The sequence below is a fragment of the Dipodomys merriami genome, unplaced genomic scaffold, assembly GCF_024711535.1.
Source record: "Dipodomys merriami isolate MVZ:Mamm:240054 unplaced genomic scaffold, mDipMer1.0.p SCAF_20, whole genome shotgun sequence".
Lineage (NCBI taxonomy): Eukaryota > Metazoa > Chordata > Mammalia > Rodentia > Heteromyidae > Dipodomys > Dipodomys merriami.
Window position 1 is genome coordinate 8170450 of NW_027203382.1, and position 144179 is coordinate 8314628.

The 144179-nt window shown below is 37.1% G+C and overlaps 1 protein-coding gene and 1 non-coding gene across 2 annotated transcripts; one reads left to right on the forward strand and one right to left on the reverse strand.

Moving 5' to 3' along the window:
• The first annotated feature begins 42923 nt into the window (after positions 1–42923).
• On the forward strand, positions 42924–86226 carry Pcsk1 (proprotein convertase subtilisin/kexin type 1). Its single transcript, XM_070031041.1, has 14 exons — positions 42924–43257; positions 46634–46738; positions 52081–52191; positions 54952–55098; positions 56730–56806; positions 62136–62224; positions 65262–65434; positions 67556–67768; positions 70058–70158; positions 78455–78688; positions 79999–80156; positions 81619–81752; positions 83329–83490; positions 85619–86226. Exons 1-14 carry the CDS (start codon positions 43078–43080, stop codon positions 85991–85993), a joined length of 2259 nt encoding a protein of 752 aa, XP_069887142.1. The 5' UTR covers positions 42924–43077; the 3' UTR covers positions 85994–86226.
• A 26201-nt stretch (positions 86227–112427) lies between these two features.
• Positions 112428–112533, reverse strand: LOC138833050 (U6 spliceosomal RNA). The gene has a single exon (XR_011373767.1). It is a non-coding gene; the product is annotated as a U6 spliceosomal RNA (small nuclear RNA).
• Between the last annotated feature and the right edge of the window lie 31646 nt (positions 112534–144179).

Here is a 144179-nt window from a genome sequence, read left to right on the forward strand (position 1 = left end):
GACAAAAAGAAAGCAAAACAAAATTGGCAACAAAGAAAAAAACTTCTTGTTCATAAATATTTTATATAATCAGATGCATATAGGCATTGCTCCTTTGTGTTCTTCTCTTAAGAATATCCTCCTTTGGTCTCACTGTGTATGAATGTCTAGAGTGCTATATAATTTATCATGTTCCTGTGTATTTTAGGTCTAGCTTCTGCATGTGAGAGAAATATGTACCATTTGTCTCTCTGAGCTTGGCACATGGATGCCATCTTGTTTGTTTAGTGTGCTGTATTGCAAAGCTTCTGATGCTACATTTGAACCATTAATTTAGCAAATTTAAGAAATTACTGTGTGCTTAATATGTAATATTCCAGGTGCTATTCTGGATCCTAGAAATATAGCAATACACAAAAGCAAACTAAATGAACATACCAATCAACTCATCAGTCATTCAGACCCTGTCCTTATGTAGCTGATACTGAAATGAGTGTGGTGATAGATTAAAAGCATCTTTCATTAAAAACAGGAGGGAAGAATAATGTAGTTGATTGGATTTAGTCATAGCAATGGCCTGGCAGAAAGTTTCACATTGTGTGTATTTCTTCCTCAGAGCTCATATAACCAACTTATCCCACTCACATATGCTGACAGATCTTATTTTGTTTGGAAAGAGTATGGAAATAGTAAATGCTAGTTTAATGAAGGAAGCTAAGTACTTCACTGCTATATCAAACCCTGAGGAAGTCTAGGATATTATTCTATCTGAATCAGAATTTAAGAAATATATATATATGTATGTATATATTGAAGTAAAGCTATTGTCCTGAATGATTTTTATGTGTGTTACTTGATCTAAGTCACACTGACTCTGAAATTTGGTAAAACAGAATGGGCTGAAGTCAGATGTTGTGCATCAAATCAGTTTTCCAAATTAATGAAGTTTTCAGTGTCTGTGAGAGCCCTAAATTCATCACTCTGGATATGGCAAGTATTTTTATATCAAGATATAAACATATCATGTTTGATATTAATAAAGCAAATTAGGTAGGTTTTCTGGGTGCATACTTTACTACCATCCTCTGCACATATATTTGGGAATGCTTCATCTAATTCAAGTAAAATTTATTTTTTATTATAAATGAAATAGAACATAATTTTTTCAGAGAGTAAGGAAGCCTGGGGATATCATGGTAATTTTAAGGGTGCTTTGGTATAAGGTGAGATGTCACTTTGGTATGATAAATATTTTGGTAAAGAATTTATCCTCTGTCAGCTAATAGCCAAAGACTATGACTCTGGGAGTTATTGATTCAATGTTTGAAAATTACAGAATTGTGAAAATTTGAACTGTCTTCAATCTGTTTGTTGACATCAGTAAAGTCAGTTACAGTTCCTGTGATCCTCAAGTCCTGGTTCAGTTACACAGCTTTCCCAGTCCATGTCATGCAGCTGCAGGGCTATTATAAGGGATCTTCTATCTCTATGACCTCAAAGCCCTTTTCAACTCTGCAATATGTTTTTGTAAGAAGAAGCCCTGGGGTCAGTTTAACCAATGAAACTCATTAAGCTCTTGACAGCATGAAACTACTAGATCAAATAATATGCAGCATCTGCAAATATTAGATTGATGGCTACTTCAAAAAATACACACTTTGCCTTTGGCCATGTAGACCAATGACGTATAAAGTAATTTTCAAGGTCATTAGCAAGATATCTAAAGTATCTCACAGTTTTCTCAAAAGTTTTGTCGCTTCATGGTGAAAGATATGAAAATCTACATGCTTTTATTTTCATATAAAATATAAGGCTATTCACAATGAAGTTAATAGGTGAGCTATGGACATTTACTTCTATTAATATTCATAAAGTAAATTAGTATATTGACCAAATATGTTGAGTCCTTAACATCAATTTTCTACTTAGAATCCCAGTTGATACACAACACTATGCAGTTGGTAAGGTTAAAATATTTCATGCATATACATAGTTTTTATGCCAGAAATATAGTATTGATGGCTCACCAGTGTTCTCGACATAGATGTGCTTTCCAGATGCTGTTCTGTTGCTTTCCCATCCTAATTTATTATTTAGATATGCTGCTGTCTGCCCACTTATTGTGTTAGTTTGGATAATACTGCATGTAATCAATATGAGCATCAATGGTATTTTTGGCCTGTAATTCAATAATTTCTGTAATGACTAGATTATATGTGTTTATGTTATGGTTTCAATATGAATCATCCATTTCACTATTTCAAAAATCAAAGAACCCTCTTTCTTTCTTGGTGTGGGTGTATTCGCTTAAAAAGGGTCATTTTCTTTTCATCAAATTAATGTTTCCTCTAGGTAGTAGCAAATGGATCTAGTTTGTGGGTATGGGATTTAGACCTTGCTAGAGAGTCTCACTGAAAAAGTCTGAAATGTAATGAACTACAAGGAATATAGAATATTAACTTATTTAAGAATTAATACATTTTGCATTTCAATTTATATCATGTTCATGGTAATTCCAAAGTCTCATAAACATATATTCATGGAAATTTTTTAAAGACATGAAATGCACTTATTTCTTTGTCTTATTCATATGTTCTATTATGCATAGGATGCTCCTATAGGGAGATGTTTTTCAGAGGATTGTATCTTATCATTAAACTAGAAAAGAGTATCTAATATAAATCACATATGCACATATCTGCTTGTGTGTATTAAATTTTGTCATCTTGATAATTATTTTTCAACACATTTTCTTTCTCCTATTGGAATAAGATGAAGGGATTTCTCATCTCTATTATAATTAAGTACACAGAGTCAACAACCTAAAAATGATCCAACTGGAATAAAACTAACAAGTTTGTTTTAAAGTATTGGAAAATTATTGATCTATAATCTTTTCTTGTCCCTTCACAATAGAGTCAACTCTTTTTTGGAAGAGAGAGGACACTGCATAGTTTACTTTTGAGTCAAGAACCTGAGGTTTTTCACACACCATCCCACCACATGAAACATTACTATGCTCTTTGTATTTTGACAAATGCTTTTGAATATGTAGACGTTTAAATTAGAGTTCTATGGGCTACATGATGCTATTGAGAACAAACACTTGTTCTCATGGGAGAGCATTTAATCACGCTGATGTTCTTTACCATCTATTTAGAAATTTAAAATCACTCAGTGGAAGAAATGCCAGAAAAATTACTTTTAGGCAAAATACTTTTGAATGAATCATAGGTATAGTCTACCTGTCAACAGGTACCTATTTTGGTATTAGAATAAGAGAAGAAGTGACAGTGTTCTTAGGTAATTGGTTGCAAACGTTCAATGTGGTTTTAGTCATCAACATATTTATTGAAGTCAGTAGTTGGGGATGTATTTGTTGACATAAAATATAAATTTATATGTAAGCCAACTGCATATTATTTTTAGAATAGCTGGAACACAATGATATCTATTCTAGAAGAAATCTTTACCTTTTATTTCCTCCAATTAACCTTAGAATGCCAATAAAAAGATAAATCTTTCTATTTTTCTCATCATGTTGCCAGACTCTCGATGAGGATGTGTTAGAATGGAGTTATAACTTTTATGTTCTTGTAGTTATTAGAATGGAATTAGATAAAATAGGCATAACTGAAGGCAAAAGCTTATTGGGCTAGGACCTACACATCATACATGGATCTAAGTATCGCACAGACTAAGTAAAAATATAATCTGCATTTTAACCTCCCAGGTGTTTTTATGAACATTACTACTTAAGAACTGCTGCTCAGCCGGGTGCTGGGGGCTCACGCCTGTAATCCTAGCTACTCACAAGACTGAGCTCTGAGGATTGCAGTTCAAAGCCAGCATGGGCAGCAAAGTCCGAGAAACTCTTATCTCCAATAAAGCACCAGAAAACTGGAAGTAGTGCTATGGTTTAAGTGGTAGAGCGCTAGCCTTGAGCTGAAGAGCTGGGCACTTCCAGGTCCAGAGTTCAAGCCCTATGACTTAAAAAAAAGGAACTGCTGCTCTAGACTAGAAAATTATACTTGGTGTAGATGTTAACATAAATAAAAATATGTGGTCTTCTAGACAGATAAATGTTTCATCTAAGCTAACAAATATTAATTGGTTAACAAAAAGGAAATTAGTACTTATTATGGCATACTGAAGAATGTAAGTTATATCACTTAAATTACACACAAGTATTTTTAAAGGTATAGATTATATATTATCAAAGAAGTTCAAGAGAACTTAATTTCCTCAATCCAAGCCAGGGTCCCTACTACCCTAAAAATGGTGGATTTTTAAGCAAATAGCACTGAGAAAAATGGCAAGCTTTTGTAAAAGTATGAAGTTAGGGCCATATATAAGAAGTAATTTCAAGAGCATTAAAGATATAAATGTGAAAAATGAGAAAAACAGGATTGAATTTATTTAATTTTTATTTATTATCATTATAAAGGTGATGTACACAGAGGTTATACTTATATAAGTCAGGTAATAATTATATTTTTATGGACAATGTCACCCCTTCCTTTGCTCTGTCTATGTTTTTTCCTCCTGTCCCCATCCACAAGTTATATAGTTCATCAATTGTATACCACTGCTTTGAATTTTTGAACTCAAGGCCTGGGCAATGTTCATGAGCTCTTTTGCACAAGGCTAGTGATCTACCACTTTGAGCCACAGCTCCACTTCCCACTGCTCTGAATTTATTTTTAATTTCATTATAAAAATATTTGCAGATGTCTCAAAATCTAGAAGAATCAAAGAAACAATCATTTTGATAACTCCAATATTTTTGTTATCAAATACATGCATATCATATTAAGTATATTTGATCAAACACACAATAATTACAATAAAAAGATAGCTGAGACACTAAGAGAATATATATTAACATGTATCACAGGGCAGACTAACATACATACTATGCAAAGAACTATGAAAACTTTGGTTGTGGAGAAATGGTCAAAACCTAATAGGAAATGTGAGGAGAAAGACATGAAAATTTACAGAAACAAAATATGAAAATACCACTTACACCAACTAAAAAGACTCAAAATCACTAATAATTAGATAATAGAAATTAAAAGTATGGTAACATTTCCAGAAAAGAAGTTATAAAAATATGTGACAACACATTATTTTAGCAAGTTAATCTGTAAAAAAATAGAATTTTGCAATATGTAGCAAAGTTGTATATGCACTTGCCTTCTATATATGCACTTACCTTTGTATAGCCCAACCCACTCCTAGAAATGCCCTCCAATAATATAAATACACATGTATAGTTTATTGTTGCATTACTTGCATTGCAAAATCTTACAGATACACATTTTTATGTCAAGGAAAGTGATTTTAATAAATTATGGAATATTATCCAGCACTAATAGAGCAGACAAGGAAGATATTTACTTAAAATTATGTTTTTATTATCTTTAAGTACTTGTACAAAGGGGTCACTAGTCACCATGTCAGTTTAAGTATAATGGATCCCTTTCTCATTTTCCTCTATCCCTCCCAACCCTGCCTTCAACTTTTCTAGTTTCTAGGATATGCATTGACTATTAAGACTGCAATCCTTATCCAGAAAAATATTTGTGAACTGATTGATAGAAAGTGATTTCCAGAATGTCATTATACATAAAAAAGTAAGAAACAAAAGATCTCTATGGTAAACTGTCTTATAATAGCTGAATTATGAACATGAAATAAAATATAATTCTCTGTTCATTTTTTTTTAAACCATACGAGTATAAAAGAGAAAATGGTGAGCTGGGTTGTCTATGAAGGGCTATGTGGATGGCAAGAATGGAGAATACAACAGGGAATGTGTGTTCTCTGTCATAAAGTTCTGACCTGCATAACCATAGTCCTTGCCGTAGTTTTGGGTGTCCTCCAGAGGATCTTGTGAATGGCATGAGCCCAAGGATGGTGTTATTGAGATGTGGTAATACCTTTAAGAGGCTGGAGTTATTGGGAGTCTTTTGGTCGAGAATGGAAGCGAGAATGGAACCTCAGTGCTCTTTCTCTTTTTTTAATTTTTTAAAAAAATTATTAAATCTTTTTTAATTGTGAAAATACCATACAGAGGGGTAATTACATGGGCAAGGTAATAAGTACATTTCTTATCAAGCATTGTTGCCTCCTCCTTTGTTTGACTTCCTGGTCAGATGATGGTGATTTTGATCTTTTGTCCACTTCCTGTCACAATGCACTGCCTTTAACAGGTCCAAAAGCATCAGGGTTAGCCAATCAGGATCTGAAATTTCTAAAACTCTGAAGCCAACATAAACCTTCTCTCTTAATAAGCTGATCATTGCATGCATATTTTAGAGTAACAGAAAGTTAACATAGTCATGCTTTGTTTCCATTTTATTTCAAAAATGCATTTTAACTTCTAAAAAAATCAGATTATGAAGGATATGGAAACAATCTTAATGGAATATAAACTGTAACAAATATACCTGACTGACAATACAAATTAACCATACATTTTAGTGGAGGGGGTTGTTAGAAGGCCTTTAAAAAAAGGTATGTGCTAGAAATTTGAAAAATTACATTATGGGTACTCCCTGACTGAGAAAACAAGTAAGTACCCAATGAATAATGATGATGCTTGTGATCCATATGTTGCTTGTTGGAGAAAGGGATTGTAAGCAAGGAAAGTAGAAGATCTGGAATGAACCTTGTAGGTTCATTGAATGGTAGGTTTTCATCTATATAACTATTTTATCTAGATATATAATTATATCTAGGAATATTTATACACAGAGAGAAGTAGAAATACATATAAAATTGTGAGTGCTGTTCACTGAAAAGGTCTAGAAGCAGTGAGGTTCCACTGACAAATAATCACCTGAGTAGCTGACTCTTGATAAAATATAGTATCCATCATGATCTAAAATCATAAAACCAACAAAAAAAACATAGTAAGATGAGGTTAAAATGAAATACTGTAAATTGGATGAATAGTATTTCTAAAGAATTGTAATGTTATATTTTGCTCAGTAGTAAACCAGTCTCAAACATTTGCCTGTCCAGAAGCATGTCTGCCATCCAATCAGCCATTTCATATTGCACCAGAAATCCCAGCTGGTTTCAGAAGATAAGAAGAAAAAAAATAAAGAAACAAATATTGAAAAGGAAAAGCTAGAATTATCATTGTTTATACATGTAAGGCTTTTATGTTAAAAATAATACAGTAATTATAGTTGCATTATTAGAATTAAAACAATATCTGAAGAGTTTGTGGGGCAAATCAGTATCTAAAAAGTCAATTTTATTTCTAAGTAACAAAACAGAAAGGATACAAATTAAAGAATATTTACAATATTCTAATACATCACATACCTAGGGGGAAAAAAAAAACTTCCAAGTCTGGATATGCTAGACTTCTCTAGAGAAAATTATAAAATTTTCCGAGAAAACAAAATAAAGCACAGAAAAAACAAGCCTGTAATCCTAGCAACTCAGGAAGTGGAGATCTGAGAATCATAGTTCAAAGCCTGGGCAGGAAAGTTAATGAGACTCTTATCTCCAATTAACCAGAAAAAAAAAAGCTGTGGGTGAGATGTGGTTCAAGTGGTAGAGCACTAGCCTTGAGCAAAAAAAGATCAAGAACAGCATCCAGGCCCTGAGTTCAAGCCTCGGGACTAGAACAATTTTTTTAAGCATTAAATAAAAACTACAAAAAATACCTGATAGGAACCATATTTACACATTTGAAGACTCAATATTATGAAATAAAATTTTCCACGTTGACATATGAATTCAATTCAATCTTACTCAAATTCCGAACAAGACTTCTGTTACAATTTGAACACCTGTTTCTAAAATGGACCTACAAAGAGAAAGTTAGAAAGACCTGCTTTATTGGATATCAGTGTTACTCTAGATTTATCACTCACAAGGTTGTATTTCATAACCTATGTAATGACTGCCCAAGTGTTTACATTTATGTTTATTCACTTTTTAAAAATACATCACCTTTCTTTTCTTTTTTTTTTTCTTTTCTTTTTTTCTTTTTTGCCAGTCCTGGGGCCTGAACTCTGGGCCTGGGCGCTGTCCCTCAGCTCTTCAGCTCTAGACTAGCACTCTACCACTTGAGCCACAGCGCCACTTCCAGGTTTTTCTGCTTATGTGGTGCTGAGGAATCGAACCCAGGGTCTCATGCATGCAAAGCAAGCACTCTACCACTGAGCCACCTTCCCAGCCCCACCTTTATTTTCTTATATTTTACAATAAAAAGATTACTTGAAAAATAGTTCCCTCTTTCTTTTATTCCAACCAATATTCATTCATGAATATTAAATGTGAGCTCAACCTGGTACAAAACCATGTGACTTGCCATTTACTCCGTGGTATTTTTGCTAAATGCCTCTTGACCTGACTGGAATTAACTGAGCAAATATCAAGTATTCTGATATTACTATGGAGGAATCAGCTATGTAAAATCTAGGACTTTTATAAAGTATCTTTTTTATACTTGTATGAGTCTGGCCTTTGGTGATTCAATAACATAACCCAAATTCTATTCAAAGATGTCAGAGAAAATAGATATTATCATATCGGATGAACAACAGAACTCCTACATAATAGTGGTGGGGGAAGGAGCACACCTCCTCTAAATATTTATTCCTGCATATATTTCACAAGGGAGATATATTTTTTACAAAGCCAGATTATATTTCACCAGGATACTTTTTGCTCAATATCAGTAAAAGTATGCTTACATCTATGCTTAGTGTGTGCGTATACACATTATATGTATATATTATATAAACTATATAATATATAATATATACACTATTTATTACATAGTGTATATAACATATACATATATACTATATTATATTCGATACCCTATATATTATACAGTGTATTGTATACTATATATACTATATATACTATATATAATACAATATATAGTATACATGCACACTATATATACAGTATATATAATATACAATACACTGTATAATATATATTAAATACAATTTAATATATACAATATATAATTTAATACTATTTAATATATTATATAGTGTATTGTATACTGTATTTAATTGTATATTGTATATATGAAATTGTATTTAATATATATTATATGGTGCATTATATATTGTATATATACTGTATATAGTGTGTATGTACACTATATAATGTATTATAATACACTACATAGTGTATATAATATATAAATATATAACACAGTGTATATAGTGTATATATCATGTAATATATAATGTATATATACTATATATCATATATAATATATAATGAATATATATTACAAATACACTATATGTAATATATAGTATATTAATGTCTTTAGATCCAATGTATGTAATATATAATATGTTAATCTCTTTAGAGCCAATCTATGTGTTGAAAATGAATCATACATGTTTTCACCAGGCTACCAAAGTAGCCTGTTCTCTCTTTCATTTTATCTTCCCAATCACAATTATCTTCTTTGCTTCTTCTATATCCTCCTCAAGGTTTGTCTGCTAATGTTCTGCTTATCATTCTGATTCTATTCATTTCTGTGCCCACAAATGAAAACAGTGTTTGAAGAGGAGGGAGTTGAGCAAACAAATAGGAGATGAAGGAATAACAGCAGTGAAGGAAAGAACAACGAAGGAACTGATCTGATCTTTTGTAGGGAAAGTTGAGGAAGAAGAGAAGCCCATTGGTTCATGGAGGACAGTGAAAATAGTGAAACCTCTCAGTGGGGCTTAGCTAGGGTTCTTTTATATATTCCTCATTCATCCTAACAAGTTGGACGGACACTTAGTCCTTTAACACAAACCGATTTGAAAGAATAGATTGAATCTAAGAAGTAATCATTTTCTCTAAATGGAGTTTTTGGTAGTCAAACAAATACTTGCAGAAGAGGAAAAATATGTTTCTTTCTTGGAAAGTCCAGGCAATCAAGTGTGCTGTTACATAGCAGAACTACAAACCCACAAATGACTTACAGTTTTTCTTCAATGCAGGTCCCCTAGGGAGCAATGTGCCCTGAAATAACTTGGGGAATTTGAGATGACCATGATGATGACCTTTTCTAAGTCAAAAAGCAATCAATGCACAGGATTTGATTTCACTGAAAAGGCCACTTGACATTTTCTGAAAATTTCCTAAACTTACTCTACTATTTCACCTTGCATTATCTATGTATAAGAAATAAAGCTGAGTTTCAAATTACAAATGATCTGAAGAAAAGTTTTTTGTGAAATAAAATTCTATCATATGAATAACAATGAAGGCCTCCATTGTCATCCAAGTCCTTTGTACTGCCTATCTGGAACACAAACCACCTGTCCCAGAAATGAAATATCCATAAGCGTCAGGAGTATGGTTAACATGCTGACAAATACATCAGAACATCAGGCTGGGAGGCTTTAGAAAAAGACTTTCATTCAGTCCTCTCTAATTTGTATTGATAACGATGCCTAGGGATAAGAATAGATAATGATGAATGGTAATTGATTGTTTATTATATGCCACTAATATAAATGTCTTAGTTTGTATTCAATAAAGTTCTCATATAAACATAATGAGGTGGTATTTCAAATGCCTCTATTTTACCTTTTACAATTAAGGACCATTATCTATTCTATTTAGTTAAGTAACACTATGTTACTCCCAACTATGTTCAGTTGATATTGTACTTAGCTTTCACAAGATCTCTAGAATGTTTGATTACCAGCTATACACCTAAACCAAGTTTGACATTAAAAAAATGTGAGATACATGAAGATGGAAATACTTTTGCTCTAAAGATACAAGTATTTTATATTAATGTGACTGTTTTTACAATTCATTTTCTCTTTTATACATATGTACATACAGGCACACACACATATGTATGTATGTATGTGTATATATATACTGAATGCCACACTATTCTAGCATAGGGCTTTGTAGTGGAGCTTGATTTCTTTCCTTTATTCTTGCAACCCTTTCTTTTTCTCTATTTTCTCTGTGTCCTCTTCTCATTCTTTTGTGACTCATGAGATCCTCTTTCTGGTGTTGTGAAAACACTGTTGAAGTACAACTAATACACACACTCTTAAAACTCCAGTATTAGAAGTGTGTCTTATCCCTGGATAAGAGGCTTCAGCTTCTAGTTCTGTGACATAAGGCTGCCTGTCAGCACTCTTCTCATCTGGCTGTTGACTTGTGCATTTCCTTAGTTTCTTTTGGCTGGATGGGCCTGGAATAACTAGGCAAACAAAGGAAGCCTGGGTGCTAAGCCTGGAAAGACTGAGCTGTTCACTGGCTGCTTCCTGTTTGTGCTGCATGGTGTGGGCAGAGCAGAGGGCAAGGCCTCATTCTGCTTACGTCTGTTTGGAGGGAACAGGAGGGAGGCTGTTTGTGTCTTACTTACCCAGGCACACTTACTCGGAACTGCTTGCTGGATCCATCTGTGGTAAAATCTGAAAATGTGCTACGCACAATTACACAAGCAAACACAATGTCCCAAGACAAATATGCCCTATTAGTAAGCAAGCCAGAATTGAAGTAAAAGCAGGTGTTTCATATATTGGGTCTGATTGCCTACATGTGTGTCTACTCTGAAATGATTTCCTAATTACTCCCAGGGAGGATAAGAGAAAGTCTACAGTGAGTTCTGAGGGCTTTCTGGTCCTGAATTAAGCTGAATTAAAGCTTAAAAAGCTGAATCTTGTAATTAACTTATGTTTTTAAACAATTATTATGGCCCATTTTTCCTAAGCTAGATTATATATTTTAACTACCATATTAGATTTCCTCACTTCATGTTATTTCTGGAAGATTATAGATTTTATTAACCCAGTGCCCCTTTTTTGATAGGGACCTTGATTGGTTTTATGACTCATGGTTGATATAGTTCTCAAATTTGTGATCTATTTTACATTATACAACCACAAGAGAAGCCAGTTGCATGAAAGAGACATAATGTCTTTTACAGCAGAAGGCATTCTGCCATGTTGGGATTGCCAAGGTAGCACCACCCTAACCAGCACTGCAAAGCAGCCATTTATTTTTAGTAAGTAGAAAAGACTGATGATTTTATTTATTTCTCAGCCTCAGTATTGTCAATAGTAAAGTGAAAGGGACAATATTGAGATCCAGAACTGTGCTCAATTAAGTGCTAACTATACAGAATCTAGGGGTATCGCACTAGGCATCAAATGGTGAAAAAAATTACACATTGTCTCCATCTTCAAACCACATTCAAGGACATTAAAATGGATTTGGGGGCTAGGAAGGTGGCTCAGTGGTAGAGCGCTTGCCTTGCATGCATGAGGCCCTGGGTTCGATTCCTCACACCACATAAAAGAAAAAAGAAAAAAAGCCAGAAGTGGCGCTGTGGCTCAAGTGGTAGAGCGCTAGCCTTGAGCTGAAGAGCTGATGGACAGCACCCAGGCCCAGAATTCAGACTCCACGACCAGACCAAAAAAATAAATAAAAATAAATAAAATGGATGTGGTACTAGGAATGCAAACAGTAAGGTGACAAAAATAAAACACAATATATACTAAATGTGAGAAAATATGGTATACATTGCTATGTCCCAGACATGTGAAACCTTATTAACTAAACCTCTGTGGGTTATGTTGGTCATACTAGTTCCTTAGGAGATTGAGACCTGGAAAATCCAGGGATCAAGGTTCAAAGCCAGACTGAAAGGAAAAGTCTAAGAGACTCTTGTCTCTAATTAACCAGAAAAATGCTGGTTTGGAGCTGTGGTTAAAGTTGTAGAATGCCATCTGTGAGCACAGTAAGTCAACTGAGACCAGGAGGTCTTTGGTTCAAACCTCAGTACCTAAAAAGTCAACAATATGGAAAAGTATGGAAACCCAGAAAATTATTAGATCATTAAAATAATTCCCCAAGTGGTTATTTGAGAAATTTCTCATGATACACTTAACAGTTAAAACCAAGGAAATTAAGGTCTTTAAGAGGTTAAGCAATTATTCCTATTTGCCCCAATAGAAATAATCTCTTTGACTTAAGCTAGTCCTCGATGATAGAGTAACACCTGTGAAAAGACTTAAACCGAGTGTGGAGCAAGTAACATGAACATCTGGAAGGAAACCATGCTAGGTAGAGAAAAGAGCCAGGTTAAAGCCTGAGGCAGGTGTGTTTCAGAGGCCAGTATGGCTGGCCAGTGAGCCAGCAGGGCATGCAGGGACTGAAGCCAGATCTCTGATCTTGAAGTCAGTGAAAGAATATTACTCTGAGTGACACAAATTCATTTGAGAATTTTGAAAAGAGAAGTGATGTGATCCAAATCATTTTTAAGTAAGATCTTGATAGCTATATATTGAAGGCACATTTATAACAGGTAGCAAAAGATAGGTGAAAAAGAGAAAGTTGGATTGAATACCATTTGTGATCATTAAATAAAATTAATGTTGCGTTGGGCTAGAACAACATGGATATAAAGCAAAGAAGAATGGAGAACTTTTTAAAATATATTTTTTATTGTAAAGATACTCTTCAGAGGGGTTACAGTTACATGAATACGGTAGTAAGTACATTTCCTATCAAGCACCTCACTACTTGAGCCACAGTTCCACTTCTGGTTTTCTGAGTGATTTATTGGAGATAAGAGTCTCACAGACTTTCCTGCCTGGGTTGGCTTTGAACCATGATCCTCAGATCTCAGCCTCCCGAGTAGCTAGGATTAAAGGCATGAGCCACCAGCACCTGGCTCCATATTTCTTAGTGCCTGATGCAGGATATGCACTCACCTTTTCAAGTGAATGCACAAATGGAACAAGTTGGGTATAATGAGAGGTTTTTGGAAGATGGAACTCATAAACAATGGTCTTCATTTTCTTGGAAAGTATGAAAATTAAGACATCTAGATTGCCAGATGGGGAAAGATACTGGGGGTTCTTATATATTATTTTGTACTTTAGGGAGGTTTTGTCTCTTAGAAAAGCTGTGAAGGGAAAAAAGACTTTAATGAGAGCCTGGGTCACAAAATGTCTTGAATGTGATTATTCTTTTTTTCCCCAGGGATTTATTTATTTATTTAGTATAATCTTAAATCTTTGTATTGTTCCACAGTTTTTCTTTCCAGATATAATTTTTATTGTAAAAATACTGTACAGAGGGGTTACAGTTACATGAGTAGGGTAATGAGAACATTTCCTATCAAGCATTGTTAGTGGAGGCAAGTATTCTTAAGTCACTAAGTGTTGGCCCCTACACAACTGTAAAACTTTTGATTTCACATAAAAAATAAGATGTCTAGTCCCCTACTCCTTCAAGGGTAATGTGGATGAAGCTAAATACCACCCACTGTTTTCAGGAGCCTTCAGCTGTCTATTCCCAAGTCATCGGATTCCATCTACATGGTTCCCTGTTGTCCTTCAAATGCTAAGATTGAAGGGAAGTTTTTCTGTGTCATTTTGTACTCAGCCCTTTCCTTATGTATATTTTATTTGAGAACATGGGGACTTTCTGTCCTTGACTATATCTGGAGAAGTGGGCCCTTCTTCCTCCCCCTCCATTTTCTTCCTCCACCATATAACCTCACTCCCTAGGCTTTGGAAACCAGTGCCATATGTTTTCTTTCCTTTCATTGGCATGTGTTGGAGCCTACGATGCCAAAAACTATGCCTCTAAATAGACACAGGTTTTGTCACCAGAGACCAAAAGAATGGACAGGAGAAAAAATGTAAGCAAGCACAAAAAGTTGAAGCTATCATAGAAACCATGGGAAATATAATCAATAACAAGAGAGACTAATATGGAGGGCATATAGAATTTAAGTAAGTTTTTCAGGGAAGATTTCTGTGAAGAGGTGAATGTTAAAACTGTGAAGGTTAATTGTCAAACCTTGTATGACACTGAGGGCTAGGAAAAGAGGTTTGCATTTGTTGTTATTGCCATGCAAAGTCTACAACCTATCTCTCATGTGTAATCATCAAAACACCACAACAGCCATGATGATAATCAAAACTTACCAAGAAGCTAGGCAACAGTGGCTCATGCCTATAATCTTAGCTACTCAGGAGGTTGAAATCTGAGGAATGACATTCAAAGCTAGCCTGTGCAGACAAATTCAAGAGACTATTATCTGTAATTAACCAGCAAAAAGCCAAAACTGGAGGGTGGTTCAGGTGGTAGAATGCCAGCAATGAGCAAATAAGCTGAGCAATATGGCAAAGCCCTGAGTTCTGGCCCCTGGACTGGCACACGTATGCACAAAAACTTAACAGGAAAAGGTTGAAAACACTTCCATGCTAAACTGAACTCGCTGGTGAGTTAATATGTTACCTTTCTTGGTGGAGGTAGATTTTTTTTTATTTTAATAGAAATCAAAACTTTAAGAGATTAAACCGACTATGCCACAATGAAATTTGTCAGCAGAATACATGGAAATTGGAAGTTGAAGGCATCAATTATCTTTGAATTAAAATATTTAGTCAGAAGGATCCTACTTTAGAAAACAATTTAGCACAGAACTGAATTCAAACTGAAAAATGAATGGGCTTTAGAAAGGTTTAGTCTGTATGTATTACTTACATAATACCTGACTTATTCAGAAGTCATTTATCTCCACACGTAGACAATGTGGGTCTTATTTCCAAATGCTATTTATAATTTGCCTGGGATGAAAATCACTTACTGGCTACTTTGTTTATTTGTGATAGCATCTAATTACTGACAACAAGGTTTATGTGGGTAATTTTTTAGTTCACAATTTCTTTTCTATGGAAAGGAATTTTTCACTTCTGTTCAGTCTTCACAGAAGAAGTCAGAGGATGTTTTTTTCCTGCAATTGAGATAGGACCGGCTTTTAGTCTAGGGAAGATGGGACAGGCTGCCTAAGACCTTGACTGTTCCTTGGTGGTGGCATTCAAGTCATTCATCTTTTTGGGTTAAATTTCTTGTTATGCCCTTGCACTATTCTTTACTATTATTGCCACATTCCTAAATTATTCAATTAAAAATGTCTTTATTTTCACTGACTCTCTCTTGTCCAAAAGTCATTTAGAATGGAAAACTTGTTTCTGTTAGGAAAATGGAGGAGAAAGGAAGGAAACAGGGAAGACTCAATCTTCCACAGGTGAGGACTGTTTATTGAGATAGAGCAGTGAGGGACACAGCCTTCTCACAGGCTTGGAGACTATGTGTAGAGCTGGGACAAGAGCTGGGTTTTATGAGGTCTGAGCAAGGAGGCAGAGGTCAATGAGGAGACTATGTGTAGAGCTGGGACAAGAGCTGGGTTTTATGAGGTCTGAGCAAGGAGGCAGAGGTCAATGAAAAAGCCACTAAGTCAAGGGAGGTGGGGGCTTTTGGTTGGGTCCAAGATGGAATGTTTACAGCCAGGCTTAGGTAGATTGCCCTGCTGGAGTCAGTCAGTCTGCATTTACCTCTGGTGTGTTGCCTGGTATCTGTATGCACCTGGGAAAACAGGGTGGAAGTCAATCCTTCATATTCCATCTTTGGATGCATAGAAAGAATGTGCCGAGAGGCAAGTCCTTCAGTTTCACTCTTACAAATGAAGACCTAACATCAATTGTCATAACTAGAGGATACCAATAAAATAAAAATAAATGCTCTGCGGCTCATCAATGACTGAGCCAAATGCCTGCTTTCATTTTAGTGGCAACAGAGATTAGCAGCAGCTTTTAAAGCACACTAGCTCCATTATTCTTAATGGTTATTAGAGGATAAAAAAGGTCCCTGCCAATCAATGGACCACCTAGACTGATTTTAATGGCAACTGATGAAACACTTAGGAAATATAGTAATCTTAAAATGAAACAATCTCCACTCAATTTAACTTGTCAAGGAAGGATAATGGATCTCCTATGGTTTTTGAGGTCAAATTAGGCTCAGCAGCCAGGTGCCAGTGGCTTATACCTGTCATCCTAGCTACTTAGAAAGCCAAGAGCTGAGGCTCATGGTTTGAACCCAACCCAGGCAGGAAAGTCTGTGAGAGAGACTCTTATCTCCAATTAGCTACCAGAAGTGGATCTGTGGCTTAAGTAGAGTAATATCCTTGAACAAAAAAGTGTCCAGGTTCTGAATTCAAGTTCCAAGACTATTGGCGCACACACACACACACACACACACACACACACACACACACACACACACACACACACACACACACACACACACACACACACACAGAGCTCAACAAAAGTCTGGGTGCAGAATAACTAGTAATTGCTAACCTGAAGTCTGTGTCCATGACTGTAACCCTTCTGTAGAAGACATCCACAAAATTGCTTCATTTGGTTTTAAGTATTAGGATGCTGTAGCAAGACTGAACTTCTAGAAGATGAAATAATACGGCAGGGACTACTGATACACAATGCCAACATTTCTATTGTGTGACAATGAAGTAGAAGCAGTCTTGTAGTATTCTTAAAAGGCCATTAATTAGATCTTCATTCAAATTTAGGCTAAGGAATTTACCAATTGCACACCTCAAACAGGTTATTTTAATCTCTCTACGTTTGGTTTTCTATGTCTAATATGTATCTGATAATACATTTCTCATAGGAGTACAATCAGTATTAATGAAGTGACATAAATGATATGGCATCCCTATATTAGGGGCTCAGTTATTTGGGACTATCCTTGAGAAGAACATATAAATAAGCTGTCAGCAATAAGGTCTTGTCTTACAGTAGAATTATAAATATATACATATATATATATATATAAAACCTCTCTCATTCATAGAGAGAAGTAAGAAAACAAAAAAATCATTTTATGCATATTTGTTAGAGAGAAATCTTGAAGAAATTACTTAGGTGTTTTAGAAAAAATTACTGTTTGTTAGGAAAACCCAAGGCTGATTTCTATGGAGTCTTTTGTTTGTTTTGCTGGTTAGTCAGTTTGGTCTTGAATCATCTGAATGATTTCCTAAATTCTTTGTGTGTGTGTGTGGGGGGGGGCCCGGTCGTGGGGCCTGAACTCTGGGCCTGGGCGCTGTCCCTCAGCTCTTCAGCTCAAGACTAGCACACTACCACTTGAGCCATCACACCACTTCCAGCTTTTTTTTCTGCTTATGTGGTGCTGAGGAATCGAACCCAGGGCCTCATGCATGCAAGGCAAGCACTCTACCACAGAGCCACCTTCCCAGACCCATCCTAAATTCTTTTTTAGTGCAGTGTGACAATAACTTTAGTATTAAGGAAAAGGCCTATTACTGTCATGTGGGTCTCGAGGATGTTCTGAATATTGCAAGATTATTTTTCCATTTCAGCTTTATACTTGCTACAAAAGCATAGCTTCCAATAGAATAACATATTAAAACTTTTCATTATGTCTACTTTACTGAAAAAGTAAGGACATCATATTCCATGCATACCTTGGAGACAATTATCACATGCAAACTCAACTAAAACTTCCCACTGAGAGTAGCCTGATCTCTGGTGGTCGATAAGAAAACCACTAGCTCTCTCTGGTAAAGGTCAGTGTACTTCTTGTGATATGGTTGTGAAATGCTTAGATGCTCTGTTTTTTTTTCTTATATTGTGTACTCTTGATTTCATAAAAAAAATTCCCCTTAAAAAATACAGTTTTATTTGCTCATAGATATCCCTCAAAGTATTGTGTTAAATGTTAACACAGGGGTAACAGAGGTATGTACACAAAATAACATTAATCTGGAAAATCATTGTAGATCAATTATAGATCTTATTTCTTATGTAGTTCTTTAAAGATAATTAATAGGTTTTCCTAAGCCACTGCCAGTAGGATTCAAAGTTAATCTGGAAAACAATCTTGTAAACCAAAATTGTAAATCTTATTACTTATGTACTTCCTTACATAAAACAATAGCTTTGACCAAATCAGTGCCAGTAGGATTCAAAACTGGATTCATGTAAACAAAGTAGGGTGAGTTAACAGGAAGTAAGTATTCCATTGGATTTTTTTCAATGCTGGGAATCACATATAGAACCACCCATAGGCTAAGCAAGCACTCTAGCACAGAGCTACACTGAAAGCCTACAAATAAGCGTTTTTGCTTAGTCAACCTACCTCTGAAGACGGGCTTTAATCAAAATCTATGGTTTTCTATATAGATTCTATATAGAGTCTCTGTAAATGAAATAAACATGTTTTTTTTGGGGGGGGGTTTCCTCATGAAATGACATAATTAGCTGACATCATTCGTCATTCCTTAGCTACCTGGTCTATTACAGGCCCTCTTTTTTTTTTAAATAAACTTCTTCACTTATTTAAGTTATTCATTTATTCAGAACTGGATAGATTAGGCATTGAGTTAGACTTTAGAGGCAGTATGGAAGTGATACATGTTATAAAATGTATATGACTGTATATGACTGGGTATCTATCTTCCATTCCTTCCTTCCCTCCCTCCCTCCTTTCCTTCTTTTACTTCATCTTTATGTTCATTTTCTTCTCTCTCTCTGCTTCTCTCTCTCTGTCTCTCTCTCTGACTCTCTCTCTCTCTCTGTTTTGGAGGAGGATTGAATCTAGCACCTTATGAATTGTTTGGCAAATGATCACTAAGCTATATCCCAAGCCAGGAGAATATTCTTAATATAAACATTCAATTTAATCTCATTCATCACTTAGTGAACAGCTATTAAGATTAGGTACATATGAAATATGAATATGAGATACAAAAATACTTATCTCAATGTAACTTGTTTTTAACTTCAACTACTCTCCAGTAGAAGAGGGAAAAAATGTGGGTATGAAGTAATTCCCTTCTAAAAGCAAGCCAATAATAAGGAAACCCTCCAGACCATGAGGTCCAGCATCTAAAACCCAGAAGTCTGAGGAAGGGAAAGGAGGACTATTAATGGTATTTACTTGTTTTTTCTATTACTGTAACAAAATAGCTGTAGCTGTATAACCTAGAAACACAAAGTCTATTTAGGTCATAGTTTTTGAGATTAAAGAGCATGTAACTAGCTCACTGGTTAGGATCTCATGGTAGATGGTCATGGCAGGGTGTGTATGAGAGGGAAATCTTCTAGGAGAAATAGAAAACCAGAGAATAAATAGGGTCTAATCGTACTGTGTTTTTTCTTTCTTTCTTTTTTTGGTCAGTTGTAAGGTTTGAACTCAACTCCTGGGCACTATCCCTGAGCCTCTTTGTAGTCATGGCTAGTGCTCTACCACTTGAGCCACAGCACCACTTACAATTTTTGAGTGGTTAATTGGAGATAAGAGTATCATGGCCCATGGTTTCCCTTATTTGCAATAGCTAGTATATGTCTGAGGCAAGCAGAAAAGGTCAGATACGTTGATGTTAGGAGAAATGAACCCCAAGATAAGGATTCAAATGCTTTTGCTTTCATGCAATTGTTTCTAACATATTTATAAGATGATTTCTTTGTTGCTTTGTTTGTCCCTCCCATATGGTATAACCCCTGCTTTAACTGTATTTAATGTTGGCATAATTTGTGAAGGGGAAGGGGAAAAAATCGTTTAAATAGGGATACAGGTGGACCCATTGCAACAATGAGATGTACAAATCGTTATGTTGAAAAACAAACTTTACAACTTTGGGGAGGAAGGGAAGGGATATGGGAAGCACGGGAAAGGGAAACAAAGGAGGAGGCAACAATGCTTGATAAATAATGTACTCATTATCTTGCCCATGTAATTATAACCCCTCTGTATGGTATTTTCACAATTAAAAAAAAAGAGTATCATGGATACTTTTCTGCTCAGGCTGCCTTTGAACCTCACTCCTCAGATCTCAACCTCCTGAGTAGCTAGGATTACAGACATGAGTCACCAGTGCCCAGTTCTGATTTTACTCCTGTAACAGTGACTCACTCTCCTGAGGACAACCAAGGTTCCATGAGGACTAAATCTCTTTCTGGAATACTATCACCAGCAAGACCTAACAACTTCTCACTTGGCTCTGCCTCTTCAAAGTCTCATCATATCTTAACATGGCCACCCTGGGACCAAGGTCCCACCTTAGAACTGCAAACCACATCCCAACCATACAGCAAGAAAATGAATTTACAGACTGTCTTCCAGATTTCCTATTTGAAAATATACCAAATTCCTAGGACAGTGGATGTATACTATGGCACATTTTGTGAAATTTCAGAATCCTGTATACGCTGCATTAAAGAAACTTGAGCCTTCCAAAAATAATAAAGAGCACAGATATTAACCTCTCAGTGAAATTTCTGTCAGCAGTAAGACATTAGAGCAATGTTTACAAATACCTAGGGAAGATTCTTTGTCAAATATACATGAAGCCAAATTCTCAACCAAATTGGAGAGTAGATTTAAGGCATTTTTCAGGCATGCATTCTTTCTGAGGAATCTACTGGAAGTATTCTGTAAACATAAGGGAAAATACCAAGATGGCAGAACATAAGGAATCTGGAATGTTGGCTCCAAAACAAGAACGGTGAAGAGATTCCATAATGATGACCAATGGCTTCCTACCAAGGTTAACCAGACATAAACAGAACTTGCTCTGTCAGCCCAGATCATGTCAGAACGTCCTGATCCTAGAAATATGGAATTGATGGATTTCCTGATGCATTTAAACTTAACAAGAAGAGACAAATGGGTGGGAATTTAGAGATTAACTTGATTGTATGTAGAAAAATAATAGCAAAGGCATAAAAGATTCAATGTAGTTTTTTTTAAAGAATATACTATTATACAATGTACCTTAGGGGTCAAGAGGCTTTATGTAGCTTGCATATACAATCACAGATTTATGTCTGAAACAAACTGTGATGTAACCATCAAAGGACTGAGGTTATTGAGCATGAGGAAGGTGCAGTGGGGGTTCAGGGGAAGTCAACTCATTCCTTTAGGTTATATAATGCCTTGAGTACATTGGAGAGGGTAGCAGCACTATTGATGTTTCATAATAAGTTAGCAGAAGTAATGTATCTACCTATGTACATAAACTTAACATAAATAAAGCACCCAACCTTTTTTTTTTAATTTCTGGTTCTAGGCCTTGAACTCTGGGCTTAAGTGCTGTCCCTAAGATCCTTTTTGTGCTGAAGGATAGAGCTCTACCAATTGAACTACAGCACCACCTGTAGACTTTTTTTTTTTTTCTCATTTAAGATAAACTTTATTCCTAATGATAACAATTAGCATTCTTTTTTTTTTTTTAATTGTATTTTATTTTATTTGAGAACATACTGTACAGAGGGGCTACAATTACATGGGCAGGATAATGCATACATTTCTTACCAAGCATTGCAGCCTCCTCCTTTGTTTACCCTTCACTTCCCTTCCCCGCCTCCCCCCTCCCCCCACCCAATTTTACCCCCCTCCCCCCACCCAATTATACCCCCCTCCCCCCCCACCACCTGTAGACTTTATTCTGTGATTAATTGGAGTCTTAGGGATTTTCCTTCCCAGGATAGCTTTGAACTCCCATCCTCAGATCTCAGCCTCTTGAGTAGCTAGGATTACAGGCATGAGCCACTAGTGACCAGCTAATACTAAACCCTTTAAAAATATTATTCTCCTTCACAAATTATCCAGAGAGTCTAAGTTTAAGGAATGATCGGTTTTTGAAAAATGACAAATGCTCCAATTAAGTGCCAAATAGAAATGTCTATATGAACTCTGCTTCACTGCATTTTCTGGTCAGTGATATGATTTTTTGCCACCCTATCTGTTAGTCTAGATTCTTCCTATTGTAAGTTGAACAACCCAGGCAGACTCTAGATACTTAGAGTTTCTGCATTGAATTTGCTGAAAGGAATCAGACCCAGCAAGATCTGCAAGAGTTTAAGCACTGACATAAACACATCTAAACATTCGGGAATGATCTGTAAAGGCAGCACACAACAGTAACATCTCTTCAAGCTTTTACATAGAAAGCAGTCAATAGTGGTCAGGGAAGCTGTTTCCACAGCAACCATCATGGTACTCAGTATTCAGTTAAAAAATAATAAAAATATATTTAATGACTTACTAAGCAAAGGAATGAATGAATGAATGCAAGTTACTTTTTTTCGTGAATAATTTGGATAGTCTTCATATGCTAGGACAAAACATTTGTTGGCTGTTTTTCCTATGTCCACTAAATTTAGCATAGCAAAAATTAGGTAGCATCAGAACTTCATGGGATGTAATTAGAGACATTCACACACAAATTTCACAGTCCATTTGGAGTCACTCTTAAGAGATTAAGATTTTTAATTTTCTAAACTGGCTCATATACTTTTCTGTAACATACATTTCTGCTCACTATTGCAATGAGTAGCACAATAGCTTCTAAATATCTTTCTTTGTAAACACTCTTCAATTCCATAAAAAATACTCCAAACAAATATCTGAGATTGTTCTGATCACTCATCATTGCTTAGCCAGAATAGTCTTGGTTTTATCTGTTTTATTTCTTTATATATGGAAGATCTATTCAAGATGAAATCCCTACCAATTAAAATTGATGTTAGAAAGAGCTGTTTTAGCAGAGAGGGTTTTATTTCTTGTTAATATTTTCCGGAGAGAGCAGAAAGGATGTGGATGGCAATTGAAAACAATCAATTACAATCTCAAAGATAGAGCTTCTTAGGACATATACATATACATGAGTACACACACACACACACACACACACGCACACACACACACACACACACACACACACACACACACACACACACCTGAGTAGATACTAATAGGTTTTATATATATATATATATAGTCTATATTATTTTTTATCATAATTTCTCATTTCCTTCTGAAAATAGAAAATAAGCAAATTGTTCCTAATAAACTCAAATTATTGCTGTTATTTTAGATTCAAACTTACACCATTTTAGGGTTTTTCCTTTATTTTCTTACCAGGTGGCATGCAAATTCTAGAGATAGTCTGTTTTGCTAAGTATACGTTGGTCTAATGAAGAAAGAAATAGAATTTGTACACTTACATTCCTCAGCTGCTTTTCTGAAGGTAACTCTGGCTCCCTAACCTATGTAACCTTTATCTAGACTAGGATACAACAGTGTGTGGGGTGTGTATGAATAAATGGATGAGTGTGTGTGTGTGTATGTGTGTGTGTGTGTGTGTGTGTGTGTGTGTGTGTATCCCCTTAGCAGCATTCTTCATTGTATACTGGCTTCAGCTTCTATTTAAATTTTCTTGATTATCCTTTGTAAATTAACTCTTACGCCCTGCATTTCTGCTGCTGTCTGAAGTCCTAAATCTGAGTTCAATCTTTTGGCAACCTCTCTGCTAATTCCAGGTCTTTCAGGATTTCACATTTCCAGCTGTCATCATATTACTTGCAAGTCAGAGAAATGCAAAGGGATGCTTCATGTTGTCTCATGCATGTCTAGGCATATTTTATTGTATTATTTTCTTGTCTCTATACTGCAAAGCACATATCAAGGATGTTATTATACTGCATTACCAAATGGGAACCAGGCATTAGTGTCTTCCCTATAGATCTGTTATATTGCTAACATGTACCACAATCACATCTGAATTAACTGGAAAGCTTTCCTAACTGGCCAATACTTGGGATTTTTCTTTCTTTCGTTTTTTTTTTTTTTTTTTTTTTTTTTTTTGTCGGTTGTGGGGCCTGAACTCTGGCTCTGGGTGCTGTTCCTCTGCATTTTAGCTGTAGACTAGCACTCAACCACTTGAGCCTCAACCCCACTTCTGGCTTTTTCTGCTTATGTGGTGCTGAGGAATCATACCGAGGGCCTCATGCATGCAAGGCAAGTGCTCTACCACTGAGCTACCTTCCCAGCCCCACTTGTGATTTTCTTGTTGTTATATATTTAGAATCCTTTCTCTTTCCAAATCCTCTAAAAGACAGGAGTTTCCATGATTTCTAGTAGACATTGGTCTGATAAGGAAAGAAATGGAAATTGCATACTTATATTCCTTAGCTGTTTTCTTTAAAGTAACTCTGGTCCCCTCTCCTGTGTAACTTTGATCTAGTCTCTAGGATACGGCTATCTAGTTCTTCATCTATTCTCTTTCTATTCTTTTGTTTGTGACTTAAACTGTATGTCTGACCTCCTTTGGGGGTTGGCCTCTTGTAGCACAAAAAAACTGGATCTTGAATATCAATATCATTGACTTTATAGACTATGTGTCTGCAATGAACTTTAAATTTTATTTTTAGAGATTCAAAAGCTGAGCACGGACTGCTTGTTTTGTTTTTATGTTCCTGGCATAATACTCTGAGTCCTCACTGAGACAATGCCTGCTGCTGACTGAATAGAAGAAGAGCTCAGGGAGCCCTGGTTAATACCTCAAAATTTAATCCCTTCCCATGCATATGAGAGAGGGGTCTATGTAGCTACTCTTTTTTACAAACATAGAAGTAGGCCAGAAATTACAAAAACACAATTAGGTAAGATAGCCTTCAAAACTATTTAAATAGTAGAGCATTCATGACCTAGAGCCTATCTTTGCTCACAACCAACATCAAAAGAAGCAGTAAAGAGAATGCTCAGATTTGGAAATAAAATCCATAAGGCAGAGGAAACTTAAAAGGCCAGACCCATTTTGGAACTTAAAGATACCCGGTTCAGAAATGATGTGTCTCCAAAACAAAAAGACAAATGGAACTTGTGGGGAGACACAGAGTCTACAAGAGGGATTGTCTGTAAGAAAAAGAAAAGAGCAATAGAGCGAGGGAAAAAAAATCACCAAAACTGACAGCCCTTAGGATATCCAGAGGGAACCAGTAAGTCTCTGGACAATGAGGCAATTCTTTTCATCATGTGAAGAAGGTAAGTCAGCTATAGAAAGCCGTTATTTTCAATCATCCACCAAACTCACTCTGTGCGTTTTCAATTTGCCATCAAAGTTCTGTATGGGTGCCCAGTCTAGATACCAGTGGCTAAGTTGATTACTTTAAAAAGGAAAGGAAGGCTGGGCACTGGTGGTTCACACCTGTAATCCTACCTACACAGGAGGCTGAGATCTGAGGATCACAGTTCAAAGCCAGCCCAAGCAGGAAAGTCCATGAGACTCCAATCCAAATGACCACTAGAAAACCAGAAGTGGAGCTGTGGCTCAAAGTGATAACACCCTCGCCTTGAGCAAAATAAGCAAGATAGCTCAGGGACAACACCCAGGCCCTGACTTCATCCCCAGGACTGAAGGAAAAAGAAAAAAGGAAAAGGATGGAAGAATTTTATTCTCCCATTGACTCTGAAAAATGTTTTTACCATGGCAATTAGGTATGAAATTATATATTACAGAAAAAGCAAGACTGATAGTAAGTCTACTACTGCATCTCATATATATAAAGCTAGGTAGGGACACGTTTTCTTATTAAAGGAGAATTTCTTATGTGCTACAGAATGAGTTCCTTTTTATTTCACAGAAATCAAACGATATACTCCAAACTTCTCTTATTAACTGTTAAAATTGACTCTGGCAGATCTGTTTATTAGGAGGCATTAAATACACATAGGAAATACCTACAGTTCAGACACAGATATGTATGTCCCTATGAAAATCTTCTGATCAGAACCCAGATGTGAAGATGGTAATTTTCAGAATCCTTCATTTTCATGGTAGGATAGTTGTTTCTTGGCAGTGAAACAGCCTGAAAATCAGGAGTGAGTTAAAGCCCTCCCACTTTTTGTCCTAGGCCTCTCATTCTTTCAGATTTTTCATCTGTTCAAGCTCCTGGTCAGCATCTCATCCCGAGAAATGCCAGAGCTGAGGTTGGTCAAATGTATTCTTGTCAGTAGTGTTGTTATTTAACTTAATATAGGTTGTGAGTAGGACTCATTGATGCCTGTGAGTTCTGTTCCTGTCATTTAAAATCCATTGATAGTCTTCTCAAATCTGAGCCAAAAGCACCATGTTTGAACCAAAGACACCATGTCCTTAGATGAATTGCTTAGTATCTCTAAGCCCATTTCCTTGTCTATCAAAAAGGTAATAATAGCAGCTCCCTGGCAGAATACTTTGTGGAGATCAATGTTAAGATCATTAGCAGAAGATTTAGGATGGAGGAATTGCTTAATGTGCAACTCTCATTAATTCCATAACCCTGTCACTTTCTACATACTATGTGAATATATTTCTATGTCAATAAATGTTCGTTGGTATAAGTTTTAATGCCTAGATAGGTTTTCATTTTATGGGTGCTGTATAGATTATTTAGCTGATCAATATTGGAGGTCATTTAGATTTTTGTCAATTTCTTTGGATAATATACCTCCAGGTATTTTATTGGCTAAGTATATAGAACTAATTTTACTACAAAAAAAAACCTTCAAAAACTCAGTGAAGCAATTTTAGTTCATAAATTCATGGGATTGGTATAACAAGAGTGGGGAAACTGCAAAAAAAAAATAGAAGTAAGAAGCAAATAATTTAGCACAGCTGAGAAAACTGAGTATTAAACCAGCAGCAGGAAAAGCCAAGAACGAACAGTTCTGTGCCTTAGAATTCCCCAAGGCTTGGAAATTGGCAAGCACTAAAAACTGTAAAAGTTGGGAGAAAAAGAGATGCTGAAACAGAAAGATTACTTGAATGTCTGGTTCAAAACAATCCTGCCCTCACCTCTTCATACTCTTCTTTGCCAAGAAACCAGCCCTTCTTGGCCCTAGTAAAAGGTGGAAGGTATCTTCCTTAAAGAGTAAGGCAAGAATTCTCCAGAAACACCTAGAGTGGGAGGCTTCCAATCAACCATGGCATTAAATGAGGCATACCTATGATGAGTTACTCGAGGTTCTAATCTTTCCCTCTGGCAGCCACTTACTTTCCCTCCAAGCAGCAGGGAAAGCTCTCTGGAATCTGACTGAACAAAGAGAAAAGCATTAAAAACTATGGCACTGATATGAATATGGATCCTATGCTATTAAGATTTGGTATTCTCAACTTATTCACATGGCAGATCATCTTGACAAACTCATACTTGTCAGTACTCATTTAAATGGTCACACTCAAAAATGGCTAGGAAATTAACAATACAGTAGTGAAAATAAAAGGGCTAGAATATAATCTGATAAACATTTCTCATGAACTATAGCAAAAAATTAAAAGTTAGTGCCAGTGGCTCATGCTTATAGTCCCAACTACTTGGGTGACTGAGATCAGAGGAACACAGTTCAAAGCCAGCATTGGCAGGAAAATCTGTGAGACTCCTATTTCCAATTAACCACCAGGAAAAACAATGCTAAAAATGGAGCACTGTGGCTCAAGAGCTAGAGTGCTAGTCTTGAGCACAAAAGCTCAGAAAAAGTACCTAGACCCAAATTCAAGCCCCAGGACCAACACACACACAAGCTCACACACCATCAAAAAGAAGAAAGTGCATCAGAAAATGTAAAATGTTAACTTTTTCTAATATAGATGATTTCCAAAAAAAACTCAAAGAAAATAGTAGTAACCAGCAAATTTTATGTGATAAAATCAGAAGACTTGAAAAAAGTTTTAGTCTTTAAACATTAAGCATGAATAATAGTTCCAGAAATTAAGGGCACATAGAAAATTCTCAAACATTATTAGTGAGCTTAATAAATTAAATGTTTTATGTCTAGCACCAAATAATGAAAAGTCTGCTACAGTTAGTTCATTGAGAAGTCATGATCCTAACTATGATTTCTCAATAAAAATGGAAAAGGTATAAGCTAGAAACTCCAGTAAAACTAATATTCTCTTACTCTGGGTCTCTGCAGGTTATCTTTAGAAGGTCCACAAAGGGTAAGGTGGTGTGAATTTCAACCCTTGCGGCTGTGTCTACAAAAACTCTGATTCAACTAAGGAAATAGCTGAGCACACAAACCTTAATTCTTTTACCTTCATTCACTTGTTATTGTGTTCAGACCAATACCTTAATTTATTATATAATTAAAATTAATTTGGAATAGTTTTGAGTTTTCTGTATGTTGTAAGGTATACCTTGAAAAAGGTAATTGAGAAAAGAAGAAATCACAGATGAATATTTCACTTCTTCTAAAAGATGCAAGTGGTTGAAATATAAGTTTTTAAGTTATATGCTTTTACATCTAGGCTTAGTCTGTGTCTACAGAAGGACGTAACAAACAAGTGATAGTTAAATAATATTTTGGTTCATGTTATAACAATAAGGTACTCCATGATAATCAGTATGTTCCATCCATGTGACCAACAAAATAAAAATCTCAAGGTTTAGAGACATGACATCAGTATTTCAAAGCTGCTGAATGATTGTCATGAGCAACATGAGCTATTAACCATTGATACAAGATAATCAAATATGTCATTTAGGTTAAAAATACTTTGAAGCCTATCACTTGGCTATTTTTGTTTTTGTTTTTATTTTTTAAAAGGGCTGGTAATTATTCTTTGACACTTTCTAGATACAGTGTCCAACGTTATAACCACACTTAGTATAAATTATGTCCTATATGGCACTTGGCTTTTTTGTTTAGTTCCTCATCATTTAACTGTAATAAATTGGGAGAGTAGGAAATGGGATCGAATTTAGTGACAAACTTGGAAGCTTGAAGTTAAATGTCAATAATCATTGGATTTTCATTGGATTATAAGAGTCATTATTCTATATATAATTGTAGATCTTCATAAGAAAACTTTTAAACTTGCTTTTAGGTTATTAAATGTGGGTCTGAAATTTTGATATGTTCTAGAAACAGCTATGGTCTGTGTTACTCTTTTCTAAAAAGGGCAGAGTACTACAATGATCTGTGAGCAAATGATTAAAAATTGTCAACTTAATGATTAACTTCTTAACTGGATTCAGGGAAGTTATACATATATATTTTTCCTTGAGTAATTACTTTGTTTTTTTTCTCCCTAAGTTCAGTGGCATTTTCTCTATACAGATGATAATGATAGGCCTAGTCTAATGGTAGAAAATAACTTCAGGCAGTCTATTTGAAATGGAACAGAAAGAAGGAAAAAAAAAGAAAGAAGGAAATGAGAAGTTGGAGAAGAAGATAAAAACAATGAAAGAGAAGGAAGGAGGAAACAGGAGAAGTAGGAAGTGGATCAGGAAGAGAAGAGCTGGGCATTGGTGCCTCAGGCCTATAATTCTAGCTACTCAGGAGGCTGATGATCACAGTTCAAAGTCAGCCTTGGCAGAAAAGTCCATGAGACTCTTTTTAAAAAAAAATAACTTTTTTATTGTGAAAATACTGTATAGGGGTTGGGGGTTTAGCCCAGCGGAAGGGCGCCCGCCCTGCGCACGCAAGGCCCTGGGTTCGGTCCTCAGCCCTGGAAAAAAAAAAAAAAGAAAAGAGAAGAAAAGAAAATACTGTATGGAGAGGTTACAGTTACATGAGCAATGTAATGAGTACATTTCTTATCCAGCATTGTTGCCTCCTCCTTTGTTTCCCCTACCATCCCGTCCTTCTCACCTTCTCAACTATACCCCCTCAACCCTGCCTAAATTGTAAAGTTTGTTTTTCAACATAATGTCTTGTACATCTCATTGTTGCAATGGGTCAGTCTGTATCCCTATTTAAACATTTTTTTTTCCCGTCCCCTCCCCAAATTATACCAACATCAAATACAGTGAAAACAGGGGTTATACCATGGGGGAGGGACATACAAAACAACAACAAAAAATCACATGATACCTTATACATACATTAGAAACAATAGCAAGGAAGAAAAACCATTTGTTTTCCTATCTTGGGGCTCATTTCGCTTAACATCATCTTATCTGAGCTTTTCTGCTTGTCCCAGACATATACTAGTTATTGCAAATAAGGGAAACCATTGGACCTATGTTTCTTTGGGCCTGGCTTACTTTACTTAATATAATTTTCTGAGACTCTTATCTTCAATAAACTACTTAAAAAAAAAAGAAGTGGTGCTGTGGCTCAAGTGGTGGAGCACTAGCTTTGAGCACAAAGAGGCTCAGGGACAGTACCCAGACCTTCAGTTCAAGCCCCAGGACCAGCAAAAAATGACAACAACAACAACAACAACAACAACACACACACACACACACACACACACACACACACACAGAAAAGAAGAAAGAGGAGAGGCAGCCAAAACTAGGTCAAAAACTGCTTACATCCTTTCAAAGGTGTTTCTTATGATCTTGGGGAGTATTTGTTAAGATGTGTATACTTCTGGGCCCTATACCACTTCAGAATCAGAATTTGGAATTGAGTGATAGACAGTTCTTTAAATCTGCATTTAAAACAAATACCTTGACTGGGAAGGTGGCTCAGTGGTAGAGTGCTTGCCTTGCATGCATGAGGCCCTGGGTTCGATTCCTCAGCATCATATAAACAGAAAAAGCCAGAAGTGGTGCTGTGGCTCAAGTGGTAGAGTGCTAGCCTTGAGCTGAAGAGCTGAGGGACAGCACCCAGGCCTGGAGTTCAGGCTCCATGACTGACAAAATTAAAATAAAAATTAAAAATAAACAAATATCTCAGTTTTCTATTATGCACATAAAACATTAAAAAATATTGACCTACAATATTTTAGGTACTAATGCCAAACTTCTAAGTCATATTAAAGCAATAAAGTATGAAACTGTTTTAAGATAATATAAACTCAGGAACAATACTCTAGAACTAATCTGACATTCATTAACAGTTTTCTTTGGTGAAAAACCAAGAAAAATGACAAGAGAAGATAGTCCAATAAGCATGACAGCTAGCCATCATTGAACACTTCTTGTGGGTCAATCCTTGCCTGATGTGATCTGTGTTCATTAGGCATATCCATTTTCATAAATCATAAGCAATATTATTTCCTGTGTTTCACAGAAGAGGACAATGGAGGTTCAGAAGTTATCCTACGCAAGTGGTAAGAAACAGAAAGAACTTGGTTGCTCAAAATAGTAGGCCTCAAACAATCCCACTAATTTAGAGCTAGAAGCTCTTTTAGACACAGAGTTTCTGTTTTAGCTCTGTCTGATCAACTATGGAAACTCAAGTGGCCTTATCTTCCAGTGTCTTAGTTACTTGTCTACATAATAGAAATGGTTGTGATGGTGTAGAAAATAATGGATGGAAGAAAGAAAAGAAGAATTGAGTCCTTGTGAAAATTATAAAGTACCATATTAATGACAATTACTATGACAGTAATGTAATTGTGGGCTAGAAATATACTTTGCCATGTGAAATTAGGAAATTGAAATAAAATTGTGATATTATTCAGTCACAGGCTTAATTGCAGACAGGCTGGTGTTCATACCAAGAGACCTGGTGGAGTAAATAAAGTACCTCACTCTTTGACTAGTTTCTTTGTGCACCTCCTGATCTTACTACTTCTGATGCTAGATATGATATGTGAAACATTCTCTTTTGTATTTCACATATTTTCTTTGTGCACCTCATGATCTGACTACTTCTGATGCTAGATATGTGAAACATCCTCTTTCATACTTCACATATTTTCAGCATACTTAACAATGTTGAGTCAACATACTATATCATGTGTTCAAAGAACACAACCAGAAGATTGTTTTTCCAGCAACCTTTACTCAGTGATGGCTTATTTTCCAATATCCTATGAGATGCCAAGAGCTCAAAGAAGAAATCTTATACCCAGTCAGATGTGTGAAGTCAAATGTGTAAACTATGAGTAAATTACTTTATACTGCAGTTCAGTGATCTACAATTAAGCGGGTTTTTCCTGCCTTTTTTAGCAGGCTGATAGGAAAAAATGATTTAGAACATATAGGACTAAGAGACAAAGAAAGAATAGATGAAGGGGAGCACATGAACCCTTAGATGTGTATTTTAATGTTTTTTTCTTTCATGCATGTGTTTCTAACGCATTTATAAGATTATCTCTTTGTTGCTTTGTACGTCCCTCCCCCACAGTATAACCCCTGCTTTCACTATATTTGATGTCAGTATAACTTGTGGAGGAGATGGGGAAAAACCAGTTGTTTAAGGATACAGGTGGACCTGTTGCAACAATGAGAAGTACAAGTTGTCATGTCCAAAACGAGCTTTACAAAGTCAGTGCGGGGGGGGGGGGGGGGGGGGGAAGGAATAGGATTGGGATGGGGGGGAGGGGGGAGGCTGGGAAGGGATGTGAAGGGTAAACAAAGGAGGAGGCTGCAATGCTTGGTAAGAAATGTACGCATTATCCTGCCCATGTAATTGTAACTCCTCTGTACAGTATGTTCACAAACAAAATAAAATTAAATTAAAAAAAAAAGAACTTTGTGAGAAATGAGAGAGATGTAAGAGCCATATACCAGCTAGGCAGCTGGAGGCTTTGAAATCATTTTCCTATGCAACCTCCCTCCACAAACACACACCTCCTCCCCACTCTAAGACTTGGAAAACAAAACACTTGCAACATAAGCTGTCATATAATGACAGAGCTGTTTTCTCAATAAAAATGACTACCATTTACTTAAGCTTGACAGTATTATACGTAGATTATGTATAAGTCCATCAGATCACTCACTACCATACCTTATGTAATAAACAAGGAAACTTAGGCAAAGAAGCATTAAAAGTATGTCAAAATGTCCCTGTGGAGAAGAGGCAGAGCATGGATTCAGATTCACATGGTCTTCTAGGATTTGGCTCTTAACTTCATGCTTAATACTTTTTGAAATAGCTTCACCTTGAGTTTGGACACTATTTATTAAATAATGTTAGCTTTTCCATCAATTCTCATCAGCTTTGCAGAAAAATTAAAGCTACTGCCTCTGTTCTGTACAGTGACAGACAACTAGGAAAGAAGAAGCTGGTTAACTATTATTCCCATAGTACTGTCTTATATCCCTTTCTTTCCCAACTTTCCCCATGTTACCTACCCCCGTATTTCCTTCATAGGAGGATTAACTGACACTGAACTATTGAAGAAGCTGAATGGCTTTAAACTGTTTGCCCTGCTGTCATGTCTCCCACCTGCACCCACCAGCCCATCTCTTTTTCACATTCATGCCCTTAAATAAACTTTTGCCATTTGATATAGCAACTCAGAACTGGCAATGCACACATGCATTTGCTTGAGATGGGGTATAGCCATTAATCTTTGCCTCTCTACTGCTGTAACTGCAGTATGTCTAGGTCTGAACCATTTAAGGAAGGGTTCAGAGGGGGCTCTGAATGATTAGATGATTAGAGGCAGAGATGCTCATGGGAGACAAGCAGATACCATATATGAATGGGGTAAGGCAGATATAAGAAAAAAATTTCTCCATGCATTTGATTTTCTCTGCTAGGTTCCTAATTTTGAGAGATCAGCATTCCTAACTCTATGAGAATTAAAAAAGCTGGGGCAAACATAATTTGACACTTTATCTCTGTATCTGAGAGTAGTGAATATGACTTTTCCAGGTTCTAAGGGAAAGTCCATCAGGAAATCAGATTTTCATGAGCCATCTCCTCAATTGAAAATATAAGAAACTAATTTAGAATTTCTAAAGTAGATTCTACCTTCGTATTTTTCTTTTCCCTTTTCAGTTGTGGGTGATCACATGATCTTGGGAGGTCTGAACAGATAACAAGTGTCTGAGAACAGGGGGTGAAATAGCTTAAATTTCCTAGCAGAAGCTGTATGATTGGTTAGCAGGTATTTATCCACAGAGGGATACATAATTAATGACATCTAACTTTATTTGTGTTTCTCATTTCTATGTCATGAGTTCTGAAAATAATTAACTTATTGTTTAAATGAAAGATTGTATTGAAGCAGCTTGAGAAAGCTGAGAAAATAAACATTCAAAAGTTATCTCTAATTATGGTCAAAAAGTGATCTAATCTTGATTCCAGTTATAACAAGCAAGAAATAAACTCGCAAGACTAAAAGGTAATATCTTGACACATGGGATAATAAATAGTGAGTGTGATAAATACAACGTTCATATAAATGGTATGTTTCAATTGTTATAAGACATTTAATTTGAACAATAAGTATTGCTACTTATGGACTAGTATTAAGATTGTGAGTATTATGATTGTGAAAATAAAATAAGTTTGCAATTCCAATTCTCTTTGCTGAAGGAACCATTGGGGGAGAACTGGCCCAGAAGGGAGACTGCAAAAAGAGTATCAAAAAGAGGTGAGAAAATGTCATCATGAAATCCATTTGTGAAATGAAAATTAAAATAAGAAATCACTTGGTGTGTTTGTGTGTGTGTGTGTGTGTGTGTGTGTGTGTGTGTGTGTGTGTGTGTGTGTTGCTGGTCCTGGGACTCCAATTCAGGGCCTGGGTGCTGTTCCTGAGCTTTTGTGCTCCAGATTGGTTAATTGAGAAAAGAGTTTCACAGATTTTCCTGCCTAAACTGGCTTTGAATTGTGATCCTCAAATTATCAGTCTCCTGAGCGTCTAGGTTTATAAGCATGAGCCACCAGTGCCTGGCTAAAATGAGGGGATTTATATAAAATGATTGAGTAATACTTCAAAAGTTACAAGGTTATGACAGAGAAATAAAGATAAAGGAACACACCAGATTAGAGGAAACACAGACCAATGCAATGAGGAGTTCCAATTGAATGCTGGATCACAAAACAATTGTAAGACTTCAATAAAGATCTACAGCTTAGTGAATAGTATTGGAGCTATTTTAATGGTGTGATTCAACAAATAGGAAGTTAGTCCTACAAATGTGCATCTCTAGGAAACATTAGTGAAAGCTGTAAAAAGGTTCTATACCTTTTTGTGAGTATTTTAAAATCTAAAAACCATTTCAAGCTAAAAGGTTAGGGGCTCATATATGAAATCTAGACCAAAAACTAATAATACAACTATTGGAAGGAGGACAGTCAGTAGGTAAGTGAAAAGAAGAAGGTAACAGGAAGTGATTACTATAAAAAGTACTATATAAAAATATAAGCAAAAGTGTATATATACATATATATGTGAAACATATATAATAAAATATTAAAACAACTTGAAAAGAGAAAGGAAAAATGGAAAGAGGTTAAGAAAGAGTAAAAGATGAATGAATTTGATCACAGTACATTATATACATGGTGTAAATATCACAATGACCAATTAACTTATGCTAATAAAAATTTAAAAAATAAGAAGCTAGAATAGCAAATTATATATTTTTATAATCATACCCAAGTCCACTTTAAATTATCTTAAATAATTTTAATTGATTACCTGTCATATTAATATTATTTTGTCTGAATTCAGCCAACATTGATATTAACTTTTAAACTGGGATTGATGCCTAAATGCATGAACTGAAGGAGGGATAAAATTCACAATGAGAAATTGTAGACTGTCAGTGTCTACTTATTACTTGCTTTTTTTCTAGTGAAGGGAATGGTGATTACTGTTCATAATTCCAAACACTTTTTATTCTTTTATTATGGGGTTGGCTCTCACCACACTCTTTCTTTTTAGGAAAACTGCCCTCACAAGTGTGTTGGCTGTAAGTGATGGTGAAGAACACCTTCCTCCCACTTTCAAACCCCAAATTGGTCACATGGTCTATGCCTCACCAATCAAATAATCCAATGCCCTGGCTCCAGCCACTGGTCCAGAATGAATATATTGCTTCAGATTTGTACATAGGTTTTTCTCCTTTGAGACTATAATGTTGAGTGTACCATGAACTGGAAAGCTGTGTTTTAAAAAATGCCAGTTATCATGTGCTCCACTCTTTACAAGAGTCAAAACAATGAGAGGAACAAAAGTGTAAACATTGTGAAGGAGATAAAAAAGGGAAGGAGAAAGGGAGGAGCAATGAGGGAAAAGAACTCATCAATGTTAGTGAAGTCTGTGACTTCATTTTCCTTGGTTAGCTCTCTATTTCTTTTATCACAACATAATTACCACAATGTAATCACGTGAGCAAACACATTCTCCTTCTCTTGCTTATAGTTTTAGTTAGGATTTAGATTTCTGTCTTTGGCAATCAAGACTGTGTTGACTCATCCAAAATGATTTTGTTTTGATTGATGAAAATGTTGTGTATCAGACAATATTACTTATTCTGGCATTTGTGCCTGATTACAAGGGAGGAGGCAGGAAATATGGGTAAATTTTAATGTAAGAATAAATATATTCTAAAAGACAGACACCTACATTAGCAACTGAAAACAATATAGACAATTAAAAGATAGAATAAGGATAAGTGCTCAAGCTGAAATGGTAAAGATTCTTACTTCCAAAAGCAAACAGAAGGTAAGTTTCATGAACTACATCAGTGGGTTACCACCAATTTTAGAACAAATTACTTAAAAATTTGTATTGTATTGCTCACAGAAGAAATATTGATGTCTGGCACCTAGTATAATATACAGCAAGTCAATTTAATGCCAGCCATAGTCATTCCTGTAAGCCACTATATACCCAAACTCTTTATATCATGAGTAGAGATCTTTCTGTAATATGTTAAGGTAAATTAGTGAATATTTCCAAAGTGTACTGATTATTAGATCAACTTTTAACTTGTAGATGATTTCTTGGTGTCTCTTCTTTCTCCCTTATATTTTAATTTATATTTTAATTTTTATAATATTTTAATATTTTATATTTTAATTTTTATTAGTACCCAGAAGGAAGACACCAATGGATAGCTGACATTTATATATAACAACAAATATAAGAAAAAAAACACTGGATAACAAAATCAAAATTCCTAACATCTGGACAGGCTGAACTTCAGGAAAAAATTTATCTAACTTTACACAAGTACCTTATTCCCATATGTACAGATCAAAGCCATAAAATCTATTCACGTCAGGCTGGATGTGAGTTAGTAGCAGCATATATGAATACAAATAGAGATTTTAGTGGAAGGAATATTAATTTAAGAAAAAAAATAAAAGCTGGGCACCAGTGGCTCACACCTGTAATCCTACCTACTCAGGAGGCTGAAATCTGAGGATCATGGTTCAAGCTAGCCCAGGCAGGAAAGACTGTGAGACTCTTATCTTCAATAAACCACCAGAAAACTGGAAGTGGTTCTGTGGCTCAAGTGGTAGAGCACTAGCCTTGAACTGAAGAGCTGAGGTACAGTGACCAGGCCAACAGTTCAAGCCCCATGACCAACAAAAAAAAGGAGAAAGAAAGAAAGGAGAAAATTAACTCTGTTTTAGACTTTTGTGGCAAAATAAAAGTTTCTAAGAGAGATAAAATTCCTGTTTTGATCAGCACAGGTTTGATAAACTATAAAACTACACTTTTTATAGGTGTCATGCTAAAGAAAATATGTTTAAAAAATCCTATTTAGGCATGAGTAACCAGGATACAAAAGTATCCTGGTTAAAAAGATTAGCAATGTTTAACCTAGAATAGAAAAGAGCAAGAAAAAATAACCTGTCTGCAAAGTATGGAGAGCTACAGCTGTCATGTGGAAAAGAGACTAAGACATTTAGTGGACTATAGGGTAAAATTAGCACTTGGTGGGGGCAGGTAATGAGAGAAGATTTATATCTTTACAAGGAAAGACTTTGCGACTATTTGTGCCCATCTAAACCAAATAATAGGTTGCTTTGGGAGAGCATGAATCAGGTTGTTAAGTTAACAACCTGATAGAAAAATCACACAGGAGAGTCGCTCTCTCATTCTCTCTCTCTCTCTCTCTCTCTCTCTCTCTCTCTCTCTCTCTCTCTCTCACACACACACACACACACACACACACACACACACACACACACACACACACACACACACACACCGGAAAAGTAAAGGGAAAGCGTCCAGGCCTTGAGTTAAACCCCCAAGTACTGGCATAAAACTTCTCTAAGAGAAATGTATATTTGGTAGTTTTAATATTATTTTGTAATACTTGGCATACAAAGATTAGATGGACTTTAAATCTATATGCACCTTCATAGAATATTATTTTTGTAAATTTGTTAATAACCAACTACATAATAACATAACCAACTTTTGCGAAATTTTGATTCATTATAGGGCGTGTGTGTGTGTGTGTGTGTGTGTGTGTGTGTGTGTGTGTGTGTGTGTGTGTGTGTATCTCACTGGGGTTGTGAATTCAGCACTCTCATGTTTTATGTCATTACCCCAGATATTTTTTTGTTTTACTTTTTTTTTGTGCCAGTTGTGGGGCCTGAACTCTGGGCCTGGACACTGTCTTTCAGCTCTTCAGCTCAAGGCTAGCGCTCCACCACTTGAGCCACAGCGCCACTTCTGGCTTTTTTCTTTTTGCTTATGTGGTGCTGAGGAATCAAACCCAGGACCTCATGCATGCAAGGCATGCACTCTACCACTGAGCCACCTTCCCAGCCCCTTACTTTTATTTTTTTAGGTAGGTTCCTGTGCCTTTTGCCTGAGGCTTGCTTCCCCCCTCCCCATCTCTACTTCCCATGTAGGTGGGATTACAAGCAATAATTCTATTCACTATTTGTGCAGAAAGAATTCATTTTTGGTAGATATCAAAAGTCAGAAGATCATTGTTTATTAAAATGTTTTGATTAGAAACAGAAATTGTATAAAACCTCAGACAAAAGTTATATTAATAGAATATTACTCCTATTTCTTAATGTAAAATTATCTATAATTAGTTTTAGTGTATTACCCCAAATATGCTGTTTCCTTTCCTATACCTGTATCATATAAAGAAAATGTAGCATGTGGAGGCAAGGTCAAGCATTGGCATAAAAAAAGCTCTGAGTTCAAGCCCCAGTCACAAAAAGAAAGAGAGAGAGACAGAGAGACAGGGGTATGGAAGAGGAGGAGAGAGAGGGGGAAAAGGAGTGGGAATGAGAAAGGGAGAGGAAAGGGAAGGTAGGAAAGGGAAAGGGAAGGTAGAGGGGGAGAAGGGGAGGGAGAGGGAGAAGAAAAGAGAGAGGAGGAAAGAGAAGGAATAGGAGGGGAAGGAGGAGGGGGAAGGAGAGGAGAAGAGGGAGGGAAAGGAGGAGAAGGAAGAGGAGAGAAAGAAAATATACTCAACAAGTCCCATACACCAAGTTCCAGCCCTCAAATTTCTTCCAATTATCTCAGTGTGCCATGCAAAAAAAAAAACACATACGTATGTATATGTATGTATATATAAAATTTTGCCAGTCCAGGGACTTGAACTCAGGGCCTAGGCACTATCCTTGAGCTTCTTTTGCTCCAGGCTAGCATTGTACCATTTAAGCTATAGCATTACTTCTGGCTTTTTCTGTTTATATGGCACTGAGGAATCAAACCCAGGGCTTCGTGAATGAATGCTAGGTAAGCACTCTACCACTAAGCCACATTCCCAGCCTCTGATTTTTTTTTTTGATAAACATTGTCAAATTATTGTTAAAAGCAATTTTTTTCTGTAATTTGTTACCAAATACCTCCTAGTTGATTACACAATTAGTGTAGTTAAATCTACCTGATAACTAGGAAACGACAAACCTATTTGCTAGCCCTTTCTTTTCATTTTGATATGGAATCTCATTATGTTATTCAGACTTAGCTTAAGTGGCCCTCTTACTTCAGCCTACCTAGCAGCTGGCACTAGAAGAGCATACTACCATGTCTAGTTCTTGCCTCTTCTTTGAAAATCTTAAAACATAATTATGAATATCATGACATGTTCTTTCCTTTTACCTAAGTATTTACATGTTCATTTTGCAAGAAACCATTAATAATACTGTTTAGTATACATGGAGGTTCATATTATATTTTACAATAACAAAAGCTTAAATATTTGCTAAGCCTAAAGAGAATGGTGATCTATAAAAACATATTCTTGCTTTGTTCTCATAGTAGCCTTGTTCTTGCTACTTTCCAAGTAAATGATTAACTGCCTCTCGGGGGTGCTGGAACTAATCATAAAAGGCCTATCACTCTCTTGATAAGTCATAATAGATGCAAGTTCTTTTTAGTTTCTGAATTATATTATTTACTATATAACTTTATAAGATCAAAGAAATACTGTGACTATCAACTTAAAATACATCATTGGTTCTTCTAATGCCTGATGTAAAATATGAACTGGAAGGGCCTTGAATCTACAAATCAGGACAGAATTCACCATTGCTGTGAATAAGTTAATATGGATCATAAATACATTTATACTCCAAGCATTGGAAACATCCATTTGTCCTATAGCTCATAAAAATAGTTGCAAGCAAGATCCATCAGCAAAAATCCAAACAATTTGAGAATAAAGTATGAATAATATTGTGTATTGGAATATTACTGTTTCTCTGATAATAAATATATCAATTAAATGTCTTGTAAATATATCAACTAACTGTTTATTCTAGGCTCATATGAAACTTCAAGACAAATGCCTCATTAATGAGACACTGACCTTATGGTCAACACTCTGCTAATCTGATTTCCTTGAACAACAATAAGAAAGGAATAGACGTATTCCTGCTCTGATGATATTTTTACCATCATTGAATATTTGTCACAGGTTTCTCTTGCTTTGCTAGTGCGCTGTTAGCATCTATCTGCTGTCAGAATGAAGCGGTCTCAAGAGCCTGAGGCAACAACTCTGTAAGACATGAAGAAAAAAGACAGCTCACTGGATCATTAACTCTCACGTGTGGATTTACAGAACAGAGGGTACAGCTATCCATCTGGGCCCATTCCACAGCATCTCAATTATCAGGTGTCTTATAAACTTTGGTATTTGTGTAAAGATGTGTTTAAAGAAATTGTCAGAACATTTCTTTTCTTCTTCTGTCCTTTCCGGTTTGCTTCGCCCCCTCCACCTCCCTAGATTAGATTACTGCCCAGGCACTTGGAACTATAAAAATCAGAAATTTCCCCTAGCCAGAGGAAATACACTGGCAGGCTCCCTTTCTCCTCCCTGCAATTTTACTTTTGAGCTGAGTCCAACTCATTCCAGAGAACAAGATGCAAATAGTCACAATCATGAACCTAACCACACACCCCCTTCCGGCCATTTTCCCGTTTTGCTGTTTAAAGGAAAGGAGCCACACAGGTCAAAAGCGAAACAGCTTGGAGCTGGCCAGCTGCAGAACAGCCCAGCTTTTTGGTGCTCAGAAGAGAGAGCAAGCCCAGCAGCGGTGGCGCTGTCCAGATCCCGGTGCTGAATATTACACGTTTGAGCGTGTCTCCTGCCAGGTTCAATCCTCACTATTTGAAGAGGCTTTGTCATGATAGACCCCGAATATAATTCTCTTAAGGGGTTGGGCGGGGTAGGGAATTCATTTAAGTGTTCCTTTCTTTTCATCAGAACAGTCCTTCACAAAGACACATTATGCATTTCATGGCATAGTAGTGGCACAGTTTCTATTAAACACCAAAATGAAAAGCTCTAAGGGGTAGAAACGGAAAGTTCAAGGTTCATGAAACCTAATGCGTGTTTTCTCTCTGATTCAATACAACAGCCTTTAGGGCCCTAAGTGTCCTTGTCAATTAAAAATAATTTCCTGTTTGAACAATCATGGGATTAATTATTGTTCTGATTAAGCTCTGTAATGGTGGTGGTACTGGGTTCTTTGATCTCTGGAAAAGACTTTTAAATAATGTTTCATTAAGGTTTAGAAACAGGAGAGAAAGAAGGAACTTGTGAACTACGGTGACTTGAGTGATTAAAGATGTATTTTAAACAGTATTGCTTTAACCTTGTCTTGGGGAAATGCCCATTTTCTTATGTGATTTAAAGCCAAATTGGGGTAGTGACTGCTCTTAGCCCTTCCAGACGCTCTCTGATCTGAAAGCTCTAACAGCTTTTTTTTTTTTAATGACAGTTGCTGGTACATACCCAAAGGAACATTAAAACAATCCTACATCCATGCCCCGCCCCCATGCACTCGAGATAATATAAAGAAAATGGATGGAAGAGACAAAAAGTGCTCCACTTCTAGCCTTTAGCTCTTGGGTAGTTGCATTCAAATACAAACACTTGTCTTTGAGAAGTGAAGATGTTTCTCGTAGCGACAATATTCATGGGCACACATCAGATTTCACTGATCCCAGCAAACAGTTCCTTCCTTTTCTTGATCCCTGGCTGCTTATTTTAGCAGCTTCTCCACCCCGCTGGGAATACCATCCAGATCTCAGTCCAGGTAGATCTGACGTCAAGAGATGGCTTTCGTCGATTTGACGTGTAAACACTCATTTCCATTCTGGCTGGGAAGGGCTGGGGCTCCACTCAGCCGCGAGACCGCAGCGCTTCAGTGAGCGCTCGCCGCCGCCCATACTCTGCTCTCCTCACGCGCCTCCTAGCTCTTCCCAGAGCAATCAGGAGCTAGGAGGGGTTCCGGAGCCCGAGGCTGGGAAGATCGAGTCTGCCTGGTTCTTTCTCCTCTTACTGCTTCTTTTCCTGCTCTCCTTCCCACTTGGGCGCGAGTGACTGAGCCATGGAGGGAAGAGCCTGGACTGGGCAGTGGATGGTGTTCGCCTTCTTGGGCGCTTGCTGTGCACTGAGCGGAGTCACAGCCAGGAGGCAGTTTGTTAATGAATGGGCGGCAGAGATCCCCGGGGGGCCGGAGGCAGCTGCGGCCATCGCCGAGGAACTGGGCTATGACCTTTTGGGTCAGGTAAGAGTTGACACTTCCAAGAAACTTTCTGGGACCCGAGGGAACGGGTGGGACCGGTCCACGGTGTCCCGAGTGGAGCCCTAGGTTACACTGTCTTGCACGGTGTGACAGTGTGGCCGTTTAGTTTTCGCCCCTGGCGCGCTTTTAAAGGGAGAGGGCTTGCGTGATCTTCTGGGTGGCTTGGTCTGAGCCAAGCAGAAGGAAGCAGCTGCAGCTGCGGACAGCTTATTCTAACTATTGTCCGCTCCAGAATTGAAATTCATTCTTGCGCGGCTAGGAAGAAGAAAGAAGAAGAGGGGCGGGGGGGAAATCCCTCCACGCTGGTTCAGGGAACTTGAGATGCACCAGGCTCTCGGGCGCCCCTGGGAGAGGCGGTGCGCTCAGTTTCGCCGGGACTCGGGAGGGCTGCGTCAGGAGCCGGCCGTTCCATTCTTTTCAATATGGCAGCATCAGATGCAAGTCCTGATGTGAGGGGCCAGCAGGCTGGGGGCGCGGGGGATGCCCGCCCGCAGTGTAGCGGGGCGGGGGCACCCAGGGTGCGGAGAGCGCGCCAGCTGCTGGGACTAGCGAGTCGGAAATTAGAGAGCAGAGGAGTGTCTGGGGAAGCTGGCGGGAAAGGAGGTGACTGGAAGACGCGGGAACCTCTCTTTTGCCACTCAGGGAGCCCAGAATCCTTCCCTGGGAACTTGGGAAGTGGCAGCTCCGTAACTTGGTTTGGTCAATGCCCCTGCCAGGCTGAGCTGTGAACCGACCCCTAGGGGGAAAAGGATCTCCGTGTTTCTTGTTCCTAGGCTGGTGCGTAATCGTTTCCCTAGACGTCCCAGATTAACAGAGAAACTGTTGCCTGTCTAAATTGGGGAAGGGGGTGGGGGCTGGGTTAATAGCTGCCAAGGGGAGTCCAAGGGCTTTTAAGAGCTAGCCTGCTTGGTCGAACGGTTCCCTGGGGATCCCGGGGAGGGTGAATTCTAATCTGGATCTTTCCTTTTCTTTGATGCTTCATCCAGCCTTCTCCCCGCCCCCACAGCCCCTCACCCCCACCCCCCCCCCTCGCCCGCCTTGAAAGTTAGTCTGCCTTGCAGCGGGGGAGGAGGGAGTTGTAAAACATTTTGGCGCGTTTTCTTTTCTGGAGGTGGTGATTGAGATGCTGAAGTCATGGATGAGTAATCGGCCCGCGTAGGCGTCGGCGATTCCTTAGCTTGAATCCGCCGGGGGGAAAACGCCTTCTCTCGCTAGCGGCTTAGTTCTCCAACTTTGTGAGCCAAGCTGTCTTTGAAAAGCCAGGCAGGACAGTCAATACCCAGACTGATTTCCCAGCGTCCCTAGTAGCAGACCTAGCCTTTCGCATTTGTAGCGGGCCCTGTGCCGGACCCTGTGTTAGGAACGGAGACTGGCTTAGAAACAAATGGTGGTAACCAAATGTAATTTGTCTAGTAAGAGAAGCTGAGCTTGGAATCTCAATACGGTATCTTTTGACTGAAGGAAAGAAACGAAGGAAACATCCGCACAGGGGTTAGGAAAAAAGAAGCAGAGGTTGCCAGGAAGGAATAATGAGGTTGGAGAAGGCACTCTAGTCATAGAAAACAGCATGGGTGGGGTGGCGTGTGGGTGGGAAGGAACAGAGAAAACTCAAGTACCTTAGTAATAAGTCCAGTAGCTATGCAATTGGGAGTTTGGAATCCAAATGAGAAGGTGAGTAGCAGACAGAAACTCTATTAGTGGGTACTACAAGCATCATGGATATCCTATATATTTTATGAGGGTAAAAATGTAAAATTTAGCCCTTGGACAGCTTGGTGAATTTATAGAAGGAGATTGGGAGAGAACGATAAAATAAATCTCCCTTTCTCACCTATTAACCACAGACACACATTCAAACCCGGATCATTCAATATGAAAATTCCCTTTCAAAATAAATAAACATAAGTCCAGAAATAAAAGGTATTAAGTCAGCTTTGTCGATATACTCTGTGGAATAGAAATGGCATAGTCATGACAATAGTTTAAAATAATTCATCATCTATGTTAACATACGATTTGCAATGTTGTCTTCCTTGTAGTCATTTCGAGTTAAAATACATTATTAACAAAGATTTTAAAAATAATTATATGTGAATGAATGATTTCATGTTTCCGCCTTCCCTCTTGGCTTAGCACTGCTTAAAATGATACTAATTTAGTGTTACTACCCTAAAATATTATGATCTCAAGATAAAACTAAGGTAGTGGCAAGGAGCAAAAGCAGCTGGCAACAGAAACAGAGCTAAGTGATCTTTTTTCTTTTCTCTTCCAAATCTATTTACAGCTCATATCAGATTCATTGCCTAAGATCAGTCTTATAGCACGGACTAATCATCCTTATCAAAAAATTCCAGGTGATGGGAACCACCACATTTCTTTGGAAAGAAGTGTCAGGTTTTTTCTTTTTTTCTTAACTTAAAATATGCAGGGCATCTATAAGAGGCTGTAGCTTCAAATTGGGTACTGTTTTATGTAAAGGCGCATTAGTTTGAAAGAATAGTTACATTTATAAATGAACCCTAGGTGTTAATGACCATCCAGGAAAAAATGTGTACAATCTAGTAGAACACCTGTCTTAAACATAGCATACTATTTCTTGAGAACCTTGAATTACTGGAAAATCAAAAGAACACCAATAATAGCTTTTAATGTTTATTATTATGGATTCAATGACTATAATTTTTTTTGGTCGGTTGTGGGGCTTGAACTCTGGGCTTAGGCGCTGTCCCTCAGCTCTTCAGCTCAAGGCGAGTGCTCTACCACTTGAGCCACAGCACCACTTCCGGTTTTAAAGTGGTTTATTGGAGATAAGAGTCTCACGGACTTTCTTGCCCCGGCTGACTTTGAACCATGATCCTCAGATCTCAGCCTCCTGAGTAGCTAGGATTACAGGCGTAAGCCACCGGCACCCGGCAATGACTATAATTTATATTAACAATGTTTGTTTTAGCAAAATGTAGTGCCAACTACAGATAGTATCAAAGAAGTTTGCTTGCTTTTCAAAACTGTATGGACAAAATACATTTGGTTGCATAGATATTTTGGGGGAACGATCTTCAAATAGAATAACTTCTCAGACACATACACACATTTATCAAAGTTAGTTCTAATATGTATGAATCAGATGTATCAGTAGTTCCCATACATACTGTGAGCCCAAGCAATAATATCTTTAAGGTCCTGTCGTCCTGTCTAAACCTATAATGCTGCCTTCTACATGAAGAAAAAAGTTGCCTTCAAGGAACCAGGAACCAGGAATGGTCTGAATAAAGGTTTCCTGTCTCTCTGTTACTTGGTTTTGAAATTGTCTGCACATACTCATTTGGAAAGCAGATTTTGATTTTGATTTTTTTTATAGATTGGATCACTTGAAAACCACTACTTATTTAAACATAAAAGCCATCCCCAAAGGTCTCGAAGAAGTGCTGTTCATATCACTAAGAGATTAGCTGATGATGATCGTGTAAGTGTTGCGCATTTGTTCTCAACTTAGTGACAATCTGCTTTCTTTGTGATTTCCAGTAAGACAAAATGTATGTTGCAAGCAAATGTGATTCTTTTTTTATTTTAATCATAATTTTTTTATCTGTAGTATTTCTAGTCTCTTTCCATAAGGTTATATTGCATACTAGTAATAAGTTTTGATTGAACCAACAAAATTAATTATATATGTATGCACTGTAATTACATATAATCTGTTATCTATTTATATAAATTTTGAATTTGGAATATTGAAAATCACGTAGAAGCACCAATTGAAAAATTTTGAAAATACAACCAATTAACAACTTTTTATTGTATATATGGTAAGTATAAGGAACTTTAAATCAATGCAATGATGATAAAAAAAACACATGAGCTTTGTTTTCACCATTTCATTGTAATTAAAGATGTTTCCATCATTTCTACTTACTAGTGTTTATGAGAAAGAAATAAATGTCTTTATAAGATATCAGTGTCCCTAAGTATAGTCTTGTTTGTTCCAAACCTTATCATCTTTCTTTATTGTGTATACCAATTCATTAGTAGAAAATAGCTGGAAATGTTGAAATGAAAATAAATAGGGTGGGGAAACTATGAATTCATATCTGATACACCTATTGAATTTGTGAAGTCTATTTTTAAGGACAGCAAACATACAAACAAAAAAATGTCTACATTATTAATGTTGAAATTTGCATATACAAAGTTTCCATTTCTCAAGACTGTGACATATTGGGAAAAATTCATCCTAGTTGTCTTGATATCTGTATACATAATCTGTTGTTTAGGACACACTCGAGAATTATAGCAAGAGAAACAATGTCCTGCTTTGGAAAAAAATTTAAGTGATAGAAAGTTGATAGGATAGTTGATAGTACATGGAATTCATGAGGTCTGTGAAATAAATTTTCAGATTTATTTGTTCCAAAACCAACTGAATTTTAAAAAATAAAAGATGAAATATGAGGCCAGCAAAATTATAGAATTCAATTTTTTTACAAGCACCAACCCCTCTCATATCAGGACCATGGACAGCAAACCTATAGCTCATATTCACGGATTGCTAGTTTTCTTGTTTGATTTTTAAAAAAATTATATTGTAAAGGTGACATACAGATAGGTTACAGTTACATAAGTCAGGCAAGGACTACTTTTGTTTTTAAACAGTGTCGTCTTTTCCCACATTTTCTCCTAGGATTTCCTTCCTGATACCTCATTCACTAGTTGTATAGTTCGTTTTCAACTTAGTATCACTGCTGCATTTGTTCACTCTTTCTCTGTGTTCCTCCTTACTCTCCCCTAAACAAACTTACATACCAGACAAAAAGAACAGAAAACAAAAACAGTGACACAGGAGAAAATTAACAACAACAAAAACAAGAGCAAAATAACAGGAAACCTTTTGTTTCCATTTCTTGGAGTTCATTTCGATAAACATTATTGCACATGATCATATGCACATAGCTGTTGAGCCTTTGTGATCCTCTCAATTCCACTCCTGGGCATTTATCCAATACAACATAAATAAGGCCACACTAAAGCCACCATCATAAACATGTTCATTGCAGTATTGTTACAATAGACAAGATATAGAAAAGGCCCAACTGCCCCTCAGCAGATGAAAAGATCAAGGAAATGTTTTATACATACACAATGGAATTCTATACTCCCACCAGGTAGAATGACATTGTACCTTTTGTAAGAAAATGGAAAGACTTGGAAAAAATATATTAAGCGAAGTAAGCTAGACCCAAATAAACATAGGCTGTATGTTTTCCCTTATTTGTTGTAAATAGAATGTTCCTATAAATCTATAAGTGAACATACTGGATAGTAAAATACAAAAAAAGTACACGTGGACATGATAAATTATACAGGATGCTAAACATACACCCAATGATACCAAAGGAGGATATTCTTAGGAGAGGAGCCCAAAGATCCTGTTTGATTTTTTAAGCAAAATTATGACTAGATTTGGGAAACAAGTTAGGCTCACTTTACTTTAAAATTTGTCCTGTCTATTGCTTTGTATGCCCCTCCCCCACAGTATAACCCCTGCTTTCACTATATTTGATGTCAGTATAACTTGTGGAGGAGATGGGGAAAAACCAGTTGTTTAAGGATACAGGTGGACCTGTTGCAACAATGAGAAGTACAAGTTGTCATGTCCAAAACGAGCTTTACAACGTCGGTGCGGGGGGGGGGGGGGGGGGGGAGGGGGGAAGGAGAAGGATTGGGATTGGGGGGAGGGGGGAGGCTGGGAAGGGATGTGAAGAGTAAACAAAGGAGGAGGCTGCAATGCTTGGTAAGAAATGTACGCATTATCCTGCCCACGTAATTGTAACTCCTCTGTACAGTATGTTCACAAATAAAATAAAATAAAATTAAAAAAAAAAACTTGTCCTGTCTAGTGACCTCATATCTTACCCACCCATAGTCAGATAGCTCATTGTAAACTCTAAAAAGCTTTCCAACAATGTGACTAGTCTTTATTCTTGGACAAGGCAGGAGACAGATTTCTTCCTTTATGTAAATATACACTCAACATTTGTGCACAAGTAAAACTCATCTTCATAAGATAAATTGGACAAAGTATAGAGTATACCTGCTATTCCTACTCAATTCATGAAAATATAGAGATGGACCAATTCTACTCATCTGTTGTCTCCTTCATAATTAACTTTGAGGGGAAGCCTAAGGCATAATTTACAAAGCTAAGATTTCGTTCCTCAAGATAATTTTATTAAAAAGGAGTTAATATAATCCTATGAAAAGATTGTTTCAGAATAATTGTACTTTAGAAAACCTATCAGAGCCATAGAGCTTATGGTGGAAGACTAGATCAAATGATCTTTAGTGTTCTTTCCAGGTCAAAAGTATTATTTACAAGTAAGTATGCAATACCTATTATACTCCTAATAAGAAAGCAGTGACAGTTTTTTTTTCTATTCCATTTATGCCTCTCTTCTCATGATTAATATGCAATTCTGAGTTAATGACATTAATCACAACTCCTTTTCTTATAATTGAATGTTTACCTGATCAGCTGGCAAAGTACCTCTTCTTATATTCCATTTTAAAAAATTGCTCTCGATTTTCATATTTTCAATATGAAATATTTAATATTATTTTCAATAATATTCTTTTAGTCGGCCTTGTGAAATGCAGCAACAGTCTCTCTTTATAAACTAATGAGATCACCAAAATTAAATGATCTTCACACTCAAAGATTAGTACTTGCTCCCTAGCAGCCAGCTTCCAAAGACCAACTTAGATAGCAGACTGTGTCTTCCAAGCATTGTGGTATTTTAGGCCAAAACAATTAAGCCTGAAAACACAAGCACTTTAAAAATAAATTATAGTGACTAATTTCTAGCTCTCAAGTCCCTCACTGTGTTTATAATATACAGGCAGTATGTTTTCTTTTTTTTTTAATTTTATTTTATTTGTGAACATACTGTACAGAGGGGTTACAATTACATGGACAGGATAATGCATACATTTCTTACCAAGCATTGCAGCCTCCTCCTTTTGTTTACCCTTCACGTCCCTTCCCAGCCTCCCCCCTCCCCCCCAATCCCAATCCTTCTCCTTCCCCCCCATTCCCCCCCCAACCCCCGCACCGACGTTGTAAAGCTCGTTTTGGACATGACAACTTGTACTTCTCATTGTTGCAACAGGTCCACCTGTATCCTTAAACAACTGGTTTTTCCCCATCTCCTCAAGTTATACTGACATCAAATATAATGAAAGCAGGGGTTATACTGTGGGGGAGGGACATACAAAGCAACAAAGAGATAATCTTATAAATGCGTTAGAAACACATGCATGAAAGAAAAAACACATTAAAATACATACCTAAGAGTTCATTTTCCTGACATCACATTATCTGACCTTTTCCACTTGACTCATGCATATACTAGATATTGCAAATAAGGGAAACCATGGGATCTATGTTTCTTTGGGCCTGGCTTACTTCACTTAATATAATTTTTTCCAAGCCTTTCCATTTCCTAACAAATGGGGCAATGTCATTCTTTCTGATGGAGGCATAGAATTCCATTGTGTATATATACCACATTTTCTTGATCCATTCATCTACTGAGGGGCATCTGGGTTGGTTCCATATCTTAGCTATGGTAAATAATGCTGCAATAAACATTGTTGTGCTGGTAGCTTTAGTGTGGTCTTGTTTGTAAACATTTGGGTAAATGCCCAAAAGTGGGATTGCTGGGTCTTAGGGGAGTTCTATGTGAAGTCTTTTGAGGAACCTCCATACTGCTTTCCAAAGTGGTTGAACAAGTTTACATTCCCACCAACAATGAAGTAAGGTTCCTTTCTGTCCACATCCCCTCCAGCATCTCAGGCAGTATGTTTTCTAAATGAAAATTCAGGACAGGCTTAGTGGATGATTTTTATCCTTCAGCTGCAAATTATTTTCATTTTTTATTTGTGAACATGACTCATTTATTTGTGAAGACTCTAACATTAACAATATCCCACCTCACCATATATACAACAAAAAAGCCATGTTTAGAACAGGAAATAGTAATGTTGCTCAGCAGAATAAGAGTATAGCATTAGTATAATGATTATAACTACAAAGCAGCCCCACATTCTCTCACGGCCTTGAATATAATAGGATTATGCCATAAGTGTGGGCCAGGTAGTTTTTATAATGTCATATCTCTCTGCATAATATATGAGACTAAATTAATGGTGAGTGTGCCTGGTCAGTAATGTTCATTGATCACCCTAAATCTGTCTCTCTCAAATACATTCAATACTGTAAGGCAAGAGGTGAAGCACAGAGGAGCCAGAGTTTAAATTCACAAAGACAGAGTGCCAGTCTTATGTTGTGTAACATTTGCAATTTCTACCTTTTACATAAAGCAAAAGTAAGCTGCAAGAGCTCTGTAACAGCAGTCTCTTCACTTTTAGCTTGTTGACTCATTCTATGAAAATGGTCATATTTTCAGCTACCCTGGAACTTAGTATAAAGATGGGTATTATGCTCCATTTTCTGATAAAAGCAGGCAGAACTTTTACTTACACTGCAGTTGCAATGTAAATAATTTGTGCAAATCATCCTTTCACTGACTACTTCTCACCCTAGAGATATACTTTACTGTAATGGAGAAAATGTTTGTCTCCTCAGTGGGAAATCTCTTCTTCTCACTAGGCTGCCCATTTGATCTGTGGTCAAGCAAACACACAGTGGAATTGCCTGAATCTTGACTGGAAGGGTTGTGGAGACATAGATGTGATTGAACAGACGTGATTGATTTACCTTTGATTTTCTTGGTATAAAAATCCTTGTAGGTGATATGGGCTGAACAACAGTATGAAAAAGAAAGAAGCAAACGTTCAACTTTAAGAGACTCAGCTCTAAATCTCTTCAATGATCCAATGTGGAATCAACAATGGTACTTGGTAAGTATTTACAGAAAGACTGTGAGACCTGCATTATCTACACAATCATCTATTGGTTCTATCTATTTATGCATTTATGTATACGTATCCTATCTATGCATGTAAAGGGACCTTTCCTATTTGGATCTTCTGTTTTTGGTGAGATGACTAAAACAGATCTTTCTTTGTTATGCTTTGTCTCAAGTTTTTCTGGGACTTGTGTAGAAGAATCATGTATTGCTTGGTTAGAGGTTTCAAAAACTATTTGTCTTAATATCACTTTTGCCTAAATTTATTCTTTTGGTGGGGGGTGGGTCAGGGTGCTGGGCACTGTCCCTCAGCTACGCAGCTAAAGGCAAGCGTTCTACCACTTAAGCCACAGCACTACTTCCAGTTTTCTGGTAGTTTATTGGAGATAAGAATTTCATGGGCATTCCTGCCCAGGCTGGCTCTGAACTGCGATCTTCAGATCTCAACCTCCTGAGTAGCTGGAATTATAGGCATGAGCTACCGGATCCTGGCTCAATTTATTCTTAGATTTATTCTTAGATTTATTCTAAATTTATTCCAAGTACTCTGAGAACACAGTTAACATGATTAGATATATAAACAGCAAAGTAGAGAGCTCTTAGACAGTTCAGGTGAAATTCTATGAGTAAAGCTGAAGGAAGGAACCACTAGAAAAATTTACCTTTAAAATGAAAGAAGCTCTAGGAAAGTGTATTTGCTAAAGTCTGTGCTTGCAAACCATTCTACCTTTAAGATATTTACCAAAATCTTAATATGTGGGCCTTGAGTTAAAAACTGCAACTATTGCTGCTTGACTAAAAGTTATTTCTCTTCTGTTTTAATGCTAAGCCTTTATACATGTTAATAGAAGGATTTGTTGACTGGAGTATTACAAAAGATAATTTTTCATGACAACCATAAACTAAGGTTTAGATACCTTGTTGAATAATGGAATGAACTAGAGTCTGTTTCCTTCCAATCTCTTAAGCTAGCTATTAGCTAACACCTGTTGTGCATTTACCATGTGCCAAATTGTATACCAAGTATTCAATATGAACTAACTCTTTAGTGTTTATGACTCTTACGTTGTAAATACTGTAATTATGCTCATTTAACAGATAAAGAAAAAATACATTGGCAAGTTGAATAATTCACTTAAATCACATTACTAGTTGTAGTGAGGACCTTGCAGTGGCCATGTTCTTAGCAACTACACTCATACTTTTTTAAAAGCGTTCTTCTCTAGCTTTAGACAACAGAAAGTGTGTCATTCCAACCTCCTGTGATCATCTTTATACCAGCCTGGTAAATTCTTGCCCTGCCTTCTCCCACTTTGTAATTGAAAACTTCAACAAGGGAATAGTCTATTTGTGCCACTTTCATGTTTATAAGCATGCATATCTATGTGTTTGTGTGTGTGTGTGTGTGTGTGTGTGTGTGTGTGTGTGTGTGTGTGTGCTAATTCTGGCACTTGAACTCTTGAGCTTTTCTTGATCAAAGTTAGCACTGTACCTCTTGAGTCACAGCTCCACTTCCAACCTTTTTTTTGGTGGTTAATTGGAGATAAGTGTCTCACAGACTTTCCTGCCTGGGATTGGCTTTGAACTATAATCCTCAGATCTCAGCCTCCTGAGAAGCTAAGGCCAGATGATTTTTATTTCTTAGAAATTCATGTGTGTGTGTGTGTGTGTGTGTGTGTGTGTGTGTGTGTGTGTGTGTGTGTGTGTGTTTGTGTGTGTGTGTGTGTGTGTGTGTGTGTGTGTGTGTGTGTGTTCCTTGGGTTTGAACTCAGGACCATATGCTTGCTAGCAGGAACTCTACTACTCTAACCACTGCCTTAGCCATTTTTGCTTTTGTTTTTTTAAAAAAATAAAGTCTTGTGTTTTTGCTCAGGACTGTCCTAAACAGTGCACTTTCTACCTATGCTTCATGTATAGCTGGGATAATAGGCTCATGTCACCACACTAACCTTACTAATTAAAATGAGAGTCTTGCTAACTTTTTGCTTAGGCAGGCCTCAAACTATCATCCTTTCTAACTCTATCTCTTAAATAGCTGGGATGCGATATATACTGTTCCAATTTTTTTAAAAAATTGACTCCCTCACTGGGTACCTGGTACTCTTCAACTACATCTCTCATGTTCTTAGAAATGTGTTTATTTCTGTGTCATCTTGTTGATCAGCTCTTCTCCCATAGACTCACACATTATGAGCATCAGAAAAATTAACTGAAAGGGAAATATTAACTGTAAAGGAAAGCTTACTCCCTAAGTTACTCACACTTGGAAACCAACAATTCAATTGCAATTCCAAAGAAACTACTATCTCCTGAGCATTCCAGGTTCTGATATTCCTTTAAATTCATCCATGCCATGCATGAATGATATGCATCAGATAATATATTGAGAGTTCATTCTGACAATGGTAGCTCAGAACTTTGGGGGAAGATGGAAACCTCAAATAAAGCCCCAGAAGATGAAAAGTTGAGTATGCCCTTACAAATAAAAGCAACTTCTTTAAATCTGTGTGGTTCAAAGAGGGGGGGGGCTAAGATGATTCATCCATTCAAGTGATTTTCCATTGGGATGACAGGGAGAAGGACCACATTCTGCTGATTCATTTGGCCCTACTGACATTTTTGTTTCTTCATTCTACCTAGTCACTCACAAATGGTAGAGTATCGTATAGATAAGTTTCCAGATCAGAGAATATGTTCCCATTTTGTGTCAAGTAAATTATGATTTTTTTACCAATGCTTTTTTCTTAATCAGCAAGATACCAGGATGACTGCAGCCCTGCCCAAGTTGGATCTTCATGTGATACCTGTTTGGCAAAAGGGCATTACAGGCAAAGGAGTTGTTATCACCGTACTGGATGATGGCTTGGAGTGGAATCACACAGATATTTATCCCAATTATGTGAGTCTGGGGCATCCTGTAACTATGATCACTATCTATGCAGGTATGCAGTGTTTTCCTTCCTTTCAGAGAGAAACTACTCTGATGCCAGCTGCTGGGATGGTAATCCAAGGCATTATTCCTCCCTTCATCCTTCTATCAGACCATATGAACTTTTGAACATTTTTGGTACCAGTAGATATTGGAAGAATTCAGTGGAGTGAGGGACATGTATATTGGGAAAATTTAAATATCACCATTTAAATTATTAAGAGCTATTCAGACTGTGAACCACTCAGAATTTAGAGCAATAAAATAATGAACTCAAGCCTCATAGCTGAGATCATTTTCAGTCTTCCTCTCATATCCCTTATGTCTCAGTAGGCATGACAGTTATGTGAGTGTTAGTCGTTCCATGCAAGTTCAAAGAAATATCACAGAGGGCAGAAGTGCCACACTGATAAAGGAAAAGTTAATTAGAGAATGGAAAATATATATCATTAAAAATGGCGTGCTTAACTATTTTTGAAGTAGATAACTCAAAATGAATTCTTAATATGTCATCAGTCCTTATATCAGGACTGATATATCAGGACTGATATATCAGATGAAACACATCTGTTTCATCTGTAAGAGTGCCCTTTGTCTTTCTCTTACTCCTTTTGCCCACCTAGCATTCCCCAGCTATAACTTAAAGCTAAAGAGCAAAGACAAAAGCAAGGAAATAAAGAGGCAAAAACAATTAGCACAGGGAAGCACACGGTAGAAATTAAGGATTATTAAAGATATTGAAACTACTAAGAAGTAGTCATAGTGCTAATGAATTTCTACGTGAAAGATGATTTAAGTGTAGAAATTTGATTGAAAAAGGGGGGCATGAGGCTGGAAAGGCGGCTCAGTGGTAGAGTGATTGCCTTGCATGTAAGAGGCCCTGGGTTTGATTCCTCAGCACCACATAAGCAAAAACAAAAACAAACAAAAAAAACTGGAAATGGAGCTGTGGCTCAAGTGGTAGAGTGCTAGCCTTGAGCTGAAGAGCTGAGGGACAGCGCCCAGGCCCAGAGTTCAGTGATTAATGCAAGACATCACATCACTTATTAATCCTATAGTCTTAGGAAAGTTATTCAGCTTCTCTGGGCCTCCCTACTCTCAGCAGAAACATGAAACAATAGAAATTATTAAACTCTGACGTTTTCTAGCTTTTTTTTTTTTGTCGGTTGTGGAGACTGAACTCTGAGTCTGGGCACTGTTCCTCAGCTCTTCAGCTCAAGGCTAGCTCTCTACCACTTGAGCCACAGCGCCACTTCCATTTTTTTCTGCTTATGTGGTACTGAGGAGTTGAACCCAGGGCCTCATGCATGCAAGGCAACCGCTCTACCACTGAGCCACCTTCCCAGCCCCTTTTTCTAGCTTTGTGAGCATCTATGAGAGGTGAGTTTGGCAAAACTCCCTTATCATTGGATGCAGGCTCACTTGACTCTGTTCATCACTGTTGCCTGATTTGTAGGCATAATAAATGTACAGAGTCTAGGCTAGAAACTGGAATGCAAGCTTTTGAGAGATCTTCCAGGATGCAAAGAGGCAGTGGTAGGAAGCTCAGGAAGTGATGCCCTAAAAATGATACTAAAGTATTATTTTTGTTGTCTCGTTAGGATCCAGAGGCTAGTTATGATTTTAACGATAATGATCATGATCCATTTCCTCGATATGACCCCACAAATGAGAACAAGTGAGTAAATGTGCATTTGGGGGGAGGGAATAAAGTACTTCAAAAATGCTTTGGGCTGGGTGCTAGTTGCTCACATCTGTAATCCTAACTACTCAGGAGGCTGAGATCTGAGGATCTCAATTAGAAGACAGCCCAGACAGGCAACTCTGTGAGACTCTGATCTCCAATTAACCACCAAAAGCCAGAAGTGGTGTTGTGGCTCCAGTAGTAGGGCACCAGCCTTGGGCAAAAGAACTCAGAGACAGCACCCAAGCCCTGATTTCAAGCCCCAGGACCAGCACCCACCCACCTACCCCTCCCCACTACATGCACGCACCCTCATGCATACGCACACAAATGGTTTTATCTTGTTAAAGAAATATATTATAATATAATATAATTATAATTATTATAATTATAATAGATATATAATATATCTATATATAATATATCTATATATAATATATAATATATAACATAATATATAATATATTATTATATATAATATATAATAATTATAATTATAATAGAAATATAATTGTAATATAAACTTCAGCTTTCAAAAAAATTTTAATGTTGAACACCCGTGCTGCATATGCTGTTGCTTTTAATGCAGAAAATGAAAGTTCTGTTGGTTTAGAGACCACATTTTAAATAGATATCTTACTATTAAGCTCTCCTCACATTATGGAATGTTATGGAGTACTTACATAGCTGTAAACATGTTTATGGCATTGTAGTTATAAACTTTGAGCCTTAGCTTATCATCTCCTCCACCCCATGCCAATTTCACCATGAATCATTGACTTTTATCAAGACAGTTAATGTTAATCATTAAAAGAAATATAAAGAAATACCCATGAAAAAATTCCCACAAATGTCTATGGTGGTTGCAATTACTAGCCAGTTCCTCTAGCAAAACAAGGCAGACAACAGTTGAGATAGGGCAGCTGGGGCTAAACCTCTAAGTCCAACCCAATCGACATGATGTTGAGCGGTTAGTAACCTTTTCCAGTTCCTACTGGGTGCAAAGCCAAGGAAAGAAAAAGAGGAAGACATCTTACTATCAGATTAGCATTGTTCCATTGTAGTCTTAGGGAGGCCCAAAGACATGGTTTTTGTGCTGACATTTCACATAGAACCCAACTGTACAATTTACACTTTCCTCTTCATTTTTTTCTACCCAGAAGATATTTGCACCAAAATAGATCAAATCCAAGGTCAAAGTCAGGGCTTGTTTGCTGTAAGTGGGACTAGAAAGAACGAAACAGTAAAAAAAAATTCTTGGTACATGAAACATGAAATGCTTCCTTAGTAATCTCTTGCATTATTAACAAAATTGAGTCAGTCACATTTGTCCTACTATCTTCCGATCCTTTGCCTCTCTTGGTACAGTATTACTAACAGCCATATTTCTTGTCTTGGGTTTTTTCCCTTTTCGGAAATCCAGCATAACCCTAGAAGAGAGGCTAGGACATATGGACTAGGCTTCATCTTCTAGGCATGTGTTTATTTGGAGAGAATGGTCAGGCCCTGTGGAGAGGTTAAAAATTACTGCTCCTCTTGGTACCTTTTAACCCTTCCAGGTTTGGAGTAAAATTCCAACCACAATCCTGCTGATAAAGCACCTGGGAGCAAAATAGAGTGTCTTAGACACACTTTAAACCATATTTCTAGGTGAAGAGTGGGTAAGCTTTTCAGGAGCATCTGCTCATTTGAAGTCTAGCCTTATAATGTTAATCTAGGAAGCAGCTGTCTGCTGGTTTTATAGATATAGATATAGATATAGAGAGAGTGATAGGGAAACCTCCCCTCTCTGTCTCTACTGTTTTTGTCCCCTAGACTGGGAGATAAGGTGTGTGCTGCCAACATTTCTGAAAGAAACTTCCTGTGGAAATAGTCAATAATAGTGCTTAGAAAACAGGAGCCACTTTCTTAGAATTATTAAATTGTAAAATTTCTTATAATTTTTATTTCAATCTTCTTGTTAAGACATGAAGGTCTGGAGAGGGGTGTCTACTTGAAGCTACCAGAACTAATTTAGAGGTGACATCCTCTCTGATAGGCCGTGTATCTCCTTCTTAAGCAGACAGGGGCCAATATAGATGCTAACTTTTGTAGTGACTGCAAAGCAGGTGATAGTCGATAGAAAGCTACTCTAAAATTCCTCTGATTATGAGAAAGAAGACTTAAGACCTTGTGTTTAGCTTCACATCATTGTCAAATATCTAAAACAAATTACCTTTGAAAAACTAATTCACAGTTTTTGAAGTTTTAGCCCATAGCCAGAGAGTTGTGTTGCTGTTTGACTTACGACAGTACAGCATGACAGAAGTGTGTCTCTCATGGTGGCAAAGACAGAAGAGACCTATGTCCTACAATCACTTTTAGACGGGATTGACATGTCACCAATCACCTAAAAGCTCCCAGTAGCTTCCGCTTCTTCAGGGTTTCACCACCTTCCAGTAGTGCCAAGCTGGGGACAACATGGGCCTTTAGAGGATATTCCAGATACAAATTAAAGCAGAACTTCTTCTCTTCCTACCTCTACATAGGGAGAAAATTCATAGCACCTTTATAATAGATACATTTTCTCCAGTTTAAAGAGCTCCCAAACACCTTAGATAATATTTATTTTATGCCAGAAAAGTCTGAAGTTCCAGAGCATTCGCTGCTATAGACCTAGCACATGGCATGGAGGATATACCTCAATAGATAAGAACAGACTTCAGAGACAAGTTAGATCAAATCTTAGATCTTCTACTTATACTTAAATGACTGAACAATTTAACAACTTTGTGCTTTGGTTTTAATGTTTTAATAAAGGGTAGTCAACTAAATTGTGTTATTATGGGGATTACATGTGTTTTCACACACATATCTTTTGTAATGGACACTGCTTGATACAATAAAAAGTTAAATGTTTGCTGAGGAGATAATGATTATAATAATGACAATAACAGGGGTGATAATGATGATCCACCGAGTAGTGCTGCGCAGTAACTGAGAAACCTTATTTCAATGAAAAATCAGCACAAGAACAGAATCATTTGAGAGGAAAAGAAGCAACAATGACAAGTCAATTTTCTCAGCTAATTCAGAGCCCTCTTGACTATCAGCCATAAAGATAGCATCTTTATCATTTATCAGAAGATACAGTAACAAAGAGTTGCTCTTCTAGTGTGTTGTCAGACACAAATCCCCTAAGTAGGGCATAAGAATGGTCCCATTTTGTTAGCCTTTCTAGCAATTTGAGACCTATTACCTCCCAATTCCAAGGAGATTATCTCTTCAAATTATCTCTATTTCCAATGTCCTTTATTACTATGTAAATGAAACTAGTAGAAGCCAGATTTGAATGTTTCTCTGCAAATCAAAAGAATCATTTAATCATAAAACTTACTATTAAACTAGCATGGGTCTTTATTCAAAATTTTAACATCAATTACAGATTATTGTATGCTCAATACCATGTGTGATCAGGATATTTTAGCCAGAATAATAGCAGTCTTTAAACTGTATTATGCACTGGGGTTTTTAAAAATTGGTTTATTTAAATGCCAATTGCCACCTTTGTTCTAAGTTAATAGAGAGCTGTCTTATCTCAGTGCCTGATGTAGCAAAGAAAAAGATCTGTGGGTCTGTGAAGGATGACATGGAAACACTTTGATAAGATCTTCCCTTTTGTCAGTGTATGACTGTGGGAAGTGAGAATAACAGGAGAGAGAAATCAAGCTGTGTTTGTAGTATGATCTGACTACAATTTTCACTAAGAAAGTCAATTCCCAGTGTATAAACACAGATACATAATAGGTGGTGTCATATTACATCTCTTTGTTGTTGACAGAGGCAGTGTTGAAGATGTTTTCAAGTCTTTTTAGACTGGAGACTTGTACTGGCTTCTTTTACTATCTTAGGTCCTGTCCCCATCATGTACAAATAGAAGTATAAACAGTGGTACTTCTGGACATACATTTCAGGGAAAGCTTGAGACAGAATATTTGGAATATTATATATATATATTGTATATTATATATAATATCCTGAGTTAATAAGCGATTCTAGTCATACTGTTAAAAGTAGCTGGGTGGTATTTCTGAGAGATAATCCTTCCTTCCTTTATGTCTATGTCTGAATATGAAATCAATGGATAAGTCACCAGCTGCCTTCACATCACCCCCAGGTGCTTCTACCTTCTGCATTAGATTGAGTTTATGAAATGGATTCATATTAATATTCCCTCAGCAATTAGTCTTTCTGAGTCAGGCTGGTATTGGAACAGACAATTATTATCCCTACAATAGCAGAACTGATACATTAATGATGGGATCTTGCATATCTTAGAGACAGAGCTCCTCTACCAAATACTCTAAATAATCACTTAGGCTCTTTGCCCAGTTGCAAACTGCCTCAGCCAGAGTTTGAGGGTGCTCTGTTTTCCAATTAGTCTGCAGTGTCCTGAGAAAATCTCATGTTCATCTTATAATCAGAAAATTCTGATAAGATTTAGGTGACAGAGGCTTACAAGGGATTCTGTTCTACCATATTCCAATAATGCTGGTCCAGTGATCGTTCAAGACAACATTAGTGAGGAACCACTTCATATCCATGGAATAAGAAGCAAAAGTCATGTCTGCAACATTGATCAAGAGCATCAGAGTTCTCACTATCCTGTCAATAGCTAACACATTGGGTTCCTAATATATTCCATCAACAATCTTAAATGCTTGATATAAGCATCTCATGGGATTTTCACGACTACTCAAGGTCACACCAGCAATTAGTGGCAGAAACCAGAATTTGAACTCATGTATTTTGGCCTAAATATATGTTCCCTTTGTCTAAACAAATTTTGACCAGCCATGGTGGCTCAAAGCTGTACTCCTAGCAATGTGAAAGGTGGACATACAAGGATTGTGATTTGGGGTCAGCCTGGACATAAAAGTTCTCAAGATGCCATCTCATTCAATAGCTGTGCGAGGTGACGTGTCTGGTATCCAGGCACAGGAAGGAGAAGCACATGGCTGGGCTTGGGGGTATGTACCTATGATCATCAGCATATGAGGAAGCACAAGTAGGCGGATCTCAGCCCAGGCGACTTGGGCATAAATGGAAAATGACCAAGTCCAAAAGGGTTGGAAGTATGGCCTGACTGCTTTCCAAGTGTAAGTCCTTGGCTTTAATCACCAGTACTGACAAAAATAAAATAATTCTAGTGGTAATCTATTAACTTTTTATCAGCAGTAAGGTTGATAAAAAAGTGAATGGATTCACATGTAAAACTCACATACTTATCTGTATAGTAAATATTTACTCACATTTATGTTTTATAATTCTTTTTAATTTTTAGACACGGGACCAGATGTGCGGGCGAAATTGCCATGCAAGCAAATAATCACAAATGTGGAGTTGGCATTGCATACAATTCCAAAGTTGGAGGTAAAGCATGGGGTTGTTGCTATGGTTTGCAAGCAAATCAGTGGCTCTGGATTCCTAGAAAATGGATAGCTGAATATAGCCTATATATCTTTACAGGGAAAATAATGGAAATCTTGAATAGCATTTGAATGAAGTCTAATTTTCTCTATGTTCTGATTTAGGAAGGAAAGTTTTTGAGTGCTTGCTAAGAGACCAGAAGGAGGGGGTAAATTTAGGCAGATTTTCCTAGCAGTAGCAGTGCGTCATTTTTTAGCAAAGAACAGCTTCACCAAGAAATTTTACATACATTCTTGTTATATTAAATAGCCAAAGGTTACCTTTCATCCCAATACAGTAATTGAGAATATTTAATAAAGAAACTATTTACATGATTTAGAAGAAACCAACAAGGGACTAATGAATATTAGAAAATACTATCACTGTTTAGGCTCAAATGATTAAAGAGAGAACTGGGTGGGAAGTAGAGAGAGAAAACTGTTGCCATAGAAAGAGCCAGTGGATAGGAGTTATGGTCTTGAACAAAACCTCAGAGCTGCTTCTGGACAGGAAGGATCTAGGGGAATTAGACCTCATTCTTTCCATCCTTCTGGTGTCTCCAGCTGGCTGAATCCAGTGGGAAGGCAGGAAAACCTATTGATGAAGTTAATGTTCCAATGTTGAGGGGTAAAGAGTGAGGAAGAGTGGAGAGTGGTTTTAAGCATGAACAGAGAAGATGAAAATTGTCTCCTTTCTCTCCTTCAAGCTTTCACATAATGCATTTTGAACTTTGATTTTCAAAATCTATAACCACAAAAGAAATCATTTATAAAGCATGTTGTTACAGTAAAATCTGATTAAAGTCTATATAGAACAAACCCGAATTTGGTTAGCAACCAAATAAATATACATCCTGGTATATGGGTAGATGGACAGGCAGAGATGATAGATAGGAAGAAGGTTCATTGGTTGATAGATAGATAGACAGACAGACAGACAGATAGATAGATAGATAGATAGATAGATAGATAGATAGATAGATAGATAGATAGATAGATAGATAGACAGATAGACAGATAGACAGACAGACAGATAATATACATACTTCTACTAATGTACTAGGCTCTTAGATTTTTAAGTAACATTCCTAATTTCTTTCACATTGGCATCTTCAAAGCACTGTGCTAATCTAAAGAAACTGAAAGCAGAAGTAAAAAATATGTAATTGAGTAGGTAAAGAATTTACTTCTAAAGTTTTAAGGGAATCATCTGGTCCTTCATTCTGAAGAAGAATCGAGCAAAAAAAATTAAAATAATAGAACCTACTGAGTGTGGAACTGAAACACAACACTTGTGACCTTAAGCCTCCTATTTTTTTTTTCATTTTTCCATCCTTGGATGATCTGGCCTCAATATAAACAATTATTTTTATTTATTAGGCACCTATTACCAGCAACATAATGCAGAAGTAGGATAGAGTGGGTGCCAGAGTTTTAGGGTTCAAATCCAGGTTTCCTATTCTAAGCAAGGTGGTCTTAGGCAAATCACAGTGAATTTCTAGCCAAAATGCAGCAAATTATATCACCTACATCAATGGTCTTAAAGGTAGATGAGTTCATATGTGTCATGCCTGTGGCATAATAGCTCTATGTAAAGTAGCCTAAATGCATATAAGTTGTTATCTATATTTTACAGTTGAAGAAACTGAGGCATAGAGAAGTTAAGAGTCTTGGTCTAGATTACAAAGCTATAAAAAGGAGATCTAATTTTTTTTCACCAAATGCAATTCTTAAGAAAAAAAAACCCACAAGACTTTCACTAAACATGTCAATTATATGTTCATTTACCTTTGCTCCATAGTAAATAGTAGCATGAAAATCTGAGGTTGTACACTCTATTGCTCTATTAGCCTGACACTAGGAATAACCAGGTATTTGCCTGTACTGTCCAAATTGCTTTTCCCTTTCTGGCTCTTGAATTCATGAGTCTGATGATAGGTGACAGCGTGTTGGAAAACACAAAGAGCTACCACGTCCACCTTCTCCTGATGAAAAATGATTCCCCCGCTGGAGTGAAGTCTGTGGCAATGATTTCATCCTTGAGATTACTTAGAAGAAAAGGAAGCATATTCCCTGAAAATGTTTCTTAGCAAACACATAAAAGAATGGCCTCCGGGTTATTTTTAATCAGTGCTTAGAAACAAGAGTTCTTTCCCTATTTGTTAGTTTCCTATTATGGAATGGATCTTTTCAAGCTGCACAGTTTCCCATCAGGGTCCTTGTATGGCCACAGCCATTTGTAACACAGTCATGAGCAGGTGCATTGAGGGAAGGCTGTTTGATTTCTTTTTTCTCTGAAAGCTTTTCTATTATTATGTTGGGTCAGAGAGGGAGGGAGGGAGGGAGGAAAGGAAGATATTTATAATTGATTGGCAACCATAGCCACTTCCTCTCCCTCAAGGATACTACTTGCTTTCAACCTCAGGGGTTTTACTGGGAACAGAGCCTTGACAAACAAACAAGCAAGGGAACAAAGACTGCACAGCTGCTACACAATGCATGATATCATCTCTAAAGGGCAGGTAGTGAAGTTTGCAGGGTCACTGACTTCCCTTCTCTTCTGGGCTGAGTAGCTGGGTCACAGGCATTGAAAACATCCAGAGGTTATCTTGATTTGTTTTTCTTTTAGTGCTCAGTATGTACTTTACTGTAAACATGCTTATCAATATTAATTCATTGTACAACAATATTTCATCTTGACATGTCCATAGATGTGTGCACTGTATCTTCATCAGACTCAACTTCTCCACCATTCTCCCGCCTTCTCTCTTTCCAAAACTACTACCTGCAAGCTCTGTCGTTTCTTTTTCATAAGGTACTAAAAGTATTTCTACAGTATTCACCCTCCTTTACAACTTCCCCTCTCCATTACTACCCTCATTCTGGACAGAAACTGATTTTGACTCTTTTTAGTTCTTTAAAAATAAGAATAAAGAGAAATCTGCTTTTCTGTAAGTCCACACTGATATCAACCTTTGTGTTTGTTTCTTTGCTTTGCTCAGGCATCAGAATGCTGGATGGCATTGTGACGGATGCTATTGAGGCCAGTTCAATTGGATTCAACCCTGGACATGTGGATATTTACAGTGCAAGCTGGGGCCCTAATGATGATGGGAAAACTGTGGAGGGGCCTGGTAGACTAGCCCAAAAAGCTTTTGAGTATGGTGTCAAACAGGTAATATGCTTAACACAGACTCACACATGAAAAGAAGGGAAAAAACTTAGGCTACATGGGAAAGAAATGATGGTGAAATCCTTTTCTTCTCACCTTTATTAAAGACTCTTCTTAAACTTTTTTTTTTGTCTGTTGTGGGGCCTGAACTCTGGGCCTGTGCACTGTCCCTCAGCTCTTCAGCTCAAGGCTAGTTTTGTACCACTTGAGCCACAGTGCCACTTCCAGCTTTTTCTGCTTATGTGGTGCTGAGGAATCGAACCAAGGGCCTCATGCATGCAAGGCAAGCAGTCTACCACTGAGCCACCTTCCCAGCCCTCTTCTTAGACTTTTTGTTTAATTAACATAAATATGCAGTCCTTCCTACTAGGAAGGAAGACTCTGAATCTCTTTTCATAGTAACTTATAGGTAGTTCACAGTGTTTAATAAGTGCATAAAGCTGGAGTGTTCATGATAGAACTGTGGTTTGCCTAGTAAGTCTGAGGCTCTAGATTCAACACAACATTACAAACAAAGAGAGAGATGGAGAGAGAGAGAAAGAGAGAGAGAGAGAAAGAGAGAGAGACACACAGAGAGAGAGACAGAGAGAATGAAACTGGCACTCATGGCTTATACCTCTAATTCTGGGTACTTGGGAGGCTGAAGGCCAAGGATCATGGTTCAAAGCCATCCCAGTCAGAAAAGTTTATAAGAACTCTTATCTTCAATTAACTAACAAAAAGCTGGAAGTGGAGATGTTGCTACTCAAATGGTAGAGTTCCAATTTTGATCAAAAAAGACAAGTGAAAGCATAAAGCCCTGAGTTCAAGTCTCATATATATATATATATATATATATATATATATATATATATATATATATATATATATACAGAAAAATTTGTAAAGTATGTGATAGTCCCAAAGTATATGTTTGTAATTTACATATTCATTTATATTTTATACACACATATGTACATGTGGGATTAATTAAGCCTAGGGCCTCACATATGCTAAGCAACCACTGTACCACTGAATAAGCTGGTGAATTTCTTGGTAAAATCTTCCCAATTTTAAACACAACTGGAAAGCCAAATCATTCTTCAGAAGAATGGAAGCTCAGGGTTACAGACCTTCCTTGTTTGGGTTTAACATGGAATAGAGACGCATAACTTTTAAGATATTTTAAGAATACCTCTTATGTCTTCCACCTTTCTCATTTTTCTGCTGCTTTAGTGTCTTGTTTTTTGCAGGTCCTGGGGCTTAAACTCAGAGCTTGGGTGCTGTCTCTGAGCTTCTTTGGCCCAAGGCACATGCTCTACCACTTGAGCCACAGTACCACTTCCAGCATTTTTGGCAACTTATTGGAGATAAGAGTCTCATGAACTTTCTTGCTTAGGTTGGCTTTGAACCTCAATCTTCAGATCTCAGCCTCCTGAGAGCTAGGATCATAGGCGTGAGCCACCAGTGCCCAGATTTCTCCCTACTATTTTGAACGTATATTCTCCAATACAACAATGTGTCACCTTCCTCTACACGGTCCCTCTACATGGGCCTCATTTGTCACTCTGTCACTTGGCTCTACATTCTTGCATAGATTCTAAGTCCTTGCACTTTACAAGCAAAGACAAAAGTAGAAACTTTGGAGGACACAGATTGAAAAATCATAGAAAGAGTGGCCTTGACGAGTTCCATTCAGTTGAAGAGTTCCTTTAATACAGCTGCCAAGCAGTTCTGAATAATGCCTGATTTTGTCATTCTATCAGTCAGGCAGAAGACTGGAGCAGAAAGAAAGAGAGTGAGTTCAAACATTCAAGTACAGTGTCAGACGCCAAGGGAAGAGTGGCAAAAATTGTGAACAAGTGCTAAAGGCTAGATTTTGAATCTGCATAATGAAATAAAGAGACAAAAATGCTTGCTCTGCCCCACCCTAGAGAGGGCACAGATTGTCAAAGGCTGTCAGGACCAGAATATCTTAGTTTATAATGTTCAAATTAGTGAGATTTCTGACGCTGATGCTAGAAGATGTAGGGTGAAAGATAAAGCTCTAATAATTGCAAAGCTCGTGCACGTATTTATGGGAAACTTCCTTGGGTGACCCCAACAGATGATAATAGATGTCACCTATTCTGGTTTTTCCTTTAGGGGAGACAAGGAAAGGGTTCTATCTTTGTCTGGGCTTCTGGAAATGGAGGGCGCCAGGGAGATAATTGTGACTGTGATGGTTACACGGACAGCATCTACACCATCTCCATCAGCAGTGCTTCCCAGCAAGGTCTCTCACCCTGGTATGCTGAGAAGTGCTCCTCCACACTGGCCACCTCCTACAGCAGCGGGGATTATACTGACCAGAGAATCGTATGTTGCATTTGTCTAAGTATCTCTGTCTAGGTAGGAAAGCATGACTGCAGAACAATCCTGCAAACTGACCTTTGATAGAATTGGTTTGCTTCAACTCAGTGTTTCAGTCAGGGAGACTGATGCTTACTCACTGGAAAGGCTGGCCCATATTGGGACATTTTCTCTCCAGGGATAATGACACTTCTGCCAAGATGATCTTGCCTCTCTCATTTTTTAAACTCAGCCCTGAAAAACCACCAAACCTGTCATTATATACGGCAGAGTCTCCAAATGGCTTCTCTGCTGGTCTGATGCTTCTCTGCAAACAGGCTAAAAGGAGATTTCGGGGTTGTAGGGGATTTGTCACCCTTGTACTTACTGATCCTTTAATAGCAGGGATAGAATCTGACTCGCCCTTCAGCAAATGATAAAAATACAGTATCTGTACCAGTGATGCTTCCAAAGAACAGATGACCTGAAGGGAAATAACAGTCTCAATTTCCCCTGATGTGAACTTCACAGCAGCTTGGCAGGCAGCTCAGGGAGCTTACATGCTCTGAGAATGCCGGCAGCCCCCGTTTGCACTGACCTGCGCCCTGGGCCTTACTTCCAAGAGTCAGAATGCCTAGGGAAATTACTAGATTTCCCTTCAAGGATATGATGATGAAGGCTTTGAGAACAAAGAGAAGCACTTCTAATTAAAAAATTCCAAAGCCTCAAAATTAACCTTGGACACAGAAAGCCCCATGTAGCTTAAATTATGTAGATTCGAATCTCAATAAAATAGCAGGTTACAATCCAATTAGATGTGCAGAAACCCCAATAATAATTACCTTGGAATGTATACACAGTTCCCATTCATGGCATTTCAACATAATGATGAGCACTAATACCATCTTCACACAGGATCACTGTTCTGTAACTGAGTGTTTCTGTAACTAATGAAGGCAGCAAAGCTGTGTCTCCACTTAGAAGTGCCAGACTCCTCACAAACATATTCTATGTCCAGTTACTTGAATAATAACAGACAGTGACATTCTACCCAAGGCTTCTTTATAGCAGGCTTTAGCCTTTGAAAGGGGCAGATTCTTCACTTGCGTTCTAAGCCTCTGGCTCTTTCCATTTCCCTGGGTGACCAGAGCTGCCTTTAGAAAATGGCCTGTTACGATTTCTAGAATCATCATTCCACAGCCTGCCCCTTATCTGCACCACCTGGCACCCGAGCAGGAGAAAGATTTTCTACCTTTGTAAAGATCCCTTCATAGGTAAAGCAGCTCTGAAAGAGACAGCTGGTGGATTCTATTTGAGATCCTTCCAGCTAGTTCCAAATGGCTTTTTTTTTTCCTTACGCAAGCGTCTTCCTCAGTATAGTCACCTCTGGGAGTTTATTTGCGTCAACAGGTAAAAAGGGCATCTTTGCTTCTGCAACTCTCTGAGGAGCACAGCCACTACAGCGTGAGAAATCCATGACTCTAAGTGGGAAGCCAAAGGAGGTGCTAATAGAATATGTTTTTTTACACCTTACTCCTACACACTGAAATCTCTAGCTAAAAATTATAGCACTGCCGCACGGATGGGCAGCTTGTTAGGAGTCCTTTCGCCCAACTGTCTGTTCAGCCGGCAGCACTCAAAAGTCCTTAATGTAGACTAATTGGAAATCTTTTTTTGCTTCATCTCAGTAACTTCATTACCTCAGAGTTACTCTACATAATTCTTTATATGCAGTAATATCCTGCATAAAATGCTTTCACACTATTTCCATCAAAGTGAAAATGTGGAAAACCACTACTAATTGTCCAATCTACTGAACAGGGAGTGCAAACTATACTAAGCAACATCTGTGTGAGCATTTCATGTGGCAAAGATCACATTTCTGTGCCATAGAGGCAGACAGATTATCTATCGGAAGGCCAATGGGAATTTTGCATGAGGCAGAATTTCTAAATTTGCCAGACCAAACACAATGGACCCGATGATTAATGGGCCAGTATGATTCACAGGATTTTGAAATAGTTCCTTTTTTTATAGACAGCATTTCGTTTGGGAATCACAGAAGAGAATATTCATAGTGGGAGTGTTTCATCCCCAGAAAAGGCATCTTGCTGCCAGAATTACAGACAAGTTGCATATAGAGGAAAGTGAACTAAAATATCAGCAGATGGCAAACATCCGCTCATGGCTTAGAGGAGGAAGTGGGGAATCGAATCAGCTGAGTTTCCTGTTCATAGCAGATGCAGGTTTCAGTATGGCTACCCTGTCACCCTCCTCATGTGTCCCCATCTTTCTCTCCTTCCTGATGCCATCCAGACAAGTGCTGACCTGCACAATGACTGCACTGAGACCCACACAGGCACCTCGGCCTCTGCACCCCTGGCTGCTGGCATCTTTGCTCTGGCTTTGGAAGCAAAGTAAGTCCCAGAAAGCTGTTCATCACCTTTTCACTGACACTATTTCTTCTTTCTAGTAGCATACATTATTTCCCAAATAGGTGGTTACTGGAGAACAGTTGGAAAACTGCACAAAACAAGGCAAACTCTCTTTCTGCCTCTTAGAGATAACCATTCTTAACCTGTCAATGTAGACTCAACAGACAAAAAGTGTGGGGCCTGAATATATGTATATATAATTTTGTAATCTATTAATCCACCTAACAATATATTAAAATTACTTTCTCCTGTCTAAGTCAACATTCTTTAGGCTTCAAACATTCAGATTCTTCTCCTAGTCCTCTTCCCAATAAGCTACAAGGCATTCCTATCAAGAAGAAATAATTTCCTATGGGTAGAATTTGCAGTTCTAGTGCAGTTTTGAGGACTCTGGAACTCCCCATGGAGATGGGTCAGAGTTCTGAGACATATCATGATGAGATGCAAGATTATGGTACTTATGATACCAGACCATGGCCACAGAGAGATGTTAAGGGAAAGCTATTCTTAAAATTGAAAGTCTAGAGCCTTTCTTCTCAACTCAACACCTGTGAGATGCATGAAAATATAATTAGCCAGGCCTTGACTATTTTTGACTACTGACCAATATCATGTAATATTTACCTGCATAGCCAAAATAGTTGTAGTGTTAATTTCACATAAGAACTGACAATTTTCTGGCCATGATGCCTCAAGCCTGCAATTGTAGCTATTTGTGAAGCAGAGATTAGGGTATTGCATTTTTAGGACAGTCGCAGCACAAAAAGTTTATGAGTCTCCATCTCATCCAATGGCTTGGTCCCTGGCATGCACCTGTTTCTCCAACTTCCAGGGAAGCACAGTGGCTGAGTGCAATGGTGTGCACCTGTCATACTTAGTCACATGGGAGAATCAAAGTAGGTTCATAGCCCATGCTTATCCTGGGCATAAAGCAAGACCCTACCATGAAAGCAATCAGTAGAAACAAGGGTTGGGCTAGAATTATGGCTCAAATGGTAGAATATCTACCTGAGTCCAGTATTACAATTAATTAATTAATTAATTAATTTGCTCCACTGTTTCTAAAGCTGTAAGTCTTCTTTTTTATACCTGCTTTTTTGTTTTCTGTTTTTTTTCTTTATTGAGATTAAGTGATGATACATAAATTTCACAAACTTCATAGTATTGTGGGATAGTGATATTTAGCTAAAGTTACAAACACATTTTAACCTTCACAAGGCGCATTGTCATTATCATAGTCTATAAAGTTTATGAACTCTACAAACTTTGACACTACAACTATTTGTTTTCCAAATCAGGTAATATGAACATTTCTTTCCTTTTGCTTAGTGTGAGCTGTTCCCTCTTTCCCTCTCATTCCCTCCCTTCCATCTCTGCCCTTGAGTTGCTTAGTTCACTCTCATCAATGTCCAGTGCAGCTGATGGGCCCCTCTGCTGTATTTTTCACCCATTTCCCTCTGATTCTGTGCCCTTCTCCTAACTTCCCTCAGATGTGCACATGTATATACTATATGTGAGGTCAAGAACATGGAGTCATCTAAAAATGATGTGACAAATTAAGAAGAGGTCCTTTGTTTCTCGAGTTCTGTTTACTTTGCCATATTTCCTTGCATTTTGGATTTAAGCCTTCTTTCTATATAAGGAAAAAGTTATTGAAGCATGATGTAGCCTCATTAATCTCATTTTTCTCTGATAGACTCTTCCTAAAAACAGGAGCTGTACTGCTATAAAAATGTATGGGTGTTATCAATGGGTCAGTGAATCACTACTGCTAAATGCACATACAGTTGCTTAAGGATATGTGAATGGAATATTTCTGGGGAATGGCTTGTGAGTTCTAACAGATTATTATAGTACACTTAATTTAAAAGGCATTAAGAGTCTATGCTCCTCTATGTGTATATTATAAGAATTTAATTTCCCTCATTTTGATTTCATTCACAGTAAGGTAGACATGATCTTTCTTAACATTTATATCTCTCCTGCCATTGTACATTGATTGTCGAGACATCTGTTCTCAATATTATGCTTCTCTGAACCTGAACTCTATTCAATGAGTATTATGTCAGAAAACACAAATGACAGATTCAAACCTTTATCTTTAGACACTTGAGAGTGAAAGAATCACTCACATAAAATGTGCACAGTCAGTCAAGGCACAACTATGGAGACTGACTAAACTTGTCAAGAGTAATGACGTTCAATACTTACCGGGTTCTTTCTGTAGACCAGACATGCAAACTTTTACATACAGTGTATGTATATAATCCTCACAACATTCTTATGATATAGAAATTATTAGTTATATTTTACAAATGAAACAATTGAACCTTCAAAAGGGTAAGAAATGAAACCCAGGTCTCAGAGAAAGATTTGAATTCAGGACTGTTTAACCCCAAAGCTGTGCTATTATCAACTACACTATGCTGCCTCCCAAAGTCCTGATAGGGACTAGAATGCTGGGTGAAAGCCTGTTGTCCATCAAATAAAGGAAGGCTAAGAAGATTGAGGCTGATATAAAGGAACATGACCCATGCGTTCCTTTACTGTGTTTCATTGAATGTGATATAGCCAGAGGAAAGAAAGGAAGAAAGGGAAAGAAAAAGAAAAGTTTCTAGCTGAAATGTGTACAGAGGAATGCTTTCTTTTTCTAGGATACCTTGAATACCAGTGCATGTAATTAACACCAGGGAAGTTTATTTATCATGCTGATTCCCAGTTTCTACTGCTAGCAATGCAGATCCTGAAGTTTCTGGTATGCATCCCTGGATACCCCATTTTTAGCAATTATCTCAGGTAGTTTAATGCTAGTACTTTTAATCAAAACTTTGAGAACTGCTATAAAAAAGTGTATTTCCTACCATTTTATCCAGCTGTGATTGTGAAGCTATCCATAAGGGCACTTAACAGGCAAATCCTGGAGAGAAATAAAACTAAGAGAAGAAAATTCTTTTCATAAGTCCCTGTAGCACCATCATTAGTATGTAGTGAATACATCTAAGAAAGCTGGCAGACAATAGCTTCAATCTTCAGAGCCAAGATCAAAAGAATCAGAATAATTTTTAATAAAGGAGAAAAATTCTGAAGTGAACCATTGAATTTCTTCATACCTTTAGAGCTGTTAAGCAAACAGCTGACCCTATCTTCATTTTTTATTAAAGTCTGGAGAAAAAGAAATGAACTTTCAATGTTTCATGAAGGCTTTGGGGGGAAAATTATAACAAAAATCCATATGGGTTATGAAATTTTGAAAAGTCAAAAGTTAGTAAATCTTCAACCTCAGGACCCATGTAGATAAAATTAGAAGCCAAACTAGAATATTCCTAAGAACTTTCACTGCAGAATTTTGTCTCCAGACTACCTACCTCACTTCTAATTATAATCAAAGCTTTACTTCCATGTTTAATCCCACTAAGCTTATTTTCTATTAACACATTTTTGATTAGCAGTGCAATGCAGTTTAAATTTTTTAATTATTGTGGATGCTGTTGCACACTAATTAACAAGGGAAGGCTGTCAGAGTGAGTTGCACTATTGTTAGCAGAGCCTTTACATCTATGGGACGCAAGAACATAAATGAGAAATAACCCAATAAGAAAGTAATTTTCCTCATTGTGTGACAATGATGTTCCTTAAGTATTTTTCCAAGGCTAGATAAAAAATTAAGAACATTATAATAACTACAACTGATATAAAATAAACGCTCTACTATAGAAATACATAAAGCCAACATGTTGTGTACAATTACTGTGGTTGCTAGTACCCAACCATATGCCCTCTGAATACCCTTTACCACCCCCATCCCTCTTCTACATCTCTACCCACACTGGTGATCCCTGTGGAAAACATTTTTGTTGATCACACTGATGGAAGTTTTTATTCAAAACTCCTCTAAAAAATTTAGAGAGAAACATGCATTTCAATAAAATGCTTCATGGACAGAATAAGTATCTACCTGCTCTAGTAGCTAATCATGCCTGAATGTGGAATCCTTGACAAAGAAACAAGAACTTCATAGCTCGGAGCCAGTGGCTCACACTTGTAATGCTATCTACTCAAGAGGCTGAGATCTGAGGATTGTGGTTGGAAGCCAGTCTGGGCAGGAAAGTCCATGAGACTCTTATCTCCAATTAACCACCAGAAAACCAGAAGTGGCGCTGTGCCTCAAGTGGTAGAGTTGAACCTTGAGTTGAAGAGCTGAGGGACAGGGTCCAAGCCCAGAGTTCAAGCCCAATGACCTACCAAAAAAAAAAAAGAGAGAGAGACAGAAATTTGTACTATTAGACATATAGAAGAAGATCTGGATACTTAGGAATTCTAGGAATTGTCATTTTTTAACACTCTACATTAGAGATGAATAACCATTGGCTGTCAGAGTCACAGTGCACAGTTCTTTAGAAGTAGAATACAATTTATTGTGCTTTCTATTGCTTCCTACTATAACCCCATGATTTGAAATGACATGATTATCTTAATTGTTTATATGTTCATTATCTTTATTTTTAAAAACTCCTTTTTTTGCTATAATACACAGAACTGGATAGGCTTTATATTTTTAAAATATAATTATTTTAAAATGTCCTATCTTCAAATATTTTCACCAGTAAGACTGTGGAGGGGCTCAGGACTTTCCATTACTTACAGGTGACGATGTGCAGGTAAACCACCTGCACAGAATCACTGAGCTGGCATTGTCAGTCATTCTATCATCTGTCAGTCATTCTCAGGAGTTAAATGCTATGTTTTTCATAAATCAGTTTGGCTGAATAAGAGTATGTAAACCACCAGGCATTGGCGTTCCTATTTAAAACAGCAAACTAAAATGAAAGAGTTAAAATTTCATCACCTACTGCTGTGGCAAAAGCCAGATTATCAAACTAGAGAAAACATGGACTAGTTGGGTTCCATTTCGTACAGCAGAACAGATGGGCCAGAATGGGCATGGGCTTATTGTTGAAGGAACCCCAAACAAGAGGCTCCAATACTTGTCTTATGGACCCTGTGGTGTATATATACTGAGAGGGCTTGAGGGAAGATTGAGGGAAGATAGCAGTAGACAAGTACAGGTTACTGAGGTTGAGTAGGGAAAAGTATTTTCAAGGATTTCCCCCTGCCTCCTTAAGAAGCTTTTACAGAGGTGTCTAAAGTAAACTTGCACCTTTGGGAAGGTGGAAGTTAGCCTCAGGCTAAGTGACCTAAAAACAAAGGCTTTCACCAGAAAGTGTTAGAGACTTCTATACAAAGAGCACTAGAGCCCTGAGGGCATGTAGCCTTGAATTAAACTCCCTTCAGAGACAGATACACAAGCTAAGTATTGAATCTCCTGCTAGCTGCAGGTTTAACCACGTGGCCTACCAAAGAAAGTCTTTTTGTGTGTGTGTGTGGGGGGGTGCGGTCGTGGGGCCTGAACTCTGGGCTTGGGTGCTGTCCCTCAGCTCAAGGCTAGCACTCTACCACAGTGCCACTTCTGGCTTTATTCTTTTCTGCTAATGTGGTGCTGAGGAATCCAGCCCAGGGCCTCATGCATGCAAGGCAAGCGCTCTACCACTGAGCCACCTTCCCAGCCCCCAAAGAAAGTATTTTTTTCTGCTTTTATCATTATTATTATTTTATATTTTTTATTGTAAAAATACTGTACAGAGGGGTTACGGTTACACGAGTAAGGTAATGAGTACAATTCCTGTCAAGTCTTGTTACATCCTCCTTTGTTTTTTTCCTACCATCCCTTCGTTCCCCACCTCCCCAACCCTAACCCCCCTCCATGTTGTAAAGTTCATTTTCAACATAGTGTCTTGTACATCTCATTGTTACAATGGGTCAACCTGTACCCTTATTTCAGCATTTTGTCATTTCCCTTCCCCTCCCCAAATTAGAAAAATGTATATACAAGATGCAAGGCATCGGAATCAAATACAGTGAAAACAAGCATTATACCAAAAGACACAAAAAAATTACACAGTACATTATAAGTACATTAAAAACAATGGCAAGAAAGAAAAAAAAACTACTTGTGTCCCTATCTTGGGGTTCATTTCGCTTAACATTAGAAAGAATGACATCGCCCCATTTGTTAGGAAATGGAAAGACTTGGAAAAAATTATATTAAGGAAAGTAAGCCAAGCCCAAAGAAACATAGGTCCCATGGTTTCCCTTATTTGCAATAACTAGTACATGTGTAGGACAAGTAGAATAGGTGAAGAGCTCTGTACATATGACCATTTAAGAGATGTTAAGTGAAAGGGAAGTCTTTATAATTGTCTTTGGTCAGGCCAGAAAAAAAAACCCAGCGATTTTTAAGCAGGAGCTTAACTTCTCAATATTTAGAAGTATGCATTGCTTTTTTTTGGTTACCAGGGTATTATTGTTTGGGGGATTGTATGTTACTGGCTCTGGAGAGCAGCAAATTCAGCCAGACCCCCCTGATGATTGTTCTACAGTCCTGTAGTAAGATAGGAACCATATGAAGTAAACTCTAGGGCATTCTGACTTATAGTAATGCTCCAGGGAAATAATGTAGGTCTCCAATGGAAGGAAGAGCTTGAGGTCTGGAAACAATCTAATTGCTTGTAGCCATAACATTTGAAATTATAGCAGGCTATTTAATGTAGACACATTCATTTGATCATTCAAACTAACCAAGTTTATCCAGCATACACTCTTGTGCCTAGCATTCTTCTGAGTGTTTGGCACACAGGGAACACAAGAAATAAAGTTTTCACCCCTTCTCATGTTAAATCCTAGCTAGGGTGACAGACAATAGACAAAACAAGTGAATTTGCCCAGTAGGTGATCATGCTACAGTAAAGAGAATGTTTAGCAATAGAAGAGTCTGTGGGGAAAATTGAGATTGGTCTATAACAAATCCAACAATCCTTTGCATTTCCAATTTATTCATATTATTGCCGAACTAATCTTACCAAAAGTCTTTCTTGATTTTTACCATTTCCTTGCTCAGACATCCTCAAGGATCCTCACTACCCAAATGCTAAACTCCACTTGGTGGCATTTCTTCTTGTGGTCCTTATTGCTCTGTAGCCATATTTATTCCTTGTTGCCTCTATGTGCCAGTAGAGCAGACTGTGATATAGTAAGTAATTTATTAAGTCATGAACATAACAATCAACAAATACAAATAATAAAAAATGGATTGTAATCATCTTTAGTAGGAGGAAAAAATCTTACATATACCTACAATTGTTGTTCCTTGTAAATATAAGCTCATGTAGTTTCTTTGTGCCTATGTGAACTCACCCGCATTCATGCACTTGTGCTAATATTGGGCTTGTACTCAGGATCTGGGTGCTATCCTGTAGCTGTTTTGCTTAAGTCTGGTGCTGTACCACCATGAGCCACAGTGCTGCTTCCTACATTTTGCTACTTCATTGGGGATAAGAGTTTCATAGACTTCACTCCTTGTTCTGGCTTCAAACAGCAATCCTCAAATCTCAGTCCACTGAGTAGCTAGGATTACAGGCATGAACTGCCAGCGCTCAGCTTCTTATCTTTTTTTTTTTTTTTTAATATGTGATCAGTCTTCAATATCTTCCAAGGTTCAGTTCCAGGAATTTCTGAAGGTATAAAAATCTGTAGATGCTGAAATCTCTTATATAAAATGGTGTAGTATTTGTAAACAATTTAGGTGAATTCTCCTATAATTTAAATTATTTCTAGATGACTTATAATAGTTCAGATAATGTGAATGCGATGTTATACTGTATTGTTTAGGGAATCATGACATGAAAAGTATTCAGTATAGATGCAATATTTTCTTTTCAAATATTTTTGATCCCTAGTTGATTAAATCCAAGAATGCGGAACACATGTATGTAGAGTTGACTGTGCAAAGAAAGATGGCAGTGTTCAGGTTGCTAGCCTCTTTCTTTAAAATGTGATTTAAGAAAAAGCCAAGACATGGTCTGTGAGTTTATAACAAAATGTACTAAGCCATGGATAGCATAAGACTGGAAGATAGCATAATAGAGCAAATGTTACCATTTATTTTTTCCAATTAAATGTAAATTAGAAATCACATGCAAAGGTCTATGCTTCTATGAGGCTAAGGATTGAGTGACACTCATAGTACATATTATGAGTGGGAGTTTTTAATATTGTATTTTGATTTTTAAATTGTAAAAAGTATGCCAGTAGCCCCTAAAATAAGCACAGTTACAAAAGGCATTTTATAATCACTGAATGGAAACGCTTAGTTTTAGTACTTGCTTTTATAAGGAAATGCCATTGTGTTACTACAAGATGTTTTGTGTCCCTTCCCCTCTAGCCCAAACCTCACTTGGCGAGATATGCAGCACTTGGTTGTCTGGACCTCTGAGTATGACCCATTGGCCAATAACCCTGGCTGGAAAAAGAATGGAGCAGGCTTGATGGTGAATAGTAGGTTTGGATTTGGCTTGCTAAATGCCAAAGCTCTTGTGGATTTAGCTGACCCCAGGACTTGGACCAGTGTTCCTGAGAAGAAAGAATGTGTTGTAAAAGACAATGACTTTGAGCCTAGGTAAGTACTGCCAAGAGTTTTAGGTGAATATATGTCTATGACACAATTTGGTTAAGATTCTTGTTACTCTATATATATAATTATACTTTTTCACATCTACCCTTGTTTTAAGTAAGTGGAGATAGAGTTTTCCAGTGTCCTCTATGGCTCTCTATGAAGACCATGGAAAGACCAGAGCAATGAACTCCGTTAGCATATTTTCATGCTCTTCTTACAGACTACCTACCACAGAAAATTAAGAATGCACCATGTTTTATGTACCACTTAGGAAGATCATTGCTCAACCATCAGTTTTTGTTTTGTTTTGTTTTGTTTTTGTCGGTCATGGGGCCTGAACTCTGGGCCTGGGTGCTGTCCCTCAGCTCTTCAGCTCAAGGCTAGTGCTCCACCACTTAAGCCAAAGCTCCACTTCTGACTTTTTTTCTGCTTATGTGGTGCTGAGGAATCAAACCCTGGGCCTCATGCATGCAAGGCAAGCACTCTACCACTGAGCCACCCTCCCAGCCTTGCCCCCCCCACCCCCAATCATCAGTTTTAAGATTCATTCTCAGCTCAATGATATTATACTATTTTTTCAGTCTTAGGACTGATGAAATTTAGTTCTTGCTAACCAGTTCCCCTATATCAAGAACATTTACTTCTATGTGATTCATGACTTTTCTCCCTTGTAAGTTTCTTTGTCATACTCCTTTTATATAGACTATCTCTGGTTTATCATATCTGACCATATAAACAGAATCTGCTATAGATATTTTGTTTCAATTGAGGGAATCCTATGTTTCTGAAAATTCACTCACACAAAATAGCTAAGACATGGGCTGGGAATGTGGCTTAATGGTAGAGTGCTCACCTAGCATTCATGAAGTCCTGGACTTGATTCCTTAGTACCACATAAACAGAAAAAGCGGAAAGTAGCACTGTGGCTCAAGTGGTAGAGTGCTAGCCTTGGTGCCCAGGCTCTGAACTCAAGCCCCAAGCCCCACAAAAAATAGCTAAGCCTGGAAAGATTTGGGAGTAAGTCTTTATGGATAAAATCTGTTTTTCTTCAGAGAATCTTTTTTATATTGTAATGATCGACCCTTTTCACAAATCCAAGACAAATCCTCCTAAATTTGATTCTCTAGCAAGAAATATCACATTTAAATATTTGTGTTTCTTGATATTTTATTAGATATTAAATTGATATATAGTTCATCATAAATAGGATTCTACTCATATCAGGAAGGACAACAAGCTGAGTATGTAGTGAAGACTGATGTAGATGTCTTTTCGTACATTTTATTTAAAGTTGATCCTTTAATGGTATTTAGAGCCCTGAAAGCCAACGGAGAAGTTATCATTGAAATTCCAACAAGAGCTTGTGAAGGTCAAGAAAACAGTATCAAGTCCCTGGAGCATGTGCAATTGGAAGCAACAATTGAATATTCGCGTAGAGGAGACCTTCATGTCACCCTTACTTCAGCTGCTGGTAAACAGTCAGACAAAATTCTTTTAACCTCTTTCAATTTTGAAATCAATGCTTTCAAATCAATGACTATTCTTGTTTATTTATACAACTAAATCTCCTAATAGGTGTGTTCAAATATTAGCAGTGCACTAATTTTTCTTGGTGTTAGTTTTTCTCTGCCCTGCTCATTCTCCTGGACTCAGAAGTGAGAAAAGAATGTGGCCTATTCATGTTAATTAACTTTTTAGAAGTCATGCATCTTCAAACTATACTTAATTACCTGTGGTACTGACCTACTTTTCATTTTCTATTCCTTAGGTAACATGTTAGTGAAAATTAGTCTCATTAATAATGAACAAAACCTATAGGTACATCTAAGATATAAAAGAATCCATTGAGACATTCAGAATTCTGGTCCATAAAAGAAGATAGAGAGACTAATAAAATCTCCATGATAATATGAGTAAGGCTATATAATATATATGAACATTTGCCCTTTTCCTCATAAGGTCTTAAATAAGAGAGAGGTATTAATCTAGAGTCCAACCAGGCATTGTCACAATGCAGTTTCCAATTTTGATAGGATTCAGCTGACTAAATTCAATTTTTTGTTTGTTTGTTTGTTTTGGTCCAGTCATGGAGCCTGAACTCTGGCCCTGGGCGCTGTCCCTCAGCTCTTCAGCTCAAGGCTAGCGCTCTACCACTTGAGCCACAGTGCCACTTCTGGCTTTTTTCTTTTTGCTTATGTGGTGCTGAGGAATCGAACCCAGGGCCTCATGCATGCAAGGCAAGTGCTCTACCACTGAGCCACCTTCCCAGCCCTAAATTCAATTTCTATAGGCAAAATTTGAGGAAAGCTGAGCTTTCCTTTTAGTATATTAATTCTTAGATCTTTGAAATAGGCTCTGTTACTTAGAATGTAATAAAATTTGTTGATATATAGAGGGCTTAGACTTGAAAAATTAGTAGTTCTTACTACTGGTTTTTAGGAGATGAATAAATTGGTGTATTTTAGTGAATAGATGAAATTATTAACAGTACTTAAGAAATAAGTAATAAGTTATTTAAATAAGTTAATTCTTATATCTTCATTAGTGTTTAGACTTAAGTACCTATCAAATTTTCAAGATTTTCTTTTATATTTAAACATGATTCTGCTATTAAAATGCATTCACATCCTTGACTCCATTCTTCAATCTTAGTCATAAATGTAGTGCTCATGTCTTAACTGAATAAATCTTAACATGGTCCCTTACTATTTTTCTACAGTATTACTGAAGACTTATGCAAGGCAGCATGCTAACTATTATAGACCAAAATGTTTTCTCTCGTGAATGTCTCTATCGTTGTTTTAATACTAAAAGGGAAAAATTGAAGTACTGATCTCTTCTAGTTTTCCTTTCTAGTTATGAGATGCTAGAGTGCATCCTACTATCAAAGTTGTTAAGACACTGATTGACTTGTGTTTGTTTTATGAAAACAGGAACTAGCACTGTCCTATTGGCTGAAAGAGAGCGGGACACATCTCCTAATGGCTTTAAGAATTGGGACTTCATGTCTGTTCATACATGGGGAGAGAATCCTATAGGCACGTGGACTTTGAGAATTACAGACATGGTAAGAATGAATAAAAGGTTGCGGAAACATGAGCTCACTTTTCCACACTGTAAAGCACTTTTACAGTTTGTATTATCATTCATCAGGACTCTAGAGAGTTTTACTACTCTTTAGTAGACATAATAGCATAGTATCTAGAGCCCTGCCCACCTAATAGAACTGTGGCTCAAGTGGTAGAGTGGCAGCCTTGTGCAAAAAAGCTAAGGGCAGCACGTAGACCCTAAGTTCAAGCTCCAGTGTCAGCACTTTAAAAAAAGTAGCTTAATATTATGAAAGGTATCTTTTTTATTTATTTTATTTTATTTTTGCCAGTTGTGGGGCTTGAACTCTGGGCCTGGGCGCTATCCCTCAGCTCTTCATTCAAGGTGAGCACTCTACCACTTGAACAACAGCGCCACTTGCAGTTTTCTAGTGGTTTATTGGAGATAAGAGCCTCATGGACTTTCTTTGAACCGTGATTCTCAGATCTCATCCTCCATAGTAGCTAGGATTACAGGCATGAGCCACTGACACCCGGCGTAAGTTATCTTTTAAAATATGACTTTTTTCCAGTCTCCGTCATGAAAAAACCTAAAACCTTTTTTGAGTATTCCTGATATATTTTTAAATTTTTGGATTAGGGATGCTCAGCTCATACAAATTTCAAAATTAGGAGCAACTTGGAATTTTGAAACACTATCCCAGATGTTTAAGTAAAAGATCCTCTACCTGTACTAATACTATTTAATATGTTTTCATAATTTTAATACTTAGTCACAATAATGAAAGAACAGAGCCAGAATATCTATAAAAAGATAAATATAGCTGAATTAGTTATTTTTGCATAATTTATCCAACATTTATATTCTCTGTAGGTAAAGAATATAAATGACCAGTGCTTAACCTGTGAATTCTTCATCAGTTTTTTTTAACATCTGATTGCTTTGAGATAAAATTGTAATAAATATTGAGAGAGCAGATTTCAGTACCTAGAAAACTTTTAAAAAGGAATTGCTTTAAATTCTAAAAGATATCAGAAAATTATGTAGTCATTGCTACCTGATTTTTTCCAATGAGAACAAGCTTTTCTTCATCTAAAGATGGCTAAAATTGTTGTTTAGAAGTAAAAGTTTCTCATGAGACCAAGAAGATGTTCCTTGTTGGTGATACTGTTCTTGAATTTATCTTCAATTCTTTCATTCAGTTTCACAGTCAGAAAACTAAGGGAATCTATTTACCAAAACGGGCCAACTTTGTATCAAATCTCTAAAGTAAGGCACTGTGCATTTAGGTTTTTCTTAGATATCTATTTCAGATTTCAGAGACAGTCAACTTTCCAAGGACACAACCAATAGAATAAAAACAACAAAAAAGATTTACTCGGAGAGCTCATTTTTTAAATTAAATGATAGATTATGAAAAGATTGAATTTTAAGCCACTGAATTCATAAGAATTCAATGGTTTCTTTAAAAAAAAGAGCTCTGAACACAGAATACATAATACACTTTAAATTAGATGGTAATTATAATATTCTTTTCTGATATTTTGGATGAATTTGTTAAAAACAGACTAAAATACATGTTGCTTATTCACTAGTCTGGAAGAGTACAAAATGAAGGAAGAATTGTGAACTGGAAGCTGATTTTGCATGGGACCTCTTCCCAGCCAGAGCATATGAAACAGCCCCGTGTGTACACATCCTACAACACTGTTCAGAATGACAGACGAGGAGTGGAGAAGATGGTGGACATAGGAGAGGTCTGTGTGGCTCTACAATTTGCATGCTCTCTGTTGAAATCTCCTAGTCAATGTGTGAGTGAGGGTGCATCAAACATTCTGGCAGGTAAGGATGAGATATTCATGTGGAGGAAGGATGTGGTAGTGGTAAGCTCTATTTCCCCCGTGGATGAAACTGTCTTCTTCATTTTTGTTCTTTAATTGAGAATTTATTCATGGTAGCTGATAAATTGAAGATTATTAATTCCTAACATGAATTTTATCATTTGTGATTAAGCAAATTATAAAGAAAGCTCTTTACTCATAATAACATATGCCTAATATTTGTATGGCACTTATATTTAAGCATTTTCCACATTGTCTCAGCTTACCCTATATCTTTGTAACCTAGGAAGAATAGACATTAGTGTGCCCATTTTACAGAAAGAATGCCAATGCTCAGGCAACCAAACCATGTAGGCTTCTCTTTAGGGATTATTGTTTAGCAATTAGCACTTTACTGACACAATTTGTCACCACTAAAGGGAGCTGTTCACTCACTGGTGGCTCACTCTTCCCATCATAGCTACTCAAGAGGCTGAGATTTGTTGATCATGGTTCAGAGCCAGTCAAAGTCCACTGGAATCATAGGTTCTCTTATAAAGTTTTAGAGGCTGGTGAACATAAGCCATTCATGCTCTCGAGTCTCAGGAGCTGCTACTTTCTCTTCTATCAGTAGATAAAACTTACTAGAAATCTTTCTTTATCCCCAGTAACTGGCACTATGCTTCAAATGTGCCTCAAATCTACCGTTCCTCAAATGATAGGTTTTCAGAATTTCCAAAATGGCCTCCCTTGAATAGGTTGAGCTCTGTCCTGCATGTTTTAGAAGGTACAGAACCATAGTATTTACTCAAAAAACATAGAGGCTATTTTTTACTAGAAAGAAACCAACTCTAGACTCTGGACAAAATTTTATTCTGGCCAAATTTATGTTCTGCGAATCAGCTTCCCTCCTGAACCTGAATGCAAAGGGCCTCTGCTCCACAACACCAAAAATGGGTTAATCTTTTTGAGTATTTCTCTCGTTTTGATTTCTTCAAAGGAATTAATAGGAACCTTACATTATTAAAATACTGAAATACAGCCAGCCCTTCAAATTCATGGGCTCTCTATTTTGAACTCAACCAAGTACAGATAAAAAATAGTTGGAAAGGGGCTGGGAAGTTGGCTCAGTGGTAGAGCGCTTGCCTTTCATGCCTGAGGCCCTGGGTTTGATTCCTCAGCACCACATAAGCAAAAAGCAAAAAGCCGGAAGTGGTGCTGTGGCTCAAGTGGTAGATCACTAGCCTTGAGCTGAAGAGCTGAGGGACAGTGCTCAGGCCCAAAGTTCAGGCCCCACAACTGGACCAAAAAATAAAAATAGTTGGAAAAATGTGTCTTTACTGAATGTGTGTAAGCTTTTTCCTTCCTATTGTTACCTAACTAATACAGTACTATTTACATTATATCAGATATTATATTCACTCTAAAGATGATTAAATTGTACAAGAAAATACGTGTAAAACAAAAGTATAAAAGCAACCACAGATCTTGGTATCTAAAGAAAGTCATGGGGAACAACTGTTTTTCCCATAATAGTTAACAAAAAGCCACTTTCCTGATCTCACCAGTTCCTTTCCATCTAGTCCAGCACATCTGTCTCTCCCCTACGCTCTTTTTACAATTCAGTAGCTTCTCAAAGAGCAACAAGCCTCTAGAAAGCTGCCACTGTACCCAGCCACTAGTTGGTGCATTATACATGAATTGGTGAATATTGAATAGCATCTTCTTCCCAAGGATTCCACCATAGCAGTGAAGGAAACAAATATACAGTAAGCACTCACCCATGTGTTCCGATCAGCTTTCAAAAACATCACAAGTGGAGGCATTCTAACTCTTACTTTACAGGAAATTTACAAGCACATTAAAATAGTTGCCAAAGGTACAATAGAACATGGAACGATGAGAACTGAAACAAGCCTGTGTGATTCCAAGCCTTGTGCTTTTGGGCTCCTCTGCTCTCCAAGTTGCCCCTCAAGGGATATTCAGGGTTTGTTCTAAGGGTTACAGCTGTCTTGCTCTGCTGTAAATAATGTAAACCCTTTGTTGACAACATTCTGTATTTTAGGAGAAACCTACAGAAAAGAACCTGGGTGAGAATGCTCTGGTTTCCAAAAGCCCCAGCAGCAGTGCGGGGGGCACAAGAGATCAGCCAGCAGAAGCAGCCCCTTCTGAGGCCATGTTGCGACTCCTACAAAATGCATTCAGCAAAACCTCACCACCGAAGCAATCACCAAAGAAGACTCCAAGTGCAAAGCTCAATATCCCTTACGAAAATTTTTATGAAGCTCTGGAAAAGCTGAACAAACCTTCCCAGCTTAAAGACTCCGAGGACAGTCTGTACAACGACTATGTTGATGTTTTCTATAACAGGAAACCTTATAAGCACAGAGATGACCGACTGCTGCAAGCCTTAGTGGACATTCTAAGTGAGGAAAATTAAGTGGATGGTCCCAAGTTGGAAATATTCACACATCTTCTTTTTCTTTAGATTATTTTTTTGTTTTGGCCTAGATCTGGAGTGGTTGTGTTGGTATTGTCCCATACTTAAAAACATCTTTTGTGCTGCTTTTTCTTTTTCTCTGCAAACTGTACTTTGAAAAGCAATGAACTCCAATAGGACATCCAACTTCCAAAATTGATCCCAGCTCTTTAAAAACATGTCTTCCCTGCCTACACATGTGAAGTGTTTTGTCCTTTCCGCAGTCATCATTGACGTAGGATGTCTATGTCCCATTAGAATGACCTCCTGAATCCACATTTCATTTCTCACAAGAAATGGAAAAACCTGAAAGATCCATTAATTTGAAAATGTAATTTAAAAGATGAAGGAGGAAGAAAACTGTCTATAGCTTCTTTCCTCTTTGCCATGTTTTTTTTTTCCCTTAAATTTTGATGCCAAAGAAATACTTGCAAAGTATCCAATGTGAAAGTTCACAAGGAGTCCCATTCTCTAGGTATTCCAAAGTACTACTCATTGCAGGAGTGACAATCTGGTCCTTAGAGAAAAAGCTTGGACTATTTAGATCTACAAACTGATCTTGAAATCTGTGTTATCTGGCTAGAGACCTCAGAGAATCTAAAGGTAGCTATGATTCACACTATTTACTCTGTCTTCCTCTATTTTTCCCTTCTTCCTTGTTTGGCTTCTTAGCTAAAAACTCAATATTGAGATAACTAATTCATAGCACTGACTCAGAAAAAAAAAACTTACACTTAGGCTCAGGAAATTCTTAGTCATAAATTTGTTTAGCTACCTTTATCTTTAGAACCAATCTAACAAGAGAAAAATATTCCTGATGGCAAGAAACAATGCCAGTTACTTTTTCTTAATTGTATTCATGAGAACAGATTGTTCTGGACTTTAGCAACTGAATATTCATCCTTGGGTACAACAGGATCTTTTCTAATCTGATAGCTGATGGCATCCTTTTCGTATCAAATTGCTTCCATGTTTCAAATCAGAAAACTGACTTTATTTGTCCCTCCAATAGATTTTATTTTGTTTAAAGTATGCTTTTAGGATTGAGGGTTAGAAATGATTGAAAATGTGAGATATAACATAAAACTTGATCCCTAGAGCTATCTTCCCTGATGGCAACATTAGATTTGAAGTCCAGGTCCCTTGGTCTGCTTCACACTATGTATGACCACTATATTCATGACTGGTCTGTATAAATAGGCATGTGATTTTGTCCACTCCAGCACTAAATGAATATGTACATAGTGTAAATAGATTAAGTAAAAGACTATCCTAAACTTCTTTCAAGCAGGCTCTGTCATTAATAATTTATGAATTTGCTATGATTAAATAATTTATCTTTATAAGCAAAAACATATTTTAGATGCTGAAAATATCTTTGAGATCTACTTTGAATTATTCACTTGATCTCATCTCACCTGGATGTTCATTTCTGCTATTCATGAATCGCCAGCTCCTTGGCTTCTCTTTCTTAATATGGCAATGAACTCTCCAGCCACCCACAAAGCTGACATCTACAAGTGAGTTTCAGATTTCAAATCTTCCATAAAATTTGAACATGATTGATAAGGCCACAAGGCCACGTGTTTATTTACTTTGACTTCGGGTGTAGCCCCTTGAAGTTGTAGAGAACCAGGTTATCTCCAGAGAAATGCCCAGGAAGCCTAGAAGTTTTGCAGTAACACTTTGTCCTGTTTTCACATATTATTTGATATAAAGTGTTAGATAGTATTTTGACTATCTGAATATTTAAGCATACCCAAAAGTATTAAAACTGAACAGGATCTAAGAGTTATTAAATTTCAATGAAAACCTTTTACCCAGAGAAGCCAATGAGTAGAGATAAATGACAGAGTTGGAGTTAAAAACCCATCTCTTTCCTGCTCTTAATCTGCTGACTATATGGAGCTTTTTAAAATCCTTCCTGCCTTTTCACGTTTAAACCCAAACCAGATCATTGGATTATAACCAAAGGTTCATTCTAGAGAAGCTTTAATATTTAGATAAAAATTATGTTTGAATGTTTCCAACCTGGAGTATATTGTTCAGTCATAAAATATTTTTGTCGGTCTTTCTTAGTGCCTATGTGGATTTTTTGTGAAAATGTTAAAGCAGAAGATTATATCATAGTTCCCTTGGAATTTTAAGCTCTATTTTCTTTACAGGTATTTATAATGTACCAATGCTTTTATCAAACAGAATTTTGAAAGGCATAATAAATTATATTAAAGAACTAAATGTTTTCGTGAGAGTAAGAAAGTTTCAGCCAATAAAATATTTTTTGAAAGGCATGTTCCTCTGTCAATGAAAATACTATATATACATATATGTATGTGCTATGATATTGAAAGTGATGTTTGTCTAATATTCTAATACAATTAATAACTGAGCTTACCATTTGTGGTCCTAGCATTTATAAGGGAACTCCCAATACACTTGGTGGATTAATCAGACTATGTAAAATATGCTTTTAAGTCAGAAGAATAAATGTTTTCTCACTATAGAAAAAAGAAAAAAATTCATGTCTCCAACAAAAATAGGATCTGCCTTCTTTCTGTGTTCCCCAAATGGATAATAAAAACGAAAAGTAGAAGGTTTGTATTAAAAAGCTAATTATATCTCCTTTAGGAAAATAGGCTTTCCAGGAGGCAAATTACAAAGCTACATGAATAAGGCATGTTTCATTTGTCCTTCCTAGCCAGACTTTCACTCTCTTAACAAAAAAAGGTTCTGTGACTGAGCCTTAACTGAAGTGTTATGGGGAAAAAAGAGAACCAAATTAAAGGGACTTACATCTTAAAAGAGAAATCATTTGCCACAGTTCAGGAAACATTAGGTTTGTAGGCCAAAGAAAAGCAGCCAAGCATTAAATTCTTCCCAGAGGTTCTGCCTTCAGAAGCCCTGAGGCCTTGCTTTGATCTCCTGTCTTCAGGCTGCTCTTCTCTCCTGCACCAAACCTCCAGCCTGAAATTTCTACCCACAAACAGAATTTCTACCAGAGTCTTACCTTTCTACCTGTGACAAATGGGTTTTTCCCCAGAATCCATTCCTTTATCCCAAATTAGTCATCCAGGTGAACTAGAATAATCATTCAGAATTCCCAAAGGATGTTCTAATTGAACTTTATCATCCAAGTCTAGGCACCTCCCAAGTCTTCTTATCAGGATAGGTTAGAGTCATACCTGTATGCTATCTATCTATCCATCTTTCTCTTTATCTGTCTATCTCCATCTATATCTATATCTTGACCTGTCTGTCAATCACCTATATCATATATCATCTATATATACATCATCTATTTACATATATCATCTATTATCACTATCATTCACATTTATGATGTTTTGTCATTTATACACACAAATTATTATTATGCTCAAAAAATTAACTTACATATCCCTTCACTTACTTATCTCTTTGTTGTTGGTGATGGAGCTTGAACTCTGGGCATGGGCACTGTCCCTAGCTTTTCAGCTCTACCACTTGAGTCACAGTGCTAGTTCCAGTTTTCTGGTGATTAATTGGACATAAGAGTGTCAAGGACTTTCCTGCCAAGACTGGCTTTGATCCTCAGATCTCTGCCTCCTGAGTAGCTAGAAATACAAGTGTGAGCCACTGGCGCCCAGCCACTTACATATCTTTTTATACCTTTTGTCATAAGAGCAAATTTACAAAATATAATAAATAAATGGTTTTGAGCTTTTGTTCTTGTGGTATATTTTAACACTCTCAAGTTACTCATTTTATATAACCACAGTTTTGAATCCTTGGACCTACATCTTACCATTTATTTTCCCTTTCTTTCTCTTGTAACTACAGTTCAATTCTCTTTGACTTTTTTATATAAATGAGGTGATACAATATTTTTCTTTCTGTGTGACACTTCTTTTGCTTATAATGAATCATTATGTGTTGTAAATGGCAGAATCCCCAGTTTCTAAAACTGAGTAATATTTTGCTATATACAGACATATATACATAGATACCTAAAAATACATTATTATACAGATGCATACTGCACTATCTCACATTCTTTGTGTGTGCCTATGTGTGTGTGTGTTGTGTGTGTATAAGTGTGTAACAAGTACTGAGTCTTAAACTCAGGGCTTCATGCTCTCATTAGGCATTTTCATTCACAGCTGGCACAGTACCACTTGAGTTATACCTTCACTTCTGTCTTTTTGCTGGCTAATTAGAGATGAGTTTTTTTTCTGATGGCTCTTCATGGGCTAGCTTCAAACTTCAATCCTCAGATCTCAGTCTTCTAATTAGCTAGGATTATAGGTAAGTGACCCAGTATCTCACATTCTTTGATCCATTCATCCATTCATGGTCTTTGTTTCCTTTTTACATTTATTTATTTAGTTGCCAGTCCTGGGGCTTGAACTCAGGGTCTGGGCACTATCCCTGAGCTTTTGCTCAAGGCTAGCATTGTATCACTTGAGCCACAGAGCCAATTTTGGCTTTGTTTGTTTGTTTGTTTATGTGGTACTGAGGAATCAAACATCGAACTCAGGACTTCATGCATGCAAAGCAAGCACTCTACCACTAAACCACATTCCCAGCCCTTAATGTGCTTTTGAAAACTATTGGATTGTGTGTGGACTATGTATAGGCTGAGAATGCACAAAACACACACAAATCCAAAGCAAAGATAAAATTTTACCTTTGCTACAAAATTAAACCAATAAAGAAAGAGGTGATTATTTTCCTGTTTCATAATTTGCAAGGTTATAGTGTTATTAGAAATGATAGACTGTGTTATTCATTCTGCTCCTTTTAACTTGTGGGACGAGAATATTTTCCCTGAACAACTGATGTTGATTTTTGCCATGTGATTTACTTTGGCCCCTAAAATATTAGTCAACGTGAACCAACAGAGCCTTTAGATGTGCTGTTACAGTTAGGCTTTGCTCTTACTTGGCAGCAACTCAGTGTGGGGCAACTTGTATGCCCCTGATAGCTACTGATCCTTCAGCCTACTTTCCAGAACAAATGTAATGGAATAGACCTAAACCAAGTCCACATTCCAGAACCAAGCTCAATCCTGCCATTTCATAGCATGAAAGCATGCAGCAAAGATGCCTTGTTGAATACAGGCTAAACTAAATTTTTTCCTTTGATGGTCAACTTGTGGGGATAGGAATAAATACCTCTGTAAGCCACTGAGTCTTGGGGGGCAGTTTGTGTAACAAAATCGATAAAATATGTTAATTAATTCATTCTATCACCAATATAACACTTTTCAAATTGTGTCTTCTTGATCCCAGATGTTCTGGGACAAACTAGCTCTAGACTATGAGTACCACCTCCCTCCCCCACTCTCCCACAAGGTCCAAAGACACCAAGGAATGAGAGGGAGATAGATGTAGGATTGTGCAAAAGGCAATTTTGGAGGGGACTTGTGGTCCTGGACAGCAGCAAGTCTACTTAAATACCCACAATTTGGGTGAAAAAGAGGAATTGATACATAAGGGGAAAAAAGTGACTTCATCTTAATTAGAATGTACCCAGTTTATTTTAGGCTAATATGAAAGAAGTAGCCACATCCTGTACTCAGAGTCCAGTTATAAAATACCACCTATAACTCTATTTCTAGTTTGCTGGAAAACTGTATAGGAAAAATTAGCTAGGGTTACTTTGGGGACAGTCATGGTAATTGCAACTCAAAATGGTGGCAGTTATGTCAAGCTGAATCCATTCACCAAAATATGAAGCAAAAAAGAAAAGATCCTGTATTTAACCACTCATCTCTTACTATGATCCCATAAGTAAGCAGAGACTTTGCCAAACATTGAAACTCTCATTTTCAAACACCTGGCTTTGCTAAGTTACTCTTCAGAGTACAGCTCTGGATAATGACATGTATTTTGGAGGTGATATCAAGAAGTAACTAACACATACCCCTAAAGTAACATGGAAATACTGATTAATATTAGTAAACCACATAGAGCATCCAGAAAGCTGAAATGGATATTTCAGATGATACTACTAGTAGAAGACAATTTGGAACAAACTGTGGCCACCCTTACCCTTCCTCTATCCAGTGCTTTGGTATTTCTTCTACAAATGTCGGAAGTTTGGTGTAATTTTAGGATGAGAAGAAAGCATTGAGTGACAAAGATCAAGTTCTTGCCATTTATTAGAAAGGCAACTTTTTTTTGGTGTGGGGCTTGAACTCTGGCCCTAGGTGCTGTCCCTTAGCTCTTCAGCTCAAGGCAAGTGCTCTACCACTTGAGGCACGGCTCCACTTCTAGTTTTCTGGTGGTTAATTGGAGGAGTCCCACCAACTTTCCTGCTGGGCTGGCTTTGAACCACAATCCTCAGATCTCAGCCTCCTGAGTTGGTAGGATTACAGTAGCTAGAAAGCCAACTTTTAACAAAGAGAAATTCTGGTATTTAAAAAAAACAAAGGCCAGGCCTATAATCCTAACTACTCAGGAGGCTGGGATCTGAGGATCCCAGTTCAAAGCCAGCCCGGGCAGGAAAGTCCTTAAGACTCTTATGTCCAATTAACCACCAGAAAACTGAGAGTGGTTCTGTGGCTCAAGTGGTAGAATACTAGCCTTGAGCTGAAGAGATCAGAGATAACAAACAGGTCCAGAATTCAAGCCCCATGATGACAAAAAAAAAAAAAAAGGTACTTTTTCTCACTTGAGATTTTGGCTAGAAACTTGTACACACTGCTTGTATGTTGCTACATAAAGATACTTTGCAAGCATTATTCTCTCATCAATGTAGTGACAAGAAAAACACAGTAGCCATTATACATCTATCATTTTCATGCTATTTCTCCAGAGAAGCAGAGACTACGCTCCTCATTCTTCTACCATGTGTGTAACATACAGTCAATTTGCATGGAATGCCACAGTGCACCTTGGTCTCCTCTATCTGTATAAGCTCATTGAATCTTTACTTGAAGGAATGACTTCAGTGCAAAAGGTATTCTTTTTATTTTTAATTTTATTTTATTTGTGAACATACTGTACAGAGGGGTTACAATTACATGGGCAAGATAATGCATACATTTCTTACCAAGCATTGCAGCCTCCTCCTTTGTTTACCCTTCACCTCCCTTCCCAGCCTCCCCCCTCCCCCACACCCAATCCTGCCCCCACCCCGTTCACCCCCAACTGACATTGTAAAGCTACTTTTTGACATGACAATTTGTACTTCTCATTGTTGCAACAGGTCCACCTGAATCCTTAAATGACTTGTTTTCCCCATCTCCTCCATAAGTTGTACTGACATCAAATATATTGAAAGCGGGGGTTATACTGCGGGGGAGGGACATACAAAGCAACAAAGAAATAAACTTATAAATGCGTTAGAAACACATGGATGGAAGAAAAAAAATTAAAATACCTATCTAAGGATTCATTTTCTTAACATCACATTATCTGACTTTTTCCGCTTGACTCATACATATACTAGATATTGCAAATAAGGGAAACCATGGGAACTGTGTTTCTTTGTGCCTGGCTTACTTCACTTAATATAATTTTTTCCATTTCCTAACAAATGGGGCAATGTCATTCTTTCTGATGGAGGCATAGAATTCCATTGTGTAAATATACCACATTTTCTTGATCCATTCATCTACTGAAGGGCATCTGGGTTGGTTCCATATCTTAGCTATGGTAAATAATGCTGCAATAAACATAGTTGTGCTGGTAGCTTTAGTGTGGTCTTGTTTGTAAACATTTGGGTAAATGTCCAAAAGTGGGATTGCTGGGTCATAGGGGAGGTCTATGTGGAGTCTTTTGAGGAACCTCCATACTGCTTTCCAAAGTGGTTGAACAAGTTTACATTCCCACCAACAATGAAGTAAGGTTCCTTTCTGTCCACATCCCCTCCAGCATCTGTTGTTGTTAGAGTTCTTGATTTTTGCCGTTCTAACTGGAGTGAGGTGATATCTCAATGTTGTTTTGATTTGCATTTCTTTTATGGCTAGGGATGTTGAACATTTCTTCATGTGTCTATTGGCCATCCTTCTTTCTTCTTCAGAGAAGCTTCTCTTTAAGTCTTTAGCCCACTTATTTATTGGGCAGTTGTTTCTTTGAGGATTTGTTGTTGGGGGGTTTAATTTTTTGAGTTCCAAGTATATATATATATATATATATATATATATATATTTTTTTTTTTTTTTTTTTTTTTTTTTGTCGGTCGTGGGGCTTGAACTCTGGGCCTGGGCTTTGTCCCTTAGCTCTTCAGCTCAAGGCGAGCACTCTACCACTTGAGCCACAGCGCCACTTCCGGTTTTCTGGTGGTTTATTGGAGATAGGAGACTCAAGGTCTCTCCTGCCCGGGCTGGCTTTGAACCGCGATCCTCAGATCTCAGCCTCCTGAGTAGCTAGGATTACAGGCGTGAGCCACCAGCACCCGGCTCCAAGAATATTTTAGATATGAGACCCTTGTCCGTTGTATGGATAGTAAAGATCTTCTCCCAATACGTGGGCTTTCTATTGATCTTGCTAGCTATGTCATTTGTCCTGCATAAGCTCTGCAACTTCATGCAATCCCATTTGTCCAACCTTTCTTTGATTTGTTGTGTTTCCCGGTCTCTAGTCAGAAAATTTTGGCCTGAGCTAAGGAGACCTAGGGTTTCTCCTATTCCATCCTGTAATGTTTTCAGAGTGTCTGCTTTGAGTTCAAGGTCTTTGATCCATTTGGAGTTGATTCTGGTGCAGGGTGATATATAAGGATCTAGCTTTAGTTTTCTACATGTAGTTAACCAATTTTGCCAGCACCATTTACTGAAGAGGCTGTCTTTCTTCCATTCTATTGTTTTAGCTTCCTTATCGAAGATTAGATGGCTATAGGTCTGTGGGTTCATTTCTGGGTTTTCAATTCTATTCCATTGGTCCTGAGGTCTGTTCTTATGCCAATACCAAGCTGTTTTGATTACTATGGCTTTATAGTAGAGTTTGAAATTTGGTATTGATATTCCTCCAGCAGTGTTCTTTCTGTTGAGGAGCGTTTTTGCTATTCGGGGTCTTTTATTGTTCCATATGAATTTTTGGATTGCCTCTTCTATTTCCTTGAAGAATGAGGTTGGAATTTTGATAAGTATCGCGTTGAATTTGTAGATAGCCTTGGGAAGTATTGCCATTTTCACGATGTTAATCTTTCCAATCCAGGAGCATGGGAGGTTTTGCCATTTTTTAAGTTCGGTGTTGATTTCCTTTCTCAAGATTTTAAAGTTTTCATCATAGAGGTCCTTCACTGCTTTGGTTAAGTTAATTCCTAGGTATTTTATTTTTTGTGGGACTATTACAAATGGAGTTGCTTTCCTAATTTCAGCCACACTTTTCTCATTGTTGGCATACAGAAAAGCCATTGATTTTGGGGGGTTAATTTTATAACCTGCTACTTTGCCAAAGTTTTGAATCAGCTTGAGTAATTTGGGAGTGGAGTCTATGGGATTCTTTAAATACAAGATCATGTCATCTGCAAAGAGGGAGAGTTTTATTTCTTCTTTCCCTATTTGGATCCCCTTTATGTCTGCATGTTTTCTTATTGCTGTAGCTAGGCATTCTAATACTAGATTGAAGAGAAGTGGAGAGAGTGGGCATCCTCGTCTTGTTCCTGAGTTAAGAGGAAACGGATTTAGTTTTTCACCATTGAGTATAATGCTGGCTGTAGGTTTGTCATATACAGCCTTTATTGTATTGAGGAATGTTCCATGGATTCCTAATTTTTCCAAAACCTTCATCATAAAGGGGTGTTGGATCTTGTCAAATGCTTTTTCTGCATCTATTGAGATAACCATGTGGTTCTTATTCTTGCGCCTGTTGATATGATGAATAATATTAATTGATTTGCGTATATTGAACCAGCTTTGCATCCCTGAAATGAATCCTGTTTGATCGTGGTGTATGATTTTTTGGATGAATTGTTGAAGTCGATTGGCCAAAATTTTGTTGAGAAGTTTTGCATCAATGTTCATCAAAGAAATGGGTCTATAGTTCTCTTTCTTTGATGACTCACTGCCTGGTTTTGGGATGAGGGTTATGATGGCTTCATAGAATGTGTTCGGTAGTGAGCTTTCTCTTTCAATTTCATTGAAGAGTTGGAGGAGTATTGGTGTGAGCTCTGCTTTGAAGGCCTTGTAAAATTCTGCTGTAAAACCATCTGGTCCTGGACTTTTCTTAGCTGGGAGGTCTCTTATTGCTGTTTCTATTTCAGTGCTTGATATGGGCCTGTTAAGATAGTTTAACTCATCTTGGTTTAGTTTTGGCATGTCAATATTTGCTAGGAAAAGGTCCATTTCTGTCAAGTTCTCAAACTTATTAGCATAAAGTATTGAGAAGTATTCCTTTATAATGTTTCTGAATCTTGGTTGTTTCCGTGGTGATGTTTCCATTCTCATCTCTGAGTTTTAATTTGAGTGTGTTCTCTTCTTTTTCTGATAAGATTTGCTAAGGGTCTGTCAATTTTGTTAAGTTTTTCAAAGAACCAACTCTTTGTTTTGTTGATTCTTTCTATAGTTTTTTTGGATTCTAATTCATTTAATTCTGATTTAATTTTGATTATTTCTTTCCATCTACTGGATTGGGGTTTATCTTGCTGCTCTTTTTCAAGGAGGTTTAGATGTGTCATTAAATTGTTAGTTTCACATCTCTCCAATTTGTTGATGTAGGAGCTCAGAGCTATAAACTTGCCTCTGAGTACTGCCTTTACTGTGTCCCAGAGGAGCTGGTAATTTGTGTGTTCATTTTTGTTGAATAGCATGAACATTTGAATTTCCTTTCTAATCTCTTCCATGACCTACTCATGATTCAGCAATGTGTTGTTCAGCCTCCAGACTTTCTTTGGTGGCTTTTGGTGTTGAGTTCTAATTTTATTCCCTTGTGGTCAGAGAGGATGCAAGGTATAACTTCAATGTTTCTGAACTTAGACAAGTTTGCTTTGTGGCCTAAAATGTGGTCTATTTTAGAAAATGTTCCATGTGCTGCTGAGAAAAATGTGTATTCTGATGCTGCTGGGTGAAATGTTTGGTAGATGTCTGTTAAGTCTAGTTGATCTATGCAGCTGTTTAGATCTGCGGTTTCTCTGTTGAGTTTTTGCCGAGTTGATCTATCTAGTGGTGTGAGTGTTGAGTTAAAATCCCCAACAAATAATGTTTTTGGATCTATATGGGATTTGAGGGAAAGTAGTGTTTCTTTGATAAATTTGGGTGCTCCATTGTTTGGCGAATAGATATTTAGAATTGTAATATCCTCCTGAAGGAGAGATCCTTTAATTAGTATGTAGCGACCTTCTTTATCTGTTTTCATGAATTTTAATTTGAAGTCTATTTTATCTGATATTAGGATTGCAACTCTCGCCTGTTTATGAGAGCCGTTTGCTTGGTAGATTTTGTTCCAGCCTTTAACATTGAAAATGTGTTTGTTTTTACGGGCAAGATGTGACTCCTGAAGGCAGCAGATAGAAGGGTCTTGTTTTTTAATCCAACTAGACAGTCTATGTCTCTTAATTGGAGAGTTCAGTCCATTAAGGTTAAGAGATAGTACTAAGAGGTATTTGGGAGTTCCTGCCATGTTATCCACCTTTTGGGGGGTGCGAAAACTGGGTTCTTCCTATGGTTCTTGGCTTCTCAGTTTGGATGCGGTTTCTTGGCCTTTATTGTGGTCTTGTTGGTTTTCTATGTGTAGGACTTCTTTAAGAATCTTTTGTAGGGCTGGTTTGGTGGAGATGTATTGTTTCAACTTTTCTTTGCTATGGAAGGTTTTTATTTGGCCTTCTTCTCTCAGAAGGAGAGTTTAGCTGGGTACAGTATTCTTGTTGATAGTTGTTTGTTTTTAGGGCATGGCATACATCATTCCAGGCTCTTCTTGCTTTGATTGTCTCTGCTGAGAAATCTGAGGTGATTCTAATTGGTTTCCCTTTGTAGTTGATTAACCTTTTCTCCTTGACAGCTTTAAGGATCTTTTCCTTGGTCTGAGTTGATCCTGTGTGGATTATAATGTGATGGTGGGATGTCCTATTCTGGTCTGGTCTGTTTGGGTTTCTAAAAGCTTCTTGTATCTGAATAGGCCTATCTTTTTGTATGTTTGGGAAGTTCTCTGCTAGGATCCTGTTAAACAAATTTCCTAGACCATTAACTTCTGTTTCTAGGTGCTCCTCTACACCCATTATCCTTAGATTAGGCTTTCTGATGTTGTCTTCCAAGTGTTGGATAGATCTATCATATTTCTTGGACTTGTCTTGGATGGTTGTATGTTCTTTCTCTATAATATCTAGGCTGTCTTCAATCCCTGAGATTCGATCTTCTGCATGGTCTAACCTGCTGTCAAGACTCTCTACTTTGTTTTTTATCTCTTTTCATTCTAATTGGTCAGCTTTGATGGCTTCAAATTCTTTTATGAAGTTCTGTTTTAGGTATGGTATGAATTTCTTTACTTCCTTAATTTAGTGTTCCGTGTTTGTTCTCAAATCACTTAGTTGATTGGTTATGGTTTCTTTGGACTCCCATTCCTTCTGTTGGGTTCCATTCAGCATTCCCTTTGTGGTCTCCCTGACTTCCTTCATCTCTTTGTTAATGGATTCCATGAATGCCTTTAGTGATCTTTGTGTATTCTCATCCTGCTCTCTCAATTCCTGTATTACTCTTTGATTAGCTTCCTCCCGTTCGTGGGATTCCTGCAGTTCTCTTTGAGTGTTCTCAGCCTGCTCACGCAAATCCTGTATCAGTTTTTGAGTAGCTTCCTCACGCTTATGATATTCCTGTATATACTTTCGGGTTGCCTCCTCTCTCTCCCTATCACGCTCATACAGAGTCTTTTGTATGTTTTCAAACTTTTCATTTATCATGTTTACCAGCAGTGTTTGTAGAGGTATTTGGGAACTCTCCTCTGGATTATTCATTATGTGTTCTGTCCCCTGATTATCAAGATTGGGAATTGAGATACCTGGATTTGCCATTTTTCTTGTGTTTTTCCAGCTTACTCTGCCCATTTGAGATGAAAATAGCACCAGTTTTGTGCTAGAACACTATATTAAGGCTACCATCAACCAAAGTATGAATTTGTACAGTCAATAGTCTACAGATACAATCTAGTTCAACAGATACATCTATTCAACATCAAACAACTATATGTTAATGGGCTTTGAACCGCAGAGAAGGATGTGGAAAACCTGAAATTATTAGGGTTAGGGAGAGATGTGAGTAAAAAATAGGAATAGATTGGTGTGGGGAGGCACAGGGAGAGTTAACTATGTCCTAATCTCAAAGCAGGAAATAGGTTGGGTAGGATGCAAGTAGAGAGAGAGAGGAAAAAGAAGAAAGGGAAAGGGAAATGAAAAGAGACCAGAAAAAATAGACAAGTAAAAATTAATGATATTATAGAGATTCAAGAACAATCTATTTAGAGAGGAACGTGAGTATATTGAGAGATGGGGGGGACATAGAGGAGATGTGAAAGACTTAAAAAATGCTTAAAATGTTATATAGGTATAAAGAGGTAGTACTGCTATTAAGGAATTTAAGTCTCAGAGGTTTTGAATTGAGTAATAAATTTGTGGATTAAGTGTGTACACAATGGGGGATAGGGTCTACTAGTTAACTACGGGTTTGTCTGAGGATGTGCAGGACAAGAGTTAAGTCATACAAAGGAGAGGAAAAGGTAAAAAGGATAAGAAAGGGGGAATAAAAAGATCAGAAGTTCAGTAGAGCTAAACCAAAAAGAAAAAGATAATTTAAAAAGAAGAAGAAAAAAAAGAGAAAGAAGACAAGAAAAGAAACAAAAATGCACCTTCACATACCCCTAAAATAAAAATTATAAGAGGAAAAAAAAAGTTACTGGAAAACTATTTTTTTTCAAAAAAGGCAAAAATTAAAGATTAATAAAAATTTTAGAAAAGAAAAAAATTTTTTTTCTTATATATAAGGAACCAAAAAAAAAAAAAAAAGAAAAAGAAGAAGAAAGAAAAAAAAGAGTTCTTTGATTTTTTTGGGAGGGGTGGGAAAATTCCTGTATCTCCCTTGTGTCTGTAGCAAGCCTCTTGTTGGAGTCTCTGGTCTGCTTGAGGTCCTATGGCTTGACTGGTTTCTTAAGTCAGATTGTTCGAACAGGCAGAAAAATGCTCTGCTTTACCCAAGATTTTGAGATCCCCTTCCCAGGTTAGTTTAATGGGAGGGTGATCTGGTTTGAGAATCACAAAAGAGGGGAATGCAGTGATGAGGCTAGGTTCTGGGTAGAGTTGAGGCCTTTCAACAAACAGTAGCTTTTCCCTGGGGCTATTTTGTGAAAACCTCACAGAGCCCAGCCTGGAGCCATTCTCAGGGTTTCTGTTTTTCAATTGATTGTGGAGGCTGCTAGGGGGAGGGGCAGCCTCTGGCTCTGGTTACCCAGTGCAGAAAGCCACTCCAATGGCTGGCCCCTGAGCAGGGTGACTTTTCCCTGAATGGAGCTGAGTCTGGCAGGTCATGCCGCCGCTAAGTTCTTGTGACCTGCTAAATGACTCGTTTTATTCCAAGGCCTGAGCTGGAGCTGGCAGCTCCTCCGAGCTTTGTCAGTATCCAGGATGGAGATCACCGGTGCTGGGGGGGGAGGGGTGGCCTTCCCTCCTCTGCTCCCTGAGAAGGAGTGAGGAAGTCGGGCTTCTACTCACGCCGAGTCTTGGTTCCTGGGTTGTCTCTGGACGGCAAACTGCAGGATGAAGATGTCTGCTCCTTGTCGGTTCTTGCTGGTGTTGAGTAGAATCCGCTCGCCCGCCACGTCTGTGTCCTTCATCCCGGACTCTGTGGCTCAGTTATGGTGCCCTGCAGTCACTGCCGCGACTGCTGCCGCCACTGCCGCAGCTGCTGGCAAGCGCTCAGATGTGTCTATTTGCCTTGATATCCCCTCTCTTGCCTAACCCTCTGTCCTGTGATGGCACACTTGGTGTGGTTCTCTGGCTTAGGGCTGTTCACTGGAACTCTAAAACTGCTTTCTATGCAAGAGCTTGTTCAGATTCCAGCTTCTCCTCCACCATCTTCCCAGAACTCTCCAAAAGGAATTCTTTTTTTTTTTTTTAATTTAATTTTATTTTATTTGAGAGTATACTGTACAGAGGGGTTACAATTACATTGGCAGGATAATGCATACATTTCTTACCAAGCATTGCAGCCTCCTCCTTTGTTTACCCTTCACCTCCCTTCCCAGCCTCCCCCCTCCCCCCCACCAAATCATACCCCCCTACCCCCCCACACCGACATTGTAAAGCTTGCTTTGACATGACATTTTGTAATTCTCCTTGTTGCAACAGGTCCACCTGAATCCTTAAACGACTTGTTTGTCCCCATCTCCTCCACATGTTATACTGACATCAAATAAAGTGAAAGCGGGGGTTACACTGTGGGGGAGGGATATACAAAGCAACAAAGAAATAATCTTATAAATGCGTTAGAAACACATGCATGAAAGAAACGAAAACATTAAAATACATATTTAAGGGTTCGTTTTCCTAACATCACATTATCTGACCTTTTCCGCTTGACTCATACCTATACTAGATATTGCAAATAAGGGAAACCATGGGACCTATGTTTCTTTGGGCCTGGCTTACTTCACTTAATATAATTTTTTCCAAGCCTTTCCATTTCCTAACAAATGGGGCAATGTCATTCTTTCTGATGGAGGCATAGAATTCCATTGTGTAAATATACCACATTTTCTTGATCCATTCATCTACTGAGGGGCTTCTGGGTTGGTTCCATATCTTAGCTATGGTAAATAATGCTGCAATAAACATAGTTGTGCTGGTAGCTTTAGTGTGGTCTTGTTTGTATACATTTGGGGAAATGCCCAAAAGTGCGATTGCTGGATCATAGGGAAGATCTATGTGAAGTCTTTTGAGAAACCGCCATACTGCTTTCTAAAGTGGTTGAACAAGTTTACATTCCCACCAACAATGAAGTAAGGTTCCTTTCTGTCCACATCCCCTCCAGCATCTGTTGTTGTTAGAGTTCTTGATTTTTGCCGTTCTAACTGGAGTGAGGTGATATCTCAATGTTGTTTTGATTTGCATTTCTTTTATGGCTAGGGATGTTGAACATTTCTTCATGTGTCTATTGGCCATCCTTCTTTCTTCTTCAGAGAAGCTTCTCTTTAAGTCTTTAGCCCACTTATTTATTGGGCAGTTGTTTCTTTGAGGATTTGTTGTTGGGGGGTTTAATTTTTTGAGTTCCAAGTATATTTTAGATATGAGACCCTTGTCCGTTGTATGGCTAGTAAAGATCTTCTCCCAATCGGTGGGCTTTCTATTGATCTTGCTAGCTATGTCATTTGCCCTGCTGAAGCTCTGCAACCTTATGCAATCCCATTTGTCCAACCTTCCAAAAGGAATTCTTATGTGCAGAAGTGGGCACATGGGTAAAATGTTCTCCCAGGTATGTCTCACTGTGTCTGTCACAATTGTCCCCTTGAGTTACTTTATCCCTGGCCATTGTAGCACCACAAAGCCTAGTTTATAAACTTAGATGATGCTTGAATTTGTGTAGAGTAGCCTGCAAGCTGGCTCTGCCCAATTACTTTACAGTTACTTCTTGTATCATCACTTTTTCTTTTCTATCATAAAACTCACTCTTGAGGGGGTCCAGGGTTCACAACTATCTCATGCATAGGTTAGGTTTCACTTCACAGTCACTGTTAAATAAATGAGTATCACTTGATGTCTTCCTGAAGTGGGCATGATGCCAGCCTGTTTGGATGAGAAAAGTTCTTTTTATGTAGTTGACCTTTGGAACCAAAACTTGTGAAGATCAGAGATTTATAGTTTATAAAATAAGCATTTGAGTTCTTTCAAATTCTCTTACCAGAGAGATACAGAAAGAATATAGTTCATGCATGAGCTTCTATCCATCTATCAGGCCTTTCAAACCTATTTTGCTTATCTGCATGTTTATTCCAGACAGATGCTCAAAATCTGGATGTCTCAATATCTTCATGTCTCAACAGCTGGATGTCTCAACATCCAGAACTAGCCCTGGTGATTCTTTATGGACACTTTCTAAGCACCCATAATATAAAGGATAGCATGGACCTGTCATTGTCTTGTTATGTCACTATTTCTCCTTATAGAAACAAAATAACAGCCTTATATTTTAAGATAGTTGCTATAAATTTTACTGTTTTAATTATAAAAGTACACAAAAATTCTGAAAATAAAGCAAAAATACAGAATGGTTGGATATGTACACTCGAGTCAGTCTTATATATATATGAATCCTGGCTATTCCACCTTCCAGCTGTGTGTTCTCTAACAGAATACTACAATTTTCTAGGCTTTATTTCCTTATTTATAACAATGATATCTACCTCTTATACATTTACAGTTAGTATTTAATTTTATAAAGCAGGGAACATTTTCATATGATCCCTATACCTAACAAATAATAAATGTTAATTTTGTCATTAGTGTAATTTTTGCTCTTCTTATGACTGTGGTGTTTAAAAATGAGTTTCAGAGCCAAACAGATGTGTATTTGTGGCCCTTTTCTGTATACCCCAAAAAGAAAGAGCAAATATCCAGCATCAATGAATATAGAAAGGTAGTTAAAATACCGCAAGCTAAGATTGTGTTAACTTTCAACTTGCCATTCCACTGTGAATCTATGGCCACACTGGAAACTGTTTAATTATAGACAATGTGCACTGGATATCAAGATAATCTAGACTGCAATGCCAAGAGAGAACTTAAAGTAACAACTTTGAGAATCAAGAAGCAGCTCCCCATCATAGTAAGAACTGACAGGGCAGAGCACTTTAGTATTAGAATGCCTAGCTACAGCAATAAGACAAGACACAAACATAAAGGGGATCCAAATAGGAAAGATGAAATAAAATTCTCCTTCTTTGCAGATGACATGATCTTGTAGTTAAAGAATCCCACGGAGTCCACTCCCAATTACTCAAGCAGATTCAAAACTTAGGCAAAGTAGCAGGGTATAAAATTAATACTCAAAAATCAATGGCTTTTCTATATGCCAACAATGAAAAGAGAACAGCTGAAATCTGGAAAGCAACTCTTTTTGTAATAGCCCCACAAAAAAATACCTAGGAATTAACTAAAGAAGTAAAGGACCTCTACAATGAAAACTTCAAAAACCTGAAAAAGGAAATCAAAGCAGAACTTAAGAAGTGGAAAAACCTCCCATGCTCCTGGATTGGAAGGATCAGCAACGTGAAAATGGCAATACTTCCCAAGGCTATCTACAAATTCAATGTGATACCTATCAATACTCCAACTTCATACTTCAATTAAATAGAAGAAGCAACTGAAAAATTCATATGGAACAATAAAAGACCCCGAATATTAAAAATGATCCTTAATAGAAAGAACAGTGCTGGAGGAATATCAATACCAAATTTCAAACTCTACTACAAAGCCATAGTAATCAAAACAGCTTTTTACTGGTACAAGAATAGACCTCAGGAACAATGGAATAGAACTGAAAACCCAGAAATGAACCCACAGACCTATAGCCACCTAATTTTCAATAAGAGAGCTAAAAAAATAGAATGGAGAAAGACAGCCTCTTCAGTAAATGGTGCTGGCAAAATTGGTTAATTACCTGTAGAAAATTAAAGCTAGATCCTTATATATCACCCTGCACCAGAATCAACTCCAAATTAATCAAAGACCTCGGAGTCAAAGCAGACACCCTGAAAATATTACAGGACTGAATAGGAGAAACCCTAGGGCTCTTTGGCACAGGCTGAAAATTTCTTAGCAAAAACTCAGAAATACAACAAATCAAAGAAAGGCTGGACAAATCGGATTGCATGAAGCTGCAGAGCTTCTACATGCCAAAGGACATAGCTAGCAAGATCAATAGAAAGCCCACAGATTGGGAGAAGATTTTCACTAGCCATACAATGGATAAGGGTCTCATATTTAAAATACACTTGGAACTCAAAAAATTAAATCCCCAACAACAAATCCTCAAAGAAACAACTGCCCAATAAATCAGTAGGCTAAAGACTTAAAGAGAAACTTCTCTGAAGAGGAAATAAGAATGGTCAATAGACATATGAAGAAATGCTCAACCTCTCTAGCCGTAAAAGAAATGCAAATCAAAACAACATTGAGATATCACCTCACCTCAGTTAGAATGGCTATAATCAAGAACTCTAATTAAACAACAGATGCTGGACTAGATGTGGTCAGAGGAAACCCTACTGCATTATTGGTAGTGTAAACTTGTTCTACCACTTTGGAAATCTTGTTCTACCACTTTGGAAAGCAGTATGGAGGTTCTTCAAAAGACTCCACATAGAGCTCCCCCTATGACCCAGCAATCCCACTTTTGTTATTGCAGCATTATTTACCATAGCTAAGATATGTAACCAACCCAGGTGCCCCTCAGTAGATGAATGGATCAAGAAAATGTGATATAGATAGATAGATAGATAGATAGATAGATAGATAGATAGATAGATAGATAGATAGATAGATAATGGAATTCTATGCCTCCATCAGAAAGAATGACACCGCCCCATTTGTTAGGAAATGGAAAGACTTGGAAAAAATTATATTAAGTGAAGTAAGCCAGGTTCAAAGAAACATAGGTCCGATGGTGTCCCTTATTTGTAATAACTAATATATGTCTGGGACAAGCAGAAAAGATCAAAAGCTATGTACATATGACCAAATAAGATGATGTTAAGCAAAATGAACCCCAAGATAGGGACACAGTGTTTTTTTTCTTGCTATTGTTTCTAATGTATTTATAATGTACCATCTGAATTTTTTGTTTCTTTGTATGTTCCTCCCCCACAGTATAACCCCTGTTTTCACTGTATTTGATTCTGGTGCCCTGGATTTTGTATATACACATCTAATTTGGGGAAGGGAAAGGGAAAAAATGTGCTTAAATAGGGATACAAGTTGACCCATTGTAACAATGAGATGCACAAGACACTATGTTGAAAAACAAACTTTACAATTTAGGTGGGTGGGGGAGGGGGGAATGTAGTTGAGGAGGTGGGAGGGAAGGGATGGTAGGGGAAAAACAAAGGAGGAGGTAACAATGCTTGATAATAAATGTACTCATTACCTTGCTCATGTAACTGCAACCTCTCTGTACAGTATTTTTACAATAAAAAAAGTATATAAAAATGCCAGGAACTGTGGGGGAGGGACATACAAAGCAACAAAGAAATTATCTTATAAATGCGTTAGAAACAATCGCATGAAAGAAAAAAAAACATTTGAATACATATCTTAGGGTTCATTTCCCTAACATCACCTTATCTGACCTTTTCTGCTTGACTCAGACATATACTAGATATTGCAAATAAGGGAAACCATGGGACCTATGTTTCTTTGGGCTTGGCTTACTTCACTTAATATAATTTTTTCCAAGCCTTTCCCTTTCCTAACAAATGGGGCAATGTCATTCTTTCTGATGGAGGCATAGAATTCCATTGTGTATATATACCACATTTTCTTGATCCATTCATCTACTGAGGGGCATCTGGGTTGGTTCCATATCTTAGCTATAGTAAATAATGCTGCAGTAAACATAGTTGTGCTGGTAGATTTAGTGTGGTGTTGTTTGTAACCATTTGGGTAAATGCCCAAAAGTGGGATTGCTGGGTCATAGGAGAGCTCTATGTGGAGTCTTTTGAGGAACCTCCATACTACTTTCCAAAGTGATGGAACAAGTTTACACTCCCACCAACAATGCAGTAAGGTTCCCTTCTGTCCACATCCCCTCCAGCATCTGTTGTTATTAGATTTCTTGATTTTTGCCATTCTAACTGGGGTGAGGTGGTATCTTAATGTTGTTTTGATTTGCATTTCTTTTATGGCACAGTATAACCGGTGCTTTCACTGTATGTGATGTCGGTATAATTGGTGGAGGGGAAGGGGAAAAACAAGTCGTTTAAATAGGGATACAGGTGGACCCATTGCAACAGTGAGAAGTACAAGTTGTTATGTCGAAAACAAACTTTACAACTTTGGTGGGGGGGTGGGGGGGAGGATTTGGTGGGGGGGCAGGGGGAGGGTGGGAAAGGATGGGAAGGGGAAACAAAGGAGGAGGCTACAATGCTTGTTAAGAAATGTACTCATTGGGATGTGAAGGGTAAACAAAGGAGGAGGCTGAAATGCTTGATAAGAAATGTACTCATTATCTTGCCCATGTAATTGTAACCCCTCTGTACAGTATTTTCACAAAAAAAAATTTAAAAAAAGAAAAGAAAAATAAAAAAATGCTAGGAACTACCAAACACCTCTCAGTACTAACTCTCAATATTAATGGACTTAACTCTCCAATTAAATGACATAGATTGACTACTTGGAGCAAAAGGAAAGATCCATCTCTCTTCTGTCTCCAAGAGACACACCTTGACCACAAAAACAAACACTCTGAAAGTGAAAGGCTGGAATAAAATCTATCATGTAAACATCCCCCATAAGCAGGCTGGAATTGCAGCTCTAATATCACATAAAATAAACTTCAAATTAAAATTCATGAGAAGAGATAAAGAAGGACATTACTACCAATAAAGGGATCTTTCCTACAGGAGAATATAACAATTCTAAATATCTATACATCAAATACTGGAGTACCCAAAATCATCAAATAAACACTATTTACCTTAAAATCATACATAAATCCAAACACATTGATAGTTGGTGACTTTAATACACCACTGTTGCCTCTGGATAGATCAACATGGCAAAAACGCAACAGAGAAACAAAGAACTAAGCAATTGCATAGACAAACTATACTTAACATATCAACAGAATATTTCACCCAACAGAATCAGAATATACATTCTTCTTGGCAGCATATGAAACTTTGTCCAAAATAGACCACATTTTAAGTTATAAACCAAATCTATACAAATTCAGAAATATTGAAATTATTTCCTGTGTTCTCTCAGACCACAATGGAATAAAATTAGGGCTCAAGACCAAAAGCCACCATAGATAATTCTGTAACTTATGGAGACTGAACAAACTCATTGTTGAGTCGCCAGTGAGTCACTGAAGTGACTCCTCTGGGACACAGCAGCTCCTCTGGGACACAGCAAAGGCAGTACTCAGAGGAAAATTTATAGCTCTGAGTTCCTACATCTAAAAATTGGAGAAGTCTCAAACCAACAATTTAAATGATGCTCCTTAAGCTCCTTGAAAACAAGCAAGAAGCCAAATCCCAATCCAGTAGACAGAAACAAAAAAATTAAAATTAAATCAGCATTAAATGAATTTGAGTAAAAAAAAAAAAACTACAGCAAGGATCAAGACCCCTTTATGATGAAAGCTCTGGAGAAACTAGGAATCCATAAAACATTCCTCAATATAATAAAGGCTGTGTATGATTAACTTACACTTGAAAAGTTAGAACCATTTCAATTAAAATCATGAATGAGACAAGAATATCCACTAGCTCTACTCCTCTTCAATATAGTACTGGAATTCCTAGCTAAAGTAATAAGGCAAGAGACAAACATAAAAGGGATCCAAATAAGGAAAGATGAAGTAAAACCCCCCTCTTTGCAGATGACATGATCCTATATTTAAAGAATCACATAGACTCCTCTCCTAAATTACTTGAGCTGATCTAAAACTTTGGCAAAGTAGCAGGGTTTAAAAATAATCCAAAAAATTAGTAGTAGCTTTTCTATATGCTAAAAATGAGAAAAGCAAGGCTGAAATCAGAAAAGCAACTCCTTTTGTAATAGCCTCAAAAAAAAAAAAAACCCGAAAAACCCTAGTAATTAACTTAACCAAAGAGGTGAAGGACTTCTATGATGGAAACCTTAAAAACCTGAAAAAGGAATTAAAGCAGATTTAAGAAAGTGGACAAAACCTCCCATGCAACAAACTTTACAATTTCGGCCGCGGGGGGCGGTGGGAAAGGGGGGCAAGAAGGGAGAAGTTGGGGAGGTGGGAGGGAAGGGATGGTAGGGGAAAAACAAAGGAGGAGGTAACAATGCTTGATAGGAAATGTACTCATTACTCTATTCATGTAACTGTAACCCCTCTGTACAGTATTTTTGCAATAAAATATATATTAAAAAATTCCTGTGCTCCTGGATTGGGAGGATTAATATCATGGAAATATCAATAATGTCCAAAGCTATCTACAAATTCAATGCAATACCCATCAATATCCTGACAACATTCCTTAATGAAATAGAAGCAATCAAAAAATCCATATGGAATAATATAAGACCCTTAATAACAAAAACAATCCTTAGCAGGAAGAGGAGGAATATCAATTTTAGCTGGAGGAATATCAATACCAAACTTCAAACTCTATTATAAAGCTGTAGTTATAAAAACAGCTTGAGAGTGGGACATGAACAGGACTGAGGATCAATGGAATAGAAGTGAAGACCTAGAAATGATCCCACAGACCTGTGACCACCTAATCTTTGATAAGGAAGCTAAAATTATCAGATGAAAGAAAAACCGACTCTTCAACAAATGATGATGGCAGAACTGGTTATACATGTGTAGAGAACTGAAGATAGATCCTTATATATCACCCTGCACCAGAATCAACGCCAGATGGATCAAAGACCTTGAGCTAAGAGCAGATATCCTGAAAATATTACAGGAAGGGATAGGGCATACACTAGGGCTCCTAGGTACAGGTTAAAAGTTCCTAAATAAAGATTCAGAAACAAAACAAAGCACAAAATCTGAACAAGTGGGATTGCATTAAACAGCAGAGCTTCTGCAGGTCAAAGGACATAGCTAGCATATAGCACTAGTACAACCATATTCATTGCAGAATTATTTACGATAGCTAAGATTTGGAACCAACCTAGATGCCCCTTAGTAGATGAATGGATCAAGAAAATGTGGTATATATACACAATGGAGTTCTATGCCTCCATCAGAAAGAATGACAATTGCCCCATTGGTAAGAAAATGGAAAGACTAGACGGGAAAAAAAATCATATTAAGTGAAATAAACCAGACACAAAGAAACAGGGGTTCCATGGTTTCCCTCACTTGTAATACTTAGTATATGTCTAGGATAATCCTAATAGAGGATCACAATAGCTCAATAGCTGTATAATAAGACCATATAAAATGATGCTTATCAAAATAAACTCCAAGATAAAAAACAAGAGGTTTTGTTGTTGTTGTGTTTAATGTATTGTATGACATTATTTCCTTTTACTTTCTTTTTTCTTTTCCTTTGGTTTATCCCCTGATGTCACCAGTGCAACAGCAATACTCACTAGGCACTAATTAATTTTTTTTTTTTGTCGGTCGTAGGGCGTGAACTCTGGGCTTGAGCCCTGTTCCTGCGCTCTTCAGCTCAAGGCGAGTGCTCTACCGCTTGAGCCACAGCGCCACTTCCCTCACTAGGCACTATATTAGAAATTAACTTTACAACTTGGTGGGAGAGGAGGGAAAGTGGGAAAAAAATGAGAGAGGGGGTAAAAATGTTCAACAAGAAATGTACTCAACAATCACAAACAAGGCCATACTAAGGCCACCAGCACAACTATGTTTATTGCAGTATTATTTACCATAGCTAAGATATGGAACCAACCCAGATGCCCCTCAATAGATGAATACATCAAGAAAATGTGGTATATATATATATATATATATATATATGATGGAATTCTATGCCTCCATCAGAAAGAATGACATTGCCCCATTTGTTAGGAAATGGAAAGACTTGGAAAAAAATTATATTAAGTGAAATAAGCCAGGCCCAAAGAAACATCGGTCTCATGGTTTCTCTTATTTGCAATAACTAGTATATGTCTAGGACAAGAAGAAAAGGTCAAAAACTATGTACATATATATGAAAACTATGTACATATGACCATATAAGTTGATGCTTAGTGAAATGAACCCCATGATAGGGACACAAGAGGTTTTATCTTTCTTGTTGTTGTTTTTAATGTATTTATAATGTACTATGTGATTTTTTTTTGTTTCTTTTGTATGTTCTTCCTCTATGGGATAACTTCTGTTTTCAGTATATTTGATTCAGGTGCCCTGAATCGTGTTTATACATTTTTCTAATTTGGGGAGGGGAAGGGAAATAACAAAATGCTGAAATAAGGATACAGGTTGACTCATTGTAACAATGAGATGTACACAACACTGTATTGAAAATGAACTTTACAACTTCGGGGCGATGAGGGGTGGGAGGATTTGGGGAGGTGGGAAGGGAAGGGATGGTAGGGGAAAAACAAAGGAGGAGGTAACAATGCTCAATAGGAAAGGTACTCATTACCTTACTCATGTAACCCTCTGTACAGTATCTTTACAATAAGAATATACTAAAAAAAGAAATGTACTTATTGCCTAGTAAATATGTAATTGTAACCCGTCTGCACAACACCTTTACAATAAAAGTTTTTCTTAAAAAAGTTTAGAAAAAGAACTAATAAACTAAAAGAAAGAAGCCCATAAAAAAAGAAGCAGCTCCTCAAGATTTAGGACTATCAGAGGCTGCAAATGAGGAGTAAGTGGATAATGAATGGGGGAAGTAATTTGTTTAATTTTGCCTTATGTTTAATTGATTTTTATAGAATGACCTAGAGTATCTATTTTCAAATATAAAAATTTTATAAAGCATCGAGAAATGCCAATTATAACCATGAAAACCCATGAATTATTAACTGCACTCACAGCATAATGCATTAATTGAATTCTCTCAAGCAGTCTAAAGCAAGTATGCGATAAATAATAACATTGTCACTATTTTATAGATTACAAAATTGAGGTACCAAGAGGTAATTTGTTTCATTCAAGGTCACAGAGACAGTAAATAGTAGAGATTTTAACCTGACAATAACTTTGACCCTAGGGTAGGCCTTCTTATTAATAGGGTGCTTGTTTCTTTGAGGATTTGTTTTTGGGGGATTTGGTATGAGGCTCTTGTCTATTGTATAGCTAGTGAAGATCTTCTCCCAATCTGTGTGCTTTCTATTGATCTTGCTACCTATGTCCTTTGCCATGCAGAAGCTCTGTAGGTTAATGCAGTCCCATTTAAACAGCCTTTCTTTGATTTTGTTTCTGGATCTTTATTTAGGAACTTTTGACCTGTACCAAGGAGCCCTAGTGTATGCCCTATCCCTTCCTGTGATATTTTCAGGGCATCTTTTCTTACTTCGAGGTCTTTGATCCATTTGGGGTTGATTGTACTATAATTTTTATCCATTCATCCATTGTTGAGCCTCTAGAATAATAACACAACCTGGCTATTTGTGAATAGATTTATGATAAACACAGATACCCAGGTATCTCTATAAAAATGAATTTTGTACTTTTGAGTACAAAACAAGATTTCTGGATTACATGGTAGATCCATTCTTTATTTTTTTTGTGGAGGCCCACCCCCATACTGATTTCCACAGTTATCACACTAATTTATACTTCCACAACAGTATGCAATTGTTCCTTTTATTCCTACAAAATATGAAACACTTCACAGATTTGCTTATTATCCTATATATGAGCAATACTAATCTTCTCTTTATGATTCTAGTTTTAGTGTATGTGTTGCCAAAGTGAACATATGTTTTGTCCTTTAAAAAGTATGATATAATGATTCCTGAGAATGTATATGCTATTTCTAATACTTGGATTAGCTTGCAAGTAAAATATTTTTTTTTACAAATATGGAACTAAAAGGTGATAAGTCATATGGGTAAGACAGGATTTCAAAACTGGTCTGTCTGAAAACATCTTTTCACTGTTTCTGTAAAAAAATCTTTTAGCTTTATTAGCAAATACTGTCTCAGTATGTATTCTCATTATTTAAAGTACATATAGATCAACTTTATTTCAATTTTTGGAAATTCTAGCAAATTTAAAAGCAAGAGAAACCTTGGTTCTTAGCAGTCATTACTTGTTGACCTATCATTAAATGAACCAAAGTCTTATGAAAGTGACAGATCAGCCCAGTGGCTCAGACACTCCTTAAATCAGGACAATCCTATAGGAATATGTGAAGTCCAGACTCAGAACTGCAAACACATCTGGAAAACCATAATATTGACTCTAAGCTCATTCTACTATGTTGGCCACTTCATTTCTCATCCCATTTTTTTGCCTTTCTGTTTTAATATTACTATGATTCTTAAATATTTTCAAAGTACATTCTTTAGCATATTCATCAGTCATCACAGGTATATATGTGTTATGTCTAAGAGTTTAAAAGGATTCCCTGGTTTCACACCTTACTGGAAAAGCCTGAGGGTATTTGTTTGTCTGTTTCTATATTTCTTCATTGTAGGATTTTCTTTTTTTGGTCTTAGAGCTTGGTCTGAGTGCTGTCCCCGAGTTTTTGCCCAAGGCTAACACTCTACCACTTTGAGCCACAATGCTACTTCCAGTTTTATAGTAGATAATTGGAGATATGAGTTTAAAGTTGTTCCTGCCTTGGCTGGCTTTGAACTGTGATCCTCATATCTGAGCCTCCGGAGTAGCTAGGATTATAGGCATGGATCAGAACCCAGCCATTATAGGATTTTTTTGGAAGTCAATATCATTTATTGTTTTGCATGATGACTCTTTAAGATCTGGGTACATGTCTCAGAATTTCCCTAGACAGAATCTCTTGTTACTAGAGAACATGGAGGTACCAGTATTCTCTCATCTCACTGGATTAAACATCATCTTCCAGCCAGTTATCCCCAGTTAATAATTTCCCAGCGTGATTTTGAGTTCTGAAGGTTGTGTAAGGCTTAAAATCACCACATGTCTGATTATTTCTGGGATCTGTGGCTCATGACTTCTCATTGCCTCAGTAAGAAATGTGGCAGTGCCAGCCAGCTGACAGAAAACAGGAACCAACAGTGGTCAGGAAAGAGCAATGAGTCAGAGTTTACAAGAAACAAAATAAGAGGAAAGATAGAACTTTTCGTTCTGAGAGAAGATAACTCATGTGTGGAGACAAAGATAGGGAATCCAGTCTATTGTTCATATCCATACTTGAGTGAATATTACCCAGATTTGCTGACAACTGCCACAATTTATCTTTGTTGTGCCATTGTGATAAGCATTTCATGAATATCTTGTTGGACAATAATTATGTCTTGCTACCTATGCACAAGTTTGTATTGCTTTCTTGTAATATACTACTTAAAATGTTTTAACCACACTATAATCATTAAGTTTCAGAATTGGAAAGGATTTCTGGGCAATGGTGTTAATCTTACTCAAGAGGCTATGATCTGATCTGAGGATCATGGCTTAAAGCCAAATCTGGGCAGACAAATCTATGAGAGTCTTTTATCCAATTAGCCAGCAAAAGGCTGGAACCACAGGCATGGCTCAGTGGTAGAGAGCCAGATGTGAGCAAAGCCCAGAGTTCAAGCCCCCATTCTACTTGAGAGGGGTATTGAGAGGATTCTGGAAAAAGTGATGATATTTCTTTATAATAAAGTAAGCATATTCTCTTTTTGCAGACGTCATTGTGTTTGTATGGAATGTCTAGGACTTTAAAATGTGTCACATTTTTTAAACACACAAAACAAAATTTTACTCTACTGTCAGTTATGTATTAAGTTTTCATTAATTACATTTTAGACATATTTAACATTCATTGACACACAGCATGAAGATTTATAAATCAATTGCTTAAAAGATCATTACTAGATCAATTACTATGAAACCTTTGTTTTGGGGGGTTGCAGTCATCACAGTGAGGTTAGATCAAGTTATTGGGCAAGTGAGCCATGTGTCACATTTTTTATACAGCATCTATTTCTGAAAGAGCGTCTCATTTACATTTCCGGGTTCCATGAAACCTAGATCTTCTTCTTGCTTATCTCCTTGGTTTTGGTCATGGAGTCTGTGAGCTTTCTTTCCTAAGTATCTCTTAAGTTTCCACTTCTCTATCTCCAGCAATAACATCTTGTACCCCATTTCTGTTTTCTTTCACATCAACACTAAAACACACACCTTATCATATTATTCTCTTCTTGAAAATCCACCATACTAAAGATTCAACTGGTAAGCTTAGTGGAAACTTCTGGATAACTTAGCTCTAACACAGTTCTAGAGTTTCATGTCATATCACTACCCAATTTGTTCTTCATGTTTTGCCCACTGAATTTCCAGGTACTTTAAGGACCCAAGTTGTTCTTGGGGAAAATACTATCCTGCCAGATAAAGTCTTCCTCCATTCCTTTCTAGTTCCTTCTTTCCTGCTTTACTTCCTGAGCTTGTTTACTAACGCTTCCTCAGGGAAGCTTTTGTGACCATTATACTAGATTAGGATAGATCCTCTGATATGTGCTGTGGTATTTATCACAAGTGTAAGCACATTATGTTTGTCTTCCTTGGTTGGAATGTATATTTCACTACCATCTCTCATGTTAAATGTTATATTCCAAAAGGTATGCTCAATTTTATTTCACAAGCAAGGCGAGTTCTTGATAAATAGAGAATACTTAATTGATTTATCTGTAAAGCAATATAATACTTGGGAAATTTGAAACTAAAAAAGTTAAATCCACTCTTCTCAAGCAGTATGAGTTCTAGGGATGGAACATAGATAGTGGATCTGGGCACACAGTCCATAGACAAACTCAGTAGGTTTCAATGACAATGCTGTGATTGATGACAATTCTGATGAATTATTTTTCTTCCGTAAGTCTCAGTTTCATCATTGGTAAAATGGGAAGAGTAATTTTACTTCTTTCATAATATTAATTGCTTAGTTACTTACACACAGTTATTTAATACCTGCTATGTGTCAAGTACTCTGACAGAGGCTAGGACTAAAATAATGTACTTCACAGATTGGTTTCCCTTCTCATTAATTTTCTGTTCATCTTTCTATCACAACATCTGGTATATATATATATATATATATATATATATATATATATATATATATATATATATATATATAATGTTTGTTCAGTACATATTTGCTGATGCAAATGTATGTATGTAGATGCTTATTTTCCCACTGATGGAATGTATAAAGTACAAGAAAGCACTAAAGTATAGAAGTAAAGAAGAATAGTAGCATATATACACAGAAGATTCAGAAGCTGTTGGGCAGAATGCTGAACTTTATATTGAAAGACCCCAGACTCCTGGGATACTTTCGTCAACGGGAGGGCGCCCCAGAAACTCAGACTCCAGGCCGGGAGATGCAATAAGCAAGAGGAGTTTATTTGACGTTTGTGCAAACGGACTCTCTGTCCCGAGCAGACAGGGAGCCCCGAGCAGCGGTTACAAGCCTTCTTTTAAAGGCAAAAACCACAAGATTAATGCATAACACAAAGCATCCCATGATTGGTCCATTTAAAGGTCATCATATACACCAACAATCACTTTGCCACGCAGGAAATTTTGTAACACTCTTTGTAAAATGACTGGCCCATGGTTGGTTTAAGGGGGGGGGGGTTACATGGTTACAGGCCCATGATTGGTTGACACTTGGCTCAGCTTGTGGTCTTGCCAGGTGGTAGTTATCTCAAGGTCCTGTCTGGGGAATTTCTAAATGGGAACTGAGGAACACGTACTGTCTGTTCTTTATCTACGACCACTGACCTTGTCCTGGGGCCGGCATCTGGTCCCTGAAACTTCTTAACTCATTTTTGGGAAGGGAAGGGTCAGTGCTAGCGTAAGCAAGTTTACAGAAGCAGAATCTGCAGTTAGCAAGTTAGTAATGGTAATGGTCAATTTTTAATCTTTCATTATGAGTTTTTTCACTCATCTTCAATCAGTGATTCACATCCACTTACTATAGTCTCCATTTTTCAGAGAGGGAAGCTGTAACACACTCAGCTGAAGTCACCAGCAGGTAGCAAGGCACACGTGTGTAGATAATTTCACTACACCACAGCATCATTAAATTCTATCACACTCTAGCTGAGAGTCCAGAGTTCCAAGGAGAGAGAAAATAAGGAGAGAAATTCAAAGCTAAGACAAGGGAAATACCAACATCAGAAAACCAGCAGGGAAATATCTTTCTTTCTCTTACAATTTTTATCCAGCTGCTTGGCTGTCCATGAGGACCTGTTCACTTTTTTCTTTTTTCTGTAAGGTAATAATAGATTTAACTATGTCAGACTGTATAGTTTTATTCAACCCTAAACTATATTCACTGGAAGCCCTGACTCATAAGAATATCTTATAATTGTATATACTTTGATGAAGACATGCACTTAAAGCTGAATTGTAGTCTGATGCTTTTTCCTCAGACTCATTTCAAAGTAGTCTGATGAAGTAACATAATAAAAGGTAAACAAAGAAGCTATATGTCAGATGTATTAGACACAAAAATCCAGACTGAGACTAGAATCTGAGATGAGGAAGCATATGAGACACACAATCAAGTAAAGCTTTTCTAGGAGACCGAGAAGAGCTACATTTGCCTTCACTGGTTACCAATCTAGTCTAGGGCCAAGTGCCTATGATCAAAGCATGCAAGAGGCCACGTAAAGCTTTGTCTTTTTTACTTCCCTTAATCAATTATTTGTGTAACTGCTATTGTTTATGAAACCCAACTTTACATTCAAATCAGAAAGTCATTCTAATTTATTGCTGAATACATTAACTTGCTTGGTATAATCAATAAGCAAAAATTCTCCTTTCGTATAATTACTCTTTAGGATAATAGTGCTCAATATTTTTGGAGTCAGGTTTCTTTTACACTCAACATTGTTATTGAAAACTTCAAAGGGCTGCTTTTCTATGTGATTTACCTTATTAAAACTGTTTAAAATTTAAATAGAAACTATTAAACACCTATTTTATAACTGATTACAAAGCTATAAGCCCATTTTATATCAACACAAGTAACATTTTAATGAAAATAAGTATATTTAACAAACAAAACATTAATGAAAAGAATGGTATTGTCTATGTTTCTGCAAATCTCTTCATGCTCTTTTTTTAATTGTGAAAATACCGTACAGAGGGGTTACAATTACATGGGCAAGGTAATGAGTACATTACTTATCAAGCATTGTTGCCTCCTTTGTTTCCCCTTCCCATTCCTTCCCATCTCCTCCCCCCCCCAGCCAAAGTTGTAAAGTTCATTTTTCGACATAACGACTTGTACATCTCATTGTTGCAATGAGTCCACCTGTATCCTTATTTAAACGTTTTGATTTAGCTTACAAGATGCAAGATGGTTTTTGATATCTGTTTCAGCCTTCACCCTCTGTTACAACATGATATTTTGGTTGATGTATACAAAGAAATGTAGTTTTGTATATTCTTTGACAATTCATTAAGACTCCAGCCAAGATGATATCTTTTATTAAAAATCTGTCGTAAAGGTGATGTACAGAGGAATTACTGTTACATAAGTCAGCTAATGAGTACATTTCTTTTTGAACAGTGTTACTTCTTCCCTCATTCACTCCCTCCCAACCCTTTTCACAAGTCATATAGTTCATTTTCAACTTACTGTCTTATGAGTATCACTGCTGCACTTGTTCACCCTTTGTCCCACCATTTCTGTATTCTCCCTTACCGGCCCCAAAACAGATAAACTTACATACAAGACAAAAGGTATAGGGAAAAACAAAACAACAAAAAAACAGAGACAGCCCAGTGCCAGTGGCTCACATCTGTAATCCCAGCTACTCAGGAGGCTGATATCTGAGCATTGCAGTTCAAAGCCAGTACTGGCTGGAAAGTCTGGAAGTGGTGATGTGGCTCAAGGGGTAGAGTGCTCTCCTTGAGCTGAAGAGCTCAGGGACAGTGACCAGGCCCAGAGTTCAAGCCCCATGAAGGACAAAACAACAACAACAACAAAAACAGAGACAAAGGAGAAAACAAAAAACAAAAAGCAAAATAAAAAAAATCTCTTGTTGTTTTTTTTTGAGTTCATTTCAATAAACATTGTTTTATGTGATAATATGCACATAGTTATTGAGCTTTTAGGATTCTCTCCTAAGATTATCCTCCTTTGGTTTCACTGTGTGAATGTTTAGGATCCTGTTTAATTTATCATGTCCAAGTGTAATTTTTTGTCTTTTACCATCCAGTGTGTTTACTTGTAGATTTATAGGCACATTCTAATTACAACAAGTGAAGGAAACCATGCAATTTATGCTTCTTTAAGTTCGCTTACTTTGCTTAACATAATTTTTTCCAACTCTTCATTTCCTTATGAATGATGCAATATTATTCTTTCTAAAGGAAGCATAGAATTCCATTGTGTGTGTGTGTGTGTGTGTGTGTGTGTGTGTGTGTGTGTGTGTGTATCACACTTTCTTGATTCATTTATCCACTGAGGGGCATCTGGGTTGATTCCATATCTTGACTATAATAAATAATGTTGCAATGAACGTGTTTGTGCTTGTAGCTTTAGTGGGCCTTGTTTGTGGTCTATTGGATAAATGCACCAAATACCATGAAAACATTATAGGTAGGAATAGGAGAAACACTAAGGCTCCTAGAGATGGGTTGAAACTTCTTAAGATTCAGAATCACAACAAATCAAAGATTGGATAAGTGGAATTGCATAAAACTGAAGAGTTTCTGCATGGCAAAGACATAGCTAAGCAAGATAAATAGAAAGCCCACAGAATAGGTGAGGATATTTACTGGCTATGTACCAGGCAAGGGCCTTATATCTAAAATATATTTAGAGCTCAAAAAATTAAACCCTCAAAAAATCCTCAAGGAAACAACACCCCAACTAATAAATGGGCTAAAGACTAAAAGAGAATCCTCCAAAGAAGAAATAAAGATGACCAATAGATACACGAAGAAATGCTCAACATCTCTGGCTATAAAAGATATGTAAATCAAAACAACATTGATATTCCACCTCACCCCTGTTAGAATGGCCATTATAAAGAAAAAGATTTAACACAGATGCTGGTGAGGATGTGGTCAAAAAGAAATGCTACTACTCTGTTGATAAGCTGACTCAACCACTCTGATAAGCAGTATGGACATTCTTCAAAAGACTACACACAGAGCTTCCCTATGACTCAAGTAGTTTCTTAAAAGGTAAAGTGTAGACTCTATATCCTATAGATACAAATTTTGTACTCCCAAATAAAATCCATTTGTCTATCTTGAAATTTGAATAGAGCACTTATCCATGAATAATTCTGCAACATCACATATTATTTTGAAAAACTGATTAAGTTATACAGATGTTCCAAATGTTTGCACACTTTTGCACCAATACTTTCAACAATAATATTGGTTTATGTCATCACCTGTTTTCTAAGAAAAATCTTCAAGTATTAAGAAACTCTCATGAGCATGATAACAGACACATTTTCAATAGTTTTTTTTTTTTTTTAACTTGGAAGCACAAATTGTATCATCGGCAATAAATAGTTTCAGTTGTTTACTTTGAAGCAACAGGCTTGTTATATTCATTTTTAAGAAAATTTCTGGCAAATACCTAGGTCAGAATAACCAGAGTTTGTTCATAACTCATTGAAAAAATAAAAATAGCATGTCATAAAGAAAAGCAACTAGCACAATTACACAAATGATTTTCCTCAAGACAACCGGATAATTTGGCTTTATGTTAACCTCCTATTTTATCCAATTTAAAAGGCACATATTCAAGAAACACTTTTACTGTGTTACCAAGAGTGTTCTTAAATTGCCTGGAGATGTTTTTAACTATCAGTGCATGATGGTGAAGCACACAATGATCACTAGTAGAGGTTGGTATCACTGCCCTGATTCATGCTAATTTGTTACTATCGCTTTTGTATGATCAATGCAAATGTGAACAAATTAAAAAAGGAAAAAATGATGTCAGGATGATAATGAAAGTATTTTTGGCCAGGCACTCATAGCTCACACCTGTAATCCTAGCTACTAACAAGGCTGATATCTAAGGATCTAAGGATATCTAAGATATCTAAAGATATATTTGATATCTAAGGATATCAAAGCCAGCCCAGGCAGGAAAGTCCATGAGACTCTTTTTTTTTTGCATATATTTTTTATTGTAAAGATACTGTACAGAGGGGTTACAGTTACATGAGTAAAGTAATGAGTACATTTCCTATAGGCATTGTTACCTCCTCTTTTGTTTTGCCCCTACCATCCTTTCCCTTTCCCCCTCATCTCCTCTTTCCCTACTCCACCCCAAGTTGTAAAGTTCATTTTCAACATAGTGGCTTGTACATCTCATTGTTACAATGGGTCAACCTGTATCCTTATTTCAGCATTTTGTTATTTCCCTTCCCCTCCCCCAATTAGAAAAATGTATAAACAAGATGCATGGGGGAAGAACTCTTATCTTGAGCTGTAGCTCAAGTGGTAAAGCACTAGCCTTGAGCAAAAGGACTCAGGGACAGCACCCAGGCCCAGAGTTCAAGCCCCATGGCAGACAAAAAAAAAAAGAAAAAGAAAATATTTTTTTTTGTCTTTTCAGCCAATGTTAAATGGTGTTTGAAGTCCCATAGATGTGAGACTTCACACCTAGAATTGCTATGTTAATATTAATTGGCATTGTTCCCTTGAAATAAGCCATATTTGGTGTTTTGTGGGGTTATTTTTGCTGTTTTTTTGTTGTTATTATAAAGGTGATGTACAGAGGGATTACAATTTCATAAATCAGGTGAATAGTACATTTCTTTTTGGACAGCGTTACCTTTTCCCTTTCTCTCTCCCAGTCCCATGTGGGATTTCACTTAAGTATAAATCAAAAGAAGACATTGAACCAGAAACAATCCCATTCAAGTACCATGATATACACTCCTGAGACGAAGCTGCTGTTTGCCTGGTCAGTTCAATCCTGACACTCAGTGGGTAACTCCCTCTATCAGTAGAGCTACCTCAGCTTTAAATATTTTGACCTTTAACTAAAATGTTCAAAGAGTTGGTTGAAATCAATTGAAGTTATGTCATAAAATTTAACATGTAAATATAAAACTCATTATATGGGAAAGAAGAATAGTACTTTTTAAAAATACTTCAGTTCTGAAATCTAAACAGAGCAAATACTACCTGTCTGTGGTTCTTTTATTAATTCTAAAGCCTTTCACATGTGGGAGATGGTAGTTAAGGAAGGATCTAGGATAGCAGGTCTTTTTTCCCTAAAAGAATTTTCCAGTTTGATAGTTAATATTTATATAATTTGTCGGCTCTATTTTTTCTGTTATGCTGCCATGTATGTTATTATAAATAAAAGAATTTAGGAGATGTCATCTCCAAAGCAAGTGAAGTCATTAACTATTTATCCTAAACATCTCACTCTACTCTTTTTAAGAAAAAGAAAGAAAAGAAATCTATGTAGCAAAGAAATGCAAATGGTGGGAAATTAAACACTACAAAGATATTTTTGTGAGTTAAAATTTATTTTTTATTTTTTATCATCTTTATGTAGCTGTACAAAGGAGTTGCCATTCAAGAAAGAAGTTTATGAATACAATGAATCTTGATTGATGTCATCCTTTAATCATTCTCCTCCATCGCTCCCAACCTACCCTTTCTTCAATTAAAAAAAAATTTGTAGGCGGCACATTGAATTTTAGGACTGCATTTTCTTCTCTTCCTCTTTTCATTCACCTTCCAGCCTCCCCGTGTCCTCACCTCCTTTTTAGATGCTCATTTCATGGTATTTACTTGGTTGGTCTGTAAGCTAGTTACCACCACAAACTCTTTACTTACATGTTTATAAATTAATTCTAGGTTCTACAGATGAGAGCACCTTTTATCTCTCTAGGTCGGACTTACTGTTATATTTGTAAGGAAATGCCTGTATTGTGGTCTTAATCCATCACATTGTAAATGCCTGTGTGGCAAATGTAATCTATCACTATTATATTTGTAAGGAGTTGTTGCAATTGTAATCTATCACATTTTTTTTCTAATTCTTAAACTGAATAGTCAAGATAGATCAACGTATACCAACATGGACCATTCAATATTCTTGAAAACATTTACTGGTATCAGGAGCTCACAAAAATTCCTATTTTGGGCCCTGCAATTCCTTCCTAAGAAAATATCCTAACAAAATAGAAAACCTATCAAACTGAAAAAAAATCTAATCAAAGCAAATTATAGTGGATTTTTAAAATAAAATGTTACTAAGTCAATAAAACTGAAGTAGAATATTTCATAAGACAAGCATTTGGTTTATCTCCATTTATCAATACACGGACACTTGGGTTCATTCCACATTTTACTAGGTATGATACAAAAATGGAAGAAGAATTCTATTTTCAGAGTTTATTCAATAATATGGATATAGGTAATATGTATATATTTGTATATACAGAGACAGAATGAAACAGAGACAGACACACAGATAGACAGACAGACACAGATAGACAGAGATTGCAACAAAGAGCCAGGAATTTTAAGGAATAATCTCACAGGGTTATGGGAACTAACAATACCAAATTCCATAGAAGAGGACTATAGGCTGGAAACTTGGTAGACATTGCTACTTATTGTGCAGCAGAATGATTCTTTTGCGAGAAATCTCAGTTGTGATCTCTAAGAAATCTTTAAGTATTTAGGAGAAGCCTTCCCACATTATCCAAGATAATTTCCTTATTAGTCGGATAAATGTGGATGTTAACAATATTATTATATTCACACCAACATCTGGATTATATTGATTAAACAAGTGAGTATTGTAAGCTAGACAAGTTAATCCATAAAGCATCAACTTTTATTTTTGTTATTTCAATTTTTTTCTTCAATGAACCTATATTATGTAATTATGCCCAGAGAGAAGTGATTGGTTCACACCTATAATACTAACCATTTGTGAGGCTGATGTTGAGAGGACTATGTTTCTAGGCCACCCAAGCCAGAATACTCTGTAAAACTATATCCTCAACAGGAAAAAAACTGGATGTGGAAGCACATTCCTGTATTCCAGCTACAGTGGGAACTGAAAAATAGAAGGATTGTGCCTGGGCAAGAAGTGAGATGCTATCTCAAAAAACAACCAATACCAAAAACAAAACAAAGGCTAAAGGCATGGCTCAGAGGAAAAGTGCCTGCCTAGCAACCCTGAAACTCTGAGTTCAAATCTCAATATTGTTAAAAAATCAGATTTGAGGAAGAATTTTACGACATCTTCTCTATGTAATGGAAGAAGAGAGTAAATATTCATAGGTATATCAAGGTTTAGTTATGTTTTCATTTCTGAAATGCCCTTTTCTAAATAAATCACTTGTTGAATGGAAATGGTTTTGCATTATATGGTCTGAAATATGTTCTGCTGTTTTCTCACTTAACATATCAGCAAGAATGAGATAAAATAAAATGTGCAGAGGGGAGAGTGAGGGTAGGATTGAATTAAAAAAATCCCTGCATTTGGATTTGAAACATATGGTTCAAGCAGACATTGTTTTGGTGCTATGGAAACTCATATTTTCTCTACCAAATATGTTTGTGTGGCTGGCAATTATCCAATTTGGATTGAAATGGAACAGGTTTTCAATATAGTATGCCCAATCCTAATGTTTTTAATGCATGTTTTCTACCAATGCCACATGCTAAATGGAACAGTAAATCCCACTGCCCACACTCAGAGGAGAACCATCAACTCCGCAAAAACAACCAGTTCAGGAAGACAGCAGAGGAGGCCAAAGTTTTCTAGAATCATGGTAGAAAGAGATTTCTAAAGCAAGCTTCTTCCTACCAATCAGGCACTTTGTAAACTAACCTGTTAACAATCCTTCCAGTGCTCTAAAAACAAGATTTCTCATTTTGAATCTAACAATTGAGATTCTACCAATATGAATTCCATGCCCCATGCTCAGCTTAGTCAGCTCTACAGATTACCCAACTGCCTATGTGATATTTTTACACATTACCATCCTATTCTTAGCTGTAAAAATATGTATACGTCTGCCTTCGAGTAGAGTAGCTGCTTTTATTTATTCCCCCATGGACTTCCAATGCTTCCAAGACATGAAGCAATTTTCCAAATATACCATACCTTAGTGACAAGATAAATTGGATGTTCCTGATAAAAGACAGATGACTACATTCTCTGTGGAATATGTTTGGCAAACACAGAGATTAAGTTGATATACCAGAGTTAAGAGAGTTCTATTGCATATGTCTATTTTGGCAGAGAAAAAAAAATACATTGTTACAGAACCTAAGATGCTTCATGTCCCACATTGCTTCCCACAAAGAGTCCATTATCCTTTCTAAATAGTCTGTCTGCCATCTCCTTCCCAGCTCCTGAGTTGAAATGATCCTGAAGCCTTAATTGCTTTTCATAGGTCACATCGCTGTCATCTAGTGCTCTTTGAGGAGCAAAACACAACATTGTGTATAGCATAATCAGCTGTCAGGGTGCTCAGGTTTTCCTTGTAAGACAATCCTGCCTGTCAAATAGAGAAAATGTATTATGGCAGAATGATATGCCAGCATGAATTCAAGCAGATTCTAGAGATTCGTCTCTAAGAAACAAAACAAAGAAAACCAAGGAGTAGGTCAAGAGAGAGAGTGATAGATGTACTAATTAACAATTTCCTTTCTTAGCTGTGCCTGGACCTGATGCTAAAGAAACTCAAAACAAAATGCCAGAGTTATTGAGGAAAGATGTATTGCCATTCAGCTTGTGAACCTGTCCATGAAGAACAAAGAGAAGAATCTAATCCTTGGTTAGAGTGGGTGGATTTTCTGCTATCAGCTGCCAGGGAGAATCTGCATTCTTGTTCCCCAAAGCTGGCCAAACACTCAGATTGTAAGGACATCTGTGAGGCTTTGTTTCACTGAGTTAAGTGTAAATTAATATGAGACATCTATGAGACGATCTTCTAAGAAGATACAGAAGGTATTCTCTTCAGTCGGCACTGATAGTGGTTTAGAATCCTGCCTGTCAAGCAAGTAAAGCCAGGTAGAGGACATAGGAGAGTGGTTGCCAAGATGAAGCCTCAGAAACAGCAGAGATCTGGCAGGCCTCAGTCGGGACGGTGTGAGAAGAACATCAGCAAGGTGTATTTGTTTTGTAGAGACGGGAACCAAGTTTAAATATGGAATAGACAGGTATTCTTAGGGATCCTTCATTCTAACATTAGACTTGTGTGAGAAAAGTATATTTTCTATCTAAATAGTTTGCTTCTTTTCTCTTAATCTTGAGAGAATTTTCGGAAGGGTCCCTGCTCAGCCCTTGTTACTTACATTTTAGTTACATACATCCTTTTCCTGAGCAATAATTAAGACAACCTGTTAGAAGTTCCTTAAATTTTAATCACATACTGTTAATTAAGTCACATCCTTTGGCAGGTTGAGAATCTGGTTCAGCCAATGTGAGCAGAAGGGCAGGGCCTGCTGGGTTAGGAATACAAAGGGAGCAGCCTGCCTGCTGTTTGCTTGATTGCCAGATTTGGGGATGACAGTGCACCCTTCTGCAGAAGTAAACTTTGGCTTGCTGAGTTCCTTTCCAGTTGATGTCCTTATTCCTATGCAACACCTTAATATCCCAACCTATTTCTAACACTTGCTTATCTTCTGCCCAGTTCCCATAGTTTCCACATTTACTGACACTCCCTAATGGATTCTAGTCTCTTTAAAAGTATCCAGAAGTTTCTTTGGTTCAATGAAGTAAATTTTCTCCAAATCCTCCTCTATATGGCTTCAAAGACCAGTTACCACAATGGCTATTGGCTGCAAGAGCCAAATCTGACCAAGGCCTGCACAAATTCTGAAGATCATAGTATAACTAACATTTCATTAAATTCCCAAGCAAAATAATGATGATAATATTAATAGTGAATTGAGGAATCAGACTCTCAGGAAGAGATATCCCAAATGGAATTCAGTTTAATAAGGTAAATCCAAGGAAGAAACCATCTAATGAATAGCAAATGGTCTATTGTAACAGTCAAATAAACCTGGGTTCCACTTCTATCCCACTGAAGTCTTGAGAGTAAAATTGAATCTTGTGTTTAAACTTTCAGAACCTTGATTTCTCTGGTCTCAAAATAGGGATGATATCTGATTCAGAGAATTTATAGGAGAAAATCAATGCAAATCATCTCTGTATAATAATGCTACTTAATAGAAGTTAATTTTGAAAAGAAACTTAATTCTGAACTGTTTATTGGAAAGAAAAATCAGAAAGATAGAGTAGTTTTTTATCATTGATTATTGATTTTTAAAGGCATCCAAATACATTTAGTAAAGGATATAAGTGGCTTTAATATTCTTTATATTGCGTTATAATAATTACAAATCCTATAATTTCTATTTTTCTTTTTGTTTGCCTTATTTTTAGTACAATTTTAAGCTATAGATCTGACATGTTCCTTAGGATCATATAAACTGGCCATTTAGGCTCAATATCATTTCCCCCTCCCCCAGTGCATTATGTTATTTATTCAGACTTTTAATCAACAGGTATTTATTGAAACGTACATGTGTTAGATTATGTAATAGGCAATGAGAACCCAACACCAGAATGTTCCTTCCATATTGAAGACGAGAAAGAGATAGAAAAATTCCTGCTAGAATGCAATGGAAGAGTACTATTTAAAACCTTGAGTCTAGCCACCTTATAAAATACTTCATCCCCATAGATCACTGGCTATAAGTGTGTCTGGAAGAAGGAAGGGAAGAAGAAAAAGGTGTGGATAAAGTGTGCTATCATAAAGTAAAATAAATGGAAGAATATTCTGTTTTCTCTTCTATCTTATTGACCTTTGACAATAATCTAGGCAGATCTACCCTCCCCCTCAGGTGCAGGCTGCAGGAGGTGGGTTGCTTGTTGACCAACCTTGTCAATGATGGCCTTTCCTGGAATCTTTGCCAGAACCTGGGAGGCGTCTCCCTGATAAGATCAATCAAACTTTATCAGCTTTTCTACATAACAACCTATGGAAATGAGCCAACTAGGAATAAATGACCCCATTTACCCAGCTCTGAGCTACAGATGGCTTAGTGAGCATTGTGAGCTAATGGAAAACTAACTCATGCTCACCTTCAAGTCAACAGCTGTTTCCACTGTAACTTTGGCCTACAAGATGCAGTTATATTTCAAAGGCCTGGATACAGACTGCCATCTGCTCAGGGGATGTTCTTCATTTCCTGTAAATGTGAAGACAGCCAGGAACTCAAAATGTGAGTGTGTTATGTACATGAAAATAGCTTCTTTTATGTGGGCATGGTTTAAAGCACTGTGTAGTTCTGTGTAACAGCAAGTTTTATGGTCTGGGTACCACTAGTCCATGTCTGTAACTCTACCTACTTAGGAGATTGGGAGGACTACAGTTCAAGGCCAGCCCAGGCAAAAATTTTGCCAAACACCTTCTAAACGGAGAACTGTGTACTGTAGCATATAGCTGTTATCCTAGCTATAATGGGCAGCCTAGCATAAGAAGATTGTGCCCAGATACACATGTGGGGAGGAAGGAAGACTTTATCTCAAAAAAATCACCAGAGAAATACCAAGCATTAAGGTCCTGAGTTTAAACTCTAGTACTGTCAAAACACAAATAAAGAGAAAACGAAATAAGGTCTCTGTGCCCCTTGGAAACAGCTTATGATACACTACTAGTCAATAGCATTTTATCTAGTTTCTTGGAAACATACACACACCAATCACCACTACCAATGTAATTAAAGATAAACAAATTTGGTGGTTCAGATGAAACAACTTTCCTCTTTTTTTCAGAAAAAAATAATTATATTTTAATATAAAAATGGCTGAGGTTGGTAGAAGAAGCAGCCATCATGTGAGAGGTCCTGGATTCCCCAGCACTATAGCAGTAAGTTAATCAATCAATCAATATTTGGAAGGCAACAAATGGCATCATGTGCTGCAACATGTGTTTTGGAGAAACATTTCTGATTTTGAAACATTACATTACATATCTTTAGAAAATGTCTGTCAGATACTAGTTATTGCAAATAAGGGCAACCATGGGACCTATGTTTCTTTGGGCCTGGCTTACTTTCCTAGCAAATGGGTGGTGTCATTCTGTCTGATGGAGGCATAGAATTCCATTGCATATACCATATTTTCTTGATCCATTCATCTACTCAGGGGCATTGGGTTGGTTCCATATCTTAGCTATGGTAAATAATGCTGCAATAAACATAGTTGTGCTAGTAACTTTAGTATAGCCTTGTTTGTGATCATTTGGGTAAATGCCCCAAAATGGGATTACTTGGTCATAGGGGAGCTCTATGTGGAATCTTTTGAGGAACCTCCATACTGCTTTCCAAAGTGGTTGAACAAGCAGAAAGGCCAAAAGCTATGTACATATGACCATATAAGATGATGTTAAGGGAAATGAACCCCAAATTAGGGACACAGTGTTTTTTTTCTTTCTTGATATTGTTTTTAAAGTATTTATAATGTACTATGTGATTGTTTTTTTGTTTCTTCTCCCATGGTTTAAGCCCTGTTTTTACTGTATTTGATTCCAGTGCCCTGCATCTTGTATATACATTTTTCTAATTTGGGGAGGGGAAGGGAAATAACAAAATGCTGAAATAAAGATACAGGTTGACCCATTGTAGCAATGAGATGTACAAGACACTATGTTGAAAATGAACTTTACAACTTTTGGGGGAGAGGGAGGAGTTGGGGAAATGGGGAGGGAAGGGATGGTAGGGGAAAAACAAAGGAGGAGGTAACAATGCTCGATAGGAAATGTACTCATCACCTTACTCATGTAACTGTAACCCTCTGTACAGTATTTTTACAATAAAATCATACTTTAAAAAAGAAAAAGTCTAAATTAGAAAGCAACAACTCTAAAGCATTTCAACTGATATCTTTAACATGAGATTAAAAACATTTACAGTGGGACTGGGAAGGTGGCTCAGTGGTAGAGTGCTTGAGTTGCATGCATGAGGCCCTGGGTTAAATTCCTCTGTACCATATAAGCAGAAAAAGCCAGGAGTGGTGCTATGGGTCAAGTGGTAGAACACCAGCCTTGAGCTGAAGAGCTGAGGGACAGCACCCAGGCCCAGAGTTCAGGCCACACAACCGACAAAACATTTATAGCATCTCAGAATATTCCTTTTTGTGTGTAATGGGGAAGGAAAAGGGAACAACAACATGGTGAGACAGTGGACAAAGGGTGAACCAATGCAACAGTGATACCCACAGGACAGTATGTTGGAAATGAATTTTACAACTTTGCCAGGGGTGGGAGGGGGGGAACAGAGGTTTAGGGAAAGTGGGAGAAAAATGAGGGAGGGGTAACAATGTTCAAGAAGAAATGTACTCATTACTTTACTATGTAACTGAAACCCTTTTGTACATCACCTTGACAATATTTTTTTTTTAAATCACACAAACAAATTGTAACTTTCCTTTATTTTGTTCAAGGCAAGGCCCTGATTGGATCCTCCTATCAGACTTTTCAATGCACAATGGACACTACTCATTTCTTTATGAAGGACACTCCAACAATAACAAAGAAAATCCTTCTTTTTTAACCAAGAAAACATACTAGTATGAAAAAGTCTTAAGGATTTTGGAGAATAATTCTTTAGGAATTTCTTTATTGAGTTGCTGTCCACCTTTGGCCATCACATTTTGCCTGTTTGTAGCTGGTAGGTGGATCTGATAGACCCTTCCAGTAATCCAAGTGGAACCTATCATCATCAGGCTAATTCCAGAGGAAGAATCGTGAAAATAGCTGTACTCCAATTCATTTGCTCTTCACTGAAACTTACAGAAAATCTGGAGAACTTCTTTATACATGCACTATTTTGTACTTCCAATTTCTCCACCTCCTTTTCTATTCTCAGTACATACAACAAAATATTTGGTCATTTTTATAGCAGCTTTAATTAAATATAAATGAGCAAATGGGTTATTTTTTATCCTACTGACAATTTAAAGACTATTTCTACCCAATTTTTCTTGTTAAACCCACATTACCTTCCTTCCAATATTTTTCTTATATAAATAACTACAAATATAATATTGGTATGCAAGAGAGGCAACCTTTATCAATGATAGGGCTTGATTGTTCATATTGTTCTAACAGCCTTAGGTCTCAGTGACTTAAAGAAAGAAAGATTTATTTCCTGTTCAAAATACATTTCCCTTTTTTTATTTTTATTCTTGCCAGTCATGGGGCCTTGAATTCTGGGCCTGGGCACTGTCCCTCAGCTTTTCAGCTTAAGGCTAGCACTTGAGCCACAGTGCCACTTCTGGCTCTTTTCTGCTTATGTGGTACTGAGGAATCAAACCCAGGGCCTCATACATGCAAGGCAATCATTCTACCACTGAGCCACCTTCCCAACCCCTACATTTCCCTTTGCCATGGTCTACATTGCCAGTTGTAAGGGCACAAGTTGGAGATAGCCCAGAAATAAAAAGAAAATTTAAAAAAACAATGGTTCTTAAACCTCCACTGAAAAAGTATACATTCATATTTCCTTATATTTTTTTCTGGCCATTTTAAATCTTATGACAAATAAAGCAAAAATATATTTAGCAGATAACTACGTTTTTACAAGTTGCATATATAATATTAGTAAATAATTATACATCCTTTTACACATAATCAAATACAGCTCTCTTTGTTTTATTCCCAACATCCATATAGTAAGCAAAGAACTTTCTCTGCTTCATACCTACATTTTGTTTTTTAAAAAATTGAAATTCTGAGATTCAAAGTCCCAAGCCATTGTCTCAGCCTCACTCTGTGTGTTTGGTTAAGTGCTAATGGTGTCACATTTTGTAGATAAATAAAGGTCATCATCTTATTAAGTGAATATGTTTCAGACCACAGGAAAATGTGTGACATGGTTACTAAGGTTCTAGGCTTATTATGAGGATCTGAAAATGTCACCCAGGGAAACGAAGAGCCAATTTCAGGCTGGAAGAATCCATTCCAATTATGATTGCACAACAGTAATTGCAAGTGTTTATCACCCTTCTTCCCTAGCCAGATAGGTGTCAGGAAATGTATGCTATAGCTCTTCACAAATTCTACATTGCTCACAAAAGCTCTGAGGGCATGTAGAAAGGAACCAATTGGAGTAAAAATAGTGAAAAATCATGAAGACAGGAATTACAAACTTTCTAGTCTAATTTTACAAATGAAGCAGCCTAATCAGTTGTCAATCAAGTGTGGGCTGTATATTCAGTTTTCTCTTGCACCAGTTCCTGTTCCTGTTCCTTTGTGTGGATGAGGCTCATCTCATTTCTCACCTAGATTAGTGCATTGCTTCCTCCTTTTCTTCTTATTTCCAGTATCTACTTCCCCTCACAACTTACCTAGCAGTCAAAGCTATCATACTTTTTGGCATAAGTAAAAACTTTCATGTATACCAAGTATATAACTTGCAGTAGCAGAAAGGACTCTCCTGCCTTCTTATCTTAAAGAATAAAATCTAGTTCATAAGCATAACCTTCCCTCAACATCCTGAAGCCAAACTGCGCTTTAGCTTGTATTATCCCATGTATCTCTTCAGGTTTAATGAAATGTGCATTTGACACTAGTGGATGTTTCTCAGCTCCAACATGTTCTTACTTTTGAAGAGACTGATGCACCTACTCTTCCTCTGTACATTTATATGTGTCTTTCTGACCCCAAATGGCCTTTGATAGATTCAAGATAACAGTTAAACCTCCTGATAGAAACAATAAACAAAAATATCTGTAGTCAGGGCTTGAAAGGCAAGAAGTAGAACTTTCAAAACTTAAAACATTCAGTTAAGTCACAATGAGGTCTAAGAAAGAGGAGATGATCAAGTGATTATAATTACAGTAAAATTACAGCAAAAAGACATGAAATTTAGTAGTCTCCAAAAATGAATTAACCTTATTTTAGACCAGAAAAAGCAACCAACTTCAATTACTCTTGACTTAATTTAACTCCACTTTAGAAATCATCCCACCTGACTGACATTGTACAGAATGGTTTATACTAATAATTGGGTAAAAAATGGTGCCTTCGCTAGTGTTAAAAAAAAAAGGAAAAGAAAAAGGGAGAGTATTCAGAATGTTTTGTTTGTATAATACTCCATGTTTTCTCCTGCCTGACCTAATCCTTGCTCCAGTTTTTGCACCCAAACTCTTTCTTTTACTCTACAAGATTCCCAGCTTTGTCATAATTCTAAGTCCTCAAACTTACCTCGTACACTTTTTAATCCAAGCCCTTTCTAATCTAAGTTGTAATTTTCCAAATGTCCAAGTACTTCATTGTTGTAAATAGATCCATGCTTTACAAAATGATTTTTCCTCCCTCTGTAAGTCTTAGATCTGCTTGGTTTTGCCTTACTCTTCTTAATCTTAATTGTCACCTTCCCATCTTCAGTCCACCTTCTTTCTTTCAAATACTATCCATAAACTCGTCGCAAAGGACCTTACTTTCTATTCAGGCAAAACAAATCATGTAATTCAACCTCAATTCTTATAATTAACGTCTTAAACTATTCTTTTGTACTTCTTTCCATTTCACAGGAAAAATGGTGCCTCTTCATGAAAAGCAGTCTCAGTCTGAGTGTTATCGTCTCAATAGAGACTAACATTTTTTGAAAACACAACTGACATGCCAGTTAAGAGATGCTGCCTTATGAGGCTGGGTACTCTGTTAAGATGACCACTATGTGGTTCTGTGTAGAACCATGGTTCCAGTGGTAGACTATCCAACTGACAGAATAGGAAAGACTGCATCCACTTCATTGTCAGAGACCCACTTGTCATTTTGAAAATTTGTGCTTCTGGGAAACCAGACCTAAGGCAGGATTGAATTATCAACTACTAAGCTGACAGATTCCAAATCTTTCATTGGAACCACAGCTTTCTTTTAAATTCCATATCTTAATATCTACTTACCTTGATGATATTAAAATAAGGCATCCCATAGGCATCTGAAACCTAATATACTCCAAATTATGTGTAGAATCTCTCGGTTACTGTAGTATATATTGTAAGGGAATAGGACTTCCATTTTCTCAGAAGCACAACCTGAAATTTAGTCTTCCTTAAGAATTCCTCATTCCTTTGTCTACCATATAAAATCTAAGATCATGTTATACAAATTCTCTTCTAAACAGCCTATTTTTTTCAACAGGAGGAATATTTTGAGTGTTTCTTCTAATCTTCCTGCCACCATCAAGTTCAAACTCCATCATTTCTATATTAGGTTACTACAACAGCTTCCAGGGTGACTACCTCTCAAATGGTGTCCAGTGAGCCTTATCTCATATATCTTCTTTTTCTTCTAGTAATTCGAATTAAGATGTTGTTGCCCAAGATAGGTTACAAAAAGCCCACAAATTTCATGTGATACTTCATCTCTCACATTTTAATTCATTTGTTCTGCAGGAAACCAAGTGCCATGTTGAGTTGTCCTACACAGTACCCAAGTGAAGTCTCTGGCAGGAGCCAGTAAGAACTAGTTTTTAGCCCAACAGTCCATAAAAGACTGAGTCCTGCCCACTGCCATGGGAGTGTGGGTGAGACTAAGACCTTCCATGGACTGACTCTTCAGATGAGATAACAGATTTGGAGAGCTCCTCAGTTGCAGCCTTGTGAGTTAAAGCTGTGCATGGACTCCCAATTCTCAGAAAATGTGAAGTGCTCATTGTAAGCCATGAAGTTTGGAAGTACTGAGTCATACAGTAATAGATTTTGAATACAGCACCCTAACTAGTCTTGTCTGTGCATTCGTTACTCTCTCTGACCAGTCTCACAGAAGCTGAAGTCTTACTTCAAAAGTAAAAGCATGCTTTTGTCATTTCCTATCTAAAGCACTTGATTGTCTCCAAATTCTTCTGGGAATTAACTCTAAAATCCCTATCCTGGTTTCCGATGTTCCTATCATCTGGCCTCATTTCCCACCAACCGTCCTCTCACTTATTCTGCTCTAACTACATGAGCCTTCTTCCAAATTGGTGTTCATTTTTTAATACACCATGTTCCTAGCTTATACACACATCTCCCTGCCTGGAGTGTGCCTCTCTCATCTCCATCTGGCTCATTGCTAGCCTTCAACTTTCATGACGGTAAAACTCTTCCAGAGAGGAAACACTCTCATAGATTAGTGGATGGAATCCACTAAAAATCCACCAGGTTTCAATGTTTAATGAATAGAATTCCCTACAGAATTTTTTTTTTACTGGCATGTTTTAGTCGAAGTTTTACTAGTTGTTTGCTGTTTTCATTGCCTCATATACTTGCCCAGGAGGTTATTATTATTTCATTCTTCAAATGAGGACACTTAAAAGGTCAACTAGCTCGTATCCAGTGCAAACTCATTGTCTCTACACAAGTCCATTCTGATTCCTTCTCATGTGGCAAATATACATTCTACTAAATCTATCCCAGAATCCCAGTGAACCCACCTGATACACGACACTAACCATTAACTGAAATTGAAAAGGTTAGCAAGGGGCAAGTTTATGGCATATGTACAAGTACTTGGACTAAATAAAATAGATTTGTGGTGGAGTTTTTAAACCCCCATTTCCTGTGTGGAAAGCTGTATTTTTTCATTTTCTATTTCTCCATACTTTATTCTTGTTATAAAAAAATAAACTCTTGCTGAAAGTGAAAATATCATCCTTGTTTTCCCCATCACTGAGCCAATATAATTATCGAAGTAGGAAAATTAAGTTAAATTGAAATAATGTCATGTGAAAAGACCAGTCATCTAGTTGTAGCTGGTTCACTAAACAGCCTTGAGCAAGCTCTTTTCTTTTTCTTTGCCTCTTGTTGGTAACTTGTAAGATAAGGTTCAAATGTCATACTAGATAGAGCTCTTCTGGTTTAAAATTTCTATTTGTTTCAATATTCACAGAGAGCAAGAATCTAGATTCTCTACATGGAATTCAATTTTCATGAGCATTTGAAGGATTTTGCAAATACAGAGTACTTGTGATGTTGCAATTGAACCCTTGTTATTTGCCCAAAAGAAATGAAAACTAGTGTTCAAAGGAAACCTTCGAGGAAATATTTCTATCAGCTTTATTAATATTATCAAAAACTTGAAACAACCCAAGTATCCTTCTTCTACTGATAGGACAGACAGCCTATGATATATCCACAGGCAGAACACTAACCAGCAACTAAAATAATAGCGATAACAACAAGAACAAGAAGAAATTATTGATATATGAAATAACATGGGTAAATCTCAAATATGTTATCCTATGTGAAGGAATCAGACTCAAAAGTTACTTGCTATATAATTTCACTTCTATAATATTTCAGAAAAAAGAACATGAGAACAATCAGTAGCTGAGTGGCTGCAAGTGGCTGGGCTGTAGGAAGTGGTTTTCTACAAAGATGTAACACAAAGGAATTTTTTGGAATGATGGAGGTTTTTTTTTTCTGTTTGTGGTGGTTTTGTACAAATCTATTCATCTCATAGACCCAATCATTAAAACAGTAATTTTAACTGTATGTATATTTTAATGATGGAAAAAATATAGTGTCATCTAAGAGATATATACTTGCTTTCATTTGTTAATAGCAGATGAAAGGGCTGATTAAAGATAGAAGAGTTATAATGAGCCCAATGCAAAAGTCCCCTCATATACCAGAATCAACACATAACCTTATTGACCGCATTACCCCTTTCTCTGGTAGATTTGCACCAATAAAATAAAGCTGTGGAACTCATTGATACAATTATTAATGAAGCATAGAGTAAGCACTCTGTGAGTTAAGGAAACTCTTGTGGGAAACTAATGCAAATCTGGAGGACACTGAATCTGGTGGAGATAATTAGAGCCAGTGAGACAGGACTTGAGGTGAGACAGTATCTCCCACAGGAATAGCATGTTGATGAAACCTAAAAAAGAGATGTTAATATTGTAAATTAGAAAAGAAAGATTACAAAATATAAATTGTATCTCATTTTCCCACAGGAATAGCATGTTGATTAAACCTAAAAAAGAGATATTAAGATTGTAAATTAGAAAAGAAAGATTACAAAATATAAATTGTATCTCATTTTCCTATTCCCTTCACACCCATAAACCCATTCAGCCAAAGAGAGTTGCACAACTGAGAGGTTGGTTCAATTGAATTATTTCTGTTGAAATGCTGACCCCTTGTGTCTGTGAGACATAAAATCCTGGGAATCGACTTCACTTAATCTGATTTTTCAGCTCTGTTTGTAGAAGTGATGATGAAAGAACCAATGCAAACAGATTTCTAATATAAATATAAAGCCTGGAAAAATGTTATGGGCACAGAAGACTGGCACCGTTTCCATTACCTTCACCTACCTGCCACCCACTTCTAAATTTTAGCCTCCTGTTCTTTTCTCTCAAGGAAGAAATACAATCATCAGAAGCAAATTGAGCCAGCATATCCTTCTAAATCCAAGCAAAAATGAATGCAGATTAAAGGAAAAATAAAGTTATCTTTTGCTTTGCATTAGGCCATAGCTCAACTGTTAACCTATTTACTCAGCCTCTTGCTACCAGCTTGCCATTTACTTTTATCTGAATTCTTTTCAGGGCATATGAGCTGCTGATTGCTTTGCTGTTAAGTTAATACATGAATATGCTTTTCATACCACTTGATTTGATATCTTGTTTGGGTTTGAAGAAAGAATAAGATTATCATTTTTAAAAAGACAACTAGTAGTACATGAAGAAAAAAAGTGTGATGATAAACCTTGACTGTTAACTTGGAATGCAACTCAGAGATTGGCAATGTACTCCTCTGGGTGTGCCTGCGAGAGAGTTTCTACAGAGGATGACCAGTCATAAATATGGGCAGCACTCTCCCATAGGCTAGGGCCCAGATAAAAAAGGGAAAAAAACTCAAGACTACAGGATAGTATTAAATCTCTGAAAGGACAAGAGAAGACATCCTTCCCAACTTGTTTATGTCACATATTCCATCGCAGTGACACCCAAGTCTGATAAATGCAGAACAAATTGTCAAATGTTGTCTTTACTCATCCATTAATTTGTCATATATAACTATTGACTATATGTCATGTTGTAATACTCTTGGATTCTGTTTTCATTTCAACACTCTCTTCCCACCTACAAATACTAACTGACCATAAGAAACTGTGACTCTTCTTTATTGATTTAGGACTTGTACTGGTTTTTTTGTGTGCTAGCAACAAGATTTGAACTCAGTGCTTTGTGCTTGCTGGGCAGGCGATTTACCACTTGAGACACTACTCTAACCCTGGATTGGTCTTTAAAATATTCTTTAGCCAGCATTCCAGCGCACCTAAAATATCAGTTTGCCTTAAAGCTACCATTCTGAAAAAGGCAGAGTTATTGATTCTGTTGTGGTTACAATGGTAAAATGTAAAATGAAATCTAAGTGTGAGTTTCAATCTAGAATCCTTCCATCATTGATTCGTTCATCAAATGTGTATTGTCTGGCTCAGCTGAATAAATGAAGATACTTCCTTTCAGAGAGTTCACATTCTAGTTGGGGGAACTGGGAGTACACTTTGAGCCAACTAGTAAATTATACAGCCTAACAGAATAGAACAAGGCAGATCAGCAGGAAGAGCTGCAATTTTAAGTATAGTGTTTAGTTAAATCTAAGGCATCAGCATTTGTAAATCACAGCATTATTTTCTGGACCACGAAGAAAAATAATGCCAATTACAGCTATACTGAAGGCTTAAAGTGGTAGGCTTTGAAACACATTCCTATGTTCTCAGAGATTAGGCAGTTTCTTCTACTTAAAGTTGAATGCTTAGCAAGTGGCAGACCATACTCTATGTGTTTCTTAGTAGCACAATTAAACTCAGCTATATATGTTCAGTAGCTTTCTTTTCCCTTTTTACTTTACAATTCTTCCAGCATACCTGAAATATATGTCTGACTTAAGGGAAGGTAAGCAGTATAAGCGAGGTTGCAAAGGGGTGTCCTAAGCATAGTATCTTTAAAAGCATGGTATATAGCTCTGTAGCATCATGCTTACTTGCATGCTTGTTGCTGATGTCGATTCTTGATCCCCCTGCTTCAATTAAATCAGAAGATTTAGGGGAAGGCCTAGAAGTCAGTATTTAAAAAGTCTTCCAGATGATTCAGTATGTGCTGACATTTGAGAACCATTACCTCAAAAGAGCCTTTAACCAAAGCTGGAAAAGCAGATAAGTGAGGTTATTTTGTTTATTGCCTTTTGTTATCCTATTGGTTTATAAAATCACACTTAAGGTCCAGAATCCCTTCTCAGGTATCCTCTGAAGAACTGGACAAGGAAGCTTGTGTTTATGCTTGAGACAAAATGTCTATAGTTTCACTATACCACACCCATAAATAAGATGTCCCATTGGAAGGGAGTAGCTCTGGTTAAATCCCAAAAGGAATATGAATCTTGAAAAGTGAAAGTCACAAGTTCAACTTGGTCACAAAGAGGGTACTCTATTACTCTCAATTGTTAAACTTAAGGGATTTCAGTTAGTTTTATTAAGGTGTATTTTTTGGGATGAAGGTAAGTTGGAATTAGAAGAAAGTGTTTATGTAACTAAAATATATTATAAAATCATTCTTCCTTTTTAATCTGCCTATACAACTTCGTGTCTTTAATACACCTTTAACATGTGACAGAAAAAGAAGAGAGAAAAAAAACAAAGATTTTTTAGGATAACATTTTATTTTATCAAACTATAATAAATGCACATGTAAAATAAAATGGCAAAACTCCTCTGAACAATTAATATACATTAATTAAAATATTTAAAATAATATTTTAATATAAAAAATAAGTTTGTGGTAATTCTTTCCAATAGCAAGGGGACAAATAAAAAGTCATAAATCTCCATTATCAGTAGCAATAGTAAAGTACAAATAATTCACACAGACAATCATAATAACTTGTGTTGTACACAAATTTCCTTATGTATAAAAAAGGTATAACCAAGCCAGCATTGCACTTACACCAGTGGGAAAAAAAGAGAACATTAGACCAGCCTTTTTGATGAACATAGATACAAAACTTCTAAATAAAATACTAGCCAAGTGGAGGGGTGGGTGAGAAGGAGTGGGGGATGTGGGGGAGGTAAGGGATTGTGGGACAACAAGGGAAGGGATAACAATGATAATCAAGTAATGGACTCATTGCCTTACTCATGTAACTGTAACCCCTTTGTACAGCATCTTTACAATAAAATAAAATTAAAAAATACTAGCCAAGTGAATTCAATAACTATCAAAAAATTATACACTATGATCAAATGGGATTCATTCCCCAGATGCAAGGCTGATTTGATATATGTAATCAGTAAGCATAATGCAACCCATCAACAGAGGTAAAGACAAGAATCACATGATCATCTCACTAGGTGCAGAAAAGGCCTTTGACAAGATCCAACATCCTTTTATGACAAAAGCTCTGGGAAAGCTAGAAATACATGGAAAATTCTGCAACATAAGGCTATTTATGACAAACCTGTAGCCAACATTACCATGTCCTCTAAAGTAAAGAATAAAACAAAGATGCCACTTTCTCTACTGCTCTTTAATATAATACTCTTTAATATAATTCCTAGCAAAAGCAATAAGCAAGAGAATGACATTAAGAGGACCCAAACATAGGAGGAAGAAATAAAACTATCCCTATTTGCAGATGACATGATCCTTCATTTAAAGAACCCTAGAGTGCTAGCCTTGAGCTGAAGAGCTGAAGGAGAGTGCCCAGGCCCAGAGTTCAACCTCCATGATCAACCAAAAATAAATAAATAAAAGAGTAAGTATATTAAAAAAAAAAGAACCTTAGAGATTCTACTCCCAAACTCATAGAGCTGATTTAAAACTTTGGCAAAGTAGCCAGGCATTAGTGGCTCAGCCTGTAATCTTAGGAACTCAAGAGGCTGAGATCTGAGGATTGTGGTTGAAATCCAGCCTAGACAGGAAAGTATGTGAGACATTAATCTCCAATTAACCAACAAAAATAGCCAGAAATGAAGCTGTGGCTCCAGTAGTAGAGCACTAGCCTTCAGCAAAAAATGCTCAGGGCCCTGAGTTCAAGCCCCAGGGGGACACCAAAAAAGATAAATAAATAAACAAGAAATCCTTCGCAAATTAATAGGGTATAAAATCAATTCATAAAAACCAGTATCTTTTCTGCTGACAATAAGAAAATTGAGACTGAAATCAGGAAAGCAATTCCATTTTCAATAATCTCAAAAAATAAAATAGCTATCAACCTAACCAAAGCAATAAAGGACTTCTACAACAGAAACTATAAAATTTTGAAGGAAATTGAAAAAGACATAAGGATTCCTGGATTGGCAGAATTAATATGATAAAAATGGCAATATGTTGTATTCAAAACAATTCAGAGCAATAACTATAAAAATCCCTAAGTCTTTCTTTACTGAGATAGAGAAAACAATCTAAAATACATTTGGAGCCACAAAATGCCCCAAATCACAAAAGCAATCCTGGGGAGAGAAAGTAGTGCTGGAAGTATAACAATTCTAAATTTCATAGTCTATTGTAGAGATATAGTAAGGAAAACAGCTTGGCACTGGCACAAAAACAGGTTTGAGGATAAATGGAGCAGAATAGAAGATCCAGAAATAAACCCATAAGCCTACAGCCATCTAATATTTGATAAAGGAGACTAAAACATAGGCTGGAAGACAGCCTCTTCAACAAATGGTGCTGGGAAAACTGAATACCCACATGCAGAAAACTGAAAATAGACCCCTGTCTATCACCTTGCACCAGTATTAATTCAAAGTAGATCAAAGAACTCAATGTAAGACCTGAAACCATGAAACTATTACAGGAAGAAGTAGAGGAAAAATTAGACTCCTTGGCATAGGCAACAACTTTCTGAATAATTATCCAGAAGCACAGAAAAAAAAAATTACATTGAAAATTAGGATTAAAATAGAATTGCATCAAACTAAAAAGTTTCTGCATGACAAAGGACATAGTTAATAAGCTAAAATGACAGCCTCCAGAAAAAGAAAAGATTGGGGCTGGGAAGGTGGCTCAGTGGTAGAGCCCTTGCCTTGCATGCCTGAGGCCCTGGGTTTGATTCCTCAGCACCACATAAGCAAAAAGAAAAAAGCTGGAAGTGGCACTGTGGCTCAAGTGGTAGAGTGCTAGCCTTGAGCTGAAGAGCTGAGGGACAGCGCCCAGGCCCAGAGTTCAGGCCCCACGACCGGACCCCCCCCCCAAAAAAACAAAAAAAAAACAGAAAAAGAAAAGATTATTGTGCCAACTATACATCAGACAAATGGCCTAATGTCCAGGATATACAGAGGGCTTAAGAAACTAAACCTTCATAGAATTAATAACCTAATTAATAAATGGGCTAATGAGTTAAAGAGAGACCTCTCAGAAGAAGTGAAAATGGCCAAAAGACACATGAAGAATTGCCCAACATATCTGGCCATAAAGAAAATGAAAATCAACACTAGGATTCCATCTCACCTCAGTCAGAATGGTAATTATCAAGAAAACCAACAGATGCTAGTTCAGATGTGGGATGTTGATGAGCATATGAACTTGTTCAATCACTCTAGAAAGTAGCATATAGGTTTCTTTTAAAAAACTAAACATAAAACTACCCAATGGGGGCTGAGAAGGTGGCTCAGTAGTAGAGCGCTTGCCGTGCATGCATGAGGCCCTGTGTTCAATTCCTCAGTACCACATAAGCAAAAAGAAAAAAGCCAGAAGTGGCACTATGGCTCAAGTGGTAGAGCGCTAGCCTTGAGCTGAAGAGCTGAGGGACAGCACCCAGGCCCAGAGTTCAGGCCCCACTATCGGACCCAAAAAACAAAACAAAACAAAACAAAAAACCTACCCTATGATCCAGCAATTCCAGCGTTGGGGATTTATCCAAAAGGTTACAAGCTAAGATACAGTAAAGCCACCTGCACAATTATTTCATTGCATCACTATACACGATAGCCAAGGTATGGAAGTGGATAAATGGATCAAGAAAATATGGTATATAAATGCAATGGAATTTTACTCATCCATGAGGAAGAATGATATTACATCATTTGCAAAAAAAAAAAAAAAAAAAAAAAAAAAAAAAAAAGGAAGGACCTAGAAAAAAAATCACATGAAGTAAATCAGGTCTAGAGAGACAAAGGATGTAGGTTTTTCCATCATATGTTAAAGCTAGAATTAATTTATAAATACATAAGTAAGTGCTTTGGGTTGGTAAGCAATTATACGTAATGTATTAACCAAAATATGGTAGATTCAAGGAAGAATTCAAATGGTCTACTTCCTTAGAAAATCTAACTCACAGTCAAAAAACAAAAAATACACTCCAGGAAAAGGTTACTCAAAATGGGGAACCAAGGGCAGGGGAGAAGAGGAATGAAGAGAAGGGGGAGAATGTAATCATAAAGTTCAACATCTATCCTATAAAATTAAGAAAAGTGGGAATTAAGGAAAGGGGTGGGTTGGGAGGGATAGGAGAGAATGCTGAAGGGGTGAAATGATCAAGATGCATTCATAAACTGCCTTGCTGAATGGCAACTCCTTTGTACAACTACTTAAAGATAATAAAAGTATATTTACAAAGATTTATAAAAGAGGACATAAAAAGTTATAAGCAATATGACTCAAGAAAATATAGTTTTATTAGACCTTAGGTCAGAATTTCTCTACAAAATAGTTTGGATATTTTTCCTCTGCATTTCAATTGTATTTTAAGAATACTTAAATATGGTTGCTTGAGTGTAGTTAGTGATGGTAGATTTGGACTAAAAATACAACTGTTCTATAACATTTCAGTATTATTTCTCAAATTATTGTATAGTATACCCCTCAAAAGCTCATAAGTAAAGGCTTAGTTGTCAGCAATAGTCTTTTGCAAACCGGCTAGATGATGAGGGCTCTGATCTAATCAGTGAATTAATCTTGTGATGGATTCATAGTTTGATGGCACTACTAGAAGGTGATGGAAATATTCAGAGGTTAGGCCTGGTTGGAGAAAGTAGGTCTTGGGAGGGCAATGCTCTTAGGGTAGCCCAGATCTTTTGTGCTCTCTCTCTCTCTGTCTCTCTCTCTCTGTCTCTGTCTCTCTCTCTCTCTCTCTCTCTCTCTCTCTCTCTCTCTCTCTCTCTCTCTCTCTGTCTCTCTCTCTCTCTCTCTACTCTCCTCCCCTCTCCCCTCTCCCTCCTCTCTCCCCTTCCCCCCCTCTCTTTTTCTCTCTCTCCCCTTTCCCCCCCTCTCTCTGCTTCCTCTCCCTGTCTCTTCCTCTTCCAATGAGGCAAGCAAATTTGCCACACTTTTCTTCCATGTTCTCCCCTACCACAGTCCAGGAAACAAAACGAAACCAACCATTCATGAATTGAAACATCTGAAACAATGAATCAAAATACATTTTTTTCTTCTTTTCAGTTGCTTTTG

Bases quoted from the DNA above. Each gene is read 5' to 3' on its own strand.
- Pcsk1 (XM_070031041.1), top strand. From the start codon at position 43,078: ATGGAGGGAAGAGCCTGGACTGGGCAGTGGATGGTGTTCGCCTTCTTG. The intron at 55,099-56,729 runs GTGAGTCTGGGG...TTGTCTCGTTAG, and splicing joins CAGATATTTATCCCAATTAT to GATCCAGAGGCTAGTTATGA. The intron at 56,807-62,135 runs GTGAGTAAATGT...TTTAATTTTTAG, and splicing joins GACCCCACAAATGAGAACAA to ACACGGGACCAGATGTGCGG.